The sequence below is a fragment of the Sitophilus oryzae genome, unplaced genomic scaffold, assembly GCF_002938485.1.
Source record: "Sitophilus oryzae breed Bouriz unplaced genomic scaffold, Soryzae_2.0 scaffold_860_pilon_pilon, whole genome shotgun sequence".
Classification (NCBI taxonomy): Eukaryota; Metazoa; Arthropoda; class Insecta; order Coleoptera; family Curculionidae; genus Sitophilus; species Sitophilus oryzae.
Window position 1 is genome coordinate 1,916,590 of NW_022147484.1, and position 124,013 is coordinate 2,040,602.

The 124,013-nt window shown below is 31.8% G+C and overlaps 9 protein-coding genes across 21 annotated transcripts; 5 read left to right on the plus strand and 4 right to left on the minus strand.

The window, feature by feature from the left end:
• The first annotated feature begins 5,768 nt into the window (after positions 1–5,768).
• On the plus strand, positions 5,769–22,891 carry LOC115890282. Its single transcript, XM_030910461.1, has 10 exons — positions 5,769–6,134; positions 6,398–6,677; positions 6,731–7,292; positions 7,355–7,557; positions 9,041–9,280; positions 13,401–13,636; positions 14,784–15,063; positions 19,325–19,889; positions 20,170–20,372; positions 22,645–22,891. Exons 1-10 carry the CDS (start codon positions 5,954–5,956, stop codon positions 22,889–22,891), a joined length of 2,997 nt encoding a protein of 998 aa, XP_030766321.1. The 5' UTR covers positions 5,769–5,953.
• Positions 22,892–23,894: 1,003 nt separating this feature from the next.
• LOC115890245 (peptide-N(4)-(N-acetyl-beta-glucosaminyl)asparagine amidase) lies at positions 23,895–53,465 on the minus strand. The gene is made up of 9 exons (XM_030910424.1): positions 52,981–53,465; positions 52,783–52,923; positions 52,627–52,719; positions 52,412–52,577; positions 51,992–52,356; positions 50,449–50,771; positions 30,114–30,412; positions 29,894–30,052; positions 23,895–24,413 (listed from the first exon to the last, which is right to left on the minus strand). Exons 1-9 carry the CDS (start codon positions 53,194–53,196, stop codon positions 24,247–24,249), a joined length of 1,929 nt encoding a protein of 642 aa, XP_030766284.1. The 5' UTR covers positions 53,197–53,465; the 3' UTR covers positions 23,895–24,246.
• Positions 53,466–53,711: 246 nt separating this feature from the next.
• Positions 53,712–55,170, minus strand: LOC115890248 (pyroglutamyl-peptidase 1). Its single transcript, XM_030910429.1, has 4 exons — positions 55,030–55,170; positions 54,380–54,578; positions 54,063–54,304; positions 53,712–54,004 (listed from the first exon to the last, which is right to left on the minus strand). Exons 2-4 carry the CDS (start codon positions 54,572–54,574, stop codon positions 53,776–53,778), a joined length of 666 nt encoding a protein of 221 aa, XP_030766289.1. The 5' UTR covers positions 54,575–54,578; positions 55,030–55,170; the 3' UTR covers positions 53,712–53,775.
• LOC115890247 (TM2 domain-containing protein almondex) lies at positions 54,738–57,706 on the plus strand. The gene is made up of 6 exons (XM_030910428.1): positions 54,738–54,804; positions 54,924–55,055; positions 55,126–55,202; positions 56,492–56,635; positions 56,692–56,851; positions 56,909–57,706. Exons 2-6 carry the CDS (start codon positions 54,980–54,982, stop codon positions 57,148–57,150), a joined length of 699 nt encoding a protein of 232 aa, XP_030766288.1. The 5' UTR covers positions 54,738–54,804; positions 54,924–54,979; the 3' UTR covers positions 57,151–57,706.
• Positions 57,193–67,236, minus strand: LOC115890246. Of its 3 annotated transcripts, none has more exons than XM_030910426.1 (4): positions 67,182–67,236; positions 58,762–60,086; positions 58,167–58,561; positions 57,193–57,908 (listed from the first exon to the last, which is right to left on the minus strand). In XM_030910426.1, exons 2-4 carry the CDS (start codon positions 59,990–59,992, stop codon positions 57,828–57,830), a joined length of 1,707 nt encoding a protein of 568 aa, XP_030766286.1. In that variant the 5' UTR covers positions 59,993–60,086; positions 67,182–67,236; the 3' UTR covers positions 57,193–57,827. The 3 variants fall into 3 exon arrangements, with proteins under 3 accessions (XP_030766286.1, XP_030766287.1, XP_030766285.1); XM_030910427.1 differs by having other exon boundaries at positions 57,193–58,107; XM_030910425.1 differs by having other exon boundaries at positions 57,193–58,561.
• Positions 61,230–63,752, plus strand: LOC115890249 (vesicle transport protein USE1). The gene is made up of 5 exons (XM_030910430.1): positions 61,230–61,551; positions 61,606–61,733; positions 61,797–61,969; positions 63,212–63,353; positions 63,410–63,752. Exons 1-5 carry the CDS (start codon positions 61,406–61,408, stop codon positions 63,448–63,450), a joined length of 630 nt encoding a protein of 209 aa, XP_030766290.1. The 5' UTR covers positions 61,230–61,405; the 3' UTR covers positions 63,451–63,752.
• LOC115890244 (gamma-tubulin complex component 4-like) lies at positions 63,819–66,821 on the minus strand. Its single transcript, XM_030910422.1, has 10 exons — positions 66,491–66,821; positions 66,301–66,439; positions 65,922–66,240; positions 65,699–65,864; positions 65,344–65,649; positions 65,035–65,293; positions 64,804–64,984; positions 64,546–64,753; positions 64,221–64,289; positions 63,819–64,151 (listed from the first exon to the last, which is right to left on the minus strand). The coding sequence occupies exons 1-10, from the start codon at positions 66,557–66,559 to the stop codon at positions 63,870–63,872; spliced, it is 1,998 nt and encodes a 665-aa protein (XP_030766282.1). The 5' UTR covers positions 66,560–66,821; the 3' UTR covers positions 63,819–63,869.
• A 2,398-nt stretch (positions 67,237–69,634) lies between the features above and the next one.
• Positions 69,635–72,353, plus strand: LOC115890293. Of its 3 annotated transcripts, none has more exons than XM_030910473.1 (3): positions 69,635–69,953; positions 70,014–70,281; positions 71,440–72,353. In XM_030910473.1, exons 2-3 carry the CDS (start codon positions 70,038–70,040, stop codon positions 72,153–72,155), a joined length of 960 nt encoding a protein of 319 aa, XP_030766333.1. In that variant the 5' UTR covers positions 69,635–69,953; positions 70,014–70,037; the 3' UTR covers positions 72,156–72,353. The 3 variants fall into 3 exon arrangements, with proteins under 3 accessions (XP_030766333.1, XP_030766332.1, XP_030766331.1); XM_030910472.1 differs by having other exon boundaries at positions 70,027–70,281; XM_030910471.1 differs by having other exon boundaries at positions 69,635–70,281.
• Positions 72,354–77,629: 5,276 nt separating this feature from the next.
• Positions 77,630–100,347, plus strand: LOC115890240 (E3 SUMO-protein ligase PIAS1). 9 transcript variants are annotated; one of them, XM_030910413.1, is made up of 11 exons: positions 77,630–77,990; positions 78,134–78,218; positions 78,274–78,443; positions 86,749–86,911; positions 86,981–87,140; positions 87,200–87,453; positions 87,508–87,748; positions 87,803–88,037; positions 88,106–88,284; positions 91,129–91,296; positions 99,364–100,347. In XM_030910413.1, exons 2-11 carry the CDS (start codon positions 78,192–78,194, stop codon positions 99,711–99,713), a joined length of 1,947 nt encoding a protein of 648 aa, XP_030766273.1. In that variant the 5' UTR covers positions 77,630–77,990; positions 78,134–78,191; the 3' UTR covers positions 99,714–100,347. The 9 variants fall into 9 exon arrangements, 8 of the variants coding, with proteins under 8 accessions (XP_030766273.1, XP_030766272.1, XP_030766274.1 ...); XR_004051607.1 differs by adding an exon at positions 91,673–91,954 and having other exon boundaries at positions 77,631–78,218; positions 99,364–99,487; XM_030910412.1 differs by having other exon boundaries at positions 77,630–78,218.
• The last annotated feature ends 23,666 nt before the right edge of the window (positions 100,348–124,013 follow it).

Genomic DNA, 124,013 nt, shown 5'->3' on the forward strand with positions numbered 1-124,013 from the left:
TGAAAGAAAAATATGGAAAGAGACCCACCATGCACAGTATGTTCGCTTCAACATCTCAAAGTAACGATGATGGCTTGCGGGCATCTTACAATATCTCATTACTTATAGCAAAATCTGGAAAACCGCACACTATCGGAGAACAATTAATTTTACCCGCTGTTGAAGAGGTTTTAAAAACTGTTTTGCACAAATCTCCATTTGACGTACTAAAAAGAATTCCATTAAGTAACAATACTGTACAAAGACGCATTGATGAAATGAGCTCTGATATCGAAAGCTTTTTGTGCAATCATCTGCAAAAAACTCATTTTTCTATACAACTGGACGAGTCAACGTTACCCAGTAATGAAGCATTACTATTGGCATATGTCCGATTTATTGTTGAGGAAGAAATTCACGAAGAATTGCTATTTGCCAGAACTTTGGAGACTGACACTAAAGGCGAATCAATATTTAATGTCCTGAGTAATTTTTTTACGGAAAAATCGATCCCATTTACAAACATTATTTCAGTGGCAACAGACGGAGCTCCTGCAATGGTCGGGCGATATCGTGGGTTTATAAGTCATCTCAAAAGAATTATACCAGGACTTACAGCTATTCATTGCGTAATCCACCGACAACATCTTGTGGCAAAACATTTAAGTGACAGGTTGAACCAATCTCTTCATTTTGTAATAAAAGCTGTCAACAAAATCAGAAGCAATGCATTGAATACGCGTTTATTTGCTCAATTGTGCGACGAAAATGATGAAGACTTCCAACGACTGCTCTTACATACTGAAGTACGCTGGTTGTCGAAAGGTGCATGCTTAACGAGATTTTACTCTGTTTTCGATTCCATATTAGAGTTCTTAGAAAGTAGAGATCCAGATTTAAAAGAAAACTTGATCAAATTCAAAGCAGACATTGCGTATTTGACAGATTTGTTTAAAAAATTTAATGATATTAACTTGCAGTTACAAGGGGACAGCCTGAATTTAATAAAAACAAAGGGGATAATTTCGGCTTTTCTTGGGAAATTGAAATTTATGAAGCAAAACATTAGTCGGCGCGAATTCTCTCAATTTCCAAACTTGTCGCAGGTAGAATGTATTGATGAGGATATCCATACCTACAGTCAACATTTAAGTGCTCTGCATGATGACTTCAAAACCAGGTTTGAAGATATACTGACGATGGATATACCACCATGGATCATAAATCCATTTGATGAAACGGAAGTGGCCAATGTTGTATTACAAGAGGAGCTGCTCGAGCTAAGCACTAATGAGGAGCTGAAGGTGAAATTTAGAAAAGGCTACCCAACATTTTGGCTGCAAGCAGAAATACCCGAAAAATATCCTGGACTGTGGGAAATCGCAAGGAAATTTTTAATAGCTTTTCCCTCGTCATACCTTGTCGAAAGGAGTTTTAGTGCCGTTACAAACCTCTTAACAAAAAAAAAAGGAGCAAATTAAACATCACAGAGCGGGGGATTTGCGGTTATTGCTCACAAAAATAAACCCAAACATTGATCGTTTGCTGACACTCCATCAGATACATCCTTCCCATTAATTAAAATTATGACCTGAACCTATATTACCTTAATATTTTTCTTGTAATTCTATTCTTTTAATAAATAAAGTGATATAAAATGTACCATTTTTCGTTTTTATTTTACATATCGGAATATAGGGACAGAACTCAGAAGTGACACAATTTTTATTTTTTGGCGACTTTAAGAATGTGGTAGAAATGTAGCAGCAGGGGGTCCACCGAAACCAGTAAAATTTTGAAAGTGGCCCACGAGAAAAATAAGTTTGGGAACTACTGATGTACACTATCCGTTCCATATCCTGTCCTTCCCTACATTTTTTTAGCGGACGGACTGATGCGTATCGGAAACAGCGTTGTCAAGTTCTTACATTTGTACCAGCTCTGTTAACATTTTGCTGATATTTATTTATTCTTTCACCTCTTCATTAAATCTATTACCTTTTTCAAAAGATACAAATTTTTAAAATAAAACTTTCGTAATGATAAAAATTGTAGATAACAATAAAAGTATGAAACTGATACGGAACGGAAGCATACGTAGAGCGTGAATACAATCAAAGATACGGAACGGATATGGAATGGATATGGAATGAAAACGGAAGGTATAGTGAGAAACAACCTTTAATCTTCCAATTTCCAATTAAAATATAAAAAATGAACTAATATACATGGAATCGTGAAACCAGGCACTAAAGAAAAGTTAATAGATTAGAAATTATTAATATTAGAAAAACTTATTTACTTTTTAAGAAATTTTCCAAAAACGGGCAACGAATTTCATACTTTCAGGAAATTAAAAGTTTTAAAGAAAATGATTACAATATTAATTTAAACAACATTCGATTTAGATTAGATCTTATGAAACAATTATATATACCGAGTGTTTCTCAAAAGTGGATCACCCTTATAACTTTTTTTATTTTTTTCAGATAAAAAAACGCGATTTGGTATATAACGTAAATTAAGATTGATTGACGTATTCAATAATTGTTTTGGTCCTTTCCTGTTTCACCGGAAATGACTACAACTTTTGATTTTTAAATGGCAGCATTTTATTTTCTTTATTTGATACAAAATGACATTCTGAATAGAATGACATATCAATTTTTGACATTTTCACTTAAAAAAATCGTATTTTAAATTTCATCGAAAGTGCCATAGCTGTATTAAAAACATTAATTTTTAATCAAGGAGCTTTGGAAAAATTAGACTTGTTCGTGTATAAATTAGTTATTTAAATTTTAGACTAGTCCGTCTAATGTTTTTCGTGTCTTGTCCTGACTGGCCGGTTAAAAGATTCCCAATTCGTATTTTTAATCAAATCTCAATTTTTTCAAATGGAACGAGGGCGGCTTATTAGCATATTTGGAAAAAGGCATTTTTTACGAAAAATTTGGTACCACACACTTGGTATATCAAGTCAAATTGTCGTTATGAACCACATGTTCCAATTTCAAATAAACCATATGTGAAAATGGCAAAAGTTGACATATGATATTATCAAGACTTTAGTTCGCGGCCATTGCCGGGTGAATGTAATTATATTGTAAACTATTTGACGACGCACATTGGATCAGATTCAGAAAAATCGACGCATAGGGATCAAGAAAAAAATTTCAACAATGATATTATTTTCAACAGATGATGGGTCCGTTTATTCAAATTTATCACGATCCACTTTTTAATCGTAATAAAAAAGCGTACAGGAATGTTGTTTTCGTTAGATTTTGTAGTTTAAATATATCAGTTATTTGCTGATAATGGTTTAGTGTTGCTAATATATTTTGGTTCTTAGGTCAGAGACTTGGAAATAAATTAAATTATAATGGATTTTGAAGACCAAGGTAAGGTACTTTTTAAGAGAATTTTATTAACTTAAATATTTTTTTATGAAGCTAGTAGTTATCTCAAACATAGCAGAGCGTTTTTTTGAAAAAAATTAAACTTTGAAATTGCGTATCTTTAGAACTCCGCAGATCTCCGCTTCTGTATTTTATAATTTTTAAAAGGTATTATACCAAGTTTAATTTACCATCAAGTATCTTACCCCAAGAGACCCCGAGGTAGATGATATTATTATATATATTAGAATTTTAAATTGACCAGTAGTCTGATTTTTGTTTCATGGATAATTTCTTAAATTATTATACTAATATTTGTTGGGTAACTCTGGACTGGTAAAAGTGTAACTATAGAGACTCACATGTTCCTCCTGTACTCTATTCCTTTTATTTTTAGGAACAATAAGCCGCAGATAAATATGTGAGAGGTTTTTGAAAATGGGTTTTAATAATAGGTCAGAAGCGGATATTATTGATGAAATTATTTCATTTTTGTGTAATAATAATATTCCTAACATATTATCGAAAAAAAAGCAAATTGAAAATTTTGTTTAAAAATGGTCAGAAAAGTGGAGGAAATGTAATTATACTTGGAGCAGTTTTATTTCCAACAATTGTCTCTGGCTGGATAAAAATTTACTTCAAATGGAAGAAAATCAATCTTTTCATGACCCTGGCCCTTCAAGAAGATTTTTTTTTTCAGAATTGTCCCAAAAAAATAAAGAGACCAAAGGTATATTGCCAAGGAATTAATTTATAATATCTTACAGAAAAAAAACATGTTTTTTTATCTACATAATGCTGCAAATATTGCAGTATTGCTTTTAATTAATGACAAAGATTAAAAATCAATTTATTTCTAGAAATTAGAGATTCTTACACCTCGGAAGTTCTGCCATATGCTACAGTTTCTAATTTAAGGAAGGAACATAAAAATTAGACGGCAAAAGCAGTCCAACTAGGGTTTGAATTTCCAGAGAAAGTAGTCGCCACTAAAAATAGGTGAAGATTTACCCGCACATGGCACTCATATGGCAACAGAATATTGTCAATCAGATAATGAAGAAGAACTAGAATAAAGTGGTGGTGAATCATGTCATGAAGAAAATGAGTTTGAAGACTCCATTTAACGCATATTGCAATTTATGTTTTTTTTTCTTTAATTTAGACCAGATAACCTAATGGGTATTCTTTTTTTGACTAGGTTCGAAGCATTTTTCAAACCTTCTTAAAAACTATAATTTTTGAATAAAATTCATAGAAAATCCCCCTTTTTTAATATTTTTATACTAAACAAACTTAGTCTGAAATATATTTTGTTTATTCCTTGGACTGTCTTTGTCATGTTAATAAATCCGCCATTAAACCTAATAAGTCTAGAATTTGTAATAAAATTAAAAATATCCTATGCGGCACTTTTCGGCAATCTGAACCACTGTGCGACGTAACCAAGGATAACCACAATGAATAGAAGAATAGAGTGGAGAGACCATGTGGACAGGATGCCAAACAACCGGTTAGCGAAAATTGCTAAGGAGAAAAGACCCAACACGCCTCGACCGCCTGGACGACCACCTATGAGATGGTATGAAAGTTGGCCTTCATCATCCAACTGTTCTTAGGGAACTATTGAAGAAAACACAAGAAGAAAAAGACGAATAGAAGAATATAAAAAGAGTATGCTGAAGAGAGCGGATTTAGTTGAAGAGTTGATAAGTTAATAGTTAATTGAGAAGAGACAGTGAAGAAGCCAGTTAGTCAGTAGACAGTCAGTGAAGACAGCACAGTCAGCATGTCTCCGATATAAGTAATTCAGCATTCTATAAATCTAGTCTTGGTACATTTCCCAATTTTTGTTTCCCACATTTATTTTTGTTGTATATTTTTCCCTAATAAATGAATCTTTTTGTAATAGTTGTTTTAATCTAAAAAGCGAGAACCAGAACTTAAGCGAACCTAGCAAATGCCCCCAAAGCTAGGTCGTTACAATATGTCATTCTATTCAGAGTGTCATTTTCTATCAAATCAAGAAAATAACACCGAAGGTGTCATTTAAAAATCAGAAGTTGTAGTCATTTTCAGTTCAAGTGACCGAATTGAATACGTCAATCAATCCTGGTTTATGTATACCAAATCTTGTTTTTTTACCTGGTAAAATAAAAAAGTTATAGGTGTGAGCCACTTTTATTACTTATTTTAATTTTATTTTTGCTACTTTTTTTATTCCAAAAATAAAGACAGTATTATTAATAATTATCTTCTTTCAAAATGAAATATATTCTTCGTCCATCAACTAGATTAAAACAATATTTTCTATACGAACAGCAAACTAAACTTGTAAACTATTTAATCGTAAAATTTGAATAACGGAATATTTTCCTATACAATATCTACGGGTCAAACATAATGTGACATCTAACATTACATCACATCTTTTATACCGACACTTATAGTACCTAGTTATTGAATCAGAATATCTTAGTATTAATACCAAGTATTCACCATAAACTTGTATAGTATTTATTTAGTTTACTAATTATTATGAGTTACCTCTAGAAATTACATAGCCCAATATGTTAGTTGCTCTAGTGATTCTCACGGTTATTTCATTAAATGGGTTATGGGCCCTACCCAATAAACCCAACCCTTCGATAATTATTGTTGGAACTGGCCCATCTGGAATTGCAGCTGCCACAAGGCTCTTAAAAAATGATTATAACAATATAGTTATTTTGGAAGCGGAAAATCGCATTGGTAAGTAATGATATTGCACACACTTCTCATTATATTTTAAAAACTCTAATTATTTAAGAAAAAAATTATTTATAATTTTAGACAAAGCCCGTTAAGAAAAAAAATACTCTCCAATAAACCTCATTAATAGCAAAGTGAACCTAGACTTAAAGTGATATAAAATAAAATATAATAATTATAAGGACTACTTTTTTGTTTACAACAACTGTCCAATTTATAATACGGAATCCCAATCTATAATATTTTCTTTTTCAACATATTAGGTGGTAGAATAAACAGTGTAAAGTTTGGAGATGCCTATGTTGATCTTGGAGCAGAGTTTTGTCACGGTCAAGATGATAACATTGTTTACTCCCTGGTCAAAGATTTGGGAATTCTTCAGCCTCACACCTCTCAAGTAACTGCTTACACATCAAATGGAGAGATCGTTTCGAATACTTTGGCAAAAAAGATATTACAACTGGAAGAATTCCTAGAAGCTACAGACACTTCTCCAAGTCAATGTGATAATGCCCAATCTGTTGAGGAATGTCTGGATGTTCAGTAATATACAGTTTTCTATTTTAATTATAATGTTAATTAGTAATTAATTTCAGTTTTAAGTATCTTGCAAAAACAGGCATAGTAACCAAAGAAAGTGAGATCGTCATAAACTCCTATGATTGGGTAAAAAACCAACTATGTTTAATGGACTCACCTTTTGATCTGAACGATCTAAACATAACTTCTGCTTATAAGAAATGTAAAGGGGACTTAGGTCTCAACTGGAATGGATTAGGCTATAAAACTATTCTGCAAGTTTTAATGCAAAAATATCCTAATCCTGATAACCAGTTACCGATTGACGACAAGATCTTCCTCCAGAAAGATGTCGTTAAAGTCACGAATTGGCAACAAGGAAAGGTTACAGTAGTAACCAAGGATGGTACTAGATATAAAGCTGATCATGTGATATTAACTCCATCTGTAGGTGTACTCAAATCAAATTACAGAAGCCTTTTCAATCCGCCTTTGCCAAAAGAAAAGATACAAGCAATTGAGAATATCGGTTTTGGGGCAATTTTAAAAATCATGTTACATTTTCCTGACAAATGGTGGGATAATAATACTGATTGGGTTCTAATGTGGACTCCTGAACACAAAAAGAATCTTACTGCGGTAAGATATACTCAGTCCAGCAATATTTATACATATTTATTTATACAATTTATCAATTTTAGGAAAATTTGGATTGGTTAAATGCATTAACAGGTACAATAACAGCTGAAAACAATCCCAATGTTCTTATTTCCTGGTATGGTGGAAAATATGTTCCAGAAATAGAGGCTCTCTCTAAAAGTGAAGTGGAAAGAGGAATAAACTATTTTCTAACTGCTTTCTTTTCATCGAGTTATAACGTTACATTTCCGGATGAAATACTAAGGTAACTATTAAGTGATGTCTCCTCGGAGGTCAAAACCCAACATCAAAGGTCTTAACTATGTGCCTGTTAGTAATGTAACGAATACATATTCGCCATTTGCCTTCGTATCTGCGAATATTCAAAAAATATATATAAAATGTAAATAATAACGGGTAAATTAAACAAAGAAATATGTATTTTCAATAATGTTGAACTTAACATAGTATTACATTTATATTAATTGTAATTATATTAATTATTGTAATCAGCGTTCACTTTTTGGTATTAGTTTGGTTTCGTTATTATGAGTTATTATTAATAACCAACTTTTTGTTAGAAATTACCAAACAAAAAATAAGTATATTCTCCTTTCATATTTTTATCACTTTTTCTTTTTACATATACTTTCTTTTATTTTGAATTGAAAAATCTAAAAATAATTATCTTGTTTATCAGACTAAGGCAATAATAAACAAAACTAAAGAAAGCTTATTTTTAGCAAAAAAAAAACATTACCCCACATATTTCTATTTTTTATCTAACGTATTATTCTTTTAAATTTTTGTCATCTTTACATAAATCTATTTCTATTAGGACTAAAAATCTATTTTAAGCTCGATTTTAAGTCAAAATAAAGTCTTAATTTTTTTACTTAAAATAATAATCTACTTTCATAAATAAAAATACTAATAATAATAGCAAACAAGATATTCCACAATTAAACCTTTTTATAAATCGCACTTTTGAGGTCGCACCACTCTGGCACTTTGTGTCTTTGTATCGATTTTTTAATCGCGGTACGATCCCTTTAGACACACATTTATTAAGAATAGTTATTAATCTGTAAATAATAATAACAGCTCGCGTGGTTTTGCTAGTTCCATACCGGGCGCCTCCCCAGGTAGCGGATAGGGGCAAGCCTCCCAGATATGGGTGGTACCGGAGAAATGACGTCTACAGATCTGCACGTTTCTCGATATTTCATTTTTCCAATAATTCGTATTAATCTTTTTTGAACTAGGAACACAAGTAGTAAACACTAGTAAAACTTAATGGGGTCTAATAAAACTAAGTTGAATTTGAATTATAAATCAAATAAAATTAAAAATGTATTTTATATTCAAACTTTTTATTTTTAATTATGATATTGATAATATTTTATACTTATAATAACTCTTTAACAACAAGTTAATATTGACATTCGCATATCGGCAGCAGATATTCGCATTCGCATTGGCATTTACGAGTGTTTAAAAATAGAATGTCACTAGTGACTATGAGCCCCGCCTGTGGTGAAATATTGGGGCCCATTTGAAGGAACCCCCACCAAAAAAAAGGGGTTCTTGAGGTTCTAATGAGGTTCTGAAGGTTCTAATAATAGAACTTATTTTGTGTAGTCCTTTCAGATGGCTTTATCTCCACTGATCAGATCATGTCAGTTCCCCAAATGATTAAATGAATACTTACAATATATGTAGCTACATACCAACATATTTTATTTTAGAACAAATTGGTACTCAAACCCACACTTCAACGGAACGTATTCATACGAATCTGTCAAAGGGTATTTGGCAGCTGGAAGTAGATTGCCAGATAAGCTAGCCGCACCTTTACTAAGGAACGACAACACGCCATCTATACTGTTTGCTGGTGAAGCTACGCATCCTTATTACTTTTCTACAGTACATGGAGCTATAGAGACTGGTTACAGGGAAGCAGAGAGATTGATAAATATTTATAAAAAGTAGATTTGAACATCAACTGAACATTACAGACATGTATTATGTATAACTATAAATACCTTGTTTTGTGTCTTAACGAAATAAAAATTTTATTTCAATATATTTTTAATAATCAGATATCATAGTATATTTATTTGGCTAGGTGTAAGGATGCGTTTATGTTGGAGCTGCTATAAACGATAAAAGCAGTGATAAAAGCAACGACAAGAGCTGTGCAAAATTCACTTCTATAATGTGCCGTTCATAGTGGAGCTGTGATAGTAACGGCGATTTCTGCTTTGCAAGTAGACGTTGAGACCAAATCAATCGACTGAAAATATATTTGTTTAAAATGTATTGTATGTAATTTGTTTTAAATGTGATTCCGAAAATGAATTATTTTTAGCTTCAAATGTTGTTAAATATAATATTGTTAAAACTGCAGATAAAAAACTCAAATTCTGTGCACACCTAATAAATACCAGAAGGTACAAATTTGGAGAATTTCACAATTTCAATCTATTATGATGGTTTTATTTGTTTGGTCCCACAAGGCAGGTCTAATAAATATTTCACTTATTAAATTATCGGTATCCATGTCGATCACTCTTGATATAAAAGCAAAGAAAACAGCCAATCCAATTAGCGCTGCTCTTATCGTTGCTCAACTGCAAAGCGTGTCTCGACGCGTTGCTCCAATATAAACACCTACATATAAATTAATATAATAATATTCTTTGCTTTGCTACTATCGCTGCTCTTATCGTTTATCGCCTCTCCAACATAAACGCACCCTAATATACTACTTAATATCCGTGTGTTACATCGTCGACCTTAACATAGGAAATTCATGTAAATATTCAAAATGATCAATAAGTTTTTCCCATTTTATTTTACAGAAAATTTTATTTAAAACTTTCTAAAGAAATCCTTAAAATGAAACAATTTGTATATTTTGGGTAATTTATACGAATTCGTTTTTGAATTTGAGAAATACAAGAATACTCGCGGAAAATTCAAAATAATTCGGTGCTGGTTAAACAAACATAAGAATCACAAGTTATGTTACAATATGACAAATCTATTATAATTTTCTTCTAGGGAGATCTGTCAAAAATATCTGTCTGTTAAAAATTGAATTTGAAGGTGGCATATGTTTATTATTCCTATCAGGACCGCATTATTCCTTCAGTTAATTGAGAATTGTTGAATCTTTAATAACTCCAAAAGAAAATTGTAGAAACTATTGAAAATAAACAATTTGCTCCATTTTAAGGAGTTCTTTAAAAAGTTTCCAATATTTTATTATTATATTTTATTATATATTTAATAGTATTTTTTTCTGCATAAAAAATAAATTCATAATTTTTAAAATTTACATGGGATTTCCTATGTTCAGGTCGGCGCACAGTGTAACGAGCCTGTGTTAACCTTTTGACATTTGACAAATAAGAATAATGGTTCATCTCTCCAAAAAAATCCTTTATGGGTATTTTGCCACTGCACTGCAAAGAAATCTACAAAATAAAATAGTTATTTTTTGTAAACACTTCTGGCGTTAAACCTAATTTGACACGGCTTGTCAGAAGTTATGTTTACAGTTATACAAATTTGCCTAACAAAGAAAAAAATGCTTAACGTTTCGGAACGTTTATCTCTTTCCGTCGTCAGAAGCAAAAAAAATACAAAGAATAAAGAAAAAACTATTTAAAATATTTAAATTCAACTATTCGAGAACACTTTACTTATTTAAAACAGATACGTCTACAAGAAACCGTTGACGTTCTGTTAAAAATGATTTTTAACAGAACGTTAGGATTTTTTTGGAGATATGAATGATGAATCCGCCACATAAGTATAGACATTTTTTAATAATGGTTCAGTATTAATATTTACGTAATTTTGAAATATATATCTGCATACTTTATTTATTTACTTTAAAAATGTGCGATAGTAACATGTTGTCAAGAGTTGAAAGTTAGGTGTTTTGTTTTAGGAATTCATTTGAGACAGTTTATATTCTATTTTGAAATTAAATATAACTCCATGGTTAAAATAACATTGTGGAAGATTAATTTGCGTTAACTTCAAGATGCATAGATTGTTTGACGTTTACACTATGATATAATTGATCCAAACAGGCTATATCTGCTCATAATAACAAATATATCCACATATTAAATGCATAATAAAATGCTGACCCAGTCTGCTTCCTTTAAAGAAAATAACTAGAAATTATTTAAAACATATTATTTTTAATTGTAAACTAATAATTTCTAATAACTATGATAATTTATCGAAACACTGGCACTGGCGGAAAGAAAACAATTGCAAGTATTATACAAAACAAATATTATAGTTTTTCCAAACTTTGGTGAAAAGAAAACCATAGCAGGTAATAAAGAAGGAGGTGACTCCGCTGCCGGCGCTGGTTTCCAAAATTCGGTAGCACGAATGCCGGCTTCGGAAACTTCCCGCCAGAGACTAACCAACGCTAAACAAATGTAAATTAGTAAAAACCAAACCAACCAAACCAACCCCGCCAAATAGCTAACCTAACCAACGCAATCAACCCCACCAAATAACCAACTTAAACAACGCAACTAACACAACCAAATAATCAATCCTTTGAAATCAATCTAATATCTAACCCCACCAAAAAGAGTGAAACCAACGCAATCCGTATTTTGATTGCTATTAAATATTTACAGCTTTTTTTAAAAAATAAAAACAGCTGTAAAAAAAAATAAAAAAAGTTTTTGTCCGGCGTGAGATTTGAACCTCGGACCTACCGTTCACGCCGTTCACGATTGTTGAACCTATCGTTCACGCTCTTGCAAAAGTGGCTATCAGGTGTTACTCTCCGCCGTTCTTTCAGCCGTCAATGGAATCGGAGCCGGCAACCATTATGGTTTGGTTGGAGTCACTTTCAACAAAGAAACCCAATATTTTTAAAGAAAAATCTCCATACACTAAATGCACTAAAGAACAAGTTGTTCCAGTCTGCCCGCCCTAAAAAATAGCTAGGAAATATTTAAACACATTTTTTTTTCTATTCGGAATAAGTGGTATTTATTTAAAGTCTAACAAAAAATTGCTCTAACCTTCCCCAATCCCCTAAAAGAAATTTTGAAAAATAATAAATCATGCTCATCACTTTTAAACTACGCAGTGTTGCAAATTGCAGACAGATTTAAGTTGTAAGACCATTTCTGTATTCATTTAAGTTTTTCTACACACATAAATGGTGATTTTTTAAAAGTGTTTTTTTTAATTGTGCCACTTGCTTAACCTAAAATGGTTAAAATTAGCAATTAGAACCAATTTCCACCATTTTCACCATTTTGTGTCCACCACCAGTCCACCATTTTGAATCTGCCATCTTGTTTTTATGAGAAAATTTACTAAATTAAACAACAGCATTGTACAAATGTCAAATTGAGAGTCAATTGAAAAAGACTATTAGAAAAAAAAAATATTAGAAAATTTGTGGCATATAATACTTTATCAAAAGTTCATGTTCAATAAAATATTTTAGAATCCAGAAAATCTATAAAAACAATTAGAGTTTACTGTAATTTCATATTTAAAGTATATTTAATAATTTTAATCGAATAAAATATTCCTTAACAAAGTATTCATAAAAATATCATTTAATATGTAAAATAATCTGCAAGCTGCGAGTTCAATGGTTTTTAAACAATAACAGCAAACTAAAATTTACGTATAATACTATTAATACTTCATTTACGGTAATTTAATATCAATTTACTATCACTGCAAGATATAACTATGTTAAATATTGGCTCTATCATCATTCATTTAATTAATGACACATAAAGAAATTAAACCGACACTTTGTTAGAAAATATGGAAAACTTGAACATATTGGTATTATCACAGGATACACGAGCCATAGGTGTTCCTAAACAGTTTCATTTCACCCAAAAAAATCTTCGATGAAAGCCATTACCGTAAATATAATAATTTATCTTTTTTTGTGTTAGAACTGTTTGCTATTTAAACAATATATTTGTCATTTGTTGTTATCACTCTCAATATAGATATAAAATCAAAGCCTCTGACAAGTGCTACGCCAATGCTATAGGTCAATTGATTTAGAATTTAACACTTTTATCGAAGTATTTATAAAAAGAGTTCCTTCACTCATTGTTATTCGTATTATTTAGTCTTCGGTATGTTTTGTTTATTGGTGGTTCTGGCGGTGCTGGCGTTGGATAGGTCAGGAGCTGTACTTGGTACCTCTAGCCCTGCCATTGTTATCGTTGGAAGCGGTCCATCCGGTATAGCAGCCGCTACAAAACTTTTAAAACATAATTTTACAGATATAATAATCCTAGAAGCCGAAAATCGTATAGGTATGTATTAATATATACATGTGTAAGTTTAGTTATATTTTATATACAGGGTGGTCCCCGAACTCTATTCCGGATACTTCGGTAGCACATTCTGCAGACAAAAATAAGTAAAAAAAAGTTCTTATAATTGCATATCCTAAAATGGTTTAGTTTCGGAGATACAGAGTGTAGAAGTTTCATTTTTATTTCGATTTTTTCCAAATGATTTCTGAAGTAATGTCAATATTTGGATGAAAATTGATGTCTGGGAGTTTTTTGATATAAGAAATTTGATTTTGATGTCAATATGAATCCTAGTGAGCGAGCGCCACCTACATGTGTTAACTGTTTTGAAGAGAAATAACTTTTCGTCCATACCTGTATAAAACTACCGAGTAAAAAAATATACATTTACAACATTTCTTACGTAAAAAAGATCTCTTGGTAAAAATCGCTACGAGCTCTCGTAATATTTTCAATCGAAATTATCAATACCTGTCATAATAAATTGACATAAATTAGACATGTTGACTAAATAGTTATTAGGCTGAAATCAGAAATTTGAATGTTTTTGTGCTACACACCTACAGTTGTAGTCTAGAATCTGTCTTATCGGATTTTTTTCGAAGAAAATTTATGATTAATTTAAAAAATAAAGAGTTTCAAAATTTATCATTTCAATCAAAGAACTATCTACTGAACATGTTTATTTTTTGTCAATAATGACATATGTATTGACAATTTTCATTCTAAATATCTTGAGTTAGAAGTTGCTGGTAGCGATTTTTACCAGAGATATTTTTTACGTAAAAAAGCATGGAAATATATATTTTCACTCAGTAGTTTTATACAGGTGCGGACGAAAATTTATTACTCTTCAAAACAGTTAAAACACATGTAGGTGGCGCCCCCTACAAATAGGAGTCATATTTATATCAAAATCAAATTTCTTATATCAAAAAACTCCCAGACACCAATTGTTATCCAAATACTGACGTTACTTCAGAAATTATATTATATTGATTTAAGTCTTTAGGAATATATTACTCGACTTGAAAGAAAATGACTTAAGATTTAAATCATTTAAACTTTATGTTGAAATTGACTTCAGATTTAAGTCTGTTTGAAACTGACTTGTTGCTATTAACAGACATATTTAATTTATTAGGTGGAAGAATACATAGCATCCAGTTAGGGGATGCATATGTCGATTTAGGAGCACAATTCTGTCATGGAGAGGAAAATAATATTGTTTATTCGATGGTAAAAGATCTGGAGATCCTAAAACATTCAAATCAGAGCGTTCGATATGTTAGATCCAACGGAGAAATAGTCGACAAGGCCATAACAGAAAAGATTAGAAAATTCCAGAAATCTTTGGAAGCGTCTGAAGATGGTAAAAATGGATGCGGAGATGTCAGCTCAGTGGGAGAGTGTTTAAAAATACAGTAAGCTTTTACACATCCAGTTGGTCTTCTTCAGTAAATTTAAAACTTAGAGATTCCAGGCACCAGGCACTCAAAAAACAATAAAACATACAGGGTGTTTCAATAAACATGTGCCATCTGTCCTGGGGATATTCCTCACGTAACGTAAAAATAAGATTTTTTCACATAGCTCGATTCTGCTTTGTTTCGTAGGCTACAGGGGGTTAAGGTATTCAAAACATGTGCGCCACTGACATGTTTTCTCTTGTTTAGCTCCGCCTTAAAATACCGTATGATAAAAAAGACGGCGTCCAGTTGGCTTGGAAATGACTATCGATAACATTCCCCATATTATAGTTTCACATATAAAATGACAGCGATCTTCATTCTTCATTTCACAGCCATCGCTGAGGCCGTTTTTTTTCAATTATATTGTACTTTCAGAATAGGCTGAGTACAATATGATCGAAAAAAAACGGAATCGGCGATGGTTATGAAATGAAGATCGCTCTCATTTTAAATGTAAAATTATATAGGGAATGTTATCGATAGTCATAGCCAAACCAACTGACGCCGTTTTTTTTCGGTCATACAGTATATATATCAGTATGCTAACTGTCCCGTCATGATCCCATCAGTATTTACCCTCACACACTCAATATTATTGACAATTTTTGTAAATACTGTAAATAATTTATAGAGTTTGTTCATTTTCACGATGGCCCTTGGTAAAAAAACTTAATGTTAAAATTAAAAACAAAGTCCAAGCCACTGTCAAAAATTTCTTTATTAGTGACCGGTTTCGGCAATTCCAGCCATCATCAGACGTTTGTCAAAAACGGCTTGTTCGTTTAATTTTATACAGGGTGGTCCGAACTGTATTCCGGAAACATCGACTGCATATTCTGCAGATAAAAATGAGTAAAAAAGTTCCTATAAAGGTATGTCCTAAAATGCTTAGTTTCGGAGATACAGGGTGTAGAAGTTTCATTTTTATTTCGATTTTTTCCAAATAATTTCTGAAGTAACGTCAATATTTGGATGAAAATTGGTGTCTGGGAGTTTTGCGACACGAGAAATTTGATTTTGATGTCAAAATCTGTAGGGGGCGCCACCTACATGTGTTTTAACTGTTTTGAAGAGTAATAACATTTTGTCCGTACCTGTATAAAACTATTAGCTGGAAAAATATACATTTCCATGACTTTTTACGTAAAAAATGTCTCTTGGTAAAAATCGCTACGATCAACCGTTCTGAAGATATTTAGAATGGAAATAATCAATACATGTCATTATTGACAAAACTATGCACACGTTAAGTATAGTTATTTGATTGAAATAATAAATTGTTATTTTTTTAAATTAATCATAAATTTTTCTGCAAAAAAATGATGATTAAACAGTTTCTGTTGAACTTTTGGTACAAACAGATTTCAAATTTATGATTTCAGTCTAATAACTATTTAGACAACATGTTTAATTTATGTCAATGATGACTGGCATTCATAATTTCGATTCCAAATATGTCGAGAACCAGTACTCGTAGCGATTTTTACCAAGAGATCTTTTTTATGTAAAAAAAGTCGTAAATGTATATTTTTTTAATCAGTAGTCTTATACAGATATGGACGAAAAGTTATTAGTCTTCAAACCAGTTAACAAATATGTAGGTGGCGCCCTCTATAAGTAGGAGTCATATTGACATGAAAATTAAATTTCTCACGTCAAAAAACTGCCAGACACCAATTTTTATCCAAATACTGACGTTACTTCAGAAATTATTACGAAAAAATCGAAATAAAAATGAAACTTCTACACCCTGTATCTCCACAACTAAGCATTTTAGGACATACATCTATACGAACTTTTTTTCTTATTTTAATCTGTAGAATATGCCGCCGAAGTTTCCGGAAGACAGTTCGAACCACCCTGTATATAAAATAAATTGCATACCTACGACCAGTGGTGTAGCAAGGCGGGGTCAGAGGGGGCGGTCCGCCCCGGGCGGAAGCCCTCCGAATACCTGCGGGCGACAAAAAATTGTTATAAAGGCGGCGGATGGATTCTGTAGGGGCGGCAAAACTTCTTTCTAGAGGCTCTCCGCCCCGGGCGCCCCTAAATCACGCTACGCCACTGCCTACGACAATACAACAGAAATTCGCACCGTACCAAAAACACACAGGGAGATCATCAATACATCTCTGCTGGTTGGAATTGCCGAAACCGGTCACTAATAAAAATAGTTTTGACAGTGGTTTGGGACTTTGTTTTTGATTTTAACATTAAGTTTTTTACTGTCAATAATATTGATCGTTTGAGGCACCCTTTAAAGTAAATTTACACGAGTGAAGTCAATTGATCACGTCACTTGAATTCAACTGACTTGAATGCACATACCGAGTTTACACACTTCGTGTCAAAAAGGTTCTGTTAGTTGATTCAAAATGCGACAATGCGTAAGGCTGTACTACAAACTGCCAAAAAGAAAGTTTATTACGTAAAAAAACAAGACGTAAAAGAAGAATATATCTCAAAAATGGATTAGCCGCTGAACTACTTATAGAGTAAGATCCCAGAACGATCAGACATAACTTATTTGCACAAGGATGAAACCTTAGGCTCTCAGCAGTGCTCTCATGTGCTTTGAACACCGGCGTGTTTGTGCGGGGTTCGCCCTGTGACACCATGGCAAATACCAGGTGAGAAAGGTAACTAACAGAAATAAATGAACTTTACTTATTTTTACATGTCTGATTTTTACATATTATGTTATTAAAACAGCTATTATAAAGTTATATTTAATCAGTCAGACAGATTATAATAACCAAACATCCTCTAGTGACTATGAGCGCGGGAAAATTATGCGTTTCAGAGTAAAGTATTCAAATATACACTTTGCTTTCGATTTGATATTTTTGCATCTCTATTTAAATAAATAAGATTAGTTGTAAAAGTGAAAACAATACATACTTATGGAGCCGATCGGCAGACTATTTGAGTGATGCTCGGCTCCATAAGAATTATATTGATTACAATTCTGCAACTACATAATCGGCCGACTAAGAATTGTATATCACCCCAGGCTTATTTTCCAATATTTCCTTTTACAATATCCAAACTATTTAAAAATGTATGTCAGAGAATTCATGGTGTCTTGTTTTTCAAATTAATATTTTTTTAGAAAATATGCGATAATTGTTTTGAGTAGTTTATATGCAATAAATTAATTTACTTTAATAATTATTAATTATTACTTTAATAAAACAGCTCATCTTATTTAAATAAAGATGCAAAAATATTAAATCGAAAGCAGTATTTTAAAAATATTTTTAAATACTTTACTCGGAAACTCATAGTTCTCCCGCGCTCATAGTAACGACTGAATATTTTTTGTGTTTAGAGGATGTTTGGTCATTACAATCTGTCTGAATGATTAAATATAACTTTATAATAGTTGTCTTAATAACATATGTAAAAATAAGTAAAATTCATTTATTTCTTTTAGTTACCTTTCTCACCTGGTATCTGCCAAGGTGTCACAGGGCGAACCCCACAAACACGCCGGTGTTCAAAGCACATGAGAGCACTACTGAGAGCCTAGGTTTTTTCCTTGTGGGATTGGACTACTAGGATCTTGGACTAATGGTGCGTCTAATACTTTATTATCTGAGGTTAGAAGATCCTAGAATTTATAAAAAATGTAAGGGTGGATGCAAACCAATTTAAGTTTTTATTGGGAAAAGTTGCACATATAGTTAAAAAGACACATTAATGCGTACCTAATGCTATTTCTCCTCGACTTAAGCTAGAAGTTACCCTTCTTTCCCTAATTTTGAATTCTGGACTCTCTTGTGTTCCATAGACACTCGTATTTTTCATATAAGCTAACAAATTTTACAGAACTTTCTTGCGACCATCTATTTGCCGCCATTTTAAAAACACCACTTCTTGAATGTCAAAAGTTAAACAATAGTCAACTGAAACTTGAATCAACTCACTTGATCAATTAACATAATTCGTCGAGTTTAGACGGTCAGATTGCATTCATGGCAATTGAATTCAAGTGAATTGATCAAGTACTAGTGTAGACTAGTGTAGACGCACCTTAAATTAAAAAATTTCTTGAACAAGCGGATTGTTACTTTGACCATTAAATATATTCTGATGTAATTTCCCATAAGAATTGTTTATCTGTTATCATATGCCCGCCATATATTTTTTGAATACCATCTGAACTTGATCATAGAACGTTTTGATCATATTGTATATTTTATCTTTTCAGAACCTCTCTATTTACGAAAACCATCACAGATCACAAGGAATCCGAAATAATTCAAGATTCTTATGACTGGATGAAAAACCACCTAGCTTGTCTAGATTCTCCCCTGGACTTGTGCGACCTAACGCTAATTTCCGCCTATAAAAAATGCGATGGCGACCTAGGCCTGAACTGGAACGGATTAGGATACAGAACAATCCTAGATATCATGATGCAAAAATACCCTAATCCTGATAACCAGTTACCGATTGACAATAATATTTTACTACAAAAACAAGTGGTAAAAATCAACAACTGGAACCAAAATGGAAAAATGGTTATTGTTACGGCAGACGGTGATAGGTATAAAGCAGATCATGTAATTCTGACACCGTCAGTTGGCGTTTTAAAGGCAAAGTACAAGAGTCTGTTTAATCCAGCTTTGCCTGAGGATAAAGTAAAGGCGATAAAAAATATCGGTTTTGGGGCTACTGTCAAAGTAGTCATGCATTTTCCGGTAAAATGGTGGGATGGCAACGCCGATTGGCCTTTCATATGGACAGCAGAAGACAAGAAAAAACTTAAACAGGTTTGATAATTATTTTTCTATTATTATTTGTCAATTCTTAGTGCAACCCAATCCATTAATTAAAATAATAAAAAAGAAGTATATCAACAAACCTGACGAAACTGCAAAGGGGTTTTAATATGGTGAACTTGATTTCCGATGAATATGGTGAACTGGCATTTCTTTTAAGATTTTTGAATGTGAAGTAAGGTACACATAATAATTTTCTGGTTGTTCAGAGAGGTTGAGACTGAAAAAAATAAAATATAATGAAGTAAAATAGATATGTGTTTGCTTTTAGGAAAATCTAGATTGGTTATCAACAATATCCAGTACGGTTCAAGGAGAAAACAATGAAAAAGTTATTATTTCTTGGTTTGCTGGAAAATACGTCCCTCAAATTGAAAATCTGTCAGAAGTTGAACTACGTAGAGGCTTGGAACGTCTTCTGATGTCATTTTTTTCGGCAAAATACAATGTGACACTACCTGACACAATCATAAAGTAAGTATAATTAAGTGATGAGCAAATGCAAGACTCTCTCGGTCTTGGTCTTGCAGGGTCCAGTCTTGGAGATGGTCTTGCTGCAAGACTCTTGGTTTTTTCCAGAGGCACTTTCTACATAGAAAATCTTTAAATAAATAGTTTTAAGTAATTTAATGCAAATGAAACTTAAAAAAAAATTAATAAAGAAACAATATTTGTCTGGTTTTTTGAATACCGGGGTGCATCTCAAAAGTGGCTCAACCCCGTAACTTTTGTATTTTTTCAGATAAAAAAACGAGATTTAGTATATTGGTATATGACATAAATTAGAATTGATTGACGTATTCAATTGTTTTTGGTCATTTCCTGTTTCGCCGGAAATGACTACAACTTTTAATTTTTAAATGGCACCCTCGGTATATTTCTACTTTATTCTATAGAAAATGACACTCTGAATAGAATGACATATCATATTCCAACTTTTGACATTTTCGAATATGGTTTATTGGAAATTGTAACATGCAGTTCATAACGACAATTTGAGTCGAAATACCAAGTGTGTAGTACCAAATTATTTGTAAATAAAATGCTTTTTCCGGATATGCTAATGAGCCACCCTTGTTCCATTTAAAAAAATTGAGATATGATTAATAATACGATTTGGGCATCTTTTAACCGGCCAGGATAAGACACGAAAAACATTAGACGATCAAAACTATTTTACCAAGGCTCCTTGATTAAAAATTAGTGTTTTTAACACAGCCATGGCATTATGGATTGAAATTTAAATTACGATTTTTTTTTAAGCGAAAATGTCAAAAGTTGACATATGATACGTCATTTTATTGAGTGTCATTTTCTATCGAATAATGTAGAATGTTGTAGTCATTTCCGGTGAAACGGAAAATGACCAAAAACAATTGAGTACGTCAATCAATCCGAATTTATGTCATATACTAACATACCAAATCTTTTTTTCACCTGAAAAAATAAAAGTTATAGGGGTGAGCCACTTTCGAGACGCACCCAGTATTTATATATTAAATCTGTATAGGTTCCTTTAAAATTGTATGCAAAAGTCAGGAAAACACTATTTGCAATAAATTAAAACAATAATTTGGAATAAATAAGTCACTTTCTATTACTCCATGTAGCGCAAGATCGAGAACGATACAGAGATAGATATTGTTAACATGGCAGTCGTCAACGTTCACTAGGAACATGACACTTGAAGAAGAAGAAGTCACTTTTTATATCACATTTATTTATTTGAATGGTTCAAAAAACATGAGCGCCTAACATTTAATATTCGGTGTGTTTCGACAAAAAAGCTTTTTATAAGAATATATCATACGTCATATTGCCGAATGTGGTGTATGGCATAATATAGCATACGGCTATCATTAATCACATATTTACTGGGAATTATTTCGGAGGAATAATTTTTTATTATTTTTTTAAATAGATAAAAATTTCGTTATTTACTTGTTTTTAATTATCATCTATGAAAAATGATATGTAAATAAAAAATGTAAAAATTGCAAGACCGCAAGAATCCTCCGTAAGTCTTGCACTTGTAAGGCTAAGAACATAGTGGAGTAAGTGCAGCGACGAGGCTAGCGGCGATCAAACAGCGCGACATCAGGTCAAAAAACAAACCTGTGAAGACAAGTACGTGTGAACATAGTAAGGCGATCTGCTCGAGAGCGAGCGACCGGTTAGATCGAGCGGCGAGATCGATTCAAATAATTTTGTTTTCGTCGCTCTGTCATGTCGCGCTGTAGAAAATGATGGATTCCCAAAAATTAATATATTTAGTATTTGTAAGAGAGATTTTATGGAATCAGAAAGATAGTAATCGCCATAACCTTTACATTTTAGATAAGTTATGAGATGAAGTCCCAACAAATTTTCGTAAACTCCGGTTTTTGAAAATTTCATGTTCACTACACCTTCTAGTTTATTGGTTTCGATCAAGTTTAGATAAATTATGAGAATAAGTGGCAAATAATTTTCGTAAAGGTTATAAAACTTGCCACACTCTCTCCGGTTTTTGAAAACGGTTTCGAATCAACCAAATGTTTGCGACGGCAAGTCCAACACCAGTCTCGCTCATCACTAGTAAAATTATTAGAATTCTTATAGATCTCGTAATATCAAAAAATTTTATGATCAAGTTTGACAGTTAAAGAAATTCTACTGTAATTTTTTCATAATTGTTTATCCAAATCAAGCAAAATTGTTTGATACATCAAAAAAAAATCAACTAATTATATTTTCTAACTTTCAGAACGAACTGGTACTCAAATCCACACTTCAGAGGCACATACTCCTACGAGTCGGTAAAGGGCCACTTAATAGCCGGAGATAAGCTACCAGATAAGTTAGCTGTGCCGTTAGTAAAGGCAGATGGAACGCCATCTGTGTTGTTCGCCGGGGAAGCTACTCACCCGTACTATTTCTCAACCGTCCATGGAGCTATTGAGAGTGGCTACAGGGAGGCAGATAGATTAATTCGTTTTTATAATATTAAATAAAATGTTTTTAATATGTATTAATAAAAAGATAAATTTAAGAATACTGTGTTTCAAGTTCAACTCTATTTGTAATTATTTTTATCATCATAAACTTATTTAAAAACCTCTCTATAACTAAATAAAATTAAAAACATGTTTGAAAAATAAAATGTAATCATCGTGGTTATCAGGCTACAAGAAAAGTTATAAAAAAGAAAGATAAGACTACTGAAAAATAGATTTCCTCAAATCACCAAAACGGTACGATACGATCACAAAGTTGTACATATGATAAGGATATGATCAAGTGGGCTTTGTTTTTTGATAATTTAAAAAAATCTAAGGTACCTCCCTAACTTTGTCCAACGACAGAAGTGACAGCCATTTCGACAGAACACATGGCAAAAAATGGCAGAAAGAAAAAATGAACATACTATAATTTCATATAAGAATTGCAGAGACGTCCACTCTATTTTTTAGCTGTTTACTAAACAGAGGAACGTTAATATATAGAAGTATTAAACAAATTAATTGCAAGATATTACAATCTCAATATAAATAAGCGTCAAATATTTTCAACCAGGAATCAATATTTTTAAAAATAATTTACAATCTATAGTGACGGAATTTTTTTATTAAATACGGCTACGAGTATTGACCGCATTTTTATCATGTTTTCTTTAGGAATCAGAAATATTCGGTTCTTCTGAATGCAGCAGTATTTTTTAAGTAATAATTTTGATAGCTCTCAATCTTGTGATATTTTTAAATATTGCGATGGTCATTAACACTTACAGCAAAATAAAAACATTAAATTTCTACTTGATAAAAAATTACTTTTATGTTTAAGAAACGAAAAACAAATAAAAGCAGTTCAACGCATTGTAATTATTTATTAAAACCTGAACTAAATTTTTGATGATCTAGTAAAATTGTCCTGTACTTAGCAACTCTTGCCAAATTTGGCGCAAACAAAAATATTTTAATTATCTAAAATTAAGATAAATTGAAAAAAAAATCATATATCTAATATACCTAACCCTTTATTTACAAAAAAATGAACAAATATATAATAAAACATATTTAACATCAGTTTAAAGCTGACAAAGATACACTTTTTTCTAGAAAATAAAATATAACAGATACAAAATTGACTTTGAATTTATGTCGCTAATTTTTGTTACGTTATCTAGGTGATATAAAAACATTTAATTTATAGATTTGACTAATAAAAATTATAAATATTAATAGAAATAATTTATCTTATCATTATATTATGTTAAAATTTATATAGATCACCTAGATTAGTTAAAAGTAAAGGTTTTATAAAGAAATATACATCATAAACATTTACACATAATTTCTATTATTTTCTTTTATTCAAAACTAAAAGTTATCACAAAGGAATAGTTGTCGTCATTCAATGGTTGGCGAAATAGTTGAGCATGTTGCCAAGAAGTGTCGCCTTTACCTCCAGACAGACTTGCTGTTAAACTAATATTGCTACTGCCAGCAAATGCACTTGTTTTAAACGCATTTGCCTCTGAAATGAATACAAAATGAGATACAGAACAATTTGCCATACCTATTTGAAGAAAAAACACTGCCATACATATTTGAAAAAAGAATTAAGACTAAAAGTTGCCCTCTCTAATCGAGTGTGCGAAATGCTAGACCGAGCGCATTTTAAGAAGATGCCAGGAGCATCATCAACAGTTTGCTGGTGAACGCCTTCTCGTCCTATGTCCATAGCGTCCTATGTCCATGTCCGGCTTACCGTTTTCCGTTGGCCAGCTTATATCGCGGCAGGTCTTATCGCTTTGTGAAACTGCGCCACTGAAGCAGTTAGTGGCCATTAACAACCGCTTGCAGGAAGCGGGAATATCATTTGGCATCATGAAGTTATCCCGTGAGCTATCTACACTCATGGACAAAATTATCGAATATTTTTTGTTATCACTATTACTCGAACAAGATTCTATATGATCGTTGTAAATTAATAAATTTGCTAATGTTATTCGTCTAGTAGGCGATTATATTCATTTGTTTTAAAATATTTTGACATTTAATTAGTTTTAATGGCGTATATTTTCTATAGCCCTCTGAGATTTAAAAATTCCTTACATAAATCAAGAATTATATTGAATTAAGTGATTTGTAGTGAATTTAAGTAATTTCTTAGTGATCTTTATTAGTTGTTTTCTCTATTTAAAAGAAATATGCCACCAGTGAGGTATTGCAAAACGGCCGCAAAAGGTGTAAATCGGCAATTGATTGGCGTTTTGTGGTACTTAATTCTACTAGAAATCACACATTGACATCCACATACCTCAAAAATTAGGTACTAAATGTAAGACAAGTTAATGTTAGTTCGAGAACGGTTAGAAGAAGATTAAAGGATGTGGGTTTAAAGCCAAGACGGCCTGCCAAAGTTCCACGTCTTCTCCAAAATCACACAACTCGTCGATTGCAATTTGCCAAAACGCATATTCAGTCCCAAGTGGCACAAATGTGCCTAAAATGGTTATATAGAGTGTAGTGTGCGTTAAAAAGTCTCCGATAACTCTTACAAAATAATATTGAGTACATTCCAAAATATTTATAAAACTGTTTTATAAAAGATTTATAAATATTTTAAAAATAACATATTTGTCTCAGTTAAAATATTTTTGTAGCAAGCATCTGCATTTTTGTTTTTTAGTTATCAAGAATAAAATTATAATATCGTGTATTTATAGTGACCAAGATAAAACTGATTTTAAAATGGCAAAGTACACATATGTTCTATTTAAATGACAGATATGGCTAATTTAAAGAAAGATGTAAATTGTATAAAAAGTATATCGCCTAACACGTTCCAGGAGTCAAATTTTCCTGCGGAGCAAATTTTACTGATATTATATATCCATATTTGTGGAAATATTTTAAGGTGCTTTCATTTTAATAAGATTTTGCAGTTATAATAAATATTTTATTTTTAGGAAATTACTGCAAAATTACCTGTAAACTGGAAAATCGACATTGTCCAATATCCGATATTATTGAAAACTAATTCGTTTCTTATAAATACATTTATTTTGAATTAAATTTCGATTATTTTGTTTTGCAAATCCCGACTCGATAAAATGGCCGACATACAGTCGTCCAAATTCAACATAAAATCATGGCGTCGACTAACAAAACATTTTTGTTGCTTAGGGAGCAGTTATACAATTAACTTGTTTTACAATGATGCTATACAGAACATATTTGTTTTATTACTTAAAATAATGTCGGCAAAATACAATTAAATTCGTCTATATATTCCGGTGCTGTCCCATTTACAACAATAAAATTATAGACGTCTGTTTTTAAATTCGCTAGTAGGTTCATCAATACTTAAAACATAGAAAGACATTTTAAAAAATTAAAATTTTCATCGATTTTTCTACGGCAAATGATTAAAAAAAATACATAATTAAACACAAATTAGACTTTTAATTATACTTCCAGACTTTATTTTTATTCTGGCGACATTGGATGGCTTTCTTTCCTTCACCTTTTAGATACGAACGCCACAGAATAATAACGTAGAAATGGGCCTCACTACTATGTAGTCGAACCTGGTTTTAATATAGCAATATTGTTGCCCTTCACGTGTTATCCCGCTATTTCAAAACATGATTATTTTTTATTCATTTTGCTTATGTTATTTATTTTTTGTTAGCTACACTTAGACACAAATATGTTTAATATCAGAAATAAAACCTTTCAGTTAGAAATACTTGACATTTTAAGTTTTAGAGATAAAATCACAATTTTAAAATATATTTTAAACTCTGACCAAAACCAAACTTTGAGGTTAGTGCTATAGTATGTTTATAGAGTTTCCTAAATAACATTTTTGTATTAGGGAAAACACTTTTGTTTTTTAATCGCTTTATAAGAATTTTAATTCGTTTCTTTAACAGCAATTATAAAATTGTTTTCTTAGAGTAGCGGTCGCGACTAAATTATTGCGAAGATCAAATTGTTTTATAAATCAGTCGTAAAAACAGCTATAAAACATGTCGATAATGTTTTAATAAACTAAAATGCATATTTTTATAGCTATTTTGTAATTGTTTTAAATTATATTATAAATCAATTATAAAATATATCTAGCTCAAGCATAAATATTTGTATAAGATTCGTTATACAAATTACCAGTGACTGGTATATTGAAAATATCCTCCAAGATCATGTTTTGCCATATGTAGGCCTCATTGGATATTACAGATTCCTATTTATGCACGATAATGCTCGACCACATGCAGCTGGCATAGTGACTAATTATCTTGATATAGTCCAGATTCAAAGATAAGACTGGCCACCATATAGCCCAGACTTAAATCACATTGAGCATTTGTGGGATGAGCATACAACGAAGAAATCCTGTACAAATACACTAGAAGAGCTTCGATATGCGATTCAACACGAGTGGACTGCAATTCATCAAGAATATATTCAAACTTTAATTAGTAGCATGCCGAGAAGGATGCAAGCAGTAATTAGAGCTCGAGGTGGGAATACTCGTTATTAACTATTCCCTATTTTTCCATTCAAAAGATTTTACTTACTTACTTCTGAAGCATTTAAGTTGAAACTAAGTATCCTTCATTTTCATAAATTTAACATTAATTTTTTTTTACGATTTACTGTCAATAATAATTTAATATTCCTTATTTAAAATGTGTAAAATACATTGTTCTTTCTTGTTTGTTGCATATTATTCATTAAAATTTATATACATGAAAACATTTTTGAAAATTTAAAATATTCGATAATTTTGTCCATGAGTGTATTATTTCTTTTTATTAGCTAGTGATAATCTTCATATTAAACTGAAATGATAATGTTCATATTGAACTGATACAAAAAATTACTACTCGCGTTTTCATAGTGAATTTAGTAAATATCATACATTATATCCACAACACACAGCTCACCATCAAAAAGTTTACGAATATTTCCGCATGGAGAAATAAACATTGAATTCATTGTATATTTCCAACAAAATTGAAAACTATTTTAAAAAATGCTGCAATTTTGAAAATACATAGATGTACACAAGATAGTTATCATTAAAATCGATTAATTTTTAATAATTTTGTAAGCGAATAGCATGAATTGTGTTAAAGCATAACCTACATTGGAAATTTAGAAATGAGCCGAGCAGGGTAGATTAAGTTTGGGAAAGCGAGGAAGTTGAATTGGTTTCAAAAAGGGGTTGCGATGATAAAATTGTTGAGCGGGTGAGGCGGGCAAGCGACAAAAATAAACAATAATTAATTCCGGTAAAAGCAGTTTAATCCGGTTGAAGTTGGCTGACTGGTGCACTTATAGCCACGCCCATACAGTTGTCCCTCTATTTTTCACCGCTAGTCTGCAACGATAAAGCGAGAAGCGGGAAGCCGGTGCACTATGGACGTTCCCTAAAGGCGGCTACAGACGTTCATGCATACTTGACAAGTGTACTTGTGCAAGCGTTCTTGTACATGTTCGCATTGACTCCACACAATACAAGCGCACTTGAACAGTTTTAGTCTGGCTTTAGTAGGTAAAAATGGACGAAGAAGACGCGCTACTTGCAATGTTCGTTATTCTGCTTAACCAAAAAGGAAAAAAGAAAACCCGTTGATTTTGGTGCAAAAACTGGCTTCTAAAGAGAAATATCTATTCGCATAATAATATTTTAAACGAATTTAAGTTTTACCCTGCTGATTGGCACAATTATTTACGAATGAATGAAGAAACATATTTGCCAGGTTACTCCTTTTATTGAAAAGAAATTGTTCTTAAACTTTTTATTTTTTTACAACCGAATCGCAGTTTGCAGTTTTATCAATTTCTTGCAATTTTGTAATTAAACTTTTATATGCAGCCTCTCTTTTGTTTCTATTATGGTAGTCCTTTGATTTTACTTGCCATAAACAAAGAGATTCTCTATAAATACTAATGAACTCCACCGATACCTCACGCAAAATTTTCATGTTCACTAGCCATTTTTATCGATCTTCTGGTAACAAACAAATAACTAACAAGCAATAAACCCATAATAAACCTACTAGAATCAACTTCAGGCTTGCGCAAGTTTGATACACACGTTCATGCATACTTGCGCAAGTCACTGGGGCATGAATAAAATTCGTACAAGTCTATGCCACTTGCACAAGTCGAAATACTTGTACATGTTTGTTCCTACACACGTTCAACATTCTTATACAAGTACGCTTGCACATGTGCACTTGTCAAGTATGCATGAACGTCTGTAGCCGCCTTAAGACAGTGCCGCGCAAAACATTCTAAATCTGATTTTATAGCATTAGAACAGAGATGTTAGACTAAAAATATCTAAACTAGCGCTCATGGATCACCGAATCGTCAAATCGCAAGCAAGGAGCGGTCGCTATGCAGTCGCGTCACTGATGACGGTCCTGGCTCCTTCTTATAATACGCCCACTTTACTTTGATGATGCCAAAAAAGGGAACTGTCATCGATCGTCATTTTCTAGTCAACTAGATGCCGTTTTTTTCGATCATACGACATTTCAAACAATACTAACTATACTTTTCACATTTAATTTATTTAAAAAATTCAGATTGTTGAATAATTGAATAAGCCTTTTCAAACATTTCTTAGTAAAATTTTTTTGACATTACCGAGTACTCTTGTCAGATCGTCTGTACAATAAAAATTAAAAAGTTGACATTCCTAGTTTCAATGCATAAAAATTTCAAACTTTTCAGATTAGATTCGTCAATAGAATATTGACAATATATTTCGTCATAGATTTTAAAACGTTTTTATTGAACGTTTTCATGCATCCGAATATTTTTTTACGGAATTAGAATGAAATTTAGGCTTTGACTGACGTTTATTGGGTTTTTGATGTTGCCATGGTAACCTTCGTAAAAAATGGGCAAATAATAATAATACTTTACTTGGGACATTATATGGTTTATTATTATAACTTGATGTTAGAAAAAGTAAATAAATCCTACCTTTCGTTATTTCCAAAGATAAATCACCACTGTCTAATTTTACATTAACATTCCCGTTTTCAAATGTACTAAACAGAAAATTAACTTCTATTGTAGTCAATCTCCTTTCTTCACTCTGAATTTGAAACTTCCAAGTAATTGTACCCTCTGATCCTCCCTCTAAGGCCAAAATGACCAGAAATCAATTACAATTACTAAAATAATAAACTATAAATAATACCTTGCCTGGCTAAATAAACTTGTTTCCAGTCTAATTCTTTTTTCATTAAAATATTTGAATGGTTAAATGTTCCTGAACTCCAATGCTTCATTTCAGTTGACTTTTTACCATTAACTAACATTTGATATACATCACTGGAAGATGAATATTGAATTGTTACAGTTTTATCATTTGGATCGTCAGGATTTATGGACCAAACATGTTGATGCTCTCCATCACTATCTGTGGTTTCACCACGTAATAAGCGCCAGTCTAAGTCGCCAGATTGTCTACCCTGATTTTCTTCATCATCAGGTTTCCTAAAATTAAAATACATTACACTTTTCGTAACGTACCCACACAATACACTAGCTCAGCATTTCTTAATCTTTTTCAGTTCGCGGACCCCTAAAAAATCAAGCATAATTTCAAGGACCCCCCTAATTTAAAAAAAAAACAGAAATTTAAGGGCAAATTATTTTAGTACCTACAAAAAAAATATATTTTTATAAAAATTAAAAATACTGTATTAATGTGCAGGTTGGTGCTGCTTTCTTGCAACCAAATTAGTAATATATGGATTGATACGGGTATAAAGTTACGTAGTTGTAATCTCAAATCGGATTCCAATTGTAATATGTTTCAGTATTTGTTTTTGATATATACAAGAGTAGAGAATGCCTTTTTACAGAGGTATGTGGATAAGAAAAACAGTAAATGTTTCAGTGCTTCTTCTGATATTTCTTTATAAACTTTTTTTAAATTCATCCAAAAATTTGATACAGAAATTTTCAACATCTGCGTTGAAACAGTCTGCTATTCACTTTTTATTTCTATCGGGTTCTGAAAAATATTTCCGAAAAGATGACCTCAAACCGCGGAGGTGATTGATCATTTCGTCTTCTACTTGCGTTGGCAACATTTCCCCAGAGGATTCCAAAAACGCTACCAGTGTAGGAAAATGATTATAGTTTTTATTTATTATACGTGGTTAATATTATATAATTTATATAATGGTGCCCGGTGGCATAGGGGTACAGGCTCTCGTCTACCAATCTCAAGGTTGTGGGTTCGAATCCTACACCTGGCATTTCATTAGCCGACTATTTTTATTAAAATAAAAATAGTTTGGGTACCTAAGTCGACTCAGCCTTAGTCATGGCCGGAACAGCGATTTTTTAATAACAGGTACAAGCTGTTCCAGTTGCAAAAGATACCTGTTCCAAAAAACCTGTTCCAGTTCCAAACTGTTCCAAAACGAAAATTAATACCGTACTTGCGTCGTTCTGTTTCGGTTGCTATTTTTCTTATTAAATTTATATAAAAGAATATTTTTTGCTTAAATAATGAGAACTACTGGGGATTTTTCTGTTTTCTCTAAATTTAATCTACTATCTATGTTGCTATATTACCAAGATATAATGTTTTTTTAACTAAAAATTAAAAAAAACTATAAAATTTTCGAAAAATATAAACTTTTCAAAAACATGTTTTCCCGAAAAAAACTCATGAGAATCGAAATATACAACCCCTAAAAATATGTGCATTTATTTAAGATCCACCCTGTATAAGCACTAATGAATAAGATTTTTAATATGAAGATTTTTAATTTTGTTATATACTTAAAAAGTAAATTCTTGGAAGAGTTTAATTTTTTTTTTAATATCTACTATATTAATTATACAAAACAATAACCGACTGTTCTTACACTGTATTTTTCAAAAAAAACTAGAATGCGATAATTATATTGCATTTGGCAACATCGCCAGCATTTTTTTTTATAATAAAAAATGTGCCTTGCCTATTCTGTTTCTGTTTACATTAAAAAAATAAAATATTTAAAAAAATTATTATAAATTTAAAATTTATAATAAGAGTTTAGTTGAATTTTAATTAAATATTTTAAATAACGGCAACAGCCACACTTGTTTTTTACGCCCCTGTATCCCGATAACAGATAACACCTGAACGGTCGCGTCCGCTAGACTTGATTATCAACTCAAACCAGTTCTTTTTACTTAACTGTTTCAAACAGTTCCAAGTTCCTAACTGTTCCAAGCCCTAAACTGTTCCAGGTCGCAAACTGTTCCAAATCTCAAACAGTTCCAAGTCCCTAACTGTTCCAAGCCCTAAACTGTTCAGGTTGGGACTTGAAACAGTTTAGGGCTTGGAACAGTTTAGCGCTTGGAACAGTTAGGAACTTGGAACTGTTTGGGATTTGGAACAGTTAAGTAAAAAGAACTAGTTTCAGTTGAGAAACGAGGTAGTATATCGCTTTACGCGGTCGCTTGGCGTTATATTATCGAGATTGAGTGCGAGTGCACTAATATAGTGCGTAGATGTAAAAAAAAACAAGGGTGACGGTTTTCGCAGCGTTGCCGATATTTGATATATTTAATTAAAATTCAACTAAATTTTTATTATAAATTTTAAATAGGAAATCAATATTTAAAAATACAGAAAGAAAAGAATATCTAATATTTACTATTTTATATATGTAAAATAGTAAAATACATGTATAAAATAAAAATAACTTACATTCCTAGATAATAAAAACAAGCGGTTCCTTTGTCGGTATGTATACATTTTTTACGCCGGGTTTTTTTTAATGTAAACAGAATAGGCGAAGAGAATTTCTTACCATCAAAAAAACGTACTGGCGATGTTGCCAAATGCAATATAATATATAATTATCTAATTTTGAAAAATACACTATTAAGAATCTAGTATCACAAATATAGTAGATAGCATAATTTAAACAATTCCAAGAATTTATTTCTTTAAGTATTTAATTTAAGTTGCAGTGTTTTGAAACAGCTGGAACAGTTAGAACTGGAACTTGTATAGGATAGCACATAAACCTGTCCCAAGCCAGTTCCAAAACAAACCTGTTTCGAAAATAACAGATCCTGTTCCAAAGCGTCATCACTACTTAGCCTTAAATGAGTACTTGGGATTCACATTCCTGAGGTAATAATAGGCGGTTGAAGCGTAGTGCTAGCCACATTAGCTTCCTTGTATACCGAACGGCTCTAGTATGGCAAGTTGTACTTTTCTACTCCCAAGGCGTTAAACGCTATATACAGGAGCTATTATTATTATTATATTTATTATACGATTAGCCCAAAGGTCAAGTTTTTTTTTAATAGCTATTATTTTATCTTCAACAGCAGTAAATTATATCTAATATACAGGGTCCGGTAATAGTGCGTCAGGCATCTGTAGCTCCTAGAATAAAAAACTTGGAAATTTTGTTTAAGTGCAAACCTAAAGTATTAAAAAGAAGTATAAAAAAGACTCGAGTCTCTTTTATACTTCTTTTTAATTTAAACCAGGTCTCTTTGAGAAGAATGGGCGCCTTCTTTAAACCCAAAGTATGTAAAAGGATGTATTTCAGGAAAATATTTTAACTTCTATAGGGTGGCTCAAAGAAGTGTGAGTGGATCGGAATGATTTTTTTAAATGGAATACCCTGTATATTATTGCATTTTTGGCTTCTGTTCAGATTACTTTACGTGATCCTAAGATGTGAGTAAATATATTTCGGTAATTTCAGAGATATTAATAAATAACCAAAAAATATTTATTCTTCAAATCTTCCTTTAAAAAAATTATTACAAATACAAGAACTGTTCTGAAATCAAAACTATATTAGGTATTTACTTTAGATGATCTATACTTACTTTGCTATAAATATCGTAAGATTACGATATTCATACAGAGAGCTCAAAATTCTACGCCAAACTTTCTAAAATATAAAATAATTTTTCTTTTTTTCTTTAATTGGAACACCCTGTATATTATTTTTTTACTAGATGGAGAATTAAAAAATTAACATTTTTTGTATTTAAAGTATTTCAATATTTTTAATGGTTCTGTACATACTTTTTTACACTTTAAAAAATTCCCAAATTGCTTATTGTAGGAGCTACAGATGCCCGACGTACTATTGCCAGACCCTGTATGCTTATGTTTTTTCAGTGCTTCTTGAAATTGTTTTTGGACTAGTTTACAATGAAGACAGTCGAAAGAATATATCTGCAAGCGGTCCCACTTGCTGACGCACGCTCGCCATGCCAAGCGTAACGATTACGAGACTTGCTGACATTTGGTTATTAATTCAAATGTTCATAGATAAGACGGCGGATCGCCATAAACATACTCGCGGACCCCCAGGGGTCCGCGGACCACAAGTTAAGAAATGCTGCCCTAGCTATACAGAAACAACAGTAAGTTAAGGCACAGATTGGGACGCATGCCACGCAACCCACGCAAGGCAAGTTTTTGTAACACAAGCAAGTTAATACCTGTCCGCAAATTGAGACGCAGCGCAACACAGGCCACGAATGTGTTATGTTATGTAAGGCGCACATTGGGACGCATGCCAAACAAACGACGCAAGGCATTTCTCGAGGCAATCCGCGCAAGTTGACCGTGTGCTATGTCAGAAGCACATAGAGCCGCACAAGCCAGACGCTCACACGCACAAATCTTATTAGATTATTTCTTAGATTTAGTTTGTTTCTAGAAAAGGCAAAAAGCACAATGTCGGCAGTTTCTGAAATATAATATTTACTAGATCTAGTGAGTCAGATTCGGAGGAAGAGTGGGAAACAGAAGTTCTGCTATACGTTGTGAAAAAACGCCGAAAATCTTTTTGGATGAGCAATTACATGAAAAACTTCCTTTGCAATAGTTGCCCAGATATCCTTCAGTTTAGATTTCATGTATGAAAAGTGGTTAGTGTCATACAGCACTGGAAAGTTCCGAACAGCCTCTGTTATTTTGTCCGGCATCTTGAAAACTGCATGTAAATGTGCCGCACGCACAAGGAAATCTGTGTCTCGACTACAAAGTGACGCACAACTAACTCAACACATTCGTGGCCTGTGTTGCGCTGCGTCTCAATTTGCGGACAGGTATTAACTTGCTTGTGTTACAAAAACTTACCTTGCGCTGCCTTGCGTGGGTTGCGTGGCATGCGTCCCAATGTGCGCCTTACCTTAGTCGTGCGTCACTTTGTAGTCGAGACACAGATTTCCTTGTGCGTGCGGCACATTTATATGCAGTTTTCAAGATGCAGGAAAAAATAATAGGCTCTATGATGCTGTGGACTTCAGAAAACTGCTCTCTATTTAACCGGAAGTAGTTCGAGAAATTCACATTCGACAATTCAGATGTCAAAGCGAATTCTCCATGAGTTCGTCGTTTTTTCATGTAATTGCTCATCCAAAAAAATTTTCGGCGTTTTTTCGCATCGTATAGCAGAACTTCTGTTTCCCACTCTTCCTCGGAATCTGACTCATAAACTAAAATCTAGTAAATATTCTATTTCAAAAACTCCCGACATTGTGTACTTTGCCTTTTCCAGAAATAAACTAAACCTAAGAAATAATCTAATAAGATTTGAGCGTTTGGCTTGTGCGGCTATATGCGCTTCTGACACAGCACACGATCAACATGCGTGGGTCGCCTCATGAAATGTCATGCAACCCACGCGAGGCAGCGCAAGGCAAATTTTTGTAACACAAGCAAGTTAATACCTGTCCGCAAATTGAGACGCAGCGCAACGAATGTGTTGAGTTACTCGTGCGTCACTTTGTAGTACAGACAGAGATTTCCTTGTACGAACGGCACACTTACATGCAGTTTTCAAGATGCAGGGAAAAATAATAGAGGCTGTTCGGAACTTTCCAGAGCTGTATTTCCGTAATTGCTCATCCAAAAAGATTTTCGGCGTTTTTCACATCGTATAGCAGAACTTCTGTTTCCCGTTTTTCCTCCGAATCTGACTCAAAACTAAGATCTAGTAAATATTCTATTTCAGAAACTGCCGACATTGTGCATTTTGCCTTTTCCAGAAACAAACTAAACCTAAGAAATAATCTAATAAGATTTGTGCGTGTGAGCGTCTGGCTTGTGAGGCTATATGCGCTTTTGGCACAGCACACGGTCAACTTGCGTGGGTCGCCTCAAGAAATGCCTTACATGGGTTGCGTGGCAAGCGTCCCAATGTGCGCCTTACTTTAGGTTACATTGGGACGCATGCCACGCTACCCATACAAATACAAAAGATACAATTTAAAATAAAATTATGAACGCGATTACAAAGAACAAAAGAGGAAATATTAACGAGAGATGAGCATTTAAGCGTTTGCGCTTTTTTGACGTCTTCTGTTACGTTTTGAGGTAAAATACAGGTAAAAATGATTAAAAAAAATTAAAGAAGAAAAGGAATTGGCATTTCTCTTCTTTTCCAATGCTAACATGTGTAAATTAAACAATATCAATTAAAAGTAAATTAAAATAATATCAATTAAAAGACCTCATATAGGAAAATAAATTATATTTTTACTATAGTCATTAACAGGAAACTATTTTAAACAGGATTTTACTAACTCGAAAAGTTTTTCTTTTATTTTCATAAAATGTTTTGACAGGTAAAAACAAATTTTTTACATTACGGTTTTTTACACGTTCATCCCTTATATTAACCATTAACTAATCAAACAGTTACAGCATAAACATATGACAAATTAACTGACTTAGAGCTCGAATACACTGACGGCCAGGTCGCACCGGCCAGGCCGCTGCTACCTCTAAAACCATTAAATCAAATGATACAATGCACATTAACGACCTGGCCGTTGGCTGGTCGTTGCGACCAGTAAACTGCACTAAAATAGTATTATTTTCTGCCGCTTGTTGCCGGTTTTGTTCCAATTCAATAATTTTTCAGATGAAATCCCTCAAATTCAACGCAAAATATTTAATTTTCTATAAGATATAGTGTTTTAGTGTAGTTTTTGCACACGTGCAAAAAATCCAAAGAAATAATATACAGACTGGATCAAAGGAAAACTTAACTCTAGTTCCTTTTTTTATCAAGGGTCGATTCTAGTAAAAATTCAAAACATTTTTATATAACATATTCTCTATTTATGGTTGGTATGATACCTGTTATTATACCTTCGAGTTTCGATGTTCGAAAATAAAAAAATCATATTTAAAGTTTTTCTATAACCACTTGTTATTTTTTGATTAAATTAGCTTTTTTAGTTGTATTGTAGTCGTGTACAAGGGGGACAACCGTATTTTAAATATTATATTTAATTTAATGTTTTTCAAACAGGGCCCATTAGACTATATTTTACTAGGACTAATTCAATATCCTGTACTAACACAAATACCAAGAAATAGAGTTAAAAAATTAAATATTTATGTTTTTATGTATATAAATAAGTCATAAATAAATCATTTGTTTTCAATTGTGATGTCGTCTCATTCCAATACGGAAAAATCAAACATATGTTCACCCTTAATTTGAATACATTTTTTCGAATTGGCTAACCTAGTTACAAAAGATGGTATGCTATGCTTTTATTGTTGCAATAATTAATGAAATATTAAACAAACAATTGTTGGGTAACCAGAGAGGTCGCACTACATCTCCCCTTTCAGTAGAATGAACTTTATTCTGGCCACAAATAAAGGACATTCGGCGTAAGCAAAAATTGACAAAAATAATTATGTACATGATATCCATTGGGTGTCGCTATTTTCTAAATAAACTGTTGTTTATAAACCAATATACTAACATATTAACTAGATATTATTAAAAATAATAAACATAAAAAATACGACACAAAATCTATATCTATAAAACCCATATATATAATAATAAAATATTACCTATCCTATTTACAATAATCTACCTGGTCTTGGTTAAAAAATGTAAAAATAAAAGTATAAATTAGTGTACCACTTCATAAGACTATAAATTATAAATAAATTATAAGTACATGTTCCACAATAAAATTTAAAAAAATATTTCTAAAAGAGAGATTTACACATAATATAATATGATGACTTAAAAATAACTTATCTACTAGCGATGGGAACTATCGAATGAATTAGACTATCGAATGGATAATGACTGAATGATTTCAACTATCGAATGGTTTTATTCGAATAAAATCATTCATTCATTTGTAAACTAAAGCATATGTGACAACCTCGCCGTGCGACTAAATGGTTATCGTTGAGCCACGACTACGAATGCTTTTGATAAATGCAATTTAGTATTCGTTTGATTTTTGTATGCGTCAGTGCATTATTGGTTCTTCCAAATTTTTATAACTTCGCCATATAAATACTGTGCTATTTTTGCGTTTATTAAAATAGTTAAAATACTAAAATAGTAGTTATTTTTTAATTTTATTTATGTGCAGGCGGTCAAAATTTTTCCGATAATTTGTGTGGTTTTCCGTAGTCCGATCTTTCAATTATTTAATTTTATATGGTATATGGTCTATTTTTTAATGGGAAATTTTGAGAAGTAGCAATTTTTAAGAGAGATGAGATGAACTTACAATTAATTTTAAAAATACATATTTGTATTTTAGATGTTTTAATAATATGAATTAGTTGAACTTAATAATTATATTTAAGTAATGTGGTTAAATAAATGGTTATCGAACTCAAACTATGGGGTGAGAAAATTAAAATGAAAGTTTTACATGTGCCAATTTAAAAAAAAAGTTAACGATGTTTGTATTTTGTTTATGCTAATTCTCTTACATGTAGTTTTTTGCGAAGAAATATTTCATTTATTTTTTAAAGTAAATGCCAGTAAAAGTAAATATAATTTTTAAATAGAAATATGAAGCACCTAATATAAATAATTTTGATTTCTAATTTTTTATTTATATTTTCGTTCCATTACACTGCATGATTAGAAAATTAATAAATGTTTATATTTCATGATTTTAAAATTTGTTGTTAATATAACAAATTAGTTCTGTAATTATTATTATTCAATAAACCAACGTTGCCAAAAAATTTAGAGACTATATTATTTTTAAATAGGATCTAATATAAATAATTTTGACATCTAATTTGTTGTTTATATTTTGCTAATACTTAAAAAAAATATTTATATTAAATCATTTTAAATTTTGTTGTTAATAGGTATAACAAATTATTACTGTTATTATTATTTATTAAACCAGTCTTTGCTTAAAAACATTAAAAATCATTTTCTTACATCCAAAATAACAAGTATTATTGCAGTGTAACAACAGGATATTAATAAAAAAAAATTCAGAATATATAGACATACTATCCCTAACTAACTAAAGCCAAACAATAATATTCTTTGCTAATATCAACTAATACCAAAATATGGCAACAGCGCCCTTCATAATGTATTTTCTGTGTAAATACTAGCACCTCAATAAAAAAAATAATGTGTCGTTATCTATATCTGACTCCGCAAAAAATCAAAGATGCCGGCTTCTTTCATAGCATTGCCACCGACCGCTGTGGGTTCCTCGAAAGAAACCTCTACGTCGCCGGGCGACAACTAAAATTCAGTTAATATTTTATTATAATCGATCCTGACGAATAAATGAATTTCATAAATGAATGAATTTTATAAATGAATGGTTTTTGCTGCCGAATTACTAGAATACAATATTTCAAGGCAGATGACGGATCTATTCGATAATTTTCATTCGAATAATTTTCAACGAATGTTTTCTTACTATCGAATTATTCGAATGAATTGCAACTATCGAATGTTTCGATAGTATTCATTCGATAGTTCCCACTACTATTATCTACCTCAGCATTTCTATACTGACCTAATTTAACTATTTTTATACAGTCGCGAGATTTTTGTCTATGCTATGAAATTCTTAGAAATACGAATAAAGTTTTGCTAATTGTTATAGTAACGAACGCACTCTGTTTTTATGCACTTTCATTTGCTTTCCGTTTGTTTCAGCGCAATCTTTGATTACACAATTTACACCTTCAATACTAATAATTGAGTAGGGACCCTTATACCAAGGATCAAATTTGGTTCTATTTTCGTTAGACATCACCAAACCGCCTGGTTTAAAATTAGGTTTATTTGAAAGTTTGTCATAAATTACTTTACGGTTTTGTTTAGCTTTGAAAATGAATTCGTGCGCACGTTTATTGGCTAATTGCATTCTATATTTTACTTCATGATAGTAAGCGTCTAAGTCATATACAGGATCTACAGTATCACCTGAAAGTGTTTCAGAAATCATTGCCTTCCGTCCGAATACCAGTTCAAACGGTGAAAAATCATGAGAGATGCTGGGCGTTGTGTTATAACAGAAACTGTAATATTGTACCCAGTCATCCGAGTCAGATTTTGCATCATTTATATACATTCTGAGGTACTCATTCAGAACTCTATGATTTCTTTCACATCCTCCTATCGTTTGACTATGGTAAGGAGTTGAAAATTTTTGACCTATGTTGAGCATTTTAGTTAGATTTGCAAAAATTTCATTTTTGTATTCGGTGCCTAAATCTGTTCTTATTTCCTTCATTGAACCATTAATAAGTATGAAATGATCCATTATAGCTCTTGCTACTGTTACGGCCCCTTTATTGGGTATAGGAATTATGACTATGTACTTGGTTAATTCACATTGAATTGTGACTGCATTTACATTATTTTTTGATGTTTTCATAAAAGGACCTACTGTGTCGATTGATGTGATGTCAAATGCTTTTTGAGGAATAGGGGTTATTACCATTGGCTCTTCGTTTTTCACTCTGCTTTTATTTAATTGGCACTTATGGCAGTTTTTAATGTATACAGCAACTTCTTTCGACATACCTTTACTTCTATAATTGACTCTTAACTTTTTAAGTAGTTTTTTCTGTCCACAGTGTCCACCAATTAATGGATCATCGTGATATTTTTGTATTAAAGCGAGTTTCTCATCTTATTTTTAATAACTTGTGGTTCCTTAAACAACAAAATGTTTATCTTTTTTAATTTTTCTCCAACCAATTTCCAATTTTCCAATAAAAAACAATTTCTTTTAATACATTTATTGTGCACATTTGAAAAATTTGGTCATTTAATTTTAACTTTAAACTTTTAATATTATGATCATTAGCCATTGATTCAAGCTTAGGCAATACTTCCTCTAGAGAAAAATTACCATTGATGATCAGAATGTTTTTTTTTTTTTAATCTCATTATTATCCTAAGATATAATGACTTAATTTCAAAACTTACTAAAGTAAATTAAGTATACTGCTATTGTCTAAGGTTTCGTAAATTTTAGGTAGAATAAGTATTTTATTTTGCGAAGAGTCATATGTGTCAGAGTTTTTATTTTCATGTTTTTTAGTCATTGACCTTGTTACAGCTAGTATTTTAGCCGATTGATTAGAAATTTGTTTTAAATCAGATGTTGTTATTCTTGACAGTGCGTCCGCACCTACATTGTTTTTCCCTTTGATATACTCGACTTCAAAATCATATTCCTCTAAATCGAGTCTCATGCGAGTTAACTTTGATGAAGGATTTTTGATCGAAAATAAATATACTAGCTGCTTATGACCAGATTTAACCAAAAATTTTACACCATACAAATAAGGTCTAAAATAATTTATTGCCCAGTGGATTGCCAGCAGTTCTTGTTCAATGGTTGCTTTATTGGATTCACCTTTTGTGAATGATTTTGATGCAAATGCTATAGGTAAGTCTTTACCATTAAAGTCTTGTGATAACACCGCTCTACACGCATCTTTTGATGCATCTGTTGTTACTATAAACTGTTTGTTAAAATCTGGGTATTGCAATATTTGAGGTTGGACTAGCGCAGTTTTTAACTTTTCAAAAGAATTTTGACAATCTTGTGACTAAACAAAAATTATATTTTCCCTAGTTAGCTTATTAAGCGGTTTACAAATGTTAGCAAAGTTTGGAATGAAACGACGGTAATAATTGCAAAACGCGACAAACCGTTTTACCGCATCAGCATTTGTCGGTGTAGGAAATTTGTTTATGATTTCAAACTTTGAATCGTCAGGCAAAATGCCATGACTTGTTATTTTATGGCCTAAAAATGTGACCTCCTTTTGAAAAAAATTAGACTTTTCTGGGTTAAGTTTTAAATTATATTTTCTACAAGTATAGAAAACCTTCCTCAAATTTTGCAATTGATGATTTTTTGAACAGCCTATAACAATTAGATCATCCATGTATAAGAATGCTTTTTCCGGTGTAATTTCAGCAAATGCTATCGACATCATCCTTTGGAAGCTGTTTGGGCTAACCTTTAGTCCAAATGGTAATCGAGTAAATCTATACGAGCCATTATTTGTACTGAATGTCGTGATATCCCTGGAGTTCTTTTCCAAAGAAATCTGATGGAATCCAGCTTTTAAGTCCAACGTTGAGAAATATTTTGCTCTACCTAGTTGATCAAGGATGTCATCTATTCTAGGTAAAGGAAACTTATCTGCAATTAGTTTCTTGTTTACCTGTCTGTAGTCAATGACTAATCGCCATTTATTTTGATCATCAGTTGACTTTTTAGGTACTAATAAAATCGGACTATTATATTCCGCTGTTGATGGTTCGATTATTTCATTTTCCAGCATTTTGTTGACTTGACAATTTATTTCATTTGTTTGTGAGTACGGCGTGCGATCATTTTTTTGTTCATAAAAGTTATTTTTTGTTAATTTATCAGATGGTAAACAAAAAATATCTGAAAATTCTTTACATAAATTAAAAGTATCGTTTTTTGCAAAGTCAGGGATGTTTTTGTTAAATTTTGTAATAAATTAGATTCTCTATTATTTAGTTCGGGGTTAATTGAGTAAACATAAAAATTATTTAGACTGGAAAACTGTATGTCAGCGTTTTTTATTGTGACACTTTCAAATGTATTTAAAATTCTAACTATTGGATTTAATTCTGAAACAATTGAACCAGCAATAAAAACTCTGTCGGCGATTTCAGTATTCAAAATAACAGAATCAGTCTTTAGTTGCGTGAATTTTTTAATATACCTAATGACCTCACACCTAGGTGGGATTACCAAAGATTCCTCTTCTGGACTTGAAAATATTGGCAATGTTGTTTTTTCGTTGAAAATTTGTAGTGTTAATGTCCAGTTAGCGTGATCTAATTGCCATTGATATTTCGAAATAAAGTCTCGCACTAAAATTCCGTCAGCTGGTATTGGAAAATGTTGCTCAACTATATAAAACGAGTGATTTATTGCATAATTATTAATAAAAATTTGGGTATTAGTTGTGCCTAAAGAACTTGTCGAGCCATCTGTAATACCTTTAATATTGCTTATGTTATATTTATTAATAAATTGTTTAGGCCGATATGGAATATTTTTATAGCGACCCCAGTGGACCCAGCTGGGGGTCCTGTACGTTTCCCGACTCTTCCTGAGTGTAATGCCTGACATATCTAGGAAACTGTACTCTATGATTAGGCCTAGAGTTTCCTCGACCTCTATTATATTGATCATGATAATTATGGTACTGTTGATTGGCATTTAAATACCTTTGGGTGGGTAGATTGTCGCTATTATTATTATTAGCATAGTTTCCTGAGTAGTGTCCTCTTCCGCGACTTTGATGCCCTCTATGATGCCTGTTTCCAGCTCTGTAACGCTGATATCTTGTATAAAAGATTGTGCTAGTATCTTGCGTAGTATCTCCACTAATAGTTATAAATTTAGAGATTGCTTCCTCGCAGTTGGTGAAATTACCAGCCTCCGTTATTAGTTTTACTTTCTCGGAATTTCTGTTTGTTCTTAGAGCTTTGACTGTCGTATTTGTCGTATAGGATTCAGCTACTGCTATGGGCACTCCTTCATTTATATAGGCTCTTTTCAGGGTTTCTGCTAGAGCTTCAATCTCTGTGGCATATCTTGTGGAATCTTTATGTTGCTGTTTTAAAGAAAGTATTTTTGCCGTCACCATATGAGAACTTTCTGTTTTAATGCGTGTTCGTAGTTTATTAATTATGGTATCCAGATTATCGTTATCATCAATTAAATCACGTGCTTTTCCAACCAGTCTCGTTTTCACATAGGCCACCGCATTTTTTTGGTGGTTTTCGCAATTTACGCGCAGTAAATTTAAGGCGTCTATAACGGACTGTAATTTACTTGGAGAACCATCGAATTCGTTGGGAAAAATTTTACTCGCAAAATTGAAAAATTCTGTTTTTGACATAGCCATGTTTTCAAGTTTTATTTTAGAAAGATTTTGTTCTGGGATTGTCTCTGATTCAGAGGACTCTTCTTTATCTTCAGTTTCCTCGAACTCTTTGTCAAATATTTCTAGATTTATATATTCCAAATACGAAGTTGGAACTTTGTAGGGTACTTTTAAACCCTGATATGATCTTATGACTCTATCTCTCAACGAAGTAAAAAGTTTTTTAATGTTAATTTCCTGTTCTTTATTAAGTGATGGATAAACAAATCGTACTAATTTAACAAAATTATTAAAGTACTCCAATAAATTTGCTTGGACTTCATTTTTAATTGTATCACTCTTATAGGTATTTGTTTTTTAAGAACGCGTTTTGATTCGTTTCTAACGAGATTACTTAAACTTAGTAGCTTGGCAAGGACCCCTTCCCAATGATCAGACATAAATTATACAAACGTAAGAAATAAAAAATTATACAAAAACAAAAAAAACACAATATCCCTTATTTAATACCAAAAACAAAAAAAAATTCTTATCCTTATAAACATAACAAAAAGTAATTAACTAATTTATTTTTTTTTTCTTTTTAATTAAAAAAATAAAAAATGTTGTACATTTTTGGTTAAAATAGCGTTAAAATAGCAAAGTTTTTTTTTTGTGTAGGTAATAATTAAATATACGTAAGAATTTTCATATTGTAATAAATTCATGTACTTTCATGTAAAAAATAAAAATAAAACGTTCACACCGACTATAAATGTTAAATAAAGGCTTTGAAAACAACGCAAAAATTGTATTTTCACATATCATCAACACTGTTCGTCAATAAGTACTGCTCGCACTAAACATCTACTGCTTGGGTTCGAAGGACCATGCTTCTGGATAAATTCTTTCGGAGCCCCCTTCGGTACGCTTTATGTAATTTTAGTAGAAGTAAACTTACCACAACTGCTACTACAATGTACAGTAGTACTCGAACATCTGTTGGCACTTGTATGCTCCCCTGTTCTACGATGAAGTTGGAATTGACCACACCGTTATCGGTTAGTTCCGAATGTTTAGAGTTTGTCTTTCCCATGGTAAATTAGTTTATTTTGTTTCACTACTTTCACTTTTTCACATTCATTTTTGTCTATACTGTTTAACTAAACTTATTTAAATTATTTAAATTAAGGCCCTTAGGCAGGATCGCCATGTGATGTCGTCTCATTCCAATACGGAAAAATCAAACACATGTTCACCCTTTGAATACATTTATTCGAATTGGCTAACCTAGTTACAAAAAATGGTATGCTATGCTTTTGTTGTTGCAATAATTAATGAAATATTAAACAAACAATTGTGTAGGTCGCACTACACAATTCTTAGGAACAATACTATTTTTGTCCTTTATTGATATAATGTGTTTATTATTTTTATATCTGATGCAACACACTGTGACGGCCAGACGGGCCAAATTGATGGAGTGATTTTCGTTCGGTATGGCTTTGAAGAAACATTACTTTATTTAATATTAGAACATTTAATAAGCTCATGAATAGGAACTTCGCTTTTTAGTTAACTCGGATATTTTAACATTTCTGAAAAGAATATTTTCTAATTGGTAAAACGTAAAAAATCGTTAGATCCTGCCAAAACTGGTCCTTCATCTGGCAGTACCTATGTATGCAATATATCCGACCAGCCGTCAGTGAGTTCGAGCTCTTAGTTTCTGTCCACGAAAAAATCGCTCATGTCGCTTTGATATGGTGCCGTATGTCATAGCACAGATTAGGTATACTATATGTCATACGAAAATCGTTTTTTATGACGATGTGCAAACGAGTAAAATTTCCTGTGCGCAAAAGTAAATTCGCGTAAAATAACAGCTTTTTTCGTTTTCCTGTTATTACCGATTCAGAACCGTCCTAGAACTGTGATGCGTATGCGCAGAAGGAAATATGAAGACATTATTTCATTTGCGCATGCGCTGCAGAGTTCTAGGACGGTTCAGAATCGGTAATAACAGGAAAACAAAAAAACGTATTTCCTTTACGTGAGGTGGTATTAACTCTCTTCATTTTAGTCGCAGCGGTAGACCAAAAAACGTTTCAAATCGTGATAGAATAAAACCGCTTGGCAGAAAGTTTACTTACATATAGTATGTTGATTTGGCCCGCAGCACCTTATCAGAAGTGGAGGCGGATTCAAAATGGCGGAATTTTTCAAAATGGCGCAGCTTAACTTAATTCTTATGTGACTAATGGGGTTGAAATTAATAGAATAGGAATTTTAACTTTTATAATTTATTAAAAGTACAGCGTTTTTAAGAAAAATAAATAAAATGGCGTGATTTTTTACAAAATGGCGCCGGATACCATTTCTTAGTCTTCGGAATCTTCTAAACTAAAATAAAAAATTAAAAAGAATAAGTCTACTCAAAAACTTTTTGTTCTAAGCTCGGAAAAATATAAAAATACATATTTAAAAATACCAACTTTTGAATTACACTGTTGGTACAATGTCTTTGCAGGAACTGCATTGCAGTGTACATGGAAGACCACTTCTTTTGCATTTACACCGACTACTGCTACATCCAGTTTTACAGGAGCATTTAGCTAGCTCTTGCCATGTCTGCCATACATTTGGAAGAACAGGCCATAGAGGAGTCCACTTTGAATTCTTTTCAACCCTGCCCCATCCCTTAGGTGATACATCATCCATATCGAAGAACAACCCCAGACTTGACCAGCTTCGTAAGCAGCCCTTAGGATATGTTGATACAGTGCTGCAGAAGTCGGAGGTATCAAATGAATTGGCTTTTTTTGAGAACAAAATAATTTATTTCTTGTGGTGTCAGTGTTGGTTGCAGTGCTAAGTGGATTGTACATCTGAACAGTGAAGCTAGCAAGAACTTTGACGACATCGTCCGGAATGGAAGACAGTAATGGGCTTGAAATCGCTTGAAAAGCTTTGGTTGCCTTATCGCTCTGCGAATTCCATGTTTTCCAGGCAGACTTTTTTCCTTTGTAAGAAAAGAAAGACACCGTGTCATATCCTGTAAAAGCATGAAACCCAGGAAGAGCGCTAACCTTGTCGCCAAGAGCATCTAAAATATGATTTTTAGGCCAAGTGTGTTATTTGGGTGTGAGAGTGCTTACCTGCCGTAAGGTGTGCTGCTAAATATCGTCTCTTTGCACCTGTACCAAAAAGAACCCATAAATTCTGAAGACCAAGAGATTTAAATTGTGCGTAAAAAGCTATACATAGTACTAGTACATCAGTATCAACTGTTCGCACTACCACGTTCTGAGACCCATGCTGCACCGCATCCTTTAAATGTAATATTATTCTGCCATCTGCTTCTTCTTTAGTACTACATTTTACACCATTAAGGGATGAGTTTGCCTTTGCTGATGAGTAAATTATATAAAACTGTTACGACGCACGAAAACTTCACTGACCAATTCTCGGAAGATAAAGGCGGACGCGTTTAGTCTTTAGTTAGTTTAAGTTTTTACGTTGTACAATAAAGTTCTGAATAATAAATGAAATATTGTAAAATAATTGTGGATTTTTAATAAGTGGATTTAATAAAGTCAAGTCGTTGTTGTACTGAGTGTTATGAATTATTGGGACCCACGGATAGAGTAAATTCATAACAATACTTAATGTAAAAGGTTTATATTTTATATGGAAATTTAATATGTTTTCTTCGGATTTTTTTGTTTGGTGGGGGGGTAGGTAGGTGGGGAAGGGGGGACGGAAGGGGGTCTTCTCACAATTACTTTCTTGGTGCGCTGCTGCTTGTAATAAACTTTTGATTTGAACTAAAACTTATATCTCGCGCGTAGGTGATAGAGAATTAGCTCGCAACTATACTAATTAATACAGAACTAAATTCCGCCATTTTGAATTTTATATACTTAATGTAGTATTGATCCTATTATTATTAGCATTTGAATTCAAAATACACTTATTAATTTAATCGAATAAAAAACTTAAAAAAAAACAAAAAAAAAGCAAAAAAAAACAGTTATTCTAAAAAACGCCGCCATTTTGAATTTGCCTCCACTTGCAATAAGGTGCTGCAGGTCAAATCGATTGTTTATGTGTATATACCACCTATACCAAGTGGTTTACTTCTATCATTATTTGAAACGTTTTTCGTGTATTTGGGTTCTACCGCTACGACTATTTATAGTTATCGGATCGGAAAGAATTCTATTCGCGTCGCGCCCGCTATTTAAACTTCACCTAACTTTGAATTTAAAACTTGTTTTGTTTACTAGGTATTTTAAAACTAAATGGGGCTAAAGTGCTTATTTCCAGTGCTTCATTGTTCAACGTCTGCCAGTGGGTTTAGGGCAACAAGCAACAAATTCTCTTAGAAGGGCTAAGACGTCATCTGCTGTAAACCTACGCCTCTTTATAGGTTCTTTAATATTGGAAGAGGTGGAATCCATATTTTGGGCCATATTTATTTAATTAAAACTAATCCCTGCTACTACATAAAGGTCAAGTGGGGGAGAAAATTTCTATTGCAGTAGGTGTAAAACAGGGGTGTATACTTTCGCCGCTACTCTTTAACATCGTTCTGGATGTAGCACTAAATAGAGCATTTAAAGAACCACTAGGGATACAATGGGGACTGTTAAGCAGGCTAAAAGACCTGGATTACGCAGACGATCTATGCATCTTTTCCCATTCACATTCGGATATGTCTGAAAAACTTCTTAGACTCCAAGAGGAAGCTAATAATGTTGGTCTTCAAATCAACGTGGCGAAAACCAAAGAAATGTGGTCAAATACGCCCAACAACCAAGATATATACCTCTCCAACCGAGCCATCGAAAGAGTTGATGAATTTCAGTACCTGGGAAGTATGGTTCACAGCGATGGGGGCACAGAGAAAGATATAGAGGAAAGGATTTTGAAGGCACAAAGAGCTTTTGGCACGCTTACATCTGTGTGGAACGCCTCTATATATAGCAAAAAAACTAAAGTCCAGCTCTTCAATAGCAATGTCAAATCTATTTTGCTTTATGGATGCGAAACATGGAAGGTTACGCGTGGTCTCATGGATCGCCTACAGGTGTTTGTTAACAAGTGTCTTCAAAGAATATTGAGAATTTTCTGGCCCAATCAAATTAACAACGAAGAACTGTGGAGAAGAACATCACAAAATCGAATAGATATCGAAATTAAGAAAAGAAAGTGGGGCTGGATTGGGCACATTTTGCACAGACCCCAGTGAGATATCGCTAGACAGGCACTTGAATGGAATCCACAGGGAAGACGTGCCGCCAGGGGAAGACCAAGGAATACCTGGAGAAGAACAGTAACCTCTGAAGCCCAAGAGGTCGGAAAAACATGGGGAGAGATCAAACAGACAGCTCAGAATAGGATCAGATGGAAACATCTCTTAGAAGCCCTATGTCCCACAAAGGGATGACGGGAACATATATATATATATATATATATATATATATATATATATATATATATATATATATATATATATATATATATATATATATATATATATATATATATATATATATATATATATATATATATATATATATATATATATATATATATATATATATATATATATATATATATATATAGCCAGTTATATATATATATATATATATATATATATATATATATATATAGCAGGATATACATATATATATATATATATATATATATATATATATATATATATATATATATATATATATATATATATATATATATATATATATATATATATATATATATATATATATATATATATATATAATCCCTGCTACTTAAATATCAAATTACCTAATAAAACTAAAGTAATAATTCAAAACAATTCAAACATAACCTAAAATAAAAGATCTCGCCGCTTGCCGGCCGGCCCCGGTTGTCAAATGTACCCACACATGCCCATTTAAGCAATTTTTAAACGTTATTTAGAAATAGCGCTTGGTGTAATTGATCCGCAAATTACGTCAGGCGGTAACGTTATTAGCGGGTGCTGCGTTAAAAATTGACTCGCGCATATCGTAATCATGATAAGGTACGCGTAAATACTGCATGACACTATTCGGTTTTCCGATATCTCTCTAATAACTGTGCCGGTAAGGCGCTGTGCACAATTTTAGAAGCCATAAGTGGGCGTGCTATGTGCGCTAGTAACCTAACTAGTGCCCGATTCCAAAAATTGGAACCACAAGAACTATAAAGTAAAAACAAAATTTATAATTTGTATAATCTGTGGTCATAGCGAGAATACTTAACCAAACATTTCTTTAAGTTTTTAACTAAATTATTAATTTTTATTAAAATACATTACCGTTCTGTCATGAACTCCACCAATTCGTCAAGTAATCTTTTATTTAAAAATTTCTTTCTGGCTTCCGAAAAATCTTTTTGTCTAATTTCTCTTAGTTTAAATAAAGCCTCTATTAACTCCTGTTCAGTGCATTTATTTCGATTTTTCAAAATATCTTTATGATGACTAGTATATCTCCAAGTAACATCTTGAACTTCTTCTCCCGAATACGCGATAACATAAGAAATTTTCTTCTTCCAACCTGACTCATATATCAAAGGTTTATCACATATATTTTCACAAGAATCACAGTGTAGCCATTTTCTTCTAGCAAATGAATATACCTAGAATTAATTATTAAGCAATATTATAAAATTACTAAAGTATTACCTAACCATACAGAAGCGTTATAGGCGAATTTTTTTTGAAACAAATTTTTTAGTTTGTCATATTTTTAGACTATATAATTTTAAAGATTTCAGTTCTCAAATTTTAATTATCATGTAAAAACCCCTTAATCATGTAAAAACCCTTAATGTAAAAAATTAGTTTTTGAAGTAATAATATGCCTAAAATTCACACGTAATAGATAGATAAAGCTGACCCGGCAACGTTATTTTGCCATATAAATTATTTCTAAGATTATTTTAGTACAAAAAAACTGATCAAGTGATAATTGATCAGTTACGATACTATAAGCTGACCCGGCAAACGTTATTTTGCCATATAAATTATTTCTAGGATTATTTTAGTACAAAAAAACTGATCAAGTGATAATTGATCAGTTATCGACCGGCGTTGAAAATTATTGAGTTACTATTATCGCATTTAAAAAATAGGGGTTGAAGGTAGAAGAGTCAAAATTTAGGGTTATATGTATTTTTTAATACCACATCATAAAAAAATTAAAATAAAAAATTTTATTCAAAAAATAAAAAAAAATTGGGGTGGACTACCCTTATCACTTAGGAGTATAAAAAATAGATAACAACTTCAGATAATTCTCAGACCTACTGAATATACATATAAAATTAAAATAATTTTCTATTGAATAAAGTAAAAATATACCAAGGATGTTATTTAAAAATCAAAAGTTGTAGTCATTTCCGGTGAAACAGTACCTAAATGACCAAAAAAATTGAATACTTCAATCAATCCCAATTTGTCATATACTAACATACCAAATATCGTTTTTTTTTCTGAAAAAATTAAAAGTTATAGGGGTGAGCCACTTTTGAGAGGCACACAGTCTATAAAAAGTTATAGAATTGTACGCACAATCTAAAAATAAAATAAAAAGCAGGATGTTACATTTAAAAAAACATATTTACGTTATATGCGTCACACGCAAGTCACACGTTTTTGAATTACATTTTGTAAACTCAAAAATGATTTTGGATTGTGAATATTAACATTTCGTATATATCCTGTTTCTCTCTCTGTCTCTATTTAAAAATTTTTGGTAATTCTCAAAACAGAAGAGATAATGAACTATATTGTTTACTCATGCAAACTGTCGTTTCTGTGTAGCTAAGGTATTCTCTGAAAAAATTAAAAAAAAAACCTCTGTCCAAACATGATCAGTCTCATCCATAATAAATCTAGCATCCCAATTTAAAGCGCGACACAGCAAAGTAAAGGTATTTGCCCATTCACCACATCTGCCTCTTCTGGTTTCCAAAAGAATGTTTAAATCATTATATCTAGGAAATGGTGTAAACTGGCGACATGATACACATCGATGGAGTTCAACTCTATTTGTATATACTAATAGATTTTTATCAGTGGACATATGGGAAAATTTTGTTTCACTACCACAGTGCTCGCACTCTGGTGAATTGACCCAAGTAAAAAAATCTTCTTTAAACCATTCTAGAAGTTCTAATATCAACATATCTTGTATAGATATATCAATATTATTTAGTTTGTCTAAAATTGTCTTATAAATAATTAATTTTCTTTATACAGTAATAACTAATTTTACCCTTTTTAATTCTTTTTTGAAGCATTCTAAATCTTCTCAGTGCACCTTCTTCAAGGGTATGTAGTGGAATCAAACTTTTAGCTCTATTTTGTAAATCCTTATTTTCATATTGTAAAGCATTATGAAAATGACTTTCAATACTATGAAGAAAATGATTCTTGTATAACTAAAATGCCAATGAAATTATTTTTATTTTTGATAAAAAATATAATTACTGGGACTAATGGTGGCAGTGCAACCGGCTTGATTTTTACTGAATTTTGACTATCAATCTTTTTACTAGAGACATTGGTTAAACATGATATTTCCTAAAATATAAATAAATGTTTCTGCTACACTACTACACTAAATATTGCTTAAAAACGGCTTACTTTGTTTCTATTAAGCTTGTCTTCTACATCCTCATTCTGGGGTGAGGAATGAACTGATTCCAACCAAATTAATAAGACATCTTTAGTACTTTGAACTGATGATAAATTATCTACATTTGGAAGGGTAAAACATGTACCATTCTAAAAAGTAGTTACTATAAATACCTAATCTATTCCATACACCCTTAACCAATATACTTCAACAAAGCCCATAAGCCTTAAACATAGACTGCCTCCATTAACTTGAAGCACTTTTTTCGATATGATATGATTTGATTTCTGTAATGTTCGAATTTTGACGTTTTCCGGTTGCTTTAATATATTATCAGCAATCTTTAACAAAATTCTAACTGTTTCCTTAGAAGTTTCTATCGAATTTTCTCCTAATTTATCTAATACCTCCTCAAAACTCATATTTGAAGTATGACTAATATTATTTGAAGAAAAACCATACACTAATATAAAATCATGAGTTTTCGTCAAGTGTGATACAAAATATGATAAGATACCGGACCGGTGATAATAAATCAAAAATTTAATTTATTCTCAATTTAATTAGATAAACAAGATATTTTCTGATATTTTATACAGATACAGAACAGAGATGACGAGTCAGAAAAAACAAAACAAACCTACATAACCTCAACCTGCATAACCTCAATATTTCAAAGTCTAAACTATATAGTATAAAATTTGACCGTAGATGGAGCTAATAAAACATAGACGTAGGTAATGAAAATTTTCCTTATTATATTTAAGACAAACAAAAAGACAATTCAAATAATGATATCAGATAATATTATTTTCTAAAAATCTTTGACAGTAAATTTTTATTTTTACACATATTTGGCCTATTATAAATTAAATATATTTTTTGTTTGTAGATGAAAGTGTCAGTAAGAATCTTGTAAGAATATAAGAGCATGATATATTACTATATTAATCTACTTTTTATTTATATACATCTCTAATAAATCTACAAAATGTAAAATTTCAAAATACAGCTGCTGCACGTCCATTTTTGTAAATTGTAGCAGCAGTAGAAGAATAATTATTTTCTTCATTCTTGAAAACTAATTCCAACCCACATTTTATAATTTCCTCAAGAGCATGAGCTAATTCCGTTTTCGTATAAGGCTTATCTACTGGCGGCACATGGATAAACAATGTCCTTTTTTTGTCTATATTTAAAGACGTGTAATAAATAAATTCACATAAATATCTAAAATTATAATTTCATTATAAACTTTACTATAAAAAGCAAAAGGTGTCTATTATACCTTCCGGCATCCCTAGAAATAACCGTTTGAATATTTAAAGCTTCTTTTAAATGATTACATATTGTCGATGCGCACAAACTGGTTTCAATGCAATCGTTATTACTTTCCTCGTTGCAAGGATTCGCTTGACTATTTGTAGGGCACACGTTTAAGATATCCTTTCTTTCGTAACCCTTTTTATTAGCCCGTGTTTCAATTTGAATAGCATTAGTATACGACGACACACCAACATGAACTACAAGCTGAAACAGAACGTATATAGTTCATATTGTATAAGTAACTTACCATTTAGTAGTAGCTTCGTCTTGAAATACTACCTTTGGATTATACTCTTGCCATAAGTTTGGGATATTTACTTCAACATGCGTATAAATAACTGGAATTTGTTTTTTTACTACATTGAAGCCTTTTATTTCATTTGGAAGGGAGGATACCGCCTCCCAGCTAGCATTTTCCTTGTGCTCTCCGAATGGTCCAAATCCTGTTACAAGTATATTTTCAACCACCGACATTTCTCTAAAAATATGTTATCTATGTATTAAAAAAATTAAATCTAATAAATTTGATTGTAAAACGGTCCTAAGCACGCCAATGATTCAGAAAAATCATCCTGATTGATCCTAAAGTAGGCAACTATTAAAAAAATAATGTAGGCAACACTTGGGCAAAACCAACATATACATATCAAAACCACGGCAAAACCTTATTCAAAGGGCAAAGGGCAAAACTGGGCAAAACAGACGTAACACGTGACACAGACCACAGACTTGACTTGACATAGGCAATTTTATTGTTGAGGTTGAGGTTGTGGTTTTGCAATTGGTTTTGTCATGGTTTTGTATTTTTTTGATCATTTTACAGATAAGAGATTAAATAAAATATGAAAAGTAAACAGATCAAATTGTTTTAATGGCAAAATGCAATGTATTCACATAAGTAGAAAACAAGCAGTTCTTCTTTTACTTACGTTTCTCGTCAACAATATAAACACAGGTAAGAATTTTGATAAAATTCCAGATCCAGATATGTGAATAATTTGTAAATTTGATGTAATTATTTTTAGTAAATAATGAGATACCTTCATCAAACGAAGAACATAATACAACTGATGCAAGCAGACCTAAAAATACAAACCAAGCAGTAAGCTATTTTCCATATTATAATTTCATCTGAACTTTAGCAGACAATAAAATATCTCAACTTTTATAAGATATATTTCTTAACTACATAAAACCGTTAATTGGCGCGTACACAGTATTTAAATATTTAATTCAATTTGCTCAAACTGATAGAGAGATAGATAAGATAAAGTTCAACTTAAAACAAACTCTGCTACTAAATGATTTTTAGTTACTTATGATGAACAGCCCACAAGGTGGTTTTAGCCATTCAGGTGTTAATTAAAAAGTAAATAATAACAGTCATGGTGTAATATGAAGTAAAATAAAAATAAAAGTACATACCGAATATAATAATATTAAAATAGATAGAATAACTATTGATGCTGGTATAAAAATTTTGGTACCAAATTTTGTATTGCCTTTGCAAGTATTTCTATACAAATGTACTAAAAATTCAAAAATAGTTTCACAGTTTTACATATTTTTTTAAATTCACTTTACAAAAATACTTTACCTGTCTTACATTAAATGATTAAATAACCTTAAAAATATTTTTCAGTAAATCTGCTGTCATACATATTGCAGCTAATATTGCACATATGCCAACAATAAGTAAATATTTTTGAGATTTATATTCATATCTTTTAAAAGTATCTGTGTAATATATAATAGCCATAATACCGCCTAAAAATTGAATGTCATTGAAATATAAATATTAGTATTGTTTTTTACCAGTAAAATTTAATATTGCTCCTAATAACATGAAGATGTAATCCAATGTTTCATCTATGTAATTTTTAGTTATAAATACAACCAAGCTCACGCTCAGTATTAAGATATAAGCATATAAACCAGTACTTAGTACATCATTGAACCAATTTATACTACTTAGATTGTGAAAAACCGCTCCTAATATGCAAAATGCCTAAAATTATATAAATCTTATGTGCATCGAAATTATCTTTGATGTGTTCATTTTACCAGTGAAAATAATTTAACAATTATGTTCAGCTTCATTTTGTTTATAACATTTTTTATTTTTATAATATGTTTATAATGTCATTTTGACATATATTTTTATTCGACTTGGAGCTTGCAATTTCTCAGGAGAAGAAAATATGTGTTTGCTTTTCTCATTTTTCCATGTCATATTTTGCATTTTACGTTCATTTGACAGAAGTTAAATTAACATAGAACATTTTGACTTAAAATATGTGGTTTATAAGGATACGAGTGGATATATTAAGATTAAAATCACAATTAAAATTAAAATAAATGTATATTATTCACACTTAAATGTAATTGCAGGTAAATTTTGTACTAACTTGTCCTCCAGATTTAGAATGCAGGCATCTTCCAATACAATGTTTAGATTGCAAATTAAGAGAAAACTGTACATATGGGGAAGACAACATAGCTGAATGCAATACCAAGTCTCAAGTAAAATGTAGAGTAAGTTTTTGATAAACATTAATATCATAATGCTTACAAAATGTTTTTTTTTGCAGGGAGAACAAATCTTCAAAAAGAAATATTTATGTAGATATTGCTACCAAACAGAACATTGGGAACATACTTGTGAAATGAAAGCCACTTGTGAGTCTGTTGCATCTCCTAGGGATATTTACATAACAAATTGTACTGTTTCTGAAGATATACTCTGCTTAGGTGCATTTTTTTATTTAATATTAAATGCAATAGATATTTAGCAATTATAACTTTTAGGGCACCGTACTTTTAACAAAAAAGTAAAATGTAACTGGACTGGTGGTTATAGATGGTCAACAGCCTTGGCTCTTAGTATAACTCTAGGGGGTTTTGGAGCAGACAGATTTTATTTGGGTCATTGGCAGGAGGGTATAGGTAAATTATTCAGTTTTGGAGGACTGGGAGTTTGGACTATCATAGATGTTATTTTAATTTCTTTGCATTATTTAGGTCCAGCTGATGGTTCACTTTATTTATAACTTTCTTATGAAAGCTTAATATTTTAATGTTAATCTTTTTAGTTATTTTTTTTCTTAGTCAAGAGTTATATAGTGTCTTCTAACTTAAAACTTTATTTATTCTTTTTCAGTTTAATTTTTACTTTTTATAATACGCTGTTACATATAGGCCTGAAGGATGACAAAATTATTCATGTTTTCAATATAAAAACTGCATTAATACAAATACAAACCATTTATTGTTTTAACATTTTAAATAGATGTACATATATAATTAAAAATCAAATCACATACATTCCATATGAAAATAGTTAAAAAATTGATGTGACTATGTAAAATTGTATAATACCATACTTAGGTGCAATTACAGTAAATAACATTGAAGTAGATATCAGATATTCTTAAAAAACAAAGTACAATAAAAGATAAATTGATAAAATAATTCGAATTTGTATTATTTTATCAATATATAAAACGTTTATCCCTAATATACTTCTGGTTGAAATTTATGAGAAAGTTATTTTTGAGCAAATAAAGGAATGAATATGTTTACAAATATTTAATAGGAACTAATTATTATAAAAATCGAAAAAATTAATAGAGAACATCTCTTCACAAACTTTCTCATAAATATTACATTAGAAAAAAACAATTTAGTTAAAATATCATTTTGTCATAGTTATTAAACTAAAATTATATTAACAAACTAAAGATACTTCATCCTTTAAAATTTCTTGCAATTCATTGTTATTACAGTCTATAACATCAGATGCCTCAATCTGAAAACCAAATATTATATAATTACAGTATCAATGCTTTTAGAGTAACATTAAACTATGTCTTTTTTTAATTTAAAGTAAAATACTCGATACAGGTTAATAAAAACTAAGCTAAACATTTACACACAATATAAAAATTCACAAAAATTTAAAGCTATACATATATAATTCTATTTAGACCTTATCCAAAATGTTATACCTGTAAAATGTACAAATGACAACTATTAAACAGCTAAAAACCAAAAAAATACAATTTACCGTAATCAAGGCTTCATCACATTTCTCCAGAATTCTAAGTTTCAACTCCATAAGTCCTGTGGGAAGACTATCAGTATTTTTCAAGCAAGTGTAATCATCAAGAATCTCTATATTTATTGATTTATAAACTTTTTTATGATAACCTGTAATGCCAATAATATTTATATATGGCACTTGACACTGACTCTGATATTTATCGATATGATTTTCCAGAGATATTAATTTCAAATTTGCCATAATTTCATTTAAAAGAGGTCTTTTCTGCAGTTGTATATTCATGTCATAATTGTTGCGGTTGTCAGGACATAAATTTAAAGATGTATATAACTCTGCATCCTCATAGAATATACAGACAAGCAAGAGATTCATACTTCTTATACTTGTTGGATTAGTGGCTGAAAAGATTATTAATTTGAAAATATGGAAATGATGGAAATTTATAATAGTGAATATATATGAAATATAATTATATTAACACAATTATAAGTAAAAAAGTGAGAGTATAATAATTATTAGGCTTTGGACTGTATAAAGAAAATGATGATGATATGAAATTTGATTCATTTTTATTACAATTAGTATATTTCCTTCATACCTCTCATCACACTTATATTCTCCTTTGTAAGAACATGTTTAATAAGATTATAAGCCTTATAGTGCATCATCCATAAATATAAAGCAATATCAACAAAGGATCCTGGATTGTTTTCACACTCCCCAGATTTTATCCTATTAACAATTTGAGGGATAATAACAGTTTCTATATCTTCTTTGGCTAGTTTGTAATTCAAGTTACTAAGAGCCCACAAAAACCTTTTTATGTCCTTGGTCCTAGGTTGGTCTATTAAGTATGTATCTTTAGCTTTATATTGATTACTCTTTAATTTTCTTATTGATTCTTCTGATAATATTTTTAGAACTGTCTCATGATGATATAGATAATCAGAATAAAGAGCAAGAACATGACTTATAGCAGTAAATGAATAATCATTTATAGTTTTGTTAAAAAACATTGTACATGTTATTGTGTTTAATAGATCTTCATCTTGATACCTATTATGTCTTAGAGTTTTGATAAGTGTTACAAAGATAGCAGGATCGTTCAAAATGAAAAGATTCTGACTTATGTGGCACTTTACTTTTTCCAAGAGTCCCTTATTTTTTATTTTTGTACTAGTTTTAAATGTCGAGTTACATATTATGCATAAATCCTCTTGTGTCAGCTCATTAATGAATTGTTTATTAAACTTATTTAGGCAAATTCTTAACATATATTGTGCTTTAGAACATTTTTTTAAAAGTCCTATAAAAAATATTACCTGTACTAATTCGTTTTTGCTAAGTTTATCACATGTTTTTATCAGATCATCTAGAGCAAGACTAAAATATCTAGTCTCTGTTAAACGGTTTGGGTTAGCTGACATAAATGAATGTAACAACCTAATGATACCAGTAACATCTTGACTTGCTAACCTATCACAGCATTCTCCATCAATAAGATTTAACAATTTAGTGTAATCTTGTTTATTTTGAACAAATTTTCTATCAGGCAAAAGCGTAAGGGCTTTTACTACTCCTGTTGTTTCAAGTTTCACAACATCCCGAGGGTGGTATTTAAGTGTATTTATGAGACTGCAGGAGTCAAGTTTTGCTGGTTCTTCTATGGAGTTGAAATTGTTTAAATATAGTAAAAACCTTCCCGTAAGTGTATTTCCGGCTAAAGGCTTAAATCGGTCGCCGGCTATCGTTTTAGAAAAATATTTCAAACTAGTTCGACCATTCGGTTGACGTACGAAAAGTCCTGTATGTTTAACTAAAAAAATCATTTTCAAAACATCACAGTATTTTATAGGTCTATTTTTTTCCTTTCTTCAAAAAATTCAGTCACAGAACACACTAAATTCAAAGTGAGTCTGTATGGTCTGTAAGTGTGCAGCCACACTATCCTAAAAACGGCGTATCGGCGTAACGGCGTAATGACCTTGAATAGATTTCCAGTAATTCTATTGGCTGAAACATTCATCTGTCAGAAATTTTATCTGTCAAATTCATCTGTCAAAAATTTCAGCCAATAGAATTACTGGAAATCTATTCAAGGTCGTTACGCCGTTACGCCGATACGCCGTTTTTAGGATAGTGTGGCTGCACCCTAAGAGTTATAAGTGGTGAGTGTGGCCGTCATGTGTCATGTGGCCGTAGTGTGGAACAAAGGGAACTCCACATTCCACAGTGGAAGTGTAGAGTTTACAGAATTTTAATTAAAGGCCTAAGCTGCTAGGACTATCAGGCCTAGAAATGGGGTAAAGGATAAAAAGTGTCAGTTACATTGAGCTTGGATGGTTATGGGCGTAAAACGATTGAAATTGAAAATCTTCAAATATATTATAGGGGCAACGGCCTAGCTACGTCGAAATACCGGTTCTTGATAGATAACCCCATAAAATAATTAACTAGGATCACCCGAAGTTAAGTGGCGGAAGACGATACTAGTGGATGGACAGGTGACCGTCTGGAAATCTGTGTCCTGCTGTTTGTTGTTCCATGGCAAATGGCAAGAGTGTAAAATTTTATTGACACACAAACTGCTCATTCACGCCGGTTTGCGGCCGGACGAGATCGGATATCTTATATATATATATAGTGAGTATGAGTCGATTTTAAACACTCGCTATGTCGGTAGGCCACTAACCATGATATGGCCTTGGACCGCGGTTCGAATCCCGCCCCAAAAATAGGCCCCGTCCAGATTAGCCCTGCGGTGGGATTCTGTAAACTCCGTAGCAAGAAATTTCCTGTCTAGCCTATGCTATTTGTATACGATTGATGAGTCACTAGACAGAAAATGAAAATATGTTTACAGAATCGCTAGCCTGTCCGCAAAAGGGAGACGCTAACTAAAAATTTACTTTTTTATATGATTAGATGAAGTAGTGCAAATGAACCGGAAATTTTTGAAGGAAGAGGGCAGTTAGTTATTCTATGGAAGAGGGGGAACATTTAAAAAAATTTTCTATTGTGACTCTGTGGTTAACTCCTTGATAGTTAACAGCTGTTTAGCTGGTTAACAAGTTAACCTATGTTTAATAAAAAGAAACACGTCCGACACGTCAGTAAAAAGAAATAAATTAAACTTGCTTGTCTATGCACTTTGTGATGCACTTGCTCTCGTTGCTTTCATAACGGTATGTAGTGTACAATAAAAAGACATTCCTGTAATCGAATTAGAATACACGAAGGTGATGGGACTTTCAAGACATGAAATAAATTTGAGAAGACTGCTTGCAAGATGTGAACTTATGTGCAAAAATCAGAAAGATGATGAACGTTTTGAAAAATATGTTGATACTTTAGAAGATATGGTGCAGGAGATCAAGACACACCCAAAGTAAATATAATAATTATAGAACCTTGGAAATTAGATTTAGTTATTTTATTCTAGCACATCATTAGAAGCTATTAAGGATTATCAAAAGAGAATACGAAATATTAAATTGTTGGTGGGTATTAAAACAGCTAGTAAATATGATGAATTTAATGATCCTTTAACAATGAGAGAAGATTTACTAGGTTTGTATAATAATCATTTAGTTGTAAGGGTTTTCATTCTAATGTATTTTGAACTGTATTTAGGCTTAAGACAAAGAAACATAACCCAAAGTAACATAAATGCAGAAGATTTAGATGAAGTTATCAAATATCATGAAAATATTCAAAAGAAAATAACTGATGAAATGTTAGAATTCACTAAAGTATTAAAAGAACAGTCCGAATTAGCCAACAAGATTATTAAAAAGGACACTGAAGTAATATATTACTTTTGGAAATTAGGTTTATCACTTTAAATTTAAATTATGGGTCATTCTATCTGAAACCCAATTGTTGAAACTGATATTTTCAATTTCAATGAATTTTGGTCAGAAATTTTCTTTTATCATATAAGGCTGTTCTAACAAAGGAATTAAATTAAAATTTTCTTTGAAAAATGGGAATTTCAAAATTTCATAATTTTTCATGTTATTTAATAGCTTGAAAATTATTATAGTCCAAAAATAGTACAGACTTTGTTTTAATGGGGATATTTGGAGCTACAAAAGGAGTATATTTTGAGAAAAAAAATTAAAAAAATAGTTTTTTAATAATCAAAAAAAATCAATGGGTATTAGGTACTATTTTTTAAATTTAAAAAGAATTCGGGACCTTTTTGATAACTTTAAAGGTACGCGCACACTGACCAGAGCCGCGCGCGCCGCATCGACTGAAGAAAAATATTGTTTGTGTTACTTTCAATGAAGGTGCGCACACTAGCCGGAGCCGCACGAGTCGCATCGACGAAAATGCGGCCAGCTTTGTTGGGCTAGAATGATTTTCGGTAAATGCGGCTAGTGCTGCTGACATCACACGCAATTCCTTCCACTCTACGTAGGTAGCTGAAGAGGAGATTAGAAATTCAATATGCTAAGAAAGTTCGCAAATTTTTCATGGCTCCTATTGAAAAATTTTTAGTTCATTCTCAATTAAATATGGAAATAATGTGGATTTTTGCAAATATTGTGAACCTATAACTTTTTTTTTCCTTCTTCTTCTATTAGCAAGGAGCTTATAATTATTTCCTGTTCGTTGTCATTCATTGTCGAAAAATATTAAAAAAAACACGCTTATCACCGCAGACAGGACTCCGGATGCGGCTGATGAGAAATTCGATTGGCAAATACGGGTGTATTAGGGGCAAAAAGAAACAAAATAGCGAATAATGCGGCGCGTTCGGTGCGGCTCAGTGTGCGCGACAAGAAAAAAAAGTGCGATTCGTGCGGCTCTGGTCAGTGTGCGCGTACCTTAATAGTTTTTTTCAAAAAATTGAATAAAATCATGATGATTAAAGACATTTTGAAAACTTCAATTTGCAAAAACATTTTGTTTTTTTTTTTAGTTGGCAAAATATCCTTATATGCTAATAGAAAAATTCTGACCAAGATTCATCCATGTTGAAAGGCATCAATTTCAACTATTGGTAAATTTTACATAGTGGTGACACATATATATTTTAGGTTGCAAGTAATTCTACGCAACTAAGTGATAAGAACTTAACAAATCTAGTAACGGAGTCAACAAAATTAGCTGAACATTCTAAAAAAGCTTGGAAATGTTGGATGTGGATTATGCTGGTTATTGTTTTAGTTGTTTTTATAAGTTAGTTGCTCAAAATACTAGGTTCAGTAAGAGACTTAACAATGTGTATTTTTTAGATATGGTACTATTTATGAAAGTAATAAAGAAGAGCAAGTAAAATATATTTTCAATTATAATGATAAAAACATTTGTGTTGTTGCTACCATAATGAACAACCTGCCCAATGGGAGAACCCCTGACAGTTGTATGTCATTTTAATTCACAGTCAAATTGTTTTATGTCATTTTTAAGATGTCATCTGTCGAAATCTTCCCCGATTCGCTGGGCAGACTGTATTAAGTTTATATATAAACGATATACGATATAAAAGAAAAGTTTCCTTAAAATTTAATGAATACAATATTTATTTAATTTGATTTGTGCTAGGATTAGTTTTGTTCATTATAATTTTCATAAATATTGGCCTCATATTTTTACTCATAATTATTTTTTTTATGCTTAGGTTCCATTTTATATGAAACAAGATTAAAATTATAATGGAATTATTTAATAGCAATTTTTCTGTTTACAAAAATATTAATAAGTATTAAGGGCACTGGTTAAGTTCATGTCTGTTTTATTTTTGCTGAAATATCTGTTAAAGTCTAAATGAAGTAATAACTGAAGTAAATGGCTACCACTGACTTTCTCATGCAGACTATACAAAACATAAAGTAAAGATTCTATAGCAACATCAGATCTTTTTTGAAAACATTCCAGTTCTTCAAGGTCTGATTCAGTTAAATTGGTTTCCCAAGTAGATGCCATAAGGCAAAATTTATTACATAATTCTAGTAGCTTTGTAACTACATTATAAACCTACAAAAATTAACTTAATAATGTAATAAAAATTAACACATAATTTTTAATATGTTCTGATATACTTACCTTGCTGGGTACATTGTGTTGCAGAGCAGGCATTTGATATAATCTGTGCTTACTACTTCCTTTCGGAGACTAAAATAGTGACATAGACATTATCTCAATTAGTCAAATGGTCGCAACTAAAGAAAAAGCCAGGAACGCCATCAATATTTTGCCCCCTCGGCGTTAGACAGTGCCGCGAGAAATAATTTGTTGACGTTAGAATAAAAATATCTAAGATCACCAAACCTTCTAATTGCATAAAAGGGGCGATCGCTATGTAGTCTCGTCATTGATGACGATCTGGGCCTTTTCTTTAGTTGCGACGATTCTAATAATTACAAATTACCTCTTCTGGAGTTAGTATAAAAGTCTTTGCTAACAGATTTGTGACAAATTCATGATGAATTTTAATAATGTCCTCAAATTCACTAGCATTTTCAACTGCCTTCAGTAAAATGGAAAATTGTGCTTCTATCACATTCACCTGCATATAGTACTGTAAATTATTCACTAAAAACATAAGGTTTTGACGAAGTGTCCAGACCCTTCGATCACTAGAAACATCCATTATTTATGTCATTAGAAACTAAGGTAAGTTGTTTACATTTTGCTTTTACTTAATGTATGATTTGACCATAACTGATACAAACTTATTTGGGTTTTTTTCAGTCTTAAAAGATAACAAAATAATTTGTTATAGAAATCCATTACTTCAGGATGAAAAATAATATGCAATGGCCATTCCACTTCAAAATTCAGTTGAAGCATTTGAAAAGGATTTACCTCTAGAAAACACATTATTGAAAGATTTATTAACTAATTGTTTTCAAAATACTTGAATCTGCTCCATTTAATGATGTCATTTCAAATCTCAAGTAGCTTTTATCATTTTCTCCATATATTTTTCTGGCTGTTTCATGGAAAATAAAATTGATGTGTTGAATTGTTCTGTGGGATGATGCTTCCTTTAAATGATTTTCAGAAACAGTGAGGAATTGCTGGAAGAGTTCGCCTCTACCCAAAGCATAATAGTCTCTGATAAGCTTTAAATGTTGGATAAGGTTGCCCTCATCTAGCATTATTGCCCAAAGGTACTAAAAATTAAATATAAATAACTATAGAAGCTTTGGAATTTCAGAGATACTTTTGTTAGTTTTATTCTACATTCTTCAATTGTTTTTCTAAATTCCACCCCATTGAATGTGTCATTTCCTAATTGTTGGATTTTCATATAATATTCAGTATCCTTTTCTTCCCATATATCCCTTCGGAATTTTATTTGATAGTCTTCACAACACTTTTCTTTTTTCGGATCATTTCTTACAATCCAAACTATTCTTCCCATAAACAAAATAGTTTCTGCTAATTCTTCAGTAATAAAACTTGGTACCATGTCCCAATTAATAAAGAATTTCCTCACTGGTGGTGGCCTTCTAATTTTTGTTTTTTTCTAAAATTCCCAATCAATTGAAATTGTCAAATTAAATATACCTACATACTGCTAAATATACTAAGCTCTCTGATAACTGATCTGGATATAAAAAGTTTTCATCGGGTACTTTTCCATCACATATAAAAAACTCATTGTATAGATCAACAAGATCACCTCCCACTATCCAGTTACACAAATGTTGATAGAACACTGTGTTTACCGACTTTATTATTCTGCAAGTAATAATTATATTGAAAGAATAGCTTAATTTAATTAAAAAAATATTTTACATTTTTGCGGCATCTTCAATTTGATCGACACCACAATTTATATATTTGTGCAAACCATTTAATAAGAGGTAACCATGTAAATTCTCGCTGTTAATTTTCCCAACCATTAGCTTTAAAACTCCAAATAAATTTTTGTATCTATCTACACAGCTCAGTACATATGTTAATGATAACTGGGGAAATTCCAAAAATTTATCTTCTAGTTTCAAAATTTCTTTTCTGTAATCTTCCAAAACCTTATTTATCCCATGACAAAATGCCTTAAGATACAAACCAGTTGGCATTTTTGAAGAAAATGTTTCCACATCATCTGATCCACCTTAATTTATAAATACTAGCTATACTAGTTATTGGTTAAATATATTTTATATACTTGTACCTTGTACAAAATTTTGATTCAATATTTCATTTGTAAACAATGTAATTTTGTGGTAATCAACACCAATGTTTATAATCAGTTTTAATAACTCTTCTTCTCCTGGATGCAAAAATTGAGGCAATTCAAATAAATGTGTCCACTGAAAGCGTACAATTTAAAATATTTTCAGACAGTTATATTTTTAATTTACATCATTATCTTCGGTGTCTATTATATTCCCTGGAATATTCCACAAATTGAACAGTAATTCGTGTATCATTTTAATAAGATCTGTATAATAATTTAGCACTTGGATAATTAAAGCTAAATTATTATAATAAAAATACGTTAGCTTGGTAAAAATCTTTGTAAAAATTCACAATTCACATAACTTTTGTTAAAATTATCCACTACAGTGTCATTACTTTAAACAAAATTCAAACACCTGTCAAGTGTCAATTTTAAATGTAAACAACCAAAAACTAAAGTCCCGTTCTCAGAACTTTGTCGCTATGGGCTATGGATTGTGGCGGTGAGGGGAATGAAGAGAAATATCGTATGATTCAGAGAAATAGAAGGGATAGAGAATGAGCGTCAACATGCGCAGAAGGTCTAATCAAGTTGGGCGCCATATTCCAGGTCTTCCTGTCATTTTGTATATAGGTGGTAATCTATAAGTAATCAAATATCAATTTGTTGTTTTCAACCATACGGGGGGCAATTTAAATTTAGTGATATTCTATCATTTATTATGGTTAGTTAACATTAATATGATTTATTTAATTATCAGTTTCAAAACTGCGTACAATATTGGTATATAATACACTAAATATACGAATATTCTGACAAAAGACGCTACGGACAGATGACCTTTTCGTCGTTAAACACTCGAAATGGTGATAAAGCCCCGTTCTCAGAACTGCGTCGTGTCGACAGCGACACTGATTGACACTTCAAACGACCAATGGGAGCTGTACTAAATTTAAAATTGACAGCTGTTTGAATTTTGTACAAATCTGATTGGTTCTTTTGTCGTGTCGCTGGCGACAGTCGCAGTTCTGAGAACGGGGCTTTAGTTGTTCAACTTTCAAGTCAAACAATAGCCCCGTTCTCAGAACAGCGAGTGTCGCCAGCGACACATCAAAAGAGCCAATCAGATTAGTACAAAATTCAAACAGCTGTCAATTTTAAATTTAGTACAGCTGCCATTGGTTGTTTGAAATGTCAAACTGTGTCGGCCGCAACCTGCCGCAACACGACGCAGTTCTGAGAACGGGGGAGAGCTGTACTAAATTTAAAATTGACAGCTGTTTGAATTTTGTAAAAATCTGATTTTGATGTGTCGCTGGCTTAGACAAGGAAAGAGAGGGGACGGGTAACACCAGAAACACGCATATTCTCCCGTAATCAGATAGTGAGAGAGTGTCCTCAAAATTCGATGGGCGGCCATACTTTGGTGACATGATTTCGAGGTGACACCGAGCGAATTTTTATGTTTTTTGTGACCACTGTTTTGTTTTAAATTTATAAACTGTGTTGTTTAGTATGGTGAGATGTTCAGAGTATGGCTGCAAAGGCCGAAGCGAGAAAAAAGTGGCTGGAATTACATTTCACAGGTAAAAATCGATACACAACTTTTGTTATGTGGTCATAAAATGTACATTTTTTCATTATAGCAGTAAAAATATGTAAAATGCTTTTAATATGTCTTGTACCACATCCAAACCAAACTATTTTTATTAATTTCAAGTAGTATTTTCAATATCCTGTATTATAATTAATGTTTGAAACTATAAATATTGCTACTCAGACCGGATTTCACCAGTGGCGTAGGGAATTATAATCAGAGAAATACAATTTCTGCAATAAACATTTTTTTATATATTTTACATGTAAAAAAAGTGTAAAGTATTGTTATCAAATATGTAAAATAATTGTAAACTATAAAAAATGAAAAATTCTAGTGATAAAAAATATATACCTATGTATAGTTATATAAAACTTAAATTTACCTGCCAAGATTTGTTGGGGGTGGACAAACTTGTGGTGGGCTACTTGTTATTACATACATATATTTTTTTAAATATTCTTTCAAAATATTTGCTAATTTAAGTGTATAATAATAGTTTCAGTGAGTAATTAATAAAAATTTAAAAATAAATAAAATAACACAAAGCTTCCAGAATTGTTTAATTTTTGTGTGAATAAATTCGGATATTCTTAAAAATAGGATATCTTATGATTGAAGGTAATAATATTAAAAATTACATTATTCATTGAATCTGTACGACCGTACGCAAGTGTGAAGGGTAATGGCTTAGATTCATTATATATACCATTATGGTCGAGGGTCGAACGACGTTTCAGTTGGCTTGTAAATGACGACCGACGACATTCCCCATATAATTTTACATATAAAATGACAGCGATCTTTATTTCATAGCCATCGCTGACGCCGTCTTTTTTCGATGTCGTTTTGTATAGTTTTTATGTAATTTTATATGTAGAATTATATGGGGAATGTCATCGATCGTAATTTACAAGCCAACTGGACGTCGTTTTTTTCGATTAACCGGTATAATAATGAATCTAGCCAATTCTCTTCACACTTGCTTACGGATTCAATATTCAATGAATAATGTAATTTTTAATATTCATTTGTGAAATTGTCATTTCCAAGACGCCGTTTTTTTTCGATCATACGGTATATATGTATATACACGTTTAAAATATATGTTATTACATTATGTTTTATTTAATTATATATTATACACACGTTAATAAATAAATAATTGTCTTGTCTTCGTAATTGTCGCCAGCGACACTGATTGACATTCAAAGATGGGAGTTGTACCTGTGGTTGTACCAATGACTAAAGAACACAAGGACATGTAACGGACATGTAGCTTTAAAAAAGTCCCGTTCGGAATGTCGAGCGACACGTCAAAAGAACCAATAAGATTTGCACAAAACTCAAAATTGACAGCTGCTTGAATTTTGTACAAATCCCATTGGTTCATTTGACGTGTCGCTCGCGACAGTCGATGTTCTGAGAGAGAGAGAGAAGAGAAAGAACCAGAAGCTATGGCTATAGCCAGAAATAGTTTCATAGGTAAATAAACAGTCCACTCAACTTTTTTAGCGTTTTCTTATTGAATTCGATAATTAATTTTCTGATTTTATATGTACTTCATATATGCTATACATTGATCCTAATTTTGTACCTTTTGTTCAAGCCTTTTGTTAACATTTTAATACTTTTTTAATTAAGTAGGCCTTTTTACATTCTACTTTCATACTTGCCGGATAGCCCTGGCAGTTGATGCCATTAATCAATAATGAACTAGCCTACTAACCTCATATTTGGTCATAATGTCACAAAAGAAAAAGAAAACAAAAACAAGTCAGAGAAATAAATAAATAAACAATTCTAACGTTTAAGCCGATTATCCGGACTTAAAACGTTAAAACAATAGTTGTAGAATATATTATTCAGTTAGTTATTCTATGATATTAATATTAATATCAAGTTTATACCTATAACTTCAAAATTAACTACTTAAATCATAGTAGAAGGAAACGCTTAAATCTTTACCTTCACCCTCTGCCTTTACTAGTTTTGTTAATATTCATAGATACAGAAAACAGCCGTAGAAGATACAGCCCTAGATTTTGTTAGTATTGGATAAGGATTTATATTTGTAATATGCATACATTTTGTTAATTACATATAGATATTTTAAACAGAATTTGAAGAGATGCCAGGACGCCGATGTGCTGTGTTCAGCTGCAACAATAGCGCTTTTGCTACAAAAAGGTCTAAATTGGATATTATATACCACAACTTTCCAAAGGCTAAAAATCCCGTCTCAAAGAATACATTGAAAGAGTGGGTTCTTCGATGCAGAAGAGCCGATAATTTTAATCCTGCCAACAGTAGTATTTGTTCTATACATTTTAAAGATACAGATTATGACAGGGATTTGAGGAATGAATTATTAGGTATGTATATATACACTTGCCAGAAATATGGATGTATATTAAAAATTATTAATAATAATAATTTTATAAAACATCAGTGTAAAGAAAGTATGTATATGAACTTTCAAAACTTTTGGATTTGTTTATGTACAATCATATTTCGTCCCATTGCGGCCAAAAGTCCCTAGACAGTTAAAGCACGGCCAAAGACGTAGACATAAACGTATCGTTTGACATGTACGCTTGCGCAGTGAGAAATTCACTTGCGTTTACGGATACGTGATACGTATCTTTACGTGCCTTTACGTACATACAAAACGCAAACATATCGAGCCGAAGGAGTTTCGATTTTCACCCGAATGATGCCGAACGTACAAATTCACAACAATTCGTTTCCACAACTGGCTATAAATTAATATGTAATAAATTAATATGAAAATATTAAGCATCATAATAAACTCATTTTGGAATCTATTTAATTAAATATGCTAGTTCTTAGCCAAAATCCATATGAAATAATCATAAAACTCTGTCTGTTTCCCTATATTTTTTATTACTAAGAGCATTTTAAGTTGTAAGGACTACTTTCTGTAATAAAATAATTTCCATTTATAATTTTCTTCATTTTTCGATATTACTTTTATAAATTTAGTGCGGATTAATGGAATAATAGATATCCATTTTCAGTTTTAAAATTAAATAAATTGTTTCACAAAATAATTTAGAATTACAAATGTACCATTTGCATTACGTACGTCAAATACTTGCTTTAACTCTTGTTTACATGACAACGTAACGGCAGACGTAACGTAGGTTTCTGCGTAACGTGTCGAGAGATACGTATACGTATTGTGCCTTGCTTTAACTGTCTACTAACTTACTTTTTATTACTTCCGAGAAAAATGCATCTAAAGATGAATTGCATTGCATAAAGATGTTATAGTTAGTAACTATTCAGTATTAAAATAAAACATAAATAGCCAGAAATCGTAGTTAATGACTTTTGTAATTGATTCTCCGCTTTAAAACATAGTTAGTGAGTGAATTTGGTTGTTCGGAAAAATATTAGTTAGTGACTTTCGGCAGCAATAGGACGATTTCATCTATAACAGTTGCGAATATTGGTTGTGCTGCATACTATTAGCTAAAAACTGTTTTTAAACAAATATTTTCTATTAGGTTTACCAGTAAGAAAATTGTTGAAAAAAAGTGCTATTCCAACCCTAAATCTACCTGGCCAAGAAGATCAGCCAATTTCTGAAAGAGAGAAAAGATTTGAAGCAAAGGTAAAGATAGAACAGGAGTGTCATAGGAAAGAAGAAATTGACAAAGTTCTTTCTGAAGAATGGAAATCTGTATTACCAGCAACAAAGCGACAATCAATCCTAGAACGCAACAATATCCAACCCTTACAGCAGAATATTGATCATAAAGAATATGAAAAATTACTAGACAAATATAACTCATTAAGGACAGATATGAAAGTTTTAAAGCGTAAATTATTGTTACAGAATAAACAATTAAAGTATTATAAAAAGCGTAAACCAAAAAAAGAAAAAATTACTTTTGAAGAAGACAAGTCTGTTAATGCACTTAGACGAGTTTTTACTAATAATCAGATTGACATGATTTTGAAAAGAAAAAAACGGATAAATTGGTCCATGGAAGAGATGAATAAGGCTTTTGCACTTTACTGTCTCTGTAAAAAATCTTATGTTTATGTAAAAACTAAGCTCAATTATCCATTACCAGGTTTATCAACTTTGCGAAAGTGGGCATTACAAATAAAAGCACAACCAGATCTTTTAGGACATGTATGTTCATTTTTAAAGGAAGCGGAAGAAAATGTAACAGATCACGAAATTATAGTAATAAATATTGAAGCAGATGAATAAGTTATAGGTTGTCATTGGAATAAAGGGGGTACCTTGTTTATTTTTGTCTTTCAACAGGTAACAATATATAAGTTCTCAAAAATCCAATACCCTATAAAAGTATAAGATTTCCTTAATCCTTTAATTTTTTTAATTATACTTGTTTGCATTGTTATAGAGTTCCAACCTGAGTTTTTAACAAAATAAATTCAATTCTGCTTTAATATAGGTATTTTAAATTTACTTCTATAGTAGATATACGTGAATTAGTGAAATAAATATTGAAATCTAATATGTGCGCGGCTGTAATTGTACATTATTATACATATATAATATAGACACAAACGAGAATAATTTTTTTTTAATTATTGGACCAAAAATACCTATTTACGAAAAATATCTACTAGAAAAACGTATTTTTGATTCTTTTTTTTTAAATATACATTACCACATTGCAGTAGTTTTATTCTTAGGGTATTTCTTTAATTCTTGTTTGTAACTCCTGGCATGTTTTTTAATTTTAGTTGTCTATTCTCTAGAGTTAAATGTTTAATTGATTTTTTCATTTTTACTTTTCGAGGAGTATGCGCGGTTAACGACTCATTTGTTTAGATAAAAGTATCGTGTAAATAAAATTCAGTCAATTACAGTATTTTTTTTAATGCGACCCTGTCTATCAATAGTTTATTTTCTCGGAAATTTTTTGACACGTTTTAATCCGGCCCTGACTCGGCACCCATAATGGTGATTTCAAGGTCAAATTTTATAGAAATTTTAAACAATGGGATCTGGGCAGAGTTAGCCTGCCGTGACTTCAATACATCAATACATATAATCAAAACTATTGTTGCCTGTAAATAACTAGAAATTAAATAACTTGAAAGAAATAAAATAATTCTAATAAGTTTATAGAATTATATTATCTAAACCATTAAAAAAAAAATCCGTAAATGTAAATATATATAATAAATGTTATCATTAGTACAATTTTATATATTCATTATACCGTATGATCGAATAAAAACGGCGTCAGCGATGGCTATGAAATGAAGATCGCTGTCATTTTATATGTAAATTTATATAGGAAATGCCATCGATCGTCTTTTCCAAGCCAACTGGTCCTTCTTACCTTAATTTTGGGTATCAAGATAAATCTGAAATGATGAAATTAATTATAGAATTTGTATTATTATTGATTAACACTCAAAAAGAAATTTTTCAACTGCAAATAATTCGTAAATAAGCTGCAATTGTGCGCTTGCGTAGTATCGATGATCAAATGCAGCAAATATGGGCTTCAAGGTCAGCCACCGGATCCACACCTCTACCGACACAAATATCCTTTGAACCTTTGAACAGAGTAAAGTCCTGTCAATTTTAAATTTAGTGCCCCATTGGTCGTCGAAGTGTCAATCAGTGTCGCTGTCGACACGACGCAGTCTTTGAGAACGGCGAAAGCCCCGTTCCCGAACTGCGACTGTCGCCAGCGACACGACAAAAAGAACCAATCAGATTTTGTGCAAAATCTCAAACAGCCGTCAATTTTAAATTTAGTACAGCTCCCATTGGTCGCTCTGAAGTGTCAATCCCAGTGTCGCTGCCTATCACGACGCCAAAGTTCTGAGAACGATGGCTTAAAGTTCAGTTCTTCAGGAACTGCGACTGTCGCCAGCGACACGATTAAAAAGAACTAATCAGATTTGTACAAAATTCAAACAGCTGTCAATTTTAAATTTAGTACAGCTCCCATTGGTCGTTTGAAGTGTCAATCAGTATCGCTGTCGACACGACGCAAAGTTCTGAGAACGCAGGCTTAAAGCCCTGTTCTCAGAACAGCGATAATCGACAGCGACACGTCAAGAACCAATCAGATTTGTACAAAATTCAAACAGCTGTCAATTTTAAATTTAGTACAGCTCCCATTGGTTGTTTGAAATGTCAATCTGTGTCGCCCGCGACACGACAAAAGAACCAATCAGATTTGTACAAAATTCAAACAGCTGTCAATTTTAAATTTAGTACAGCTCCCATTGGTCGTTTGAAGTGTCAATCAGTGTCGCTGTCGACACGACGCAGTTCTGAGAACGGGGCTTAATAGGTATGGAGTGTAGTAATAGGTAAAGGTGTGGATCCGGTGGCTGACCTTGAAGCCCATATTTGCTGCATTTGATCATCGATACTACGCAAGCGCACATCGTCGATGTTGCGAAATTGCAGTTTATTTTCGACATTGATTTTCGAATTATTTGCAGTTGAAATGTTTTTTTTGAGTGTTAATCAATAATAATACAAATTCTAAAATTAATTTTGTAATTTCAAATCTATCTTGATATCCAAAATTAAGGTAAGAAGGATAATGAAGATTGTGAAATGAAAGTATTATGAATATATAAAATTGTGTAATAATAATAACATTTATTTATATATTTACATTAGAATTAAAAATTATCATTTACGGATTTTTTCTTAATGGTTTTAAACTTATTAGAATTATTTTATTTCTTTCAAGTTATTTAATTTCTAGTTATTTACAGGCAACAAATAGTTTTGATTATATGTATTGATGTTTTGAAATACTACCATAACGAGTCTTATAAAACAATACACGTCAACACGTCAATGGAAGACAGAGGTAACATTTTACCTATAATGTTACTAATATAATATACTTTGATTATAATGTTTGTATCATAATTTCTTAAAAATATCAAGTTAGTGGATTAATAGCAATTTTAGACATATATTTTATCGAAAGAGTGTGTGTTGATAAGACTAAAATAAGCTTTATCTTTTATCTTTTTCTCTTTAGAAGGGAGATGGTTTGTGTCGTAGAATACATTACAGTATTTAATATCGTGTACTTTCATATTCTTTTCTTAATTTACTGTAATATCTTGTTTCCTATAATGCCAAATCTTGACAATTGATCTTATTAGTTTTATACCTGTGTTTATACAAGACCAAATTAAGACTTAGTTTGTGATTTATATTAAGATCTTTCTTATAATATTTGTTATGTCTTAATCTTAATACTATATTATGCTTTGTCTGGAAAATAAATGTTAAAATATCTTAGAAATCTAAGAAAATCACATAAATTAGGTGTAAGAATAAAGAAATCTTAAGGTAGCAGAAAAATTAATGCAATATATGTATAAGAAGAATTAAACAAGGTAACTGTTAATGTTGCTGAAGCTGATTCTACAATTTTAATTACGGAGGCTAAAAAGCCTTTTAAGGCGTCCGTAGTTTTGATGGAATGTAAAACCTATTATGAACATGACATGGAGCTACAGCTACTAAAAAAAAAAGAAAAAACTCGGACACATCCCCCGAATTTTTAATAAAGCACTTTTTAAACGTAGCATAATAATCTAGAGCAATTAGATTAATTATAGGAATCTAGAGTTTTATTTCTATTTAATTTTATTGATTATGAAAATACATAATAAAAGCGTTCACGTGTTGTGCGAAATATTAAAATAATAATATAAATATACCGCGTACTATGATTGAAAAAATAGCGTCAGCGATGACTATGAAATGAAGATCGCTGTCATTTTATATGGGAAATGTCCTCAATCGTAATTTCCCAGCCAACTGGACGCCGTTTTTTCGATCATACGGTATATATTGACAAAAAACACTGAAAAGCACATATTTGTTTTCTACTGAAAATAATTCCAAAATAACTTGCAATCTGGCAACATCGAAGATATGCGCATGCGTAGTGTCTGTGACTATATGCAGCAAAAACTCTTTCAAGGTCAGCCACCGGATCCACACCATTACCGGTGTGGATATGGTGTGGATCCGGTGGCTGACCTTGAAGCCCATATTTACTGCTTTTGATCATCGATACTACGCAAGCGCACATCGTCGATGTTGCCAAATTACAGTTTATTTTCGAATTATTTGCAGTTGAAAATTTTTTTTGCGGGATAATGAAGATTGTGAAATGAAAGTATTATAATATATAAAATTGTAATAATAATAACATTTATTTATATGTTTACATTAGAATTAAAATTTATCATTTACGGATTTTTTCTTAATGGTTTTAAACTTATTAGAATTATTTTATTTCTTTCAAGTTATTTAATTTCTAGTTATTTACAGGCAACAATATTTTTGATTATATGCATGTATTGATGTTTTGAAGTACTACCATGACGGGTCTTATTATAGAACAATAAACGGCAATCGGAGATAGAGGTAACATTTTACCTATTATATAATGTTACTAATATAATATACTTTGATTATAATTAATGTTTGTATCATAATTTCTTAAAAATATCAAGTTAGTGGATTAATAGCAATTTTAGACATATATTTTATCGAAGAGTGTGTATTGATAAGACTAGAATAAGCTTTATGTTTTATCTTTTTCTCTTTAGAAGGGAGATGGTTTGTATCGTAGAATACATTACAGTATTTAATATCGTGTACTTTGATATTCTTTTCTTAATTTACTTAATTTCTTGTTTCCTATAATGCCAAATCTTGACAATATGGTGAAGGTTGAGTTTTGATTTTATTAGTTTTATAAGAATAATAATAATAATAGAAATTCAAGACTAAATTAAGACTTAGTTTGTGATTTATATTAAGATCTTTCTTATAATATTTGTTATGTCTTAATCTTAATACTATATATTATGCTTCGTCTGGAAAATAAAAGTTAAAATATCTTAATTTTGCATATCCTATTCCATCGTTCCATTAGGAAAAATATGGTTTATAAATCATATATGCTAAGAAAATCACATAAATTAGGTCTAAGAATAGAGAAATCTTAATGTAGCAGAAAAATTAATGCAATATATGTATAAGCAGAATTAAACAAGGTAACTGATGTTAATGTTGCTGAAGCTGATTCTACAATTTTAGTTACGGAGGCTAAAAGGCCTTTTAAGGCCTCCGTAGTTTTGATGAAATGTTAAAAAAAACCTATTATGAACATGACATGGAGCTACAGCTTAAAAAAAGGAAAAAACTTGGACACATCCCTTTTAATTTCCCGAATTAATATTATATTTTTAATAAAGCACTTTTTAAACGTAACATAATAATCTAGATAGGAATCTAGAGTTTTATTTCTATATAATTTTATTGACTATGAAAATATATAATAAGCGTTCACGTGTTGTGCGAAATATTAAAATAATAATATAAATAATATACCGCATACTATGAAAAAAAATAGCGTCACCGATGACTATGAAATGAAGATCGCTGTCATTTTATATGGGAAATGTCCTCAATCGTCATTTCCCAGCCAACTGGACGCCGTTTTTTCGATCATACGGTATATATTGACAAAAAAACATTGAAAAGCACATATTTGTTTTCTACTGAAAATAATTCCAAAATAACTCACAATCTGGCAACATCGAAAATGTGCGCATGCGTAGTGTCTGTGACTATATGCAGCAAAAACTCGTTTCAAGGTCAGCCACCGGATCCACACCATTACGTAGTCTGCCATTACCTAAAAAATTAAGAAAAAGTAGATTATCCCATTTTATTCTTGCTTAGTTTGGATTTTGCGACACTGACCTTCTGCTACATGACGTCACACTAATAGAGCGTATTCCAAATTTTTACAAATCTGTCAAATTTTATATTTATAAAACTCGAATAGAATTTTTGGTGACTCCTACTAATTAAAATAAAAATAAAATTAATAAACAAAAGTACTGCTGGATATGGTTAAGTTCTACCCAAAGAGAGAGTTAATTCTTTGGCAACCCGCGAAATGAATTAGTATAGGAATGATGTTTGTTGTGTTTTTTTGTGCTATAGCACTATTCAACAATATTCCCGCCGAATTCTTCATATCTTATTTTTAATGTAATAAGTGCTAATACTTACTTATAATAGTGTAATATATAAAGTTATTTGGACAATGCTTCTATATAAGTGGTTTTCTGTTTTTGTACTATTAGATATCATGCATAACAGTTCTACTCTATTTTTCATATTTTTATGGTGAGGTCTATATCAAGAGTTTCAAGGAATTATTAAGGAAACCGCATTAATGCAAGGGAGGAGATGTCTGAGCAAACTGAAGAATTACGGGTAAATATCAGTTCTTAAGCCCATTTCAAAAGATTAGTATATATTTGAATTTCAGAATATGCTCTTCAGTTTTCGAGTGTCAGAATTACAAATGTTATTGGGCTATGCTGGTAGAAATAAGACAGGACGTAAAACCGAACTTCAACAAAGAGCTGTAGAATTACTCAGAGTTAGAACACATCCGATCCATCAAAAAATCAGAGAATTATATAAAACCATACAATCGTAAGTTTGATTAACCATTATAACTATAGTAGTGCATTAATGAGAGGAAATTATAGCGGTAAGGATGTTCAGTGATTCATACTCATTATTATAAACTGCAACATATTTCTTTTTATTTACCTTTTGTTTGCATAAAAAAGTAATTAAAAGGTACAATCCTAAATCATATATTACAGTGATCTGACAACCATCATCTTAACACAAGAAGGGTAGATTTTTATTATATACCTATGATTATTAATAGATTATTTTTTAATCTGCCTTGGATAACAATCAATGATAATTTTGGCGAGGCCAAGCCCTACACGTCATTACTTGGCCCGTACTTTTCTTTATTTTTTAATACTTAACAAGGTTGTAATTTATTATTATATCTACCTTCCACACATGTACATCTACCCTCCATAACATTGAGTAAAAATAACTTTTAAATTGTATATTTAAATGATAATTTAAGACGAAAATTTTTGACAAAATTATATGTCACTTTTTAATAGATGACGCCTCGAGATTGACTAAGTTTTCAGGTTACTTTTAATCCAGATACAGTTTGCGTGCCTGTTGAGCATGCAGGTATAGCTATTGTCAATAAACTGCTGAAAGGAGGAAGTTAGGTCATTTTATTTATATTCTTTTGAGAAATAAAATAACTTCAAAGGATTTAAATAATCTACAGGTTAGACAAACAAAAAGGACAATGTGTAAAATATACTTAATGTTTTTTCTTCTACATATTAGCTCTGCATGTTAGCTGTGGTATTAGTCAGGCATTTGGGATTTTTAAGATTGACTGCCCTATTCTTCATATTTGATATCATTACTACCAATACTACTTCAGTTGCGATTTTCTTTTAGTTCTTACAGTTGCGATATTAGTTTAAAATTTTGATAATTATAATATTTTAATATAGTTTCAGATTTATAATATAATATACAGGGTCCGGCAATAGTGCGTCGCATCCATAGCTCTTATAATAAACAACTTAGAAATTTTCTATGGATCTGGACGATTTTTTTTAAATGGAATAACCTGAAATTCAATAATATAGAATTTTATCTTATTTTCTGAGTACTTTACATAATGGTGGTTTTGTTAAAAAATTACCTTTGAAAAAACCATATGTGATATAATATTACGAATATCCGCTAAGCTGTTAAATATTTTGAAATAATTTAAGTACAAAAAATGGTCATTTTTTAATTCTCCATCCATTCTCCATCTAACAAAAGAATACAGGGTGTTCCATTAAAAAATAAAACGGAGAAAAACGATATTTCAGAAAGTTTGGCGGATAATTTTGAACACCCTGTACGGTTTAAGATTACGACATTTATAGGACAGTAAGTACAGACCAACTATTGTAAATAACTAGTATAGTTTTGATTTCCGGACATTTCTTGTATTTTTAATATTTTTTTTTAAGAATGGCTAGAAAATATTTGTTTTATTTGTTTTTTGTTTACTTATTAACATCTCCGAAACTCTCAAAACATATTTAATATCTTATATGACGAATTCCGCTTGAGGTTGACTCGTCTCGTCCTCGTCTCGGCATATTAGTACGCCTTTTGGAAAGAATTTGCTATAGCCTCGTTTCATACTCGTTTCGGGTTTGTCTCGTACTTGCCTCGGCATATTTATACGCGGCTTTAGGATTATGTAAGGTGACCGGAAAATAAGACAAATAAATCGGAGAACACATACGCGATCGAGACCACGATCGAACCACGAGGAAGGAAAGGATATGGAACGGAAGGGAAACGGAACGGATAGTGTGCATTGTCCTATTCATTTACATGATATAATATTTTATGTAAACGGAAGAGAGCTGATATACCTTTATACATATTTTATGCAAAGCTTTAAGAATGCACTTAATCAAAATTCCTAAGTTACTTATTTCAGAAGCTACAGATGCCAAACGCACTATTGCCGGATCACATATGAATTGAAGATGTTAAAAAAATCTTGTTTCCCCCTATTGTTTAGATTTTAAAAATACGATTGTTGACAGCGCCTTACACCTTTTTTCTATGGTCTCCGACGACTTAGATTTGTTCTAATATTTAATTATTTATGACGATAATTATTTTTAGAGTTTTTTATAATTTATTTTATATAAAGGTTTAATACAATTCAATTTTATCAAGTTACAGTATTTTTATAGAGATGTGTAGTTCGTGAACGAACTAGGTAAAATGAACTATTCCGACCCCGGAATGAAAGGAACTAGTTCGGAATTTCTCAAAGAAGTAGTTCCTCAAGACCTATTTCGGGATCGATAATAATATACATATATATGTGTATAATAATATATAATAATATGCGACGGCGACGGATCGGCCATCGCGATTGTATCCCGATGCTAGGCAAGAGTGGGGAGTGCAGCCGTATGTTATCGGATCGGGACCTAGAAGAACTAGAGAAACTAAATAAAGACTAGTTTACGTATGGATCAGTCAGCGCGATTGTTGTCCAATGCTAGACAGGAGTGGGGAGTGCCAGTCATATGTTATCGGATCCGGACCTAGAAGAACAAGAGGAACTAAATAAAAGACTAGTTTACGTACGGATCGGCCAGCGCGATCGTAGCCCGATGCTTGGTGAGAGCGGAGAGTGCTAGCTATATGCTACCTGTCCCGGACCGAAAGGACTGAGAGGGACTAGAGAAACTAATTAAAAGACTAGTTCACGGAAATCTAGTCAATCGGCAGATCCGAGATATAATACAAGGCGACGACGATGGATTCGGCCTTGTCTATTGCCACAGCTGGCGTAATTACCACAAAAAATTGTCGTGGATACTGTTTTTGATTTTCAGTTTGTTCTTTGAATATTTTATGGGAATGTTTTGGTTTGGTTTGGTCCCTAAAATTAAGAAATATCTTATAAAACGAAGTAGATATTCTGAATTTTTAGACTAAAAGAAAAAGCTTGAAGTGAGGAAAAATGCAATTTTTCGTATTATTTGCTACAATTTAGTTTTTTAAACTCTGATTTGAGTTTCTCTTTTATTTCTTTTATCTGCAATAAAACTTACCTATATGTTTTTAATATACGCAATTACACGTCTCGTTATATTTCGTACATTATAAAAAGTATACTGTGAATAGTACTGACTGACAATTAAACCCTTAGCTTGTTTCATATAGATGCGAATCGCGAATTGCGAAAAGCGATTCGCCAAAAAATATTCGCAAAATTTGGACCTATTTCATACAGTCGCGAATTTTTAGGGACATTTCATATTTCATTTTTGCTCCACTGAAAGTTACTAAAAAAAAATAACCTGAGATAACTTAATTTGTTTTTATTCGTGTTTACGATCTTTATTTTATATTTTATAGCATACAATATGAGTTTAAATTTGTTTAATGATTATTAATATTGATTATGATTGTGGGATTGGAACAGAAGATGCAAAATTGCCATTTACTTATTGTTAAAACGTAGAATAGAACGGGTTTATAGGTCATTTGGGACATGTGAAATATTTAAATTTCGTAAGCAACAAGGTGCTTATCGCAATTTAATTCAAGAAATGAGGACAAAAGATGAGGAAAAATTTAGGAATTTTCACAGATTGTCTGTACAGGAGTTTGATAACTTGGTTGAAAAATTGTCACCATATTATATCAAAAACATATACACGAGAACCCATTTCACCTGGAGAAATGCTTTCAGTTACTTTGTACTTTGGTCTCTGCTTTGGTACTTTGTGCTCTGCTTTGTGGCAGCGTCGTCAAAATAATCGATAACCGGATCACAACACCATTCTGCGCAAACGCGAACCTTAAAATCGCGCGAATATTCGCAAAAAGTTGAAAACACTTTAACTTTCTTGCCCCCCAAATTTTAAATCTTGCGAATCGCCAAAATCTTAAAATTTCTGACAGCGCTGCATGATCATTAAAATTGGACCAATGAGAACAGTTTCGCAAAATCGCAATTCGCGATTCGCGTCTATATGAAACAAGCTTTAAGCAAGCAACGGGGATGTCAATGCTCGCGTTCATCAGGACAAGTTGATCAGTGAGCGATGTACCATCGATTGGTTGTCCTGCTGAACGCGCTTTTTAGATCAAAATTTTAAGTAATGCATACTAAATTGTTTTCATCCATTCTTGGCACAAATCGAGAGTATTAATCAACAAATCAACTGAGAACAATAAACAAAATGGTTTGTTTTCGTTTTCCAAAACATATTGTGAGATTTGGCGTATGTGATGTTTAATCCATCATGCATCGGTAGCGTAGCGTATTTTAAATCTGATGGAAAAAATGGCGACTGATCCCGGAGCGCTCACAACTAACCGGCGCGTTCAGCAGAAAATTAGTGATCGCTGCAGTAGCGCTACGTCCTGATGAACGCGACCAATGTTATACGGGAACTATTGTGAACTAAAGACATAGTTTAAGGAACTATTCCCCTGGAGCAGGGTTCGGAAGTAGTTAATTAAGACATAATTTACCTAATTAACTACGTGTAGTTTTTCTTCAAAAACTTCGTCTTTTCCCGTTCATTAGAGAACAACGGCATACGGTCGAGTCGGCCGCTGCTGGCACGTAGAAGTAGACGTAAAGAATCTTTTACGTGTATAAAAAATAAAAAATATAAGAAATGCGCATGCGTACGTAAACGTTTACGTGTTTGTAGGCCGACTCGACCGTATGCCGTATATTTTTTATTTTTTATACACGTAAAAGATTCTTTACGTCTACGTCTACGTGCCAGCAGCGGCCGACTCGACCGTATGCCGTTGTTCTCTATTAACTACATGAAAACTACGTTAATAAACTATGTATTGATATTTCGAATAATTTTCCTTTGTATGAGGTGTAATAGAGATAATATGATGTAAATATTATATTTAAAGCCATATTTCTTCCGTTTTCTTAAATACATTATGTGTTTTTAAAGCTTCAACTTATTATAACCTCACCTCAAACCATTGATATTTGAAAGTTACATACATAGGTTACATAAACTACACCCTCTACATTAACTACATGTAATGTAGTTTATGTAGTTTTTAAAAGTAACATGTAGTTTTCCGAACCCTGCTCTGGAGGAACTAGAACTAAAGAACTATTTCCTCCCAAGGAACTAGAATTCCCACCTCTAGTATTTTATAATTTTTACCAAAGATTTTTACAGTATCAATTTAAAAGTACTAAAATCGCAACCCCAGGATACAGTCGCAACAATTTATAAATCACAATCGCAGTAGTCGAGTAGTTTTGCTCATCTCTAGTACCAGCAGCCAGGTTTCGGAAAACTACATTTACTTATAAAAACTACATAAACTACATTACAGGTAGTTAATGTAGTTTATGTAACATATGTATGTAACTTTCAAATATTAAAGGTTTGAGGTGAGGTTATAATAAGTTGAAGCTTTAGAAAACATATAATGTATTTAAGAAAACAGAAGAAATATGGCTTTAAATATAACCATTCACATCATATTATTTAGATTCCTACTACAAAGCACAATGATTCATAATATCAATAGATAATTTATTAACGTAGTTTTTATGTAGTTAATGAACGGGAAAAGACGTAGTTTTTGAAGAAAAACTACACGTAGTTAATCAGGTAAATTACGTCTTAATTAACTACTTCCGAACCCTGCCAGCAGCGCGATTTTCGATCATAAAATCGAGTCCCGAAGAGTATTCGCCGGGTACATGCAAACAGGGCTGCAATTTTTTTTTTGGTAATGGTGTGGATCCGGTGGCTGACCTTGAAACGAGTTTTTGCTGCATATAGTCACAGATACTACGCATGCGCAAATAGTCGATGTTGCCGGAGTGCAAGTTATTTTGGAATTATTTTCAGTAGAAAACAAATAATTTTAATTTTCCTTCATATGTGTTTTTCAGTGTTTTTTTGTCAATATATACCGTATGATCGAAAAACGGCGTCCAGTTGGCTGGGAAATGACGATTGAGGACATTTCCATAAAATTTACATAAAAAATGACAGCGATCTTCATTTCATAGTCATCGCTGACGCTATTTTTTCGGTCATAGTACGGTATATTATTTATATTATTTTAATATTTCGCACAACACGTGAACGCTTATTATGTATTTTCATAGTCAATAAAATTAAATAGAAATAAAACTCTAGATTCCTATAATTAATCTAATTGCTCTAGATTATTATGCAACGTTTAAAAAGGGCTTTATTAAAAATTCGGGAAATTAAAAGGGAAGTGCCCAAGTTTTTTCTTTTTTTTTTAATTTTTAAATGCTGTAGCTCCATGTCTTGTTCATAATAGTTTTTGTTAACATTCCATCAAAACTACGGAGGCCTTAAAAGGCCTTTTAGCCTCCGTAATTAAAATTGTAGAATCAGCTTCAGCAACATTAACAGTTACCTTGTTTAATTCTGCTTATACATATATTGCATTAATTTTTCTGCTACCTTAAGATTTCTCTATTCTTACACCTAATTTAGAATAGCATATATGATTTATAAACCATATTTTTCCTAATGGAAGGATGGAATAGGATATGCAAAATTAAGATATTTTAACATTTACCTATTTTATAATATAGTATTAAGATTAAGACATAACAAATATTATAAGAAAGATCTTAATATAAATCCCAAACTAACTAAGTCTTAATTTGGTCTTGTATAAACACAGGTATAAAACTAATAAGATCAAAACTCAACCTTCACCATATTGTCAAGATTTGGCATTATAGGAAATATAGGAAACAAGAAATTACAGTAAATTAAGAAAAGAATATCAAAGTACACGATATTAAATACTGTAATGTATTCTACGACACAAACCATGTCCCTTCTAAAGAGAAAAAGATAAAACATAAAGCTTATTTTAGTCTTATCACCACACTCTTCGATAAAATATATGTCTAAAATTGCTATTAATCCATTAACTTGATATTTTTAAGAAATTATCATGGAAATTATGATACAAACATTATAATCAAAGTATATTATACCTATTAGTAACATTATAGGTAAAATGTTACCTCTATCTCCCATTGACGTGTATTGTTCTATAAGATTCGTCATGGTAGTACTTCAATACATCAATACATATAATCAAAACTATTGTTGCCTGTAAATAACTAGAAATTAAATAACTTGAAATAAAATCATTCTTATAAGTTTAAAACCATTAAGAAAAAATCCGTAAATGATAATTTTTAATTCTAATATAAATGTATAAATAAATGTTATTATTATTACAATTTTATATATCATTCCTTAATTTTGGATATCAAGATAAATCTGAAATTATAAAATTAATTATAGAATTTGTATTATTATTGATTAACACTCAAAAAAAATTTATCAACTGCAATAATTCGAAAATAAACTGCAATTTGGCAACATCGACGATGTGCGCTTGCGTAGTATCGATGATCAAATGTAGCAAATATGGGCTTCAAGGTCAGCCACCGGATCCACACCTTTACCTTTTTTTTTTTGGGTACCTGCGTGGATTCGGAAAGTACTTGACGTCTTTGAAAAGGATCGACTTCGACTGCAGGTCTTGGCATGGGCACATCATATAAAGATATCATATATAATAATTATATATACATATATATGCTTTATATAGTCCGGGCTGCCTGCAGCCAATAAATTGAAAGAAGAAGACTCTGACAGAGTTACCTAGTTGTTTATGACAAACTTCACCTCTATAATCTAACTTATTTTCATGTTGTGGATTGTGGAATTATGCGAATGTAATGGCCGACGGTTCTTATGCCTACTAAATTGTTAATTACTTTTGCTTTTTTTCTTTCTAATACATTAACATCGGATTTCAAATGTCCCTGAGGGATATTTTATACAGGTAATTCAAATGTTATACTAAATTTATCCACGCTTTGAAATTATTGTTTTTGTTTTAAAAAATGTATAAATTCCACTTTTTTGTAGCAAATTTTTTGATAAATGGTTTAATTAAAACTACTTAAGAAAGTGTTTTACACTGATGTTTGCTTTGGTGTATCTCATCATATAGGATCTGCAAAAATATGTACTACAGGTATTTTATCCATATTTTTTGTGGTGGTAAAGTGTATTTTCACTTTCTAGGATGATCTTAGTCTTTATATTTTAATGCTTGGTTAGAGAGATGTTTAGGGTTGTACTACAAACACCCAGCTTTTTTATTTTAAAGCCCAACTAATTAAATTATTTTGCTTGTATTTTGAAATCTTTATTTTACTAAATTTACATGTTTATTAGACAGTGGAGTTTCATACAAAAGCTAATTTACATAGAAACTAATTGGAGTACTGTTTGATTAGCAACTTTTCCAGGCAAGCCAGTACACTGACATCAGGTCCTCAGACAAATTCTGCAACTCCAGATCAACAAACTCAAGTTACAACAATGTCACAGCAACCTGGGAACATAACAAGAAATACAGCTCAAGTTCACCCATTTAGTGTAGATTCAAGGACAATGACTGTAAGTTATATATTTTTATATTGAATGGATTACACGTTTGTTATATTTGATTTGTTATTATTGCTATAGACTAGACAGGCAGCCACTACTGCCATGTACAGCACACCTAGTATGGCTCAAAATATGTATTATCCTCAATATACAAATCCAAAACAACCTGTTATGTCCAGTAATTTTCCAGTTCATCCAGATGTTAGATTTCGTAGATTACCTTTTTATGACATAATAGGTAAAGTATCTTATTGATATATCTTAATGTTGTGAACTTAACTCTTGTTTATATTAAAGCTGATCTCATAAAGCCCTCCACTTTGGTGCCTCAAACAAGTCAGCGCATGCAGGAGCAACTATTTTATTTTCATTTAACTCCACAACAGGCCACAGATATAGCCATCTCGAGAGATATTAGGCCAGGAGTTAAATGTGATTATATTAAACAAGTTCAGTTAAGATTTTGTTTATTGGAAACAACTTGTGAACAAGAGGACTGTTTTCCACCTCAAGTTATGGTTAAAGTTAATAACAAGTTATGTCCTCTTCCGGTAGGTTTCATAGCATACTTTCTTATTTACTTGTTTGAAGTATAATTATTTCAGAATCCTATTCCAACAAACAAGCCAGGTGTAGAGCCAAAGAGACCACCCAGACCAGTTAACATAACTCAAATGGTCAAATTAAGTCCAACTGTGGCCAATCAAATATCAGTATCTTGGGCAGCTGACTATGGTCGTGGCTATGCTATGGCAGTGGCGCTTGTACACAAACTGAGTTCTACTGATTTGCTTCAGAGGTTACAGAAAAAAGGTGCAAAACATTCTGATCATACAAGAGCACTCAGTAAGATGAGCAGGGATAAATATCTAGACATATTTTATTTCATTTTATTTTTAGTAAAAGAAAAATTAAGCGACGATGGAGATTGCGAAATTGCGACAACTAGTTTAAGAGTTTCATTAATGTGTCCTTTGGGCAAAATGCGAATGTCTACTCCTTGCAGGCCACAAACTTGTGGACATTTGCAGTGTTTTGATGCATCTTTGTTCCTCCAAATGAACGAACGTAAACCAACTTGGAACTGTCCTGTCTGTGATAAACCTGCAGTGTATGACAACTTGGTCATTGATGGGTGAGTTTAGTTTGGTGTTACTATAAATATATATGTATCATTTTTTGACACATATTGTAATATTAAAGGTATTTTCAAGAAGTTCTAAATTCTGTATTGCTGCCATCGGAGTGCAATGAAATACAGCTTCTAAAGGATGGAAGTTGGAGCAGCCAGAACAGTGACAAGAAGGTTGTCAAGAGCGAAAAGTCAGTACCAACTAGTATAGCTATTGACGATTCCATCGAGATAATAGATGATAATGTTGGTAAGTAAAGTGAATTTTTTTAGTAATTTTAGCACTTTAACTTATCCGGGACCGTGTTACAAAAAGTTACATTTTAGGCCGTGTGGGGTAACTATGATACCCCACTGAAATATTTCAAAAACTATTAATATTTTATCATTCAAGTAGGTAAATTATTAATACTAATTTGTAAAGTTGTATAATAAAACGCCAATAATTTAAATAGTTTGTATTTGTTTAATATAAAATACATTTAATTTTAAAACTAAACTGTTATTAATTTTCTACACATTATTGGGCAGTCAGTCATGGCATAAAAATGTTTTACATTCTTTGCAGTGAATATTAAAAATGTTTTTTTGTTGCATGTACTACATAATATGTTTGTTTTTCTGTTACGTGATTTACCGCAAAATCTTTGGTTTGAATTTGGTTGAATCTCTTTAGCAGGATTTATAGGAACTGCGGCATTGCTTTCGGCAAGAAATAAATCTATTGCTGTTTTTACAGTTTTGAGAAAATTGTTACGTTTTATTTCCTTCTTAGAACGTTTAGAAGTACAAGTCCTTGTACTGGAGGATTGCTCTTTGCGCGCAGAATTCGAAGCGAATTCCGTAAGAATCTCTTTTGTGTTAGCCCAGCATCAGTATATTTCTTTTGCGCCATTTTTCAATAAATACACGCACTAACTTACTACAGCTTAGTAAATACCAACAGTAAACTAAATATAGAACTTGTTTATGTCTTCATACAGTCACCAACACGAAAAAACATGAATTGTGCGTGTAGGATTTCGAATCTCTGCAGGCCATGCGGGGTAACACAGGTACCCCAGGCAGTAAATTGACATGTTTTCAGTTTTTCGCGGAAAATAAAAAAAATATTTGGATATTTTTGTTAGAAAATGATTTTGTAATATATTTTCTAGGACTACCTGAAAGGAAAAAAAAATGAGAAATGAAAATTGTAAAAGTTATTAAAGAAAAGACGCATCTGGGGCAAGGTTATTAAAAGGTAAGATTGTCTCGTAACTTTTGGACCAATAGGAGCGAAGCGGAATAGCATCCCTCTGACGTAGATAGAACGTATAGAATCATAGATAAAAGGAATAGAAAATAAAATGCAATCGACAAAGAGAGATAAATGGACAATACAATAAAGAAAACACACATCAAACAACTGAAAACTATTGACGCCATACTCTATAAACAATAAAGTACACAATGAATATCGATTCGGAAATACACTGTCGGACTGTGGGCAGTTTTTATCCCTTTATCTATGAGCGGTATCATTCTTATGACGTAGTAGATGACGTTTTCGATAATGGCGGATCGAGTTACGAGACAACTTTATCTTTTAATAACCTTGCATCTGGGGTACCTAAATTACCCCGCACGGTCCCAGAAAGGTTAAACGAACGGAAAGGTTAACTAACTAAAGGAGGACGCGCACTGAATCCGGCCAGAGTGGCCAGCAACGGCGACGGCAGTGACTGCGACCATTGCAGATAATAGAGGTAGGAATTTGTTGTCTACATGAGGAAATAAATTTCGGTCTGTGGATGCCGTCTACATCTACAGTGGTGCGCGTTCTCCTTTTATTTTATAAAATAATTTTTTTGGCATTTTCGTAATTAATTAAAATATTAGTTTTGATTGGAATTTCAGTGAATGGTTTGACATGATTGTTATGCCTCACTGGATTTATCACAAATATAGTTTGTGATAAATCCATAAAAAGCTAATTTCCAAATAGTACTTATAGTGATGTAAAATTACCGGTAATTTATAAATCGGTAATATTACGGCAACATTGGTAATTTCTAAAAAAACAGCTTTTTATATAATATTATTTTTTTTTATTTCAAAACTGTAAAACATTACAAAAAAAGACAAGAACGTTTTTTAAGCTAGTCAGAGCCACAGTGGCCTACATATGTTATACTCGTACGTAATAGAGTGGATAATGGTAAATCATCCTCCCAGTTTTGACATATGGTTCTTCTTTTTCTTGCGTTAATTGAGTCAAGTCTATTATTACTTCGAAATCGATTTCTTCTTCCATTTAGTAAATTATAATTATGGGCAATATAAGTAAGTTTCTGGACCTTAACCACCTGGACCACGGTAAGTATGTTTCTTGTTGGCCGATCGACAAATGCATAAGTAGTACTAAATAAGGTTCTTTTGGTTGAAGTTGTTTGGTTTGGTTGTTATTTACGATTGTAAATTTAAATTGTCTATGACCAACATACTTATTTTAGAGCTGGAGCAAATTCCTATCCACCAGACAGATCCAGACATACATAGATTTTTTACTGAATGAATTTTAATTTTGTATTATGCCAGTCAGTGCTTCAATAATGAGATCTAGTTGTGAAAAATACTTTGGATGACGCCTTGCAGTTTCAGAGATGAACTCCGTTGATTTGCTTATATTTTCTTGTTTTCCGACCTAGCAACGGAAAAGCTTCAGAAATTCGCTTAAACAAGTCACAAGTTGCTTGTACTTGTAGCCAAAATTCGTTTCGAAGCAGAGGGTTGGGTTGGTTTTGTGTTGAAAGAACATCAATAAAATCGGGACTATCATCAACTGCTAAGCTTTTCAATGACTGTTTTCTATCCAAAAAACTTTTGGACTAGAAACAAAGTAGCCTCATCTTGTTTTCACAAAAAAAAGAACAAGAGTAGAGCGGAAAAAATCAATATTTCCAATGCCACCGATTTTGCCGTAATATTACGTAATATTGCCAAAATTACCGGTAACATTACCGCTGTAATATTACAGCACTTATAAATATACTTTACATCACTTCCTGTACATCACTACTTATAAATATAAAATTTACTTTGTTTATATCAGAAATCGTGAGCTCAAACGTCACTCCGCCATCCTCCTCAACTGACAAACCTAAAGAGCCAGAAAAGAAGAAGGAAGTTGTAGACCTGACGGTGTCAGACTCTGATGACGACGAGCCACTAGCCAAGCGAAGGCCTCCGCCAAAGCCAGATTCTACCATCAAATTTAATGGTGAGTCTTAGAACGGACAAGGTAGCGAGGAGAATGCGGTGGTTACGCGTAGTGTTCGGCACCGAATTCGTTCAAAACCTCCATTAAAGAAAGATAATTCTTCTAAGCTTTCTGTAAAGGATGGAAATTAATAGTTTCTCTGAAGATTAATGTTCATTCGATTCATTTTATTGTTAAAATGGTTCGTTAGGTATTACGTTAATTTTTAAACGGGTTTTTAAGAGAATTTAGATGTTCTAGGTGGTATAAGCCAACATAGATATATCCGATTCATTAATGATAGCCATTGCGTCAGAATATTTTTATTTGGAAAAGGCAGACGGAACAGAGATTTAAATAAGTTTGATTGAAACAACTTTCTAATTTATTGACTTAGGACTGGAGACAGCCAAATCCCTGGTCCAAAGAAAGATAGATGACTTTTTCTCGTTGGATTTTAATCGCAGCGTTGACTGCTGACGAACGAAGGGGTAACTGATAAGGATGGGCGATAATGGATTTTACCTATCGATAAGTTATCGCTATTCACCTGTCGATATGTCGATAATTATCAATATATCGATAATCAGGGGTAAGTTGATATATCGATAACTGTCGATATATCTGTAGGTATCGATAACTAGTTATCAATATATCGGGGAGAAATCTGTCCCTAATCGTAAGTATTTAGTACAAAAAGTGTTGGTTTTAGTGTGGGTTTACATGCATCCGTAATGCTTCGTCCGTTGCTGGTTTTATGTAATTTTGTTGGTTTATTTAAAAAATGACAGCTCACACTTAGGGTATCTACATAGTGAGGCATCTCGATTCGATGCTCGCCGCGATGCATCGTACGCGCACTTACTCGCCGTTTTAAAACAGTGCTTAAAACGTGCGCGTAGGATGCATCGCGGGAGCATCGCTTCGTGATGGCCCACTATGTTTGTACCCTGAAATATGACTGGAGTAACGAATCGACAGACGACACATGACAGATGCATATAAACCCATCCTTATGAAATTTTAAAGAGAACTAAAAATATAATATGCATAACTTAATTTAGTTTTATTTTTTTTTCTTTTTTTCTTAAACCCTTAGATTATATCCATATATTTTTCTTCCTTTTCTTGGGTATGAGTTTTTTTTATTAAATTGAAAGATTCGATTTTTTTTATGCGACGTTTCGCTTCAACATAGTGGGCTTTTTCAGGCACTTTATTCTTGAAGCCCACCAGTCTGTATAAATGACATTGTTATGTAAATTACATAATTGACATTTATCCAGACTGGTGCTAGCAAGACAGCTTCAAGAATAAAGTGCCTGGAAAAGCCCACTATGTTGGAGCGAAGCGTCGCATAAAAAAATTTCCATCTTTCAATTTAATAAAAAAAACCTCATACCCAAGAAATGAAAAAACAATATATGGATATGACTTATTTTATATACTAATTTGGAAATGTTCATTAAGGTTTATAAAAAGCTAAATAAAAATATACCTAAAAATAACTATCGATATCAATATCTCGATTCTTATTTGTATATTGATAGTTATCAATAAGCAATGCTTATGGAAATGCTATCGATGTATTGATACTAATAAATTATAAAGTATAATATACATACTATCTATAATTTTCACCTATACCTAAAATAATCCCAACTCTAGTAACTGTTCCACAAATATGGAGGGGATTGTTGTTTGAATTCATCACTGTTCTATGTGAATTTCTAAGTTTATTGGAATATTCAGAATGATGTGATTGTTACTTTTCCTGATTTGAACTATAGATTTATGTCCAGTCCGATTCACGATGTTACATTCATTATATAATAATTTCATTTTGATGAAGCACAATGTTAACTGTCTACATTAGGAATAAAACATGACAAGAAATATTCTTAATTTTTTCTTTTTAATATCTTTGTTTGATCCAGTAATGGAGTTCTCTTCGATATTAAGACACTAAAGTTCTCTCTCAATAAAAATATTCTGACGCATTTGTTATTTTTTTACGTTGTTGTATCTATGTTTGTTTATATTGTCCATCAAGATTCAAATATTTATTATAATAAATTAATTAAATTTGATATTCAATCTACACTAATTATTAAATGAATACTGTTTAAATATTCTATTCATATTTTTTACGGGGCTACAAAGTATTGTTCATAAAATTTGATAAAGAACTTGGCTTTGGCTAGTCTATATTTTGTAATGAATTTATTTTATGTAAAAGTCAAGTTATTAAAGTTGTCTGATGTTTCTGAAGTTGAATTATGACCAAAGATTCCAATAATTTTATTTTTTTATTAAATTTTGGCTTGACACCAAGTCACTGTGTTGCAAATTGTTTAACCACAAGTATTTCCTTAGTTTGTAAGTTTTTTAAAAGTTCTGTTCGTGCTATTTTATTATTATGTATGTTCAAAGCGAAATTATATTTTTTAACTTACCTGTTGGCTTTTTATTTTCAACAAAACTTAATTGCCTTTGTACCTAACAAATTAAAGTTTACACGTTAAGAACATATTTTGGTTTTCTAAGATATACACACAATATAAGCACGATCTGAAGATATTTTATACATGTTGGCCTATTGATCCAAAAAAGTTCTATATCAGATTTTCAGTTTGAGATATTTATACAGTGTGATTCAAACTAAAGTTTAGTTTGTTTAAATTATATTTATGTTATCATAAAATTTGTATTCTAAAAAATACTATAATATCGTTATCTATTAGGTACTTATTTGCAGCCGTATTCTTAACTTTTCGAGACGTTACGTACCGTCTCGGGATCCACGCAGGGACCGAGAAGATTTGACGTTTAAAGTCAAGGTATATCGCGCATTCGGCACCGAACAAATACATTAAAAATCGCAATTTATCTATTCTTCTGGACGTGATGTCCCGATTTTGTGATTGAGAATCGTACTGCTGATACCGTGATTTTTTAATAACAGTGACGGAACTTTCATACTGTTTCGTGGCTTTAGCGAATGTAGGCTATTGTGACAACCGACACCATGATTTCTAATATCAGTTACTTTCAGTCGTCCTATATTATCCACCGTAGGATGTTTAATTCTTAAATTATTCATTAAGGTTTAATATTTTTTTTATTAATATTTGAACATTTTAACCCGAAAGAATAGAACGAACCGAACGCGCAGAGTAGAATTTGCGAAGCCTGGACCTGTCCCCGAGTAGAACTGAACGCGCCAAACGGCATTTTACATTCAAGAGTGGGATTAGAAAAAAATATTTAAAGCTGTGTATAATCCATTTCTCGTATAACATGTCAAGGACTCGATGTCGATACAATTTTCTTAAGCATTGTTTTTTTTTCTCCTTACAAATTATGAAAAAGCACTAAAAGCTATTGTTAAATCAGTATTCATGTTTCTTCTTATCTTGATACATGGTTGCGGTTGTTGGTTTTGTACATTTACTAGTAAAAACAAGCTAAACTACCGCAGTATACTCACAAACGCTTTGAGCAGATGAAACATATATATTCGCGCAAACGCAATTATTTTTTGTTCGGACTATTTGTTGTGCTTGTTCCAATGCGTTTGGTTTGTTCTGGTTAAAATATTCAAGTCTGGACGCACCTTTAAGTTTGACCGTTGATTGAAAGAATTGGGATAATATGCAACCTAATGGGCGAATTTGTGACAAGGCTGATTTGATTTCCCCTTACGCCTCAAGTGCTGTACGATGGAGACATCAATCGTTCTGCGGACAACGCATAAAACTTATTTTCTCTAATTCGACCAGCGAAGGCATATCGAAGATGGTGTGGATTTGAAAGCGACAGTGTTGCCATATTAAAATGTGTAATGTCTGCAATACGTTTGACAAACATTTCTTTGGATAAAAAATCCGCGTAATAACAAAAATAAAAATTCTTTTATAGGTTGTAGTTTGAAAATGACTTCACAGTCTACCTATATCTAAACAAAATATAAACAGATATTTTGTATTGACCATACGGTCTAGCGTTGTCTTTCGTTACGATTCGATAACGTTCGGTTTCAGATGTTTGTCGTAAGGAGTTGCAATAAGCAGTAATGCAGTCAGTGATTACGATCACTGTTACTATAAAGCTGAAAAACGCTGCTCTCAAAAGCTATGTCATTAGGTTGTGACACCGTTTTCTAAGACATTTGATAACAGTTACGTTACGTGATTTTTTTTATCAGCGACGAAATCACAGGTTGTGATAAATCACTATTACGGGTTATTTTCGGAATTTGGATTTAAACATTTTTTACTTTTTTGAAAGCCAACAAAATATGAACAGATATTTTGTATTAACCATACGGTCTAGCGTTGTCTTTCGTTACGATTCGATAACGTTCGGTTTCAGATGTATGTCGTAAGGAGTTGCAATAAGCAGTAATGCAGTCAGTGATTACGATCACTGTTACTATAAAGCTGAAAAACGCTGCTCTCAAAAGCTATGTCATTAGGTTGTGACACCATTTTGTACGACATTTAATAACAGTTACGTTACGTGATTTTTTTATCAGTGACTAAATCACAGGTTGTGATAAATCACTATTACGGGTTATTTTCGAAATTTGGGATTTAAACATTTTTTATATTTTTTAAAATAATTTTTTTGCACTTTCCAAGCTTTCTCAAAATTTGAATATCAGAAAGGATTTATGCCTTTTAACTGAGAGACTGTTGTTTGTCGTAACGAGTTGCAATAAGCAGTAATGCAGTCAGTTATTACGATCACTGTTACTATAAGACTGAAAAAAGTTGTTATCAAAAGTCATGATTAGGTCACCGTTTTGTACGACATTTGATAACATTTTTTAAAATAAATTTTTTGTACTTTTCAAGCTTTCTCAATTTTTTTTTTATTATGATTTATTAGCAATCAGAATATTTGCAAGGAAATTCTATGGGCTAATTTGATGACTTGAGAGCAATGACGCTCCAGTTAACGTGATGAGGTCTTCTCCAGTGAAAAATCCTCCTTAATATTCTTTCTAATCAGATGGCCATTGTCTTTTAAGTCTTCTTGTAGGTACTGGTTCAAGTAGAGGCGGAAGTAAGGTATTGGTGTGATCGTGCAGTCTAATGAAATGTTTTTTTACTCCGAGTTTGGATGACTTCTTTGACCTACGGAATTTTTAAATCTTCATGTATAGTATGAGTGGAGACATACCATGGTGCGTCTGTTATCATCCGTAGAATTTTAGATCGGCTCCTTGGTATTATGGCTATATTTGATTTACTAGCGCATCCCCAGAGCTCTGCTCCATATGTCCAAATAGGTATTATTATGGTTTTGTATAAAAGAAATTTATTCTCTAGCGACAGTTTGGATCTTCTTCCCATTAACCAATATAAGTCTTTTATTTTTAAATCTATTTGCTTACGTTTCTTTACTATGTGTTCTTTCCAGGTAAGCTTAGTATCCAAGTGCATGCCTAAATACTTGGTAGAGGAAGACTGCGGAATTAGTGTGGTGTTTAAATATACTGGAGGGCACTGGTCTCTATTTAAAGTAAAAGTTACTTGGGCCGATTTTAATGGATTAATTTTTATTTTCCAATCACGTAACCATGCCTCTATTACATTTAGATGTCTTTGTAATATCAAGGAACCTGTTTCCGGCTTTTTGTTGACAGCCATAATTACTGTGTCATCTGCAGAAGTAGCCGTTGTTTCATTGTTTGTGGGAAAGTCTGCTGTAAAAAGGACATAGAGTAGTGGTCCTAAGACACTACCTTGTGGGACACCTGCATTTATATTAATCTTAATCCTCACCTATTCTGACTCTACACACTCTACCATTTAGGTAGGATTTCAATATCGGAAAGTAGGACATGGGAAGATAATTTTTAATTTTGTAAAGTAGTCCTGTATGCCATACTTTGTCGAAAGCCTGACTAACATCAAGAAACTGATGTGCAATACTTTTTGTCCTCAAGAGTTTGAGTTATATTGCTGGTAATCCGATGTATCTGCTGAATAGTGGAATGTCGTTCTCGAAACCCAAACTGGTGATGTGGTGTCCAGTTTTTGGTTTTTGGATCTGAATTGATTCTACGAAGTATCAGTCTTTCAGGAATTTTGGAAACCAATGGTAGTAAGCTAATAGGGCGATATAAGGAGACTCTGTTTAAATCTTTACCGAGTTTTGGGATCATTATAATTTCGGCTGTTTTCAGCGATCTCGGCCAGTACTTCAATCTTATGATGGTATTAAATATATATGTGATAAGTACTAAGCCCTTCCTTGGTAGTTCTTTTAACATTTTTGACGTTATCTTATCCACTCCTGGTGCCTTACGAGGGTTTATGTTGTTAATTTCGTGCTGAATTTCTTTAACTGTTAAAAACTTGATTGCTGATATGTTTAATGGGACAACTGACACACTTCTTTCTATTTCATGATTTAAGTCATTGTTATTTTTAAATTACTATAAATAAAACACAGTGTGTTACATACAAGAAACTTTATTTTATATAAGGACCCTTATGGAAATACCTATGAAACATCTATGAAACATACCTATGAAATGCCTATGAAACGATCCACGATGGTTTTTGCAGTTCACAGCACAGCTTTTTTAGTTTTTAATGCCAATTTTTCACAATTATCAGGGGTTTGAGTAAATAAAACTTAAATTAAACTCACAAGATAGTGGTGGGCAAAACTGTTATTTTTAGATAACAGTTGAAACTGTTATAGTTATTTATAAAAAGCAGCTTAAAAATAACAGGTTTCTTTATTTCCTATTATGGTATATAAATATAAACCCAAACTGGTGATGTGGTATCCAGTTTTCGGTTTTTGGATCTGAATTGATTCTACGAAGTATCAGTCTTTCAAGAATTTTGGAAACCAATGGTAGTAAGCTAATAGGGCGATATAAGGAGACTCTGTTTAAATCTTTACCGAGTTTTGGGATCATTATAATTTCGGCTGTTTTCAGCGATCTCGGTCAGTACTTCAATCTTATGATGGTATTAAATATATATGTGATAAGTACTAAGCCCTTCCTTGGTAGTTCTTTTAACATTTTTGACGTTATCTTATCCACTCCTGGTGCCTTACGAGGGTTTAGGTTGTTAATTTCGTGCTGAATTTCTTTAACTGTTAAAAACTTGATTGCTGATATGTTTAATGGGACAACTGACACAGTTCTTTCTATTTCATGATTTAAGTCATTGTTATGACTAAATCACAGGTTGTGATAAATCACTATTACCGGTTATTTTCGAAATTTGGGATTTAAACATTTTTTATATTTTTTAAAATAAATCTTTTGCACTTTTCAACCTTTCTCAAAATTTGAATATCAGAAATGATTTATGCGTTTTAGCTGATAGATTTGTTTATATGATGGTATATTCGCCACAGCTTATGTACTACCGGCTGATCATCTTCGTTTGTTTTTGTTTTTACTTTTTATTATTTTCATTTTTTTATACCATCTTTTACTTGGTATGTATCAACAGAAAGCAAGAAAGCAAAAAATAGATATCTCAAAATCGTTGCTTCTCTCGGATTAGTGGTTAATATGATATTATCATAAGGCTTAACCATTTTTCATCGTCGAAAAATAGAATTTAATGTTGATATTTTAATGGCATCGATTGTCATTTGCAAGCCAACTTGACGTCGTTTTTTTTCGATCATACAGTATTTATTTTGTGCAATGTACTAGTTGTCTATGGGCACCTACATGAATTCTTCTTTTATGTTGTACGTTGTCGAACAACACTTTAGTTGTCGCACACAGCTAGTTGTCGTATATTTATATTTTACTTTTCCGTCTTCCCATAATTACTTTTTAAATATAAGTATGTAATAGTGTTATAACATAACATTAGAGATTAGAAAAGATAAAACATTTAGTGTGCATCTGTTGGTAGTATAATTTCAAGAATGTGTATTTGAATAAGACATATTCTGTAATCTATGTTTGAAATTCCTATAGCCTTAGTTTTTCACGGCAATGTAGAAAAAATGATTTTATCTGTATAAAATTGTAATATAGTAAAATGATACTAAAAAAATTTCGGGTAACCATACCACAATTCATATTTTTTCTAGATACGCAGAACAATATATCCTCATCTAGTTCGACTCAAGCGCGTACCACAACCACTCCGGGGCCTTCTTCAGTTTCCAGTTCTGGATATCCCGTCAGTCCTGGGGTGATAAACCTGGACAGTCCATCCCCGCCTCAATCACCACAACCGGTGCCACAACAGACCAATCCAAATCCGGCTTGTATGATGACCACGCCCACCACTCAGGCGGCAACCAGTTACAGCACCAACAACGGCAACATGCAGAACCAAGCGCCATCGTTCGGTGGTCTGTCTCAGAACAGTATGCCCTACATCGATATGGAAAACGAGGCCAGTAGTGTTAATATTAATTATACTCAGAATTACTAAATTAAGTGAGAAATATGAGACTGTTATGGTTAGTTCGTGCTTTCAATGTTAATCCTAATTTAAAATAATGAAATAATAAATATCATGAAATTAACCTTGAATCTACCATGGGTCATAGGCCTTTGACATTATTGATTCTAGGTCGATCATTGAATAGAACTTCTTCATAAACTGCTATAGTTAGAAATTTTTTTATTATTTGGTATAATGAGTTTATAATAGGGTTTACTTATTACTATCACGTAAAATTTTTGAAAATCACGTCTAGGTGTATTTTATTATGGATTAATTCATATTTAAATAATTAAAGGTCTTGCCTGTGCTAAAAGTAGGGTTAGGTAACAAAATATCGAAAAAAGTTGGACATTTGTCAAGAATCTGATTTTACGCCCATGTATCAAGTTTTATAATTAACACGGTAGATAATTGTTTAAAATTAAAAACGTGTTAGTTCAACATTTTTATTTGACAAATATTAAAAATATTATCAAAAAAAAATTGTTAGTCCCTGTATATTCATGAAACTTGGTCCATGGACGTAAAATTAAATTTCAAAAACGTCTTTTCATAGATAAATGAAACAAGTTTAGATTGGAAAGCCATAAGGACAATGTAAACACTATTTGGCGCTATTCTTGCAACGGTCGCGACCCAAAGCTTTTGAAAATTTCGGAGCGGTTCGGCTTTTTCCGGAATTATATCGCCAAATATTATTTATTCAAATTTATTATTATTTTATTTTAATTTTATAAATAAAACAGTGTGTTACATACAAGAAACTTTATTTTATATAAGGACCCTTATGGAAATACCTATGAAACATCTATGAAACATACCTATGAAACGATCCACGATGGTTCTTGCAGTTCACAGCACAGCTTTATAGTTTTTAATGCCAATTTTTCACAATTATCAGGGGTTTGAGTAAATAAAACTTAAATTAAACTCACAAGATAGTGGTGGGCAAAACTGTTATTTTTAGATAACAGTTGAAACTGTTATAGTTATTTATAAAAAGCAGCTTAAAATAACAGCTTAAAAATAACAGGTTTCTTTATTTCCTATTATGAAGACAGTCCGGGGACATACTGTGTAAACAAGGGTAATATCTAATTATAGTATTTCAAGAGATTCATTTTTCTTAGTGCGATTCCAAATAATTTGAAGTCTGTATAATTTAGCCTTTACTTCTAGTAGTTGTCCTTTTACTAGTTGAAAAGTAATATCTTTATTTAGTGTATTTTTAGTATCTATCGTTTGTTGTATCATTATCTCTGAATAGTAAATTTGTTTTTTGAAGAGCTTTAAATCGCAGCAAAACCAACGAATATACATTATTTAAATTTAATATTACACTCAATGTGTTTGCTACCTTTTAAACAGTCTTTTCTTAACATAGTGTTTTTATTCTTATCACCATCTAACAGTAATAGTCTTAGGACAGTGGTGAAAAATACAAAACTATTACTTTGCCACTGTATTACTGTATTGTAATAAGTTTAGACTGGGAAAATTTAGAAAAACTCAAAACTTTCTTTTTTGAAAGCATTTCTTTAGAAAAATATACATATTACTAAATATATATATATATATATATATATATATATATATATATATATATATATATATATATATATATATATATATATATATATATAAATATATATATATATATATAAGACATTAATTAAATTGTTATTTTCATTTTTTTATTAGGTACTTCTCATTATTATAATAAATAAATTAATCATTAAATTTCTAAGGACCATTCACAATTTCTTAGAGTAAATCTTAGTAAAATTGTCTTTGAAGAGTTTTAAAATGTAGCAAAAACAATGAAAGTATATATTTAAAGATATTAATAAAAATAACTAACTAACTGAAACTTAATAACTAAGTACTGAAACATACAGCACCATAATATCTTGACCCCCGCCCGTTATGTTCGTAACAGGTTGAAAAACAATGTATCTAAAACAACTGGCTAGCGATTCTGTAAACATATTCCCTGTCTAGTGACTCATCAATCGTATACAAATAACATAGGCTAGACAGGAAATTTCTTGCTACGGAGCTTACAGAATCCCACCGCTGATGTGTTATTCTCCAACCTGTTTCGAACCTCCATCGACAATCGACCGATGCAGCAGCGTTACTTTCCCCCTCCGATTATCTCGACAGCCGGCCGCCTGTTATGCTCGTAACAGGTTAAAAAAACAACGTATCTAAAATGACTGCTTATTTTCTATACGTTATTCTTTAACCCGTTGCGAGCCTCCAGCGACAATCGACCGATGCAGCGGCGTTACTTTCCCACTCCTGTTATCTCGACTGCCAGGCGTTATGCCCGCAACTTTTTCAAAAAAGCTGCTTTTATATCCTATTTTTTTTAAGCTGTTGTAAGCCCAACACGACCATCGGCCGATGCAGCTACGTTCGCCGTAGCGCATTCCCCACTCCGTTGTCCGTTGTATCTCGCCGCATGTATCGATGGTTGTTGAAGTAACATGTTTTCCATCCATACTAGTTGTTTTTTGGAATTGCTTCGAGCCGCATAGAATTTCGTGGCGGTGCAGAGCGCCGACTTCGTTTCACGAGCGATCGATATCTATGTGTCGTTATTTTATATCTGTTATTTTTAGAAGTAGTAACGGTTGCGTTAGTTTATTTCTAAATAATTGTTATAAAATAACAGATAGTTAAATAACAACCCATCACTATCAAAAGATAGTGATGGCAATAATTACATTGAAAATGGACGCTTTAAATACTTTTCAGATTTTTTTCAATAAGAGCGGTTTAGATTTTGAAAGATTTTATAATATTTGAAGATTCTGACATTGACAAGAGAAATTTATTTCTGTTTTTGTTTGCGGTTGTTCTTAGCAACTGCTACAGCAGCGCCAGATCGCGTACAACGGTCGCGACCCAAAATAATTTCGCGACTCAAAATTTTGACAAGCTTTCCAATCTAAACTTATTTCCTTTATCTATGCGTCTTTTCTGTTTGACTTTTTTCAATACTCTATTTTAAGTGACAAAATATTTTGTCTACTGAATCTCTTAATTATAACTAAATAATTTCAATTAAGTTTTTTTTCAGCTTGATTATAACTAGATTTAAAATAGTCTTTATTTTATTTCAAGAAATACAATTTGCATAAATAGTGTCAGCCTTCTATTCAAGATCAGGAATACAATTTTATTGATGGTGCTTGGCACACTAAACATTATTTATTAAGTATTGATTAAGCTTGGAAGTATGAACCAACCATCCGTCAACTTTTTACAAAGAAATGAATTAAGAATAAAGCATTTTGAACTTTATAAGTGTATAATAATATTTATTGTAAATATAGTTTAAAAGATATAGATGTATTTGTACTTGTCCTAGATAATATTTGTTCTAGGGACTTAAGAAGATAACATTTCCATAAGTTTCAGTAGTTATTATTTTATTTTTTTTTATTACAAAATGTAGAAAAGTTACCTTAGTTAAGAGTATTTTCATGTTTAATATAGAATCAAAAATTTTCCTTCAATTTCTGTTGCTTCTTTTAATTTTTTTTTCTACTTGGTTTATTAATTATTAATAACAAATAATAAAATTACTAGATTTGTATTATGTGTTTTATTAGAAAAGTGTTCTACAATTTTGTACAGTGGTGCGCGTTATTTAGAATACAGTGTACAATACAAATGCAACATTAAGTTTGTGTATATACGTACCGTTTTAAGAACAATTATTATTGGTACAATAATGAAATTCACTGGCGCCTGTGATATATATCGCAATGACAGACGTGACAATTGTCTTGTCATTTTAATTAAAAAGTAGTTGATTGTATTTCCTGTCGTATTTTGAATGTCGTCAGCGGAGATTGGTGAAACTTGCCCTTTTACGCTTTGGGCTTTGGGCCCGCTTTTAGGCCCTGAAATTTTGGCCTCTCTGTATAATCCTTAGGGTTAATCGGGTAATGTCTCGACACGTCTCGAAGCGTGTTATGATCGCTTTGTTTGTTTTTCTTTTCGTTTTCTTGTTGTTTTCATGCGAATTTTATTGCTTTGAATATTGTTACGTTTTTCGTCGGTTCCGTGTGGATAGAAAGTCACAATTTATTTAAACACTATTTATTTAACACTAATTAACAAAAACAATAACGATAAAAGATATAGAACTATTTACAAACGATTTATAACTAAGAATTTATTTTGAATTTTAGCGCGTCAACTGCACTGGTATATTTATAACTGCCCTCTCTAGGCCACAGCTGCTGGCTTTTATACCTACAGCTAAAAGAACGCTAGAATAGTCCATAGATCGTAAGGTGCATAGAGAAGGTTTAGAATGTTCTCGTATGCAGGGTTCGGAAGTAGTTAATTAAGACGTAATTTACCTGATTAACTACGTGTAGTTTTTTTTCAAAAACTACGTCTTTTTCCGTTCATTAACTACATGAAAACTACGTTAGTAAACTATGTATTGATATTATGAATAATTTTCCTTTGTATGAGGTGTAATAGAGATAATATGATGTAAATATTATATTTAAAACCATATTTCTCCTGTTTTCTTAAATACATTATGTGTTTTTAAAGCTTCAACTTATTATAACCTCACCTAAAACCTTTGACATTTGAAAGTTACATACATAAGTTACATAAACTACACCCTCTACATAAACTACATTAACTACATGTCATGTAGTTTATGTAGTTTTTCAAAGTAACATGTAGTTTTCCGAACCCTGCTCGTATGTACTACTCCATTCCAGTGGGACTCGATCCTTCTCGAATCTTCGAATGAATCATTACGGTGTCTATGCGATGTTAAGGTCATCCGAGGGCGGGCCATATTGTTAGGTTAGGTCGAGTCCACACCGGTCCGCAACAATATTTTGATTTTTAAATTGATTGTCTCACACAAACGTTCGGGTTTATTTTTGATTGATGCTCTCTGCTCTCTAACGGACAAACGAAGCACTTTTGAATAAAGGTAAATTATGTGCAATTAAGTTATTTTGATTCAATAAATATGTAGTTGTTTTATGTCTACGTAATATTGGAACTCCCTGTATTATTTTGTAGGTCTGCTTCGGAAAAATAAATTCTCGAAAAATGCGATGTTGCGTTTTTTACAAGAGAAATGTAGTAAATACTAGAGGAACCATTGTACGAAAAGAAAATCTGTCGTCGGAGTTAGAAAATATTTATACTGAAATTTATGTAGAGGTGGGGGTAGCTTTCACCCTTCCCGTACTTTTTCTTGCTTTTTGTAAAAGTCAAATATTAAAGCACTTAGCAAAACATAGACACCCAAAATCTCATTCAAATCGGAATAGCGGTTCTTAAAATTGCAAAAAAATGTTTGTTTTAAGTTTGATGCCCTCTAGCGGACAAACGAAGCACTTTTGTATAGAGGTAAAGTGTGCCCAATGAATGTATTTTAGTATTTTTTTATAGTTCTATATCTACGGAATATTGGGACACCCTGTATAATAAATATAACCGTCAGATTTGAGGTGAAAGTAGATCTCATAAAAAATCCGAAAATCAAGCAAGATAATGTGTTCTTGCTTCTCATCTAGTTTATCTTTTTAATGTCATTCTTGTATTGCAATTTTTGTTAAGGCGTTTTTCTTTCGGCTGTGTTTACGTATACTGTAGAGGGTGGGTCAAATTCAAAGGGAAACACTCTTCTATAGGAGATAGACGAAAACTAATATCGGTGTCTGGAGCTCAATTTTTATCAAAAACCTGATGGTGAAAACCTCACATCGATATCTGTTACCGTTTCGGAGTTACGGGGTGTTTCTCAAAAATGCGCATTTTTAACAAATCGCTGTAATTTTTTTGCTATGAAAAGTTTTGTACACTCAGGTGCAAAACAAAACGCAACGGAGAAATTTTTCGTCAAATTTAAAGTGTTATATTTTTGTTATTCTTAGCTCTATTTTCATGAATTTTTTAGCAAACTGTATATAATTATATCAACTTTAATTCGTGAACTAAGTTTTTTATAAACTTTAGTATTTGGCATATTATACAGGGTTAATCGAGGGGTTGTTTTTTTACCCAAACCAAATCAAACTTTAAAACACCCTGTGCAATAATTTCGTGTGTAAATTTTTAAGAGCGAAATGAACTTGCCACCAACAAATTGCAATTTATTCAATGATCATTTCTTTGTTAAGTAATTTTTCAATGACAAGGCTCCTTTGGTGATTATTGTGAACTATATATACAGGGTGCTACAAATTCGAAGTACGAGCATTGGTATCTCTGTAACCGTAATAGATACGAACATGGTTAAATTGAGGCAAAGTTGCGCCTTGGGATGTTCACCAAGATGCCATTAAAAAAGTTTTAAAAATTTCAAGGACTGCTGAGTTTTTTGGAAAAAACGGATTTTTTTAAAAATGAATTTTATTTTTTCCTGTCGTTACTTTTTAGAAAATCAAAAAACTAATTGCACATTCCCATAGCCACTTTATAAGGGCTATCTGATAGTATTTTTAAATTTTGAAGTTAGCTGATAACTTGTGAGATACAGCGGCCAACTTAATTTTTTTAAATACGGACCTGCATTTTTTATTTCAGATTTTGAAAGAACTCGGTCTCCTGAGTACAATGATATGCCACACTTAATATTTTTTTTGTTTCGGACATTTGAACACAATTTATTTCAAGCCCGGCTCTGTTTTTTATTAATATTTAATCTATTCATCGTTACAATATTGATAAGCTTTCAAACTTAACAATGACGTGGGGTAAAACATTGAATATGGAAAATCAAATGTAATAAAATAATAAAAAATAATATACCTACAAATGAATACATGTATTACTTCACGTCATTTGTAAAAGTGAAATCAATACATCTCAACATTTACAATAAAGAGTACAAAATGCTTTCGGAAGTATAAGAAGAAAGTTCAAACAGCTATAAATAAAATTGAACGAAAAATAAATTTGTGCAATAGGGTGGGTGGTAACCCTTTCGAACATTTGGAGCATTTGAAACTAGTTTGTAGAAGTTGATTTATTTATAATAACTACGATGAATATTACGCATATTATTAGATCGCACACTGAGATTTCAAATTCACAATAAAAAAAGTTAAAAATAATATCTTTAAATTGCTGACCTGGATATAAAATTGAATCTTCCAATTGGCTGGATTTTTCTTATTCAATGTTAATTAGCGCTGATCAATATTGCTGCGATGAATATAATCAGATTAAATAATTTAAAAAAAAACAGAGTCGGACTTGAGATTATTTTAAATAATAATTAAATAGTTTTTTGTTGTTAAGGTACCCAAAATTAAAAAAAAGTATAAAGTGTGGCATATCATTGTACTCAGGAGACCTAGTTCTTTCAAAACCGGAAATAAAAAATGCAGGTCCGTATTTAAAAAAATTAAGTTGGCTTCTGTATCTCACAAATTATCAGCTAATTTGAAAATCTAAAAATACTATCAGATAGCCATTATAAAGTGGCTATGAGAATGTGCAAGTAGTTTTTGCTTTTCTTAAAAGTAACGACAGGAAAAATTAAAATTCATTTTCAAAAAAATCCGTTTTTTTCAAAAAACTTAGCAATCTCTAAAAATTTTAAAACTTGGTGAACATCACAAAGCGCGACTTTGCCCCAATTTAACCATGTTCGTATCTATTACGGTTACCGAGATACCAATGCTTGTACCTCGAATTTGTAGCACTCTATATACTACTATGAACTGACCATCATGTTCGACGTTTGGGAAATGCTTGGCAGGAGGATTAGAGGTCGCGAAGCGGTACCAGCTTCATTAAATGAACTTTTCGCTAGGTTCTTAAAGAAGAATGAGAAAGCATAACGCAATATGGTATATGCTGCCTCAATGACTATGATCGGACGTATACAGGCAATTATATCAGTCAAGGGAGGCAATACAAAGTATTAGGCTATTTTTTACAATTTTTTTTGTGTGTATACTTGAGTATTACAGATGTTTTCTTTAATATCGTTAGTTCTGTTATCGTTATTAATATTTATTAAAACCAGGACAGTATCGTTAGTCTTTAACGTTTTTTTTTATTTAGTATAGAGTATCCAATGCAGCGTAATACGACGTTACGACAATAGTCACCAAAACCATCTCGTCATATTAAAAAATTACATCAAAAAGTAATGATAATTGAAAAAAATTCAAATTGATCTTGTTCAGTTCATTTCGCTCTTAAAAATTAACCAAAGCATGTATTGGCATGAATCATAAAACAAAATGCTCCGGAATTATGGCCCAGGAAAATTTACACACTAAATTATTGCACAGGGTGTTTTAAAGTTAAAGTAAAAAAAACAATTCCCCGATTAACCCTGTATAATATGCCAAATACCAAAGTTTATAAAAAAAAACTTAGTTTGCGAATTAAAGTTGATATAATAATATACAGTTTGCTAAAAAAATCATGAAAATAGGGCTAAAAATAACAAAAATATGACACTTTAAATTTGACCAAAATTTTCTCCGTTGCGTTTTTTTTGCATCTGAGTGTATTTTTATGAAAACATTTTCAAAGCACCTTTTTACGTAGAATTTAATGGTTTAAGTATAATTTTTTTTAAATTAATAATTTAAGAATTATCAACAGAAAATTTGATTTTTTATATGGGACACATAAAAGATTTTAAAATTACCTTTGATTCCTCTTCGAGATATAGAGTTTTTAAAAATTCGCTTTATAAGCAGGCTTTGAACTGCGCCGGCTGTAATGCAAAAAAAATCTAGCTGTGAGCAGCAACTCAAACGAAAATAAGATTTGCAATGAGAGATGCACAATTTTATAACAATTTAAGTTATATTTAACAACATTAACACATTTAAACTATATCTAATAACAATAAAAATAAATAGCAAACCAAGACATGAGATTTTGCTAAAGGTGTTCGACATGTCGACCGTCTTCTCTTATGGACAGGCGGGACCGTTTTTGAACATCTCTCGCGGAATTCATTAACTCAGTGGGGGTGAAAGATACCCTCGCTTAACCGCTAAGTAGGTACTTCTAATTCTTGTCTATTATATGTATATACGGGCAATTTAAAAATAAGAACCTTTATTCTTCCGCAAAGATAGAAATCCATAGGTGCCAAGTCCGGTGTCCTCGGCGGACTCGACGGCCAACGGCTGAGCTTTTGGTTAGCTATTCAATTATTCTCGAAATTGGCTGCAAAATGTTGCTGATAACTTCAGCGGTGCCTCGTCTTGCTGGAAAAAAAATGTTATCGAGTTCCATTAGGGACAGACCATCAATAAAAGGGGTCCAAAGCCTACTAGTTAAAAGTGGCTAACTTTTGAAAATTTTGTATATTTTTCAAAAGGTAATTTTAAGTTCTTTTCGGTTAAATAAAAATATACAGTGTGTCCCTAATAAAAAATTATTTTTTCTGTTGATAACTCTTAAATTATTAATTTCAAAAAAATTATACTTAAACCGTTAAATTCTACGTAAAAAGGTGCTTTGGAAATGTTTTCATAAAAATACAAAATTTTCCATAGCAAAAAAGTACCAGCGATTTGTTAAAAATGCACATTTTTTAAAAACACCCCGTAACTCCGAAACGGGGTGTTTTTAAAAAACGGTAACAGGTAACAGATATCGATGTGCGTTTCACCATCACGTTTTTTATAAAATTTGAGCTCCAGATACCTATTGTATTAGTTTTCGTCTAATATAAATATCTCCTATAGAAAAGTGTGTGATCGTGTTTCCCTTTATACGCGTCCAATTTGACCCACCCTGTACCTTTACGTATATAAAAATGAGAGTGACAAAGGTGTCAGTAAATTTAATATTTTCTACCTTTAAACGATCAAATCTCAAGTGCGCTATTTTAATCAACAAAGAAATGCCCCTTTCATCAAGTACCACCAACATGGACAATATCCACATCAATTTGATCGTTTGTGCCACTGCCAGCGTGTTGTTTTTTAGCGGATGGTGGCTGATGGCGGATGTGGACGTGAACAAAGTCACTCGCGAAAACACCATTTATCACCTTCCAGGAGCTGTGGCTACTATAACGTTCATTTTCGTCAACATCGTACCCGCCCATTTTTTCTACGATAGTCTGTCATACAACCAAGGCTGTTTTACGCCTAGCGTGGCCAGGGTGTATTTGTTCTTTTGGCTGATGGCGAGTTTCGGATGTTTAATGGGAGCCTGTTTCATACTGGTTAACGATTTTATTATCGATCGAAGCAAATACCAGTGGCCTGGGTACGGAATTTGGATACAGAACGCGTGTATTTTTGCGGCAAATATGTTGTTGAGATTCGGGAAAAGACACGAGCATTTTTATTGATTATGTTATAACTGCAAATAAATATACTCTTTAGAAATATCCTAACGAATTTTATTACCATTATAACAGAACATCGTTAAGGTGATTTGGTACCCTAGGAACCATTTATTTTGCCGCCCCCTTCAACAAATACAAATTCAAGTAAAATTTGTTATAGGTACCTCATATTGTCAACAAATGGAAATATTTCATGGAGTTATTTTGGATAAGTGCAAACCTAAAGTATATATTAAGATGTATTTTAAGAAAATATTTTAACTTCTACAGGGGATGATTTCTTTAAATGGAACACCCTGTATATGATTGCATTTTTGGCTTCCTTTCAGATCACTTTACATAATCATAAATCCTAAGATATTATTAAATACATTTTGATACTTTCAGAGATATTAATAAATTAAAAAAAAAAGACTGAATCTTTTTTTAAAAAATAAAATTACAAGAAATGTCCTAATATCAAAACTATACTAGGTATTCACTATAGATGGTCTGTACTTACTTTTTTATATATGTAGTAATTTTAAACCATATAGAGGGTTCAAAATTCTATACCAATTTTTCTAAAATATAAAACAGTTTCGTTTTTTTAATGGAACACCCTGTATATTATTCCTTTGTTAGTAAGGCTGAGGACACAGGAGGCGGCTTTTCGTCAAAGCGGCGCGAAACACAGGCGGATGGTAAGTCTAGCGGGACAAAACATGAGTAGCGATGTTGAGTTGAGATTATCGACGGGAGCAAATAGACGCAACTAAAATTGTGTCGCTTACCCAGTCCCACGGGTCACGAACCGCCACTGCCTCGGATTTTGGTAGCTCGACCATTAAAAACTATTAATTTTAGAAACATAGTTTAAATAGTGCAATTGTAAGGCTCACTAGCTCTATCGATAAAGGGACAAATCGACAATTGAAATCTTTCAAATTAAACATCTCTGAAACTGTGCGTTTTCGAAACACAGTTGAAATGATGCCAATATAGAGCTCCTCCGGCACTATCCGTAGAGGCCTCACGCGATGGCTATGAAATGAAAATCGCTCTCATTTTGTTTGTAAATAGTTTGATTGCTTCTTTTTTCTTAAACCTTTGGATTATATTGTTACGGACCCGTGTGGACTAGACCTAACCTAACTATATGTCCCGCCCTCAGATGACCTTAACATCGCATTAAAGAATAGACACCGTAATAATTCATTCGAAGTTTCGAGAAGAATCGAGTTCCATTGGAATGGAGTAGTACATACGAGAACAATCGAAACCTTCTCTATGCACCTAACGATATATGGACTATTCGAGAAATCTTTAGCTGTGGGTATAAAAGCCGGCGGCTGGGGCCTAAAGAGGGCAGACATAAATAGACAAGTACAGTTGACGCGCTAAAATTCAAAATAAATTCTTTCTAGATAAATAGTTACAATCGTTTGTAAATAGTTCTTTAAGTCTTTTATCGTTATTGTTTTTGTTAATTAGTGTTAAATAAATTGTGTTTAAATAAATTGTGACTTTCTATCCACACGGAACCGACGAAAAACGTAACAATCCATATACAGGGTGTTTCAAAAAACATGTGCCATCTCTCGTGGGAGATTCCTCACGTAAAAATAAGATTAATTTTTCATATCAACATAGGTCCGATTCTGCGTTGTTTCGTAGCTACAGGGTGTTAAAGTCTTAATATTTTTTCGATTTATTTTAATTTTCTTCCAAGTACTTTTAGCTTTTCGAATGAAATACTGGGGATAAAAATTACTATAAATTCAATATATTTTATATTTTATATCGATATTCTCTTGATGTTTTTCGTAAAAAATTAGAGGACGCGTCCCGTCAATAAAAATTCGACAAATTTGCAAGTAGCCAATAAAATGAGTGGGCGGAGCGATTTGCGGTGTCGTACTCGTCAAATCAACGTATAAAATATATTGCTGTTTATTTAAATGTTTTTTGTCCGCATTCCTTTCATAGACACAGATCCAGCAGACGCACTTCATCATCAAAAAATATGAAAAAAAGTTTCTATGAACATGAGTATGGAAAGGCATAGTTTTACAGTTACAGGATGATGGAACACTTTTTAAAATTAGGTTTTTTGTAATTATCTTAAAAACCATTAGTTTCTATTCGAAATTGCTGTAGGTTGGGCTAATAGTAATAATAACTAATAGCAATAATAATTAATAATAAAATAGTTAAAATTATTTTCATTTAAAGTTTCCATCTTTCAATTTATTAAAAAAAAACCTCATACCCAAGAAAAGGAAAAAAATATATGGATATTAATTCGTAACATTATATGGGGAATGTCACTGATCGTCATTTGTCATTTCCAAGCTAAAGCGTAGTTTACACGGGATAGAAAATTGCGATAGAACTTGCTAGAGTAACTTGCGATAGTGTTTACATTTAAGTAAATTTTAAAGCAATTTCTTGCAACAAGTACTTTCTAGGCATATGCTTTGAGCAACAAATTGCATGCACATTTACACGGTATGGTTGTGATATATTGCCCAAGTATATTGTTTAGTAGAAAAATGTCGCGGCGTAAAAAGAGAGCTGCAGCCACTGTTCTTCTTGTTGCAATTTTACGCAAACTGTCAAGAAAATCTAGAAAAAGAATATGGGTTAAAGAATGGATTGCCAGAAGGCCTAGTCTTGGAGCTTACGCGATGTTATTAAAAAAAATAAGAAATGAAGACCCAAAGCATTTAAACAATTTTCTGCGAATGTCAGAAGTTGATTTTACTTTTTCTTTTTATAATTTTGTTCCCAGGGGCGGATACAGGAATTTATTTTAGGGGGGGGGGCCCAAAATAAAAAGTAATGTAGAATATGCTCTTTAGTGTGCCATTTTTAACCGAAAAGCCTAATATTTAACACAATTTACAGACATTAGGGGGGACCCGGGCCCCATGGCCCCCCCTCTGTATCCGCCACTGTTTGTTCCACTCCTGGTTTGCTTGGGTATACGAATATTATGTAGCTTCCGCTGAATCTCAGCCTCAGTTGTGTTGAATTTGTCAGCTATAAATTTGATTGCTTTTTCTCTATCTCAGTAAAATTTCGATTATTTTTGCCACAATTCCGGAAATCCTTCAAATAAATTAATCAAAGTGATGGTATCTTCTTTCGACCACATACTCCATTTTAATATCGTTATTTAACACGCCTTCGACCACTTGCACCAAAAACTTTCAACAAGACGGAAATAAATTTTAACTTGCCAGAGCACTCTCCCAACCTGTTTACACTTGCAAACGTCTTTCGTCGCAACATGGTCGCAACCACTTCCCCGCCAGTTTTGTGACTTGCTGGGAGAGTGCTTTCGGATACTGTTTACATTATGCAAGTTTCGTAGAAGTGTTCTCAGACATATACTCTTGCGATAATTTACTTGCCCGTGTAAACTAAGCTTAATAAAAGAGTTATAGTTAAAACACTGTCATAGATCAATCACCAATCACTATATACAGTGACCAAGAATTAAGAATCTCTGAATTCTGAATTAAGTAATATTAAAACCGATTTGCTTTAGAATGGTTACTCTGCATGTAATGCAGATGCTCTCTCTCTCTCTCTCTCTCTCTCTCTCTCTCTCTCTCTCTCTCTCTCTCTCTCTCTCTCTTTCTCTCTTGACGATTCCATATGTGAAAGGAACATCGGAGAAGATCAGGATAGCTAAGCAATATAAAATTAAAACTGTTTTTAAGTCTGGGACTACACTAAGAAGTGTCCTAACAAAAACAAAACCTGAATCATCAAACCAAGAGAAAGAGTGCATCTACCAGGTACCTTTGCGAGTGCGGTGAGTCGTATATTGGAGAGACAAAACGTTCTTTACATGTATGTATGACTTGACGATAACATGCATAAAAAACATATGCAAAGAGGTGAAACAAAGAATTCGGGCATTGCAGATCATAATATGTGGTCCAAGCACCAAGGAAGCCCGGGTTGTCCACAAAGAACCCCATTGGAAAAAGCGCAAATTTAAAAAGAGGCCGTATTCATTTCTAACAATAATAAAATCTTTAGCAATCCAAGTATGGAAATTTCATCAACCACTCATAAAACGCTTCAATGCAGGTGTTCTTCATGGAAAACCTTATGCTTGACTGCACCCCACAAATTCAAGGGTGAATGCTGGCCTCTAGCTCTAGTATAGATAGATAGATAGATAGATAAATCTTTATTAGTTCCAAGTAATACAATTACATAAATTGACCCAAGATGGGTGTGGAACATGTTAACAAAAAACTCAAGATACTAAAACACTCAAATACTACTAAATGTATCGTAATATCAACATGATTCCTAAAATACTTTTCTGAAGAGTCTTTATACTGTATTACATAACTATAATTTACTAGTTTCAATATTTATATAATTTTAACAAGAAAATAAATTGAAAACACAATAATACTTACTACAAATAATATTAAATGCTATATTAACAGCTTACCCTTGTCTGCATAGAATTCATCTAGCGTATAAAATGCCTTGTCTAATAGATAATTTTTTAGGGTTAACAGTAATCTTGGTCTAGGTAAATCAGTAACTGAGAGTGGGAAAGTATTATATAACTTTACAATGCTGTGCTTCACATTCTTCTGTACATACGTGTAGTTGCTCTTGTTGGTTTGTAACATATCTCTATTTCTAGTAGAGTATTGATGTTTTAACTCTGGTTCTTTAAAGAGACTTTTATTGTCGTAAACAAACACTACCGAATCCAGAATATACATAGAGATTATTGTTAGTATTTTCCTTTCTATGAAAAATTTGCGACAACTTTCACGATAACTTAATTTGAAAATGTTTCGAAAACAGCGCTTCTGTACAATCATTATCCTATTAACATCCGATGAGTTCCCCCAGAAGATCAAGCCATAGCGTATTACAGAGTTTATGTAGGCATAGTATGCTGTTATTGCAACGTCTTCAGATATATTTTCAGAGATAATTTTCATTGCGTAACTAAAACGAGCTATATTAGAAACAACACATGCTATGTGATATTTCCAATCTAACCTTCTATCTACATTAATTCCCAGAAGTGATACATTTTCGGCAGAAACAATTTCGTTGTCATTATAGAGCAATTTAATAATCTCCCTTGTTCTGTTTCCGAATAATAATAGCTGTGTTTTTGAAACATTCAGTAAAAGGTCATTAGCCAAAAAGTAATCATTTAGGGTTTCCAAAGTATTAACAGCCTTTAACTCCAGTTCATAATTATCTTTCTCACTAAAAACGATGTTTGCATCATCGGCATAAAGTGTAATATATTCAGAGGATACCAGTGGGAGTTCGTTAGTATATACTATATATAAAAAAGGACCGAGAATAGAGCCTTGTGGAACTCCATGACTTACAGAAAGTTTTTTTGACCTCCATAATGTACCATGGTCGTTATATTCTATTACTTGCTGAGTTCTACCTTCTAAATAACTTCTAATCAAATCCAAAGCCACCCCCCTAACACCGTAGATTTCCAACTTTTTGCATAGAATTTGATGGTTCACTCTATCAAAAGCTTTAGAAAGGTCAATGCACATTGCTAAAATCTTGTTGTTATTATTTAATGAATTTAATATTTTTTCTAAAGCTTGGTAAATTGCGCGTATCGTAGACTTGCCCTTTCTAAAGCCATTCTGTCTGTCCGAGAGTAGTGAGTGTCGCTCAAAGAATTCAATAAACCTGCTAGATATGATTTTTTCAAAAATTTTACTGACATTTGAGAGTAAGGATATTGGTCTGTAGTTTTCCTCATGGTCTTTTTCTCCCTTTTTGTATAGAGCCCTGACATGGGCATTCTTTAACACATCAGGAAAATATCCGGTAGTAAAACAAAGATTTATCACATATGCTACATAATCTCAGTAGTTTTAGGATTTAGTTTAGTTCACATTTGATAACGGTCAGTGATATTTCTGACCGAAACGTTGTGTAAGCAAAATAAATAAAGACAAAGGAAGGATATCCGAAACTATTTTAGTTTTAATACCATTACCAAATAATATACCACCGAATATGTATATCACTTTTTTTCTTTCAAATAGACATCACTACTAAAAACTACGACCTTTAGATTCCCGTATATGTGATCCCCAGCTGGGTTTAATTACGAAGGCGTGGTCTAACGCCAACCCGTTCTACAGCATCCAGCTCAACACATTTGTTTACCATTAATAACTACTTCTAGTGGCAGTCGAATACTTAACTCCCTAGGCCTGTAATTTGCTTAGATTATCTTTTATTCTTCATGAGCAGCAAACCTCATTAGTACCACAGAAAGATGTATAAAAAGACCCTATTAAAATAAGTAACCAATCAGCGGCGAAGCTTCCATTGATGCGGGTGATGCATCGTATTCCTTCAAAATATTGTAATACGTTTTTATTTAAAAAAGTCACTAGTCACTGAGATCTCCTATATTAAAAGCTAATAAAAATGGATAATAAACTATAAATAAAGCTTTATTGTACAAAAAGCCCAAATAGCTTCATCGACAAAGCATTTAAAAAACAAACAAAAGCAAAAAAAAATATACAAATAGTTAAAAAAATATCATACAATACAAATCATATCTACAATTCAAAAAAAAAATACGTTATTAAAATCACAAATAGAACATCCTACATACATACATTGCAGAACACCAAAAAAAAACGTATTAATAAAAATTCTACAATTTTAAAATTGCAAATGGTTATAATCACCTATACTAGACTTTTAACCAGTGTGTGAGATGATCAAAATTTTAAAATTCACAATTGTTCAAGATTATGATTTCACAGCTTTGCGAAATACGGGAAAGAATGAAAGCGACTTGATATCCAAAGGCAGATGCAGATGATTGTACATTTTTTTGGCATTGTACAGTATTGAGCCTTTAACTAGTTCTGAGCTCGGGGTTGGCAGATAAAGATCGTGCTCCGCATTCCTAATAGCGTACATACTGGCGTACATACTGGGGGATAAAACATGACATACACATATGTATAGTAAAGTCGAATTTTTCATTTAAAAAAATTGACTAAATATAGATTATGTACGGAATTTCAAAATATTTTAATTTAGTATTTGACACATATTTCATATCCTTCAATGTAACTTGTCATTGCCAAGTTGCCAATGATTTCTGAATAAAATAGTTCTTGATAGATTTTTTGAAGAAATTTTAATAATTTGTATAAAATAAAAAATACCGTCGCGCGTCGCGATGACCGATTCTGAATGCGACTGTAAAATAGAATGCTGCAAGAAACTTTCTATGGTACCGGTATAATATCATTTTCGTTTTCATCCTCGTTTTCATCAGTTTTTATGATAGCTGGCATATGTATAGGGAGATGGTTTTATTAATTTTTATTAACGTCATATTTTTTGCTGTTTTAAAATATTAAAGAGGCACAAATAATAAGCACAAATTTATAATCACCTGTTTCATAGCATTGAATAAATAAATGTGGTGCTTTTTTAACAAATTAAAACAGCAAAAAATATGACGTTAATCAAAATTAATGATTTAATTTTATTAAAGAATGGAAACCTGAAAATGATATTACCATTAGAAACGCCTTTTGATTTTTGGGGTTTACTTTTTTCTTTTGGGTTTTAAGGAACTATATTTTCATATTTTTTAATTTTTCTCTGAAACGGTATGGGAATTGGGTGTTGGAAAATAAACAAAATCTTTTATGAAAAATGCGTCTCAAAAAGTTAATAATAAAAAAGTGTTTCCTCTTGTAAAGGCAATCCGGAGAAATACTGTACGCAGGATGGGTCAAATTAGACGCTTTTAAAAGGAAACACCCTTTTCTATAGGAGATAGACGAAAACTAAGTCTGCTCTATTTATCGAGCTCAATTTTTATCAAGAACATGATGGTGAAAACCGCATTTCGATATCTGTTACCGTTTCGGAGTTACGGGGTGTTTTTCAAAAATGTACATTTTTAACAAATCGCTGTAACCTTTTTGCTACGGAAAATTTTGTAATTTTATGAAAACATTTTCAAAGCACCTTTTTACGTAGAATTTGATGGTTTAAATATAATTTTTTAAAAATTAGTAATTTAAGAGTTATCAACAGAAAAAATTATTTTTTATTTGGGACACCCTGTATATTTTTAATTAACTGAAAAGAACTTAAAATTACCTTTCCAAAAATATAACACACTTGATATTTTGTTATAGTCCCATTTGAAATACAGAATTTTTAAAAGTTCGCCACTTTTAACTAGTAATAGGCTTTGGACCCCTTCTTGATGATCTGTCCCTAATGGAATTCGAAAACATATTTTTCCAGCAAGACGAGGCACCGCCTGAAGTTATCAGCAAATTTTTGCAGCCAATTTCGAGAATAATTAAATATCTAACCAAGATCCTAGCCGTTGGTCGTCGAGGCCGCCGGACTTAGTGCCTATCAGTGGCGACGCGTGATTCGTGTGGCTGGGTAGGCGACAAAATTTTAGTTGCGTCTATTTGCCTCCCTCTCTCCTAAGTGGCTCAGAAATTTTTTATCCCGGAAAATGTCAAAAATCTGTCAAAAATTTATAACCATGTTTTTTACCTTTCCTACGCGATATCCACTGAGTTAGTGAATTCCGCGAGAAATGTTCAAAAACGGCCCCGTCTGTCCATAACAGAAGACGGTTGACATGACGAACACGTGTAGCAAAATCTCATGTCTTGGTTTGCTATTTATTTTTACTGTTATTAGATATTGTTTAAATGTGTTGATGTTGTTAAAATATTATTTTTGCTGACAGCTAGATTTTTTTTACATTACAGCCGGTGCTGTTTAAAGCCAATTATTCAAAGTGGGTGAATTTTTAAAAACTCTATATCTCGAGGAATACTATTATTACTTTACTGTTATTATTATTATTAGTTAGTATTAATACACGGAATCGAGCAAAATATCAAAGTGTGCTATATTTTTGGAAAGGTAATTTTAAATTCTTTTCAATGAATTAAAAATATAGGTACATGGTGTCCCATATAAAAAATTAAATTTTCTGTTGATAATTCTTAAATTATTCATTTAAAAAAAATTAAACTTGAACCATTAAATTCTATGTAAAAACGTGATTTGGAAATGTTTCCATAAAAATACAAAATTTTCCGTAGCAAAAAAGTTACAGCGATTTGTTAAAACTGCACATTTTTGAAAAACACTAAAACTCTTGTAACTCTAAAACGGTAACAGATATCGATGTGCGGTTTTCATCATCATGTTTTTGATAAAAATTGAGCTCAGACACCGATATTAGTTTTTGTCTATCTCCTATAGAAAAGGATGTTAAGCCTTTAAAAGCGTCCAATTTGGCAAACCCTGTATAGGGTGGTCGAAATTGGTCTGTTTTAACTAGCAATGGGAACTATCGAATGAATTAGACTCAATGAATGATTCCAACTATCGAATGGTTTTATTCGAATAAAATTATTCATTCATTTGTATATTAAAGCATATGTGACACCTCGCCGTGCGACTAAATGGTTATCGTTGAGCCACGACTATCGAATGCTTTTTATAAATGAAATATTTATTAACTCGTTTGATTTTTGTGTGCGTCAGTGCATTATTAGGTCTTTCAAATTTTTATAACTTTGCCTTGTAAATACTGTGCTATTTTTGCGTTTATTAAAATATTCAAAATACTAAAATAGTGTTTTTTTTTTAAATTGACAATTGTGTGCGTGTTCAGGTGGTCAAAATTTGTGTGATTTTCCGTAGCCCGATCTTTCATTTATTTACTTTTATATGGTATATGGTCTATTTTTTTAATGGGAAATTTTGAGAAGTAGCAATATTTAAGAGAGATGAGATGAACTTACAATTATTTTTAAAAATAGATATTTGTATTTTAGATGTTTTAATACAAATATCTATGAATAATATGAATTAGTTCTTAATAATCTAATAATCTAATAATAAATAATGAACTAAGTACCTAATGTGGTTATCGAACTCAAATTTTGTGGTCAGAAAATTAAATTGAAAGTTTTAGATGTGCCAATTTAAAAAAAAAAGTTAACGATATTTGTATTTTGTTTATGCTAATTCTCTTACATGTAGTTTTTTGCGAAGAAATATTTCATTTATTTTTTAAAGTAAATGCCAGTAAAAGTAAATATTGTTTTTTAATAGTAATATAAAGTAATATAAATCATTTTGATTCCTAATTTTTTAAACGTTCTCCAACCAACTAAAATCCAGATTATATTTTATTATAATCGATCCTGACGAATAAATGAATTTTATAAATAAATGGTTTTTGCTGCCGAATTGAATTATACTAGAATACAATATTTCAAGGCAGGTGACGCATCTATTCGATAATTTTTATTCGAATAGTTTTCGACGAATGTTTTCTTACTAGCTATCGAATTATTCGAATGAATTGCAACTATCGAATGTTTCGATAGTATTTATTCAATAGTTCCCACTACTAGTTTTAACAGAGAAAACCTATTTCCTGACTAGATAGAGCAAAACCGTTTATGGTTTATGAGGCTGTTTCTTAGTGTTTATGCTATCCACCTATTGATATCTTCACTGAAAATTGAGATTCGGGGTCTTATTGAATTTTTTACCATTTTGAAAATTGCCAATGAGTTTTGTAATTCGTGGAATAATAAAATTTTGTAAAAACTGTTTAAGGCACTTTTTTAAGTACAATCCAGTGGCGTAGTCAGCTTTTTTCTATACTTGCTCTTTTTGTCAGAAATAATAAAAAATATATATTTTTAATGGATATCATAATTAGATATATAGGCTGAGCATGCATTAGAAGTTTCTAGAGAACTACAATATCTAGACCGGAGATTTTTTGCACATCATTGGTTCATAACGAGATCTATCGATTAAAAATATTTTCAATATGGCGGCACTTCCGGAAGTACCGGAAGTTGACAGCAACTTTCTTATTTTAAATGGGTGCCCCCATTTTTTATTACATACTTATATTCTATGTAAAATTTTATGAATTTTGATATTAAACACTTTATACCTAACGTTAACTGTTTTTGAGAAAGAAAATTGTTAAAATTTTTGGACGAAAAAAACTATCTGTCAAAAAAATTGTATAGTCTAAAAGTCAAATTTAGTTGATTACCACAGCCACTGTGACATAAAGAGAAGACATGTGGCTATCTATTTCAAAAATTAAATTGTTCAAATGTCATATAATAATGGCGGTAGCTGTCATGGAATTGAGCGATTAAAAAATTATCATAAATCATTTTTTTAAAATGGATACCCACTTTTTTTATTTCACTAATAAAAAGGTTTTTCAATTCGTTACTTTTTGACTATACATGTTCCTATACCTAAAATAAATCGTTTTTAAGTTATTTAAGATTTAATTTGAAAACGTATATTTTTCTTGATTTTAACTAGCTTCCTTTGACATTAAGTGTCAAACGGTCAGACAATTTATTTCCATCTGTCAGAAAACGAATTATTTGAATTTTCTATATTATAAATACTGCTTGCTTAAGAGTTTAAAAAGTGTATTTATAAAAATATATCTCGTATTTTTGCTCTTTAATGTTATTTAATAGTTGATATTATTAATAATATTGCGTATGATCGAAAAAAAAAGCGCAAAGTTGGCTCGGAAATGGTGCTGCTTTTTGAACAAAACGTCACAATATAACATGGCCAGCCAACAACAACAGTCACAATATAACATGGCCAAAGTCATAGCCTACCTACTGGTTAAAATCCAGAAAAAAAAATACGCTTTAAAACTAAATCTTAAATAACTTAAAAACGATTTATTTTAGGTATAGGAACATGTATAGTCAAAAAGTAACGAATTGAAGAGCCTTTTCAGCAGTGAAATAAAAAAGGGGGTTTCCATTTGATAAAAAAATTTTATGATAATTTTTTAATCTCTTAATTCTCTGACAGCTGCGGCCATTCGAACAATTTAATTTTTGAAATAGATAGCCACATGTTTTCTCTTTATGGCACAGTGGCTGTGGTAATCACTAAATTTGACGTTTAGGTTAAGACTAGTAGTGGGAACTATCGAATGAATACTATCGAAACATTCGATAGTTGCAATTCATTCGAATAATTCGATAGCTAGTAAGAAAACATTCGTTGAAAACTATTCGAATAAAAATTATCGAATAGACGCGTCATCTGTCTTGAAATATTGTACCTATTCTAGTAATTCGGCAGCAGAAACCATTCATTTATAAAATTCATTCATTTATGAAATTCATTTATTCGTCAGGATCGATTATAATAAAATATTAACTGGATTTTAGTTGTCGCCCGGCGACGTAGGTTTGTTTCCCAGAAACCCGACAGCGGTCGGTGGCAATGCTATGAAAGAAGGCGGCATCTTTGATTTTTGGCGGAGTAGATAAAGATAAGGACACATTATTTTTTTTATTGAGGTGCTAGTATTTACACAAAAACTACATTATGAAGGGCGCTGTTGCCATATATTGGTATTAGTTGATACTAGCAAAGAATATTATTGTCTGGCTTCAGTTAGTTAGGGATAGTATGTCTATATATTTTGCATTTTTTTATTAATATTCTGTTGTTACACGCAATAATACTTGTTATTTTGGATGTAGGACAATGATTTTTAATGCTTTTAAGCAAAGACTGGTTTAAATAATAACAGTAATAATTTGTTATACCTATTAACGACAAAATTTAAAATCATTTAATATAAACATTTTTTTAAGTAGTGGCAAAATATAAACAACAAATTAAATGTTAAAATTATTTATATTAGATCCTATTTAAAAATAATATAGACTCTAAATTTTTTGGCAACGGTTGTTTTTTAAATAATAATAATTACAGAACTAATTTGTTATATTAACAACAAATTTTAAAATCGTGAAATATCAACATTTATTAATTTTCTAAGCATGCAGTGTAATGGAAGGAAAATGTAAATAAAAAATTAGTAATCAAAATTATTTATATTAGGTGCTTTATATTACTATTTAAAAATAATATTATTTACTTTTACTGGCATTTACTTTAAAAAATAAATGAAATATTTCTTCGCAAAAAACTACATGTAAGAGAATTAGCATAAACAAAATACAAACATCGTTAACTTTTTTTTTAATTGGCACGTGTAAAACTTTCAATTTAATTTTCTCACCCCATAGTTTGAATTCGATAACCCCATTTACGTAACCACATTACTTAAATATGATTATTAAGTTCAACTAATTCATATTATTAAAACATCTAAAATACAAATATCTATTTTTAAATTAATTGTAAGTTAATCTCATCTCTCTTAAAAATTGCTACTTCTCAAAATTTTCCATTAAAAAATAGACCATATACCATATAAAATTAAATAATTGAAAGATCGGGTTACGGAAAATCACAAAAATTTATAATATATAAGATACTAAATTTCATTTATCAAATGCATTCGATAGTCGTGGCTCAACGATAACCATTCAGTGGCACGGCGAGGTTGTCACGTATGCTTTAGTATACAAATGAATGAATGATTTTATTCGAATAAAACCATTCGATAGTTGAAATCATTCATTCAGTAACCATTCGATAGTCTAATTCATTCGATAGTTCCCATCGCTAGTTAAGACGGTCCTACACGATGCGTCCAACATTCGAACGAACGTTCGAACCAACATTTGACACAGTTTTCGACAATATTACAATAGGGTCTCCTACACGATGCTTCGAATTTATTATTATTATTCCGTATTTATTATTATTTACGGGTAGTCATATTTTAGCCATGTATCATGGCTAATCTTACTGTAGGTTTGCCCAATAATTTCGTTCTTCTCTTTTATTATAGTCCCCACGATAACATCTTTTGTTTATTGTTTTCTCTGGGCCAAGGTGATAGCGGCGAGGTATGTTGAACTACCTCCGCAGCGGTTTTTTGGTAGTAACGCTTGCGAATTGTGAGCTAC

Excerpts from the sequence above, each read along its gene's own strand:
- LOC115890282 (XM_030910461.1), top strand. The coding sequence starts at position 5,954 with ATGTTAGTTGCTCTAGTGATTCTCACGGTTATTTCATTAAATGGGTTA. Across the intron at positions 13,637-14,783 it reads AGAAGCCGAAAATCGTATAG|GTGGAAGAATACATAGCATC; the intron begins GTATGTATTAAT and ends TTAATTTATTAG. Across the intron at positions 19,890-20,169 it reads ACAAGAAAAAACTTAAACAG|GAAAATCTAGATTGGTTATC; the intron begins GTTTGATAATTA and ends GTTTGCTTTTAG.
- LOC115890245 (XM_030910424.1), bottom strand. The coding sequence starts at position 53,196 with ATGAGTTTTGAGGAGGTATTAGATAAATTAGGAGAAAATTCGATAGAA. Across the intron at positions 50,772-51,991 it reads CTGATCATGTTTGGACAGAG|GTATATTCATTTGCTAGAAG; the intron begins GTTTTTTTTTTA and ends AATTAATTCTAG. Across the intron at positions 30,413-50,448 it reads GTGGAGTTCATGACAGAACG|GAAACCTGATGATGAAGAAA; the intron begins GTAATGTATTTT and ends TTTTAATTTTAG.
- LOC115890248 (XM_030910429.1), bottom strand. The coding sequence starts at position 54,574 with ATGTCGGTGGTTGAAAATATACTTGTAACAGGATTTGGACCATTCGGA. Across the intron at positions 54,305-54,379 it reads GGCAAGAGTATAATCCAAAG|CTTGTAGTTCATGTTGGTGT; the intron begins GTAGTATTTCAA and ends GTTCTGTTTCAG. Across the intron at positions 54,005-54,062 it reads ATTTCTAGGGATGCCGGAAG|ATATTTATGTGAATTTATTT; the intron begins GTATAATAGACA and ends TTATAATTTTAG.
- LOC115890247 (XM_030910428.1), top strand. The coding sequence starts at position 54,980 with ATGCAATGTATTCACATAAGTAGAAAACAAGCAGTTCTTCTTTTACTT. Across the intron at positions 55,056-55,125 it reads CGTCAACAATATAAACACAG|TAAATAATGAGATACCTTCA; the intron begins GTAAGAATTTTG and ends AATTATTTTTAG. Across the intron at positions 56,636-56,691 it reads AGTCTCAAGTAAAATGTAGA|GGAGAACAAATCTTCAAAAA; the intron begins GTAAGTTTTTGA and ends TTTTTTTTGCAG.
- LOC115890246 (XM_030910425.1), bottom strand. The coding sequence starts at position 59,992 with ATGATTTTTTTAGTTAAACATACAGGACTTTTCGTACGTCAACCGAAT. Across the intron at positions 58,562-58,761 it reads GAATATAAGTGTGATGAGAG|CCACTAATCCAACAAGTATA; the intron begins GTATGAAGGAAA and ends TAATCTTTTCAG.
- LOC115890249 (XM_030910430.1), top strand. The coding sequence starts at position 61,406 with ATGGGACTTTCAAGACATGAAATAAATTTGAGAAGACTGCTTGCAAGA. Across the intron at positions 61,552-61,605 it reads GAGATCAAGACACACCCAAA|CACATCATTAGAAGCTATTA; the intron begins GTAAATATAATA and ends ATTTTATTCTAG. Across the intron at positions 63,354-63,409 it reads TGTTTTAGTTGTTTTTATAA|ATATGGTACTATTTATGAAA; the intron begins GTTAGTTGCTCA and ends TGTATTTTTTAG.
- LOC115890244 (XM_030910422.1), bottom strand. The coding sequence starts at position 66,559 with ATGATACACGAATTACTGTTCAATTTGTGGAATATTCCAGGGAATATA. Across the intron at positions 66,440-66,490 it reads TAGACACCGAAGATAATGAT|TGGACACATTTATTTGAATT; the intron begins GTAAATTAAAAA and ends GTACGCTTTCAG. Across the intron at positions 64,754-64,803 it reads ACATTAAGTAAAAGCAAAAT|TGATCGAAGGGTCTGGACAC; the intron begins GTAAACAACTTA and ends GGATGTTTCTAG.
- LOC115890293 (XM_030910471.1), top strand. The coding sequence starts at position 70,038 with ATGCCAGGACGCCGATGTGCTGTGTTCAGCTGCAACAATAGCGCTTTT. Across the intron at positions 70,282-71,439 it reads TTTGAGGAATGAATTATTAG|GTTTACCAGTAAGAAAATTG; the intron begins GTATGTATATAT and ends ATTTTCTATTAG.
- LOC115890240 (XM_030910412.1), top strand. The coding sequence starts at position 78,192 with ATGTCTGAGCAAACTGAAGAATTACGG. Across the intron at positions 88,038-88,105 it reads GACAACTTGGTCATTGATGG|GTATTTTCAAGAAGTTCTAA; the intron begins GTGAGTTTAGTT and ends GTAATATTAAAG. Across the intron at positions 91,297-99,363 it reads TTCTACCATCAAATTTAATG|ATACGCAGAACAATATATCC; the intron begins GTGAGTCTTAGA and ends TATTTTTTCTAG.